Source organism: Phocoena phocoena, chromosome 20 (assembly GCF_963924675.1).
Source record: "Phocoena phocoena chromosome 20, mPhoPho1.1, whole genome shotgun sequence".
NCBI classification, from domain to species: Eukaryota; Metazoa; Chordata; class Mammalia; order Artiodactyla; family Phocoenidae; genus Phocoena; species Phocoena phocoena.
This window is the reverse complement of record NC_089238.1, coordinates 17,386,004-17,528,169: the sequence shown is the minus strand read 5'-3', so window position 1 is coordinate 17,528,169 and position 142,166 is coordinate 17,386,004. Positions and strand designations below refer to the sequence as shown.

Genomic DNA, 142,166 nt, shown 5'->3' with positions numbered 1-142,166 from the left:
TTCCAAACATCACCTTCATTCCTTCTTGTTGATTTTGAGAAATGGGTCACCACTCATTGGGGCTCATCTGAATGGACATTTAGATGAAATCTCTCTTTCTCTGCTATTGTAAACATTATGTAATATACTTCCTTGTATTTTTGCATGCATGTATGATGATCTTCTTAGAATAAATGACTGAATTGGAATGGCCATGTCAAAGGGTACACCACACACTTCTCGGGTTTTTACTGCAAGTTGCCAAGTGGCCTTCCAGAAAGGTTTTACCAAACTACTTTCCCACTGACCATATGTGAAGTGCCAATTTCCTTACCTTCTCGCTAACATCATTTATTAACATTCTTTTTGGTGATTTATAATCAAAGACAAAATTTGCTATCTTATTGATTTAATTGCATTTGTTTGATGATAATAAGGTAATTTATTTTTCAAGTCTCAGTCCATTAGTGTTTTTTGTGAAATGCTTGTCCATGTCCCTTGCCCTTTTTTATATTGTGGTGTTCATCTTTTGATTATTGATTTTTTAAAATTTAATTTAATTTATTTTTTATACAGCAGGTTCTTTATTAGTTATCTATTTTATACATATTAGTGTATATATGTCCATCCCAATCTCCTAATTCATCCCACCACCACCACCCTGCCTCCCCGCTCTCCCCCTTGGTGTCCATACATTAGTTCTCTACATCTGTGTCTCTGTTTCTGCCTTGCAAACCAGCTCATCTGTACCATTTTTCTAGATTCCACATATACGCGTTAATATACGATATTTGTTTTTTTCTTTCTGACTTACTTCACTCTGAATGACATTCACTCGGTCTGTCCATGTCTCTACAAATGACCCAATTTCGTTCCTTTTTATGGCTGAGTAATATTCCTGTATATTGATTATTGATTTTTAAGAGTTACTTGTATGATAAGGAAATTTATTATATGTTCCAAATATTTCTCCAGTTTCTCATTTGTTACTAATTTTATTTATGGTGTATTTTTATATCCAAAAGTTTCAAGTATTTACGTGCTCAACTCTATGAATTGTTTTCTTTGTCTTTTTTGATTTGGAAGTCAATTTTATGTAAACTCCGTGTGGCAGGTTTCTATCCTGTAAGGGAGCAACTTGCTAACCTCTGTGATAGCCTTGGGGCAGGGCTTGAGTGCTAATCAGGGAAATTTTTCTTACTGTCCTGTGTACTTGGGGAGCCTTAACTCCTGCTGGCCTTTGGCTCCTCTCTGGCCATGATAACCGTTGGTATCTGCCTAGAACACAGGCAGAGGGAGGGGTGCCTGTCTCTTTATACAATGGCTGCTTCCACTCCCAACACCCCAGCAAAAATGCTGGTCTGACCATAGAACACTGGTCAAAATTAGGAAATCAACATTGACACAATACATACTATTACCAAATCTATAGGCTCAATCAGATTTTCCCTAGTTATCCCACTAATGTCCTTTTGCTGGTCCAGAACCCAATGCAGCATCCTGTGTTGCCTTTGGTTGTCGTGTCTCCTGAGTCTCCTCCAACCTGGGACAATTTCTCGGCTTTTCTTTGTCTTCCACGACCTTGACATTTTTGAAGAGTACTGGTCAGTTGTTTCATAGAAAGTCCTTCAATTTGTATCTGAAATTCTCTCATGATTGGATTGAGGTTATTTATGCATTTTCACAGGAATGCCTTTCTCAGTGCCTCATAACAGGGGTTCATGAGGTCAATGTGTCTTAGTCCTGCTGATGTTAACTTTGATTACTTGGTGGTAATCTTCCAGGTTTCTGGTAGTATCTTCCAGGTTTATGGAAGTTATTTTTCCCATTGTAATTAGTAAGTATCTTGTGAGAAGATACTTTGAGAATATACAGATATTTTGTTTCTCATTATACTTTCACCCATTGGTTTTAACATTAATTGATGATTCGTGCCTGCAACAATTATACTGCTGTGCTTATCTAATGGTGACTTGCTGTTTCAGCCATTCTTTCTACATTTATTAATTGGGCTTTGTGGTAAGGAAGAGCTGTTTCTTTTCTGCCATTTATTTGTTTAATTATTTATATCAGTATAAAGTAATAGATATTTATTTTATTCTGTGAATTATAATCTATTATTATTATTTATTTTGTTAACCAAATTGTACCAGATTTGGTCATTGGGAACTTCTTCAAATTAACACATATATTCTTTTGATATACTCCTACCATTTTTTTTTTTTTTTTTTTTTAGCATTTCTTTACTTCCTGGAACCGCAAGGTATGCCAGATTCTTCTTGTCTTTTCCCTGCCCAACTCTGGAATCAACCACTTCTCCAATGAGCCCTAGTTCTTCTCATTAAAGAAAGATATTTAGAAACCATGATTTGGTCTCTAGGTAGGATCATTGCTACTGGGGTGTCATTGCTTTTAGAGAACAAAATCTAGAGAACACATAGAGAGAACATACATATCCTCACACACACACACCTACACACACATCTGTATTTATTTATATATCTATCAATCTATGAATATACTGCAAATCATGAATTCATTCTGATAGCCTCTGATTCCAACACCACAGGGTTCATTCTAGTCTTGCTCTTTTTTTATTTGTAACTCCTTTCTCCAAAGTGAGAAACCTGTTCTCATTGTCCAAATGTATTAACTTAATCGATCAGTCCTAACATATACATAAAATAGTTTCGGAATTGCTAACCAACACCCCTTTCAAAAACTTAGTAACTAGTGCATAGCATCAGTGTACAGTTCTTTTTGTATTTTGCCTATCCAATCAAAGTACTGTGTTCTGAAGCTACTCAGGTTAGGTCCTTTCTTTCTTTCTTTTTTAATATTAATTTATTTATTTGGCTGCGCCGGTCTTTGTTGCCGCACACGGGATCTTCGTTGCCGCGTGTGGGATCTTTAGTTGCGGCATGTGGGGTCTTAGTTGAAGTATGCACATGGGATCTAGTTCCCTGACCAGGGATCAAACCCGGGCCCCCTGCATTGGGAGCATGGAGTCTTAACCACTGGACAACCAAGGAAGTCCCTTCGCCACAGTGTGGTTGTGTTGTTCATTTGTAGTACAGTTAGGTTATTGGTTACTGTTTGTACAACATTTCATTTTGGGTTCCTCCCACATCCTGGTTAGTGTTAACTATTTGTTTCTGGGGTTTGTGAAACCTCACCACAGTTCTCAGAGTCAGAGATATACAAAAAGGTATATTCACAGAGGTATCACTCGCTCCCTCATCCCTCCTACCCGCTTCCTACTCTCCCATTCTTTCTATCTCAGTCCCATCCACCCCTCATAGGTAACCAATATCATTCGTTTCTGATTTATTTGTCCAGTGTTTCCTTTGTGTGACTGATCCCCTGCCAGTCTTGATGGTAAATGGACAAGAGCAGCGGCCAAAGCCTTAAAAGGTCATGGAAATGAAGGTGAAGGTTACCCCAACAGGTAAGTTTCTTAGACTAGGAGACGTGCTGGCCAAGGCTGAGGGGACTCTAGAAGGGGGACTGATAAATTTGATACAATATCAAATAAAGTCCCTACTTTATTTGTATTTCCTTAGTTTTTACCCAATGTCCTTTTTCTGTTCTAGGATCCCACCCAGGATACCACATTACATTTGGTTGTCACGTCCCCTTAGGATTCTCCAGACTTCCTCTGACTTTGTTTTCGATGACCTTGACAGTTTTGAGGTGTGCTGGTCAGATAATACTTTGTAGAATGCCCTTCTATTGGAATTTGTGTGGTGTTTTTCTCATAGTTAGACTACCGTGAGTTCTTGGGAGGTCAAGTGCCATTTTCATCTCATTATAGCAACATGGCTTACATCTAATTGATGGTGACCTTGCTCACCTGGCTGAGGTAGTGTTTGTCAGGTTTCTCCACTATAAAGTTTCTCTTTATTTTTCCCTTTCATGCTCTGCTCTTCAGAAGGAAGTCACTGTGTGCAGACCATACATAAGGAGTGAAGAATTATTCTCCCCCATCTGAGGGTAGAGCATCTACATAAATTATTTGGAATTCTTCTGCATGGGAGACTCATCTCTTCTCCAACATTTATTTATTTACCTCAACATGGACTCTTGGGTATTTCTTTTATACTCTGGGTTATAATTCAATACTACATTAGTTGTTTTCCACTCAAATTGGTATTAGGACTCTCTGGGCATTAGGGGCTCTTCCATTTGCTTCCTGTTCCCCTTTGACACACTATTTTGGACTGAATGTTTGTGTCTTACCCTTCTCCTGCCACATTCATATGTTGACCCCCTAATCCCAAATATATTGGTATTTAGAGATGGGCATTTGGGCAGTAATTAGGGTTAGATGAGCTCATGAGGACCCTCTTATAATGGGATTAGTGCCTTTATAAGAAGAGACACTGGAAAGCATGTCTCTCTCTCTCCCAGCACCCACACAAAGATCACGTGAGCACACAGTGAGATGGTGGCCGCCTACATACCAAGAGAAGCAGCCTTGAAATAAAATCTACCTTGTTGGCACTTTGATCTTGGACTTGCCAGCCTCCAGAACCGTGAGAAGGAAATCTCTGTTGTTTAAGCCACCCAGTCTATGATGCTTTGTTATGGCAGCCTGAGCTAAGACACATACCCTCATTGTCTTACTTTTTGAGTGTTCGTTACTTGCTGGCATTGCAAGATGCTCCAGGTTCATCTTGTGTATTTCCTGCGTCAATCCTAGAATCAGTCATTTCTCCAAGAAGCCCGGTTGCTATTACTGGAGAATGTTATTAGAAACCTAGAACAGAGTCCTAGGTAGCAAATTCTTTTTGGATAGACAGATTATTTTGTACCTGCTATGTGCCAGGCACTATGTTAACTTCTTTTCATGTCAGTTTACTTGATCCTCATAACAATTCTGAGGAATTTACTGTTAACCCTCTCTACAGATGGGGAACAGAGGTTTAGCTAGGTAAATGCTAGCCAGCATCACCTTGTTCTGTCTCCAAAACCCATCACACCACTATGATGGAGACTGGTATCACATACGTCACAAATAGACACACCAAAAAACCCTCTGTTTATCTTCAGTTTTGTGCTTCATAGGCACTGCAATAACTTGCATTACAATCAATATGTAACAGGTAATCATTGCTTATTCAGTGGGGTGACGATATAAGAATAAGACCCTCCTAGGCCCACAACATGTTACGGATTACCTCTCCTGATATGTACAGATGTCACGCCACTCTTATGAGCACAGATGCATGCAGCTCTCCTCATGTGTGCAGACAGTCTGTACCTAGCTTCATGTGCTCACAAGGTACACATCACAGTACACACTGATCCTTGTGTGTACAAGTGACATGTCTTAACTCACAAAATAATGAAATCCGACACGTGGAAAAGTGCTTTATAATGGACATTCACCCTATTTGCCACCCGTTCAAGTTTAAACTATGTCAGATTTTTCTCTTTCACACATAGGACCTGCTTATGAAATTTGGGGATGTCCTAAGACAACTGTTTAGCATCTTAGCTGTTATGATTCTAAATAGTGCTTCCAAAGGTAAAATTGGAGGTTTAAATTTCGCCCTCAAGGATGGAGAATCACGATACAGGAAAGGACAGATCAGACAACCAGAGCGATTAAGGCTCTGTCAGAGCGACCACGGTGTGAGCTGGTGTTTGAAGTGGATATTGATGGATTCGTCTGCTCAGCACTCCCTTTTCCTCTGGAAAGTGCCTCTGCCACCCCATCCACAGCTGCCATGTTAGTACATCGTGACCTGGTCCTGGCCATTTGATCATTCCAGGGAAGAGCACTTGATCCAGCTGCACCAACCCCAGAGTCCTTGCCTAGGACTTTTGTAACAGGAACTTAAAAGGTGAGTGGGCCTTTCTTTAGTGACCAAAGCTGTGAACACTGAGGTTGTTAGTGGCCGTGTGAAGAAAGAATAATGCCCTAAAATCTTTGACCAAATCCTTCTTTATGCTAAGCCTACTCGGGGATGGTTTTCAGTTACTTCCTATCAAAACAGCCCTAACCAATGCAGAATGATGGCCAATCACTGTCCTGTTATTGCTAATATACCAGAAAACATATCTACTGAGACTCAAACCTGTGACAGACATTATCTCAATTCTCAAAATGCTATATAGCTATAGTCCAGATCTGTCAAAGGTGGTAAATTTGGTATATTAATTTTTCAGAAATTTTCCAAATACACATTTATGATAATTAAGTATTATCCTAAGTACTTAAGACACATTTAAGATAAATACTTAAGTATGCATAGTAAATGTCTATTGATCTGGCTTTCAAACAGTAAGAGATTTCAAATTACTAAACTTTTTCTCCACTCTGCGGAAAGAAGTGAAATGATAAGATGTGGTAACTAAGGGAATTATTCTAAAAACGCCTTTTGAGATACCCTAATGAGTCAACATCCCCTTCAATATTGTGAATATTTCAGTGCCTGAATCATCAAAGCAATATTAAGCACAGCACGACTTTGAAGTGTATTTTAGTCTATTACAATTCTATGGATATAATCTGTTTATAATTCATGTATGAGCATCATGGTAATAACAGCTAATACTTTTGAGCTCCTACCATGTATCAGTAGGGCAGTGTTCTAGAGCCCCTTTATCAACTCCTTAATCCTCACAACAATTCTATTGGATAGACACTGTTCTCCCCATTTGCAGAAGACAGAGAGGTTAAGTAATTTGCCTGAGGTCACACACCAGTAAGAGGTGAAGCTGTGAACAGAACAGCCTGACACTAGAGTCCATATCTGTTAGGTAACTAAGTAGTTAACTGTAGTAGCTCTCGGGTAACTAGCCTATTCAATTAGCAGGAGATCCTACTTCTCAAGTCCTTTGGAGGGGATTTTAATGTACTACTTCTTTACAAATTCTTTGGATTTGCAGACTACGTATCAGGTATCAGTGAGGCAGAGATCCAGGCAGGAAATTTTTCTTTGATTATAGTGACTTGCGTCCCTGTGACTTGCAAGACACAACATGGTGGATCTCCTCAAACTAGAGACAGCTCCACCAGGCTCTCTTCATTTCCTTATGGTGAGAGCAAGTCTTTCAGAGGATTCCCATCTCTCTTAGGGTAAGAATCAGAACCCTTCTCAGGCCACAAGTCCCTGTCCATCTCATCAGTCTCCTCCAGGGCACTGTGCTTCAGCCAAAGAAAGGTGTTTCTCCCATCTCAAGACCTTTAGATAAGACAGTCCCTCTAACTTGAAGGCACATCCACTTCATCTGCGCCACCTAGGCAACTCCTGCTCATCTTACAGTGTTTCCATAACCCACAGACCAGGTTTGATTCCCTTCTTATAATCTCTCGCAGCATCTTGGACTTCCTTCTTGTAATAGCTGTGAAAATGGTAATTAGAAAATTGTGCGGTTACTGAATGTCTGTCTCCCTGCCTCTAAGTGTAAGCTCCATGTGGACAGGAACTGCTTGTCTTGTTTGTTGCTGATTCCCCACAGCTTAGCACATAGTTGGCACCAAATAAATATTTGTAAACTGAGAAGACAGAATTATCAGCTACCAGCTGAAGAGGAAATAAATACTCTAGTCTCCTTGCCATTGACTAATCCGCTGAGTGTGGAAGAAGGCCTGCCCAGACAGACACAGAGAACGCTGGAGCTGCTTGGCAGAGTGGTTAGCAAACCAGGGGATAAAGGAACATCTCTATATGGTTGTTGTTTTTTTTCTATACAATTTTTAAAGTGATTAGGACATGGTGAGGGTAAAATTATAATTTTGTGAGCAACAAAATCGAATCTAGTTTTAATAGTGCTAAAATCTTGATCAAAGAAATTTCAACTCAGAACACTAAGGGCCAAAGTGAAAGAAACGTACTGGTTTTGATGATATTGTGTCATTCTACCAAGTCTGCTTCTGTGGTATTCAGTGTTCACGTTTAGTTGCAGCCCTCTTAATTTTTATATCTTTGTTTTTTTCGCAAATGTTTTATCACCTCTTTACTGATTCCTCGAAACCGTCTTATGCGGAGAGGTGGTGCCATGGCCTGGGTGATGAAGAAACCTTTCCTCTTTCAAAGACTCCAGTTTTTAGACGATAAGAATTGCTAAAAAGGAAGCAATCAAACCTGTCTGCCTCCACCCAGCGCGCTGCTTCCCAGTTGTAATACGCTTTCAGATCCTCCTGTGAATCGTCTTAGATAAATAAGGCTGGTTTGCCATCCATTTTTTTTGAGTTCACGTCTCTCAATCTGTTCAGCTGGAGGACAGCACAAGGGAATTGATCGTGTAAATTCATTTCTCCGTAACCACAGTCTGCACCAGTGACATCAACACTAATCCTACGTTGGGAAAATTTTGCACCTTTCGTCTTTCAACAAGTTTGCAGCTGCCTTCAAGAGCAGTGAGGTCCAGGACTTCTCTCCAGGCTCCCTCCGAGGGGCGCGGGCCGTCGGCAGTGAAGCGATCGTCGGGCGCCCTGCGTCCCGGGAGGCGAGTCTGGTGGGCCGTTCCGGGAAAATGTCCCCGGCAGCGACTCTGAGGCGGGGTTCCCCGAGGACTTGGTGAAACCAAAACAGAAATCGATGGTTCAAAACATCACCTCAGCAAATTGTGTTTTCCAAAGACAGGTGTTGCCTTCATGAGGCTACGGTTCTCCAATGCCTCCAACTTTCACAGAACCTTTCCCGCAGCGGGTCGCCTACCGCTGGGGTGCCGCCCCGCGCTATAGGCCGGGGAACCCCAGTCCGTCGCTCCCGCCTCGCCCGCCCCACCGCGCAGTGGACTACGCCTCCGCCACGTGCCCGCCTCCCGCGGCCAGGCCGCCTGCGATTGGCTGGCGGCGCTGTCCGTCGCGGAGGGAGGGCGCGTCCCCCGCAAGCCGGCGCTCCCATTGGTTATGGCGGCGGCGGTCGCGGCCGGGCGCGCGGCCGCGGCGAGGAGGGGAACCCGGTGGCGCTGGCGGCGGCTGCGGAACGGGCGGAGGCTGCCGGTTTCGTAACCGTCGCTCTGACTCGCGGGCCGCGAGGCCTGGGTCGGGCCGCGCCGTGCGGGGCCGCTGGGAGTGGAGGCCTCTTGGGGGCGGGCGGGCTGGAGGCGCAGGTAAGGAGGCTGCAGGCGGGCTGAGGGAGGAGGAGGAGGCCGCGGCGCCGCCGGCCGCTCGCGTGGGCGCGGCCCCGGCCCGAGGAGACCCGGCCCGGCCCTGGGCGGCCGGTTTGCCGGGAAGGCCCCGCGCGGCCCGCGGCGCGGGCGGCGGCCCCGCGCGGCGTGTGATGCAACCTGCCGGCAACACCCGGCGGGGCCGCTGATCTCATCCTTGGCCCCGGCCCAGCGCCGCGGCGCCACCCGCAGACCCCCGCGCTCCCCCAGCGCCCCTGCTGCCTGCCCGGGACGGGATGCGAGCCGGGCTGTGCCCCCTCCAGAACCCGGCCCTCTGTTTGTGCAACGTGCAGTGTGACCAGCCAGGCTCGTATTGGCCTCTGGGGCTAAAGGGTGTTCCCAGAATAGCAGAAGGTGGACGGTATCTTTAGTGCCACCTGGGATATTTCCTGCGCCTGCAAAACTGCTCGGTGTCGGGTAATCGAGAATCGTTTTTAGAAGTTGGTCGAGTAGTCAGGGAAGGCGGTAGAATTTTAACTGTGTGACTTTACACAGATAATGTTGTGCTTCCTTACGGAGCTGTACTTTGAAAATCCTTCAGGTGACTGTTGGACACAGGTTGGATGAACGTGCAGCAACCACGAGTTGACTAGAACAGAGAAGGGCAAAAAAAGAAGTGCTTTGTTAGCCTGCTTGGAGGGAACACAGTAAGGAAAATTGCCAGCAGAGGTGTCTAGATGGAGAGGATGGAAATGCATGTTTGAGGGGAAGGAGGGTCTGTTCTTCCAAGTAAGCTCGTGTGTTTTTATTCTTCAGAAGGTTTACTTGCTGGGTTTTCCTCTGGTCTGAAGTTTGTGCTGTCATCTGGCGTCTTAAAATGTGTCCGTTTCAGAATGGTTTTAACCTTGGTGGGTTACACAAAAATTGGTAGTTCTCTCTCCCAGTGTACACTCACTCAGTTGAATTCTTATTGGAAGAGATTGTCCTTTAATTCATATAGGATGTGGGACGCTCAAAGAAACTTTTGAAATAAAATAGTATGAAGGTTTGCTTTACTAAGAAATACTGCCTGTAAAAGCCCTTGACAGTTAAAAGTTAAAATCTGGTCAGCTGTTACTACTTGAGTAGTATTTGGGATAAGCTATTAAAGCTGAAGCACTGTTTAGGAAAAACTTAGTGTAAACAAGGCTAAATAATTACAGGATGCTAGTGAGCTGAAGAATTTTTCAGTTCGAGTCCTGCTTCTGGTGGGCACACTTGGCGGATTCAGTCATTTTAATACCTCCCTGAAAAACATAGGTGGAAGCAAAACTTAATATTTTTTCCCCCAGAATATCCTCTAAATTCTCAGGGTCACATCATGACTGTCAGTAAGGTTGTCTGATCTTGGACAGGTGGTTTCATCCCTTGGGATTTAAACAACACCTGGTGAGTCCTAGGTAAAGATAAATAGGGCCTCATGGGGCTGAGTTTGGTCTTATGGCCTAAGATTGCCTCACGTGATCACAGAAATGGTAAACGCAGGTAGCCACAATTCCAGGTTTATTGTGTATTCTTAGGAGGGGGTGCTTCCATGGGCTCTTATACTGGTAGGTACATTGGTCTCCTGCCTTTTTGGCTTTCCAGACCTATCAGTTAAAAAAGAAAAAAGAAGAAAAGAAAAAAGAATTGAGCATGACTCCTTAATAGATGTATATTTATAAACAATGTGTGTGTATTAGTTTGTGTGTGTTGTTAATGGCACTAAAAGTAGAGTAAAAAGATGACATTAAAAAAAGACAAAAGAGCATACATTTCTTTCTCATACTCCAGTGGACCACTTATGTACTCCCTGAAGGGATGTACCCTCCTTCATGGACCCCTGCTTTGGGCCATGAAACCAGCAGTGGCAAATAAATAAGAAATCCTGCTCATTTGGGTGTTTGTTAACTTTGCTTACCTTCACTTCACTTGTAGTACAGAGTTGTCAGACCCTGGCAACATGTCTAAGAACTTGAGGTTATGGGAAGTATAACTGGGCAAAGTGGAAAATAAAGGTTGTCTACTGATATGAAGCAAAGACCAGACAAGAATGCTGTTCACTGTATAGGCTGGGGGCTAGAAGTAGCAAATGTTTTAATTTTCCTGTATACCATTAAGAAAGACTAGGAACTTTAGGTGGTGAGACCATAATATCTTAGTAACAGTCTTGATTTAATTATGGTTGTTATAAGAGATTTTAATGCTAGAGAATCTCATTTTTATGTAAGACATTTGTAAAAATAAGTGTTTTGTCTTAGGCTTTTGAGGCTGTATTCAACAAATATTTCTTGAGCACCACCGCTAGATGCTGGGCATATGGTGATAAAGACAGAGTTCTGTCTCTAGTTTAGTCTACAGGGAGGCACACTATCGAGCTGGCATTGACCAAGAAACTGGGGGAACAGATTGGACAGAAGCACAAAGAAAAGATAACGTGCAGACAGAGGAGGCTGTGCCCCTGAGAGATGATGTCAGCCTGACGTAATTCTGTGGCATTGGGATGGAGACGGATAGTAGAGGTGAGGTGTTTTGGGGGGGGTGGGGGTGGGTAGAATTGTCAGATACCAGTGATTTGAACAGATTTGGAATAAGGGACAAACATCTGAATATTTTGGAGTGTAGACCTTCGTTGAGGAAATTGGAGTTAAAAATTTATTTGGGGGGGCAGGGGAGGAATATCTGGTTGTACACCTGTGAAGAAAATGACAAGAGGGTTAGGAAAATCCTTGAGAGGTTTATTTTCCCAAGTGAAACTTGAGAAAATTTTGATTTTGTTTTACTCATTTTAACGTTTTGAGTTGTCACTGTGTCATTGATTTGAATGGACATTACTTGAATTAAGGAATTTGAATTTTAAAAATGTTACCCACTCAGTCCACCTTTCTTAAGGTCCATGGTTGATGTGTAGCAGTGGCTGTCAAACTTCAGTGTCATCAGAATCACTTGGAGGTCCTGTTAAAACAAGATCGCCCAGCCCTATTCCTAGAGCTCCTGATTGCTAGGTCTGGGGCAGCCCGAGAATTTGCATTTCTAACAAGGTGATGCTGCTGCTGCTGCTGCTGCTGCTGCTGCTGCTGCTGCTGCTGCTGCTGCTGCTGCTGCTGCTGCTGCTGCTGCTGCTGCCGCCGGTTCAGGGACCACACTTTGAGAACCACTGCTTTTCAGTTTTTCTCCTGCTTCTTGCTTGAATGATTCACAGCAAGGAAACAGGGTGCCACCCTGCTTCCTGTAGACTGAACTTTGGAATAGTATTTGTCCACATAGGAGCCAGACTTTCATTTAGGGTTGAATATCCAGGTTTGAAATAAACTTATTTTCTTTCTGTGCATTGTAGGTGCTCATTAAATGTTAGTGGAAGAAACAAAAGCACAGATAACTGTGTAAACTAAACTATGTAACTTACAGAGGCAGCTGTTTTGCTCAGTGTAAAAAACAAAATTGATAATATGTTTGGCGTTAAGTCTTAGACCACTTAGCTCTGACCCCCTTTCCTTAGTGGATAGCTCTTCACTTTAAGAGCTACTTTATTGGCTTGTCTTCGGTTGGAGAACTTAAAAAAACAAAAGACAATTGGAGTTCTTTTTATTATCTCCAAGTTTCCTTTTCTTACATTTTTACCAGTTTGATGATTACTCTTTGTTTTACAAGCCGAAGGACTCATTTTCAAAACCTTGCCTACTGTGTTCAGCCTACTACCTTGCCTCAGACTGAGGTAAAAGAGCCCTTCCCTGTTCCGGTATCTTGTTTTTTTTCTTTTTATTTGCGGTACGCGGGCCTCACTGCTGTGGCCTCTCCCGTTGCGGAGCACAGGCTCCGGACGCGCAGGCGCAGCGGCCATGGCTCACGGGCCCAGCCGCTCCGCGGCATGTGGGATCCTCCCGGACCGGGGCACGAACCCGCGTCCCCTGCATCGGCAGGCGGACTCTCAACCACTGCGCCACCAGGGAAGCCCTCCGGTATCTTTGAGAACAAAAATGAGCATGAACATCACTAAATTTGGAGGCTATAATAAGAGTTTTTGGTGACTGAAGTTCGTGGTATATTGTCAAAGTCAGAAGGCATTTTACGTCCCTCATTTGCAGATGGGGAGATCGAGGCTCACAGACGGAAGGGGTATGTCCAGAGTGAAACAGGGCAAGTCAGAGCCAAGACAAGAGCTGACTTGGTTCCTGGTTTGTACTTCTTTGGATCATTGTTATCTCTGAGTTTATTAGAGAGTAGCTTTAAAGACTAAAAACCTAATTGACATATAAAACATAAAAAAGAAGGTAAATAAGATGAACATAATCATGATTGTTGAGACATTCCCAGGAGACGTGTGAAACAAGTTCATAAAAATTGAGTAAACGCTTTTCACTTCATACCAAATAGATAAGCAAGGGTATAGATGACCTTTAACACTGTAAGTGGTAAGTGTAGCTCAAATTATACTGAACTGCCACTTTTTAACTGGAAGAAAAAATAGGCAAGATGATAAATTATCAAGGGAAATGTGAACTATCCATTACTGAAGAGAGACTTGGAGTAGATATCCATCATGGTTTTGGAAGGAAGCTTTTGGTGTTTCCTTAGCACTGAAGTGAGAACAGATGACCGGCTAGCTCAGGGCTGCCTGTGTGGCTTGAAAAAACAATGGAAAGTAATGATATATGGCCTTTTTAAAAGCAAAGATTTTTAAAAAGCAGACCAGTAAATGGTGTTTATACAGAAATGCCTGGCTAAAGGTTTGGGTGAAGCTACTGGTGTTTACTAACTGAGCTTTTCTTAAGAACTGTAAGGTGTGCTCATTTGAGGCAGTTCATAATTCTGGCTGCAGGTTTTTTTCCACTGATGCAGTTTTAGCAGTTTTTTTGTGAAAAAGAGAACGGGATAGTTTTATGGTTCCTAACACTGCTTTCTCAGTTTCCAAGAGTGCTGTGACTTCTTGGTGGGCACGCTTCACTCAGCTTAGTCAGTTTGCCTTGAAGCGGCCTCAGGATGATAGGATAGGTCTGCTTTTGACACATCTTGAGGCAGTTGTAGTGAACTGGTTGAATTCATAGTAATCCAGATATGACTAGTTCTGAAACTGTGACTTCATTTCTACGGGCAGCACTGCCGCAGTATTTCAGAATTGGCGTTTCCTCTGTGCTCCTTGAGCAGTGTCAAGTGGGTGCAGGCGCTGCGGCTGCTCTGGCTCTTGGTCCAGCCTGAGTCCCAGTGCTTGCACCTCCTTGGATGCGTCATCAGGGCTTTTGTTTCTTTCCTTGTGGTTTTAGGCTGACTGTGTTTAGATGTGTTTGCTAATTATGTTGAGAATTAAAAAACACTGTGAGAAGCATGATGGGATGGGGAAGCAAATTGGGTATCTCAGAGCTCCTAAATCTGTGATCCAAGAAACTAACTTTAAAAAATCTCTGTAAACTACTCTCATTTGAAGTCATTGAAAAAAATAAAAACAAGCAAAAAACACCTTTTCAAAATATCCTGTAAAGATTCTTACGCTCCGGGAGAGAAGTCAAGTCCTTGAATTCAGTCTCTGCATATTAGAGTGAGGACCATGCAGAGGTCGTAGTGCAGTGCTTGCTGATGAGCACTGGAGACTGGGCTGGGCGCTCTGCTCCAGCCTTCTATTTTGACTTGAGCCAACAGTTGAAACTTTTCCCCTCTTTTTTTGCAGGTGTCTCTCCTATCATAATTGAACTCATTGTGTTTAAACCAAACATAGCACATTTCTCTCTTGCAGATTGCCAAGTGCTATTGGTTCATATGTGCTACCTAATTAGTGGTATTCTTTTGTTTTTCCTCCCATTTTTGATAACAAGCACAGATGGGCAGTACCCTCAGGGGTTCAGGTGGGTTGAATTTGGCCGTATGGTGCGTCTATATTAACTTACCTCTCTAAATTACATGACTTAGACTTCTGAAACATTGGAGCAGTTGGCAGTTGTCATAGACTTTTCTCAGCATGATCAATTAATATTGGCCTGCTAGTAGGTACATGCAAGTTTAATCTTATTTGATCTTGTCATTTCAAATAGTTTAATGCAGTTTATTTTTTAACTAGGTACATGTGAAGATTTCTTGGCAGATCAAACCATTGATCACCTTGTCTTCATTTCTACTTGTTCTGTGTTGACAAGGGAGCGTGCCCAAATGAGCAAGGTATCACAGCAGAACACTACCCCGGGCGTGAATGGAATAAGTGTCATCCATACTCAGGCTCATGCCAGCGGCTTACAGCAGGTTCCTCAGCTGGTGCCCGCCGGCCCTGGGGGCGGAGGCAAAGCTGTGCCTCCAAGCAAGCAGAGCAAAAAGAGTTTGCCCATGGATCGCAACAGTGACGAGTATCGTCAGCGCAGAGAGAGGAACAACATGGCGGTGAAAAAGAGCCGGTTGAAAAGCAAGCAGAAAGCGCAGGATACGCTGCAGAGGGTGAATCAGCTCAAGGAAGAGAACGAACGGTTGGAAGCAAAAATTAAATTGCTGACTAAGGAATTAAGTGTCCTGAAAGATTTATTTCTTGAGCACGCACACAACCTCGCAGATAACGTGCAACCCGGTAGCACTGAAAATACGACAGACTCTGATAATGCAGGACAGTAGACCTCACCCCTTTCAAACGTCACAGCTTGTGGCTTGAACGTTAAAGGTGTGACTACCTACACTACTTGTATCAGCGGCTGAATCTCCATTATTCAAAGATCCATTGAAGGTTGTTTGCTAGAATCAGCACTGAAGAGTTGATTAGCTAAAAATGTTAGCCATATAATTTGAATATCTGGTTTAAAATGATAAGGATTTTTGTGGGGATAAAAAACAGTTTTAAAGGTATATGGTAAAAAAAAAAAAAAATGCCCTGGAGCTTGATGTTCTTAATAAATCCTGACTTCCCAAGAAATGTTTCTTTTCTAGGTTGACAAAAGGAATGGGGAACTGGCAAGTCATGCAGAAGGGTCTTGGTTTTCATAGATACGGTTAATTGGATGAAAGAAAGTTGAATGCCATCTCTCTTTATCTATGTGTGACTTTTTTCTAAATTATGTATTAAAAATGCTTAGAGCTATAGAAACCAATCACTTTATAATTTAGAGTGATTTTATGTATAGCCTGAACCTTGATTTAGCATAATTAGTACCGTTCCCCCCCCCCCTCCCCCGGCAAGTACAAGGCAAGTACAAGTTTTTGAATAGTGATGTCAGGTTAAGTAAAGAAACTCCATTGCATTTTAAAGGCAGTATGCAGCCAACTGGCTTAAAAATATAAATAGCATTTAGGAAGCAAATAGTTTTTTAAAAGTAAAAGCAAAGCATTTGGGATACCTTTGGGTTATTGCATTGGCATTATTTTGTTAAAATTAAAAAAACAACTCAGTGGTTTAGAGAAACTTATGTACCAAAATTTTAGTTTCTGCAGTTGCTAGTAAAGTAAGCATTTTTTTTTTTAACATAGCATTTGGACAGCCAAGTTAGTAAACAAAACGTCTTAACAGTTTATGGCCACACAAGTTACTGATTAGGATTTTGAATATTAATTTTAGCAGGTAGTTTCTCCGGTGTTCAAATACACTGCAGTGGGGCTGTGGTTTTTAAAAGCAAAAATTTCTTGTGAACGATCACTTGGTATTTGATCTTAAACAACTGATTATTAGAAAAAGACATCATCAACTCCATGCCATTTCCCAAAAGAATAGTCTAAGAAAACTTGAAAGTGTAAGGTTTAACCTTTAATTTATTTCACTTAAACACATCGTTTTATATTGTTTTTGCGACATTTTCTAGTTAGTGGGCTGTTCTTCCAGACTTTTGTACCACTTTTTATTCATTTGTATGCATTTATGTCCCATAAATTATTTTAGCAAGAAAATACTGATAAAACTCAGGATATTGACATTTTTGTTAAGACTAAAAAGTGGCAGTCACTGAAGATGGAAATCTCTAGGGTCTGGCTTATATAAGTGTTGGTAGTTTTGATTGTCCTCGTTGACTTTTTTTTTAAAGAACAATTCTAGCTCAAATTTGTGTTTTTCTCTTTTTTTGGTTTTTGCTTTTGGGTGACCTAGGCTGGTGACGAGAGACTGAGTCACATCAGATTAAAAAGTTACCAGGTATCTTATTTGAACATGGTCATTTTGGGCCACATTGTTGTTTCATAGTAGGACCTGGGACAGTGTAACCAGGATGTAACTCAAGTTGCACCCTTGGGTTGGTGGGAGAGTGCTGTCTGTGCCCTTCTGGGCGGAAGAAGACATCACAGTGCCCTGCAACTCAGCAAAGCCATTATTAAAGGCCAAGAGTCCCTTCTGCATGTGACAAGAGCCCTGTATTGTTCCATGAGAGTGACTGTCCCAGGATGGTTAACTCCCTGTAGATCCAGGAGACAGGATAGGGCTTCCTATTAGGGTCCAACATTGGTTTACTGTGGTTGGAGTATGGATCTACTTGTAGGTTGATAGATGTTTGAAACAGCTAACTAGGAGATACCCACAGAATCCTACTGAATCTTTAATAGCACCTCATTGGAGATGCAGTTAGGTCACTTGAATCTTTAAGCACCTATAAGAGGTGCTACAGACATTTTTAATCTCTTATTTACTAAACAATATCTTTAGTCCCCATGGACAATGGTTGTCCCCATGGAATTTATTGTTACCAATTATATGAATTGACTTAACTATCTTGGAAAAGAAGCTTTAGGGAAATCATCAGGTATGTACTCAATTACTTCAAATAAGAAAATAAGATTGTACCTTTTGGAAAAATTCAAGCTTTCCTTTTACCTATGCAAATCAAAACTAGCACCAGCAGTCATGCATAGAACAGAAATGTTAACCGTTGTCTTGACTATCTCACTGAAGTGTTTGGGAATGAAAGTTTTTAGTTTGATAGATTTAACAGTATAAAATGGAGGGAAACCAAGTATGGGGAATGGGTAAGTTTGGGAATTGTATATGACTTCTGTAACTTTTGTCCTGTAGGTTACGTATGAACCATTAGGATATGAGCTGCCTTTGCCGGCAGGTCTAGTGATTTAGGAATTAGGCTTTAGTATAAATTTCTAGCTGCATGCGAGTCTTCCGGGATGGGTGTTTTCTGACAGGTCCTGGCTGCAGGTGGTGCGATCCAACAGTTCTTCCTGCTGTCTGGCCCCTTTTAGTTACTGGGATGTGAGCTCAGTTACTTTGGACATTCTTACCAAGAAGTAGTAAGATTTTAATAAAGTATGACCAGATTTTTGCAATTCAGGTCACGAGTGTGAAATTCTCAAATTTATATAAGTAGAAGTATGTACAATTTAATGTTTGGTGTTACAACAAAGGAAATCGTAGCAGCTTTTGATGTTTCTTAATCCCCCGTAGAGGGCTTGAAGCTTTGTACCTGAACAACCCAGTTAAAACACTCAAGAGTGGTTTTGATGCCTTAGAAATAGGAAAAAAATTTTTGTTTGACAAAAGCTAGGAAGGAGGAAAGTCCGTCCTATAGCTGTTAGATCTGCCTCTCAGGAAGAAGTACCTAACTTGTTCTTTTTGTTCCTGGCTTTCCTCAGTTTGTGAGATTACTCTATTTTTTTAAATATAATTTTATTTCTTTCAGTGAATTTGAAATAAAAATAACTTTGGAATAATGACTGTATTGCATTGTGGGTTTCTTTATGTTAGATACCAAGAATGTAGTGCACATGTTGACCAGCTCTGAGGAGCAGGCAGATGCCCTGCTGCCTTTCTGTTCCCAGCCCAGGGCGTGGGGGCAGGCAGAGGCACTCTTGTCCCCAGTCTAGACTTCCCTTAATGATAGGAACCTCGTTTGCTCTGAATTTAGAGTGCCTTTCAGTAATATTCTCTGTCCCCTAGTCTAGTGTATACCAGAATAGAGGAAGCAATAACTTGCATCCTGCTTAGACAGCTGACGTCTCCGAGTGTGGTCTCCACCTACAGAGTGGTAGGAAATAAGTTCTGAGGCTTTGAGGTTGACGGAATGTCAAAGTAAAGCCTTTCCCCTAACGGTACAGTTTATAGTATGTGCGTCGTCTTGGTTTACACAATGCCATAGGGTGTCTGTCGAAATGAATTCATACCTAAGAGTCCGAGAAGCTGATTTGAGTGTTTCAAGGGAAAGTGCCATAGATACTTGTCTTCTGTGATCCTTCAGTGACTTTCATGTCTTGGGAAATAGATTTCTACTTATTGCATCTTGGTGGAAATTGTAGGACAGTAATTATTTCTGTGGGTAACACGTCCCATTTCATTTTTATGCATTAGTTGTAATTTAGAATCCAGGGAACTTTATATTGACGTGATTGTGAGGGTGCTGGCTCTTTTTCCGTAAAAGCACTTTAGGCCTACTGCTCTTTGACTGCCTGTGAGTATCTGAAGAGTTCATATGCGTTTTACACGTACTCAAAGGAGAGCAGCAACCCTGAATATCCTTTGACTGCAACATCCCACTCCTCCCAGAGCTGTAGACCTGAAGGTTGTGCAGGGGTGTCCAGAGAACCGGGCGCGAGGCTGTCACCCATCACACTTTCCTGTAGCGCAGTTTCCCGAGTCTTGTTTCCTCTGAAGCAGCTGTTGGAGCCAGGTGCCTTTGTACATCACCACCTTTCAGTTCTGCCTCCTAAATGAATCCTGTGACATTTGCTTCACCTCCCCTTCCCCACCTTCTGCAGAGCCATCACCCTCTTTTGCCTGGCTTCTGTCTTCCTGGACCGTTTCCAGAACCTTCATGGTTCTCCGGTGCACTCCGGGTGAGACCCAGTCTCCGTGGGATGTGGCTCTGCTCTGGCTGCCTTCATTCCCCTCCACCCTCCTGCATCACTTTGCTTTGGCTGCAGGGCTTTTCTCAGCACTTTCTAGCCCAGGGCCGGCTGCCTTAGGACAGCTCCTTACGTCTGGAATGCTTTATCTCCTCTTGCTTTTTCACTTCCCTCCCTTCCCATCAGCCCCCCTGGCTTTCTAGATAAGGTCAATCCTGTTACTTTCCTTCCTGGCACGTTCTAATGTTTGAGATGATCTATTTGTGCATGTTTAAGGGGAAGCCTCTCTCAGGAGACTGGGCTCTGAGAGCAGGGGTCATGTCTTTATGCCACATTGGTACATAGCAGATGCTCATTTCTTGAATGAATACCTAGATCTTTCCTGGTTTTGGAAAAGCTTTTGGCACTGTATGGCTTTCTGGAAGGGTCTCTAATATATTTCTGAAGCTGTACAAATTTCTGCAGAAGTTGGAGACTTAGGAATTGGACCATTCTCTAGAACATGGGGCAGAGTAGGTGGCTACTGCGGTTCCCCGAGACCTGTACCTGCAAAGAATACCTTTGACTCGCCGACCTGGGCCCAAGCAGCCAGTTCTGTCCCCAGTGTCCTTCTTGGACGAACAGCATTTAGTTCCTGAGATTTCTCCTTGTTCTTTCCTGTCGACATGATAATCAGAGCAAACATTTATGTGAAATGGGCGGTCTTGGTATAAAACGTCTAAAGGGGAGGAAGGAGAAAGATGTGTGTGTTTTTTAGTTAACACAGCTAAACTGTCTACTTAGAGTTCCAACCTAACTTTATAACTTTAACTGGTTTTATCCTGGGGGTGGGGGAACCTGAAACCCTGCGCACTAGAGCATGGCTCGCAGATACAGCTGGGGGAGAGAAGGATTTGGCAGACTCAAACTCCTGACCCTCAGGCGATCATTACTCAAACTGCTTAATACCACAGATAACTTAGGGAATATATCTGCGCACCAGAAGGAAACCTTAAAAGATGGTTTGTAAATCTAAGAGGCAAGAAAAAGATAAATGGTGATTTGAAACTAATGCTTCTTTAATGTGGCCACATCACAAGCACTTTTGTGTTACTGCCATAGGGAGAAATCAATTTACTCAACTCTTCAGTGACTTGAGCGGTCTCTGGCTTGGGCTACAGAGTTTCCCCACCCTATTAAGGTTTCATCTCTGACGTCCGTCCTTCTCACCTGCCCTTCACCTTGGCTCGGATGAGAGAACCCTAGAATGGTGTGCAGAATTCTCGAAGCCTGCTGCAGGGGTGGGGGCGGTTCTGTGGGACCGTGGGAGAGGTGGGCAGGCAGAGGAAGGCCAGGTGTTCTGCCACTGGCAGGAACTGGGCCCAGGTGGCCGTGGATGGCTCCACAGCCTCAGAGTGGAGTTCGGCCAGTGGGTTTCCACTTAGGGGAGACAAATGGACTTGGCAGATGTGGAAGGAACCAGAAAGCTCACCTTTGCCGTGGTGCTGCCTTAGGCGGCAGTGTCTCTCAAACATGTGCTGGCTTTGCTAGCCTGTCCCGCATGAGAAGGAAATCACAGACAAGGAATCTGCGAATCTCATGTTGTCGATAACTGTACCTTGAGGGCTGCGTAATTCTGCCCCCCTTCGGAAATCCAGCTTTGAGGCAGTAACCGTACCAAAAAGGCTTCCTACTCTACAGCCCTCTTCACGTGGGCAGAGGCCCAGCCCCACCTATGCCCAGACTCCCGGGTCTCTGCAGGGCCAGTTTCCAGGTCTAACCCTGCAGTGCTCACCTGAAAAGGGACAGATAGAGAGGGAGCCGGGCACAAAGGTCCATTATAGGAACCTTTTATTGCAAATTCCATTCTGTGTACTGATTTTGAGAGAAAACACGAGAAAGGCATCTTTCCTGAGCAGCATACAAATGACGGCAAGATACACATTTAGTTGCTAGTGAAGAACAGGATTATTCAAAGTAACGGGATAATTGAAAACTAGCATTTTAAAAGCCGCTGTAGTTCAAGCAAAGTAAGAACAGATTAAGGGTGTGATCCCACAGAAGGTTAATAAAAAAGTTTCTCCCTGGGAAACAGCATATTTGGTGTGATCAAACGCCGGACGCCGCATGTGATTTCTGAGCCCCGCTGGGGGCCAACCGCCAGGCCGCCGTCCATGAGGTGAGCTTGCCCGTGGCTCTACTTTGGGCCAGAGAAGGGAGCAAAGGCCTTGTCACGGCCTGCCATGCATTCTTCAACCTCTTCCACTGTGCGGGGCACACAGGTCAGCAGCTCCATGCCACTGTCCGTCACCACGACGTCCTCCTCGATCCGGACCTGGTCAGAACGACAGACGCTCGTTATTTCTGAGCTGGCCTCACACGCTAATTTTGAGGGTTGGGCCCGACGGCTCCAGGCTGACCGCCGCCGAGTGGGAAGAGCCCTTTCTGAGGAGTGGTCAGTACTGCCGGGGGCGGGGGTCTGTGGGCAGCTGCTGGGAAGAAGGCGCCTCCCACAGGGGCCTGCTCCTGCCACCTGCCCACCCTGGCCTTGCCCCTTGCCCGGTGGCTGGGAGCCCCTGGAGTGGGCAGGGGTTTTGTAGGAATCTGAGTTGCTTGTGTTGAGGGCTGAGGCTCCTGTTAGGTGACAGACCATGAGAAAGGACAAGCCAGGTCCCTCTCCAGTGAGGAAGTCAAGACTGTGCCTCCTGTCCTGGAGGACAAAGAGGTGACACGCAGCAAGGAGCAAGGGAGCAAGGACGCGGGGCCCACCAGCACTCACCCCGCCAAAACCACGGAAGCGTCGCAGGACCTCGCGGTTAAAGAAGCAGGCGCGGGCCGGGTCAGCCAGGGCCTCGTCCAGGAGGTGGTCAATGAAGTAGATGCCGGGCTCCACAGTGAGCACCATGCCCGGCTCCAGGTGCCGAGCGGTGCGCAGGTGCCGCAGGCCGGGCTCGTCTATCCGGTCCACGCCCTGGGGGAGAGGACAGTGAGGGGGATGCAGGAGGGCGCAGCCCCAGCCCAGGGCCACCGCATCGGTGGGAGGAAGATGGAAACAGGTGAGCGCGCGGGGCACCTGCCCTGCCCGTGCAGGCGTCCACACGTGGGGCCCGGCTCGGGCCCCATGGGTCCCCCTGGAGCTGCAGGAGGCTCTGTGACCATGGGGGTCTCCAGCCCAGACTCAGCCTTGCTGTGTTGTCCACGGCACTCCAGATAAAACCCTCCGCTCTCTGCACGCTCCCCTAGATTCCTCACATCCCTGCCCCTGTTTCTCCTCAGAACCGTGCCCTGTGGACACCCGTGTGCACACACCCAGGTCACGCTGCCCCTGCTGGCCCATGGGGCTGGCTGGGGGTCCGGCTGCCTCAACCAGGCCCTCTCCCCACTAGAGGAACAGTAGAAGCCGAACTTGTGCAGCTTTTAAGAAGGCCTGCGGGGCCTCCCAGGCTGCGCGCTTTCTTCCAGGCAGCTCAGGTGGAAATCAGCCCCAGAAGTGCTGGACCTGGGTCCCCCCACAAGCCAAGTCCTAGGTTTTCCACGTGGCCTTCCAGGAGGAGGGACAGGTGCTGTCGGCAGGACGGGCCGTCAGTACGAGCTCTGGCTCGTGTGTGCACAAACACGCTGACCCCGTGTGCGTGGCCTGGGGGTGTGGGCCCCAAGGAGCGCACGTGGGCGGCTCCACACCATGCCCGTGTGCTGGGCCCCACTGACCCATGGGGACCGGCTCTCAGCCCTGCAGGGGCACCCCCCCCCCCCCCCCCCCCCCCCGCCAACACTCACATGGGCGTGGCCAACGGGGCCATGAGGGCAGGTGGTACCTAGGACACTTGCAGAAATTTCCCTGCCTTCCCCAGGTCCCAGAGGCACCCATCCATCCCTCGGCCAAGGCCTGTGAGTGAGTGGGGCGGCAAGCAAGCTTTCTGGTCGGGCTCTGCGCTTGCCCTGCCGCACTCGCAGCTCTCCCCTGGAAGCCCAGCTGCTGGAGATGGAGCTGTCATTTCTGACTGTTTGGGGGCCAAGAACATCAGACTTCAATTAGTGGTTCATGTAAGGTAACCAGAAACGGGCTGGCTCAGCCTCCATCCACGGCTGGGCACAGCAGGGAAGGCTGTGAGCGTGATTCCATGAGGGCGGGGACAGCGGGGCGTGTAGAAACTGGTACGCGCAGCCGCCCTGACCTGGTGTGAGTCAGGCTGGGGCGGAGGTGATGAGGGGACACTGAGGCCCTGTGACCCCTGATGGGTCATGCTCTGGGCCCAGAAGCCTGTCTGGTGTGGTACCTGACCCCAAAACGCTACTAGGTACCTAGAGGAGCTAGGCAGGAAGGCAGGGGACATAGAAGGGCAGAGTCTGGGATGACTGTCCCTGTGCTCAGGTGGGAGGTGCTGGTGGGGCGGGGCGGGGCCCTGTCTCCTGCCATCTGAAGCCCCGTGCCTGCCCCTGGGCAGCCCCTCCTGTCCCTTCCCTTCATGCTGCCCCCCAGGTGCCGTCACCTTCTCTCTACTACAAGGTTGTCAAAGCCAGGGAGGGGCCTGGCGGAGGCAGAGACTGACAAAGTCCCCCTGACCTCCTTTGGTCACCGTGGGCTCCCTGCTGCCCCAGAGCTGTGTACCGAGGGTGGAGGGTCTGCTCCAACTTGTACAGACAGCCTTCCCTCCGGAAGATTTCAGGACCACGACTCAGACGGGGTGAGGGGAGCATGGAAGGGATCCCCTGGAGCATAGGAGAATGTGCGTGCCCCGGCCCACTGACCGTGACCCCCCACCCCCCTTCAGAGCGCTAGCTCTCGGGAGTCTGCCCTATGGGGTCCACCAGGAACGGCCAGATCAGGGCTGGGAGAAGGATGGAGGCCGAGCTGAGTGGGGAGAAGACCCCTAAAAGGGAAGCAGCTGAGCGCCCAGCCCCTCGGGCCCGGGGACTTCAGCCTTGCTGAGGCTCAGGGGCCCCTGCCCATGCTGGGTCCACGCTGGCTTCTGCCTGGGCTCAGGGCTCAACGGGGCCTCAACTTTACTGGGCTCCTGGCAGAAGAGACCCAGATGTGTCTATAGGCCTGAAATAAAACAAATGACTTTTATAGGAAAAGCCATATTTTTTCCACAATGTTTATCTGTCAGAAGAATAGACTCTGAGCACAAAGGACTGCTTACTGGAAAAGATGAAAACAGTTTGCTGCCAATTTTCTCTGGTGGAAAAAAAGTGCTTTGGAGACTAATGAATAACGAACTTCAGTTAACAATGTCTGGAAGGCCCAGCTCTTGGCTCCCTACGCACAATGTGATGGATAGAAATTAGGAAATTAAAACCGATTTTGTTTCTCCAAATTTAACTGTTTACACTTGAGGAAAAAAATAATTGAATAATAATGCTTCTCTTGAGCAATTCCGCGCCCCCCCCCAACCCCCAAATATCGTTCTTAGAGCTTTCAAAATACCCTGCAGCTAAGAGGCCAAGCCCAGTCTTGGCTAACTGGCTGGTGGGCCCCAGGGCGTGCACCGATTGCATAACCCGCCCCCTGCACTGCAGGCACCAGGCCAGACGGCAGGGCCGGGCTCACCCACACCCACTGGCCAGGGAGGCTGCAGCCACCTGCCCCGCAAGGCTGCGGCAGGGCCTCCCAAAGCCACAAGCACCGTCTGGGTGGTCCTTTCAAGGGTCGGTCAGTGGGAGGGGGAGGGGAAAGCCTGGCCTGGAGACGCCCACACAAGCCTTCCTCCCCTGCCAAGGGGGCGTCCTAGAGACCAGGAGGCCAGCAGAGCATGCTGGCCCAGGGGCCTGGGGGGCAGAGGTTGCACCAAGGAGGAAGCAGGAGTAGGACCTGTGAGGGGCGCTGGGCTCAGCTAGTCCCAGGAGGGACCAGGGCCAGCCACCAGCTGGTGGAGCCTCATCACCCCGTCTGAATGAAGCCAGAGGCATGAGGACATGACGGGTGCAGCGCCAGCCCCATCACTAAGACCCAGCTTTGCGGCTCCTGCTGCCCTGTGGGGACCCCGTGCACTGCACACTGACACTCTACCACCTTTCAGGACAGGCGCTGCCCCCGGTGCACAGCCCGGGGCTCCGTACAGAGCACGCCCATCCCACACCAGGTCCTGTGGAGGCAGCCACGGTGGGGAGGCGTTGGGCACGGAGGGCATCAGGGCAGCGACCTGGGCCAGGACCAACCAATGGGTGAAGCGGGAGGAGGGGCAGCAGGCCTCGCCGGGACCCCATTCCTCCTCACCCCCGCCGTCTCCCAGAGCCCCAGCCCAGCCCAGGGAGGGCCAAGCCCAGCTACGGCTCACAGGCAGGCCACTCGGGCTGATGCGCCCACACTGACCTCGGGGTAGCCTCCCACGTCATGCACATCGATGCCCATGAAGTGGCCGAGCCCGTGAGGCATGAACACAGCTCCCAGGTGGGCCTGGACCATGGCGTCCACGCTGCCGGTCAGGATGCCGATGCGGGTCAGCTCCTCCAGATGGATGCGGTCGGCCAGGCGGTGCATGTCGGGCCACCAGACGCCTGTGGCTCAGAAGGAGGTTGCAATGAGCCGCGGAGTCTGGCAGCCTGGCCAGGGCTTCCCCGGGCAAGGTTTCGGGGGACACACGATGCCCTCGCACTGGCTGAGGCCGTGAGGGCCTGAGGTGAGGGGCAAGAGTGACGTGTCCCGGGCAGCCCTTCATGCAGGGCTTTCCCAGCACAGCTCTGGACTTGAGACCCTTCCTTTCTCTCCACTGTGCCCTCAGGGGCAGGCTCCTGTCACCCATGGTCACCACAGGGGCCCAGCCCATGTCGTGTCTGCTCCTGGGGCCAGGGGAGCCCAGTAAGGTCCTTGGCGTCAGGAGGAGAAAAGCGTTATGTCCCCAACAGCGGACGTGGGGTGGCCTCGGTGAGCCCCAGACTGAGGCTCAGGTCCAAACGTTGCCTCAGCACCTCAGGCCGGGGGTGGGGGGCATCCCTGCACACCCCCGCATGGGGCTGAATCATCCCTGGAGCCTCTGTGGGGAGCAAAGATTTCTGGGGTGAAAGTGCAGCTGGCACTACCTCATGGGCACACTGGCAGGGGTCTGTGGCCCTGTCTGCTACAAGCGCTAGGTGACCACCTCCGTGGCAGCCCGGATGTCCAAGCCCCAGGCTGCTAATCAAACTCATCTTTGCCCCATCCTTCTGGGGCAAAGGTCACCATGCAGAGTATCCCCAGTAACCAACTTTCGAGGAGGGCAGGCTGTGCAGAGCTCAGGGGCTCAGCCCTGCCTGGCGCCCAGGGAGGCCCTTAGGGGCTGGAGCCTAGGGCCCTCGGGGAGCCGCCTCAAAGAGCCTCGGCCGTCACTGGGGCACGGCCGCCTTGGCCGCTGGGCTCCACGGAGTCCCCACCTTCAGCCTCACTCGAGGGCGCTGGGTGCTCAGCCCCAGCACCAGACAAGGCCTTAGGCTGGCAACCCCCCCGCCCCGTCCTACGAGGGTGGAGTTGGGGGCAGGCCCTGTGTTGGCTGAGGCTAGCAGCCCCAGGACGCTCAGGGCCAGGCGGACAGGGTGGGACCGGCACCCAGAGAGGCTGGCCAGTGCCGGTCCCTGCGGCCCCCTCCATGTGGGGAGTAACCCTGGCTCCCGAGGGGCCTCCCAGCCATGCCCTGACGATCACGGGAGCACTGGGACCCCACACCCTGAGAGGCCTTGTTGGACCCTGCGCTGGTGAGGGTTAGGCCACCAGGGTCTGAACCTCTGGCTGGCAGAGGGCAGACGATGGGCCCAAGGGGTAAAAGGAGGTGAGAGCCCACCCTGGGACACATACCCTCCCCTCTCAGATGCTCTTGCTGGGCACCAGTCCCCCATGTGGGGGCCCCTTTCCTGCCAGAGACAGTGGGCCCACGGCTGGGGTCTTGGGCTGGCTGGAGGCCCAGGGCTGATCCAACATCCCGGATCCCCAGGCTCCAGGCTCTGAGCAGGTAGTGCTGCCGCCTGGCCAGTTCACAGGAGAGTGGCCAGCCCCCGGCCCAAGCTGCAGGGAGGCCAAGGGTGGAGGATGCCCAGTCTTGTCCCGAGGCTCAGCCTCCTTGGAATCCAGCTCCTGAGTCCGGCCCCGTTCCACCTGCCTGGGGCCCGCCACATGGGGGTGGCATCCTGGGGTCTGGAGTCTGGCTATAACCACGTCAGCGTGGGGGGCCAGGTCTGCACCCCTGAGGGTGGAGCCGGCACGGGGGGCTTTTCTCTGATGGTTTGGCATCCTGAAATGGAGACCTGGGTAACCGGGTCCCACCTTGGCCGCTCACCTGCCGTGTGACCTGGCCAAGCCTTCACCTCCGTGAGCCTCAGACGCCTCCTTTGTCAAAAAGGGCCACAACGCTGGCCCCAGAAAGCCGGCTGTAGAGGCTCTGGCACCTACTGGGGGACCAGCTCACTAACCCCCCCAAACTGTCATTAGCCACCTGTGGCCAGCCAGACCCTGGCTTGGACACGTGACAGTTCGCTGCGTTCCTGGGGCACAAGCCAAGCCTGCCCCAGCCTCGGCCGCCGCTCTTTTCCTAAGACCGACCCACCCACCTCGACCTCCTCGGGTCAGGCCACCTGTGTTCCAGAAGCACACTGAGGTCTCTGCACGTCAGACCCTTTCCAGACCCGGCTGGCCTGTGACTCCTCATCCTCGAGGTCTCAGCGGAAACGTCAGCCCCTCCTGGGGTGACACCCTCCACCCCACCCCCGCCGTCGTTCTCTCTCTGCTGTCCCGGCTACTCCTCTCCTCTCCGTGCACCTTGTTCCTGTCCAGCAGGGGTGCTTCCTTGCTTCTAGGGTCTCTCCACCAGAAGGGTGGCCGCCTCCCCCGGGCACACCAGAGCCTGGCGGAGCGGGTGCCGGTTCAGGGCCGAGCGTGTAGCACACTCTTTTCTAAGGTCTGCTCCCGCCTGGGGCTCTGGGCCTAAAGAGCCCCCAAACAGCCCAGCGAACTCGGCTCCTGTCACTCAGCCTGGCCCCTGGGACTGAGGAAGGGCCGATGCCCCAGCCCCCAGGCAGCTCCATCTCTCTTGGGCAGGGCCTTTTCCGGTGGCCAAGAGAGAGGCCCGGGAAGCAGTCTGACTTCAAACCTGGCTAACTTCCACGGCGGGGCTGCGGTCTCGGCCCAGCCGCAGCAGAGGGTGGGAACCAGGTATAAATCAAGCTCCGTGCTGGCAGCTCGGCTCTCCTCCTGTCCTCGTGGCCCCTTGTGGGGGCCGGACGTGCAGGCCCCAGCGGTCCGCACGGCGCCTCTCGTCTTCCCTGCCTGCGTGCCCTTGGGGAAGGCCTTGCACACAGCTCTCTTGGCTGGGAGTGGGAGTTTCTGCCTGCGTGTGGTTAGGGTTGTGACAGTGATTAAACCTCCAGCAACTTGGCCCCAGCGTCTGGCCCGGATGGTGGTTACGACACCCACGGCCAGGGCAGGGGCCCCTGAAGTGTGTGGAGGTTACTGTCCTAGGGCTAGGCTGGAGGGGTGGGCACAGGCCAGAGGGCCTCCCTGCCCACCTAACGCCCCGACGCCCGGGTTCCTCAGCCTCTGCAGCCCGCAGGCACCTCTGAGCCCACACGCCGGCCAGGGGCATCGGCAGTCCCCCAAGCCTGCTCCTACTGGGGATGCCACGCTGGGGATCACACTGCAGAGACTGGGCACCATCTGCCCTGCCCACCCTCCCACCTCCAGCAAGCACCAAGTCTCGTCCCGTCTTCCCGAAACATCTCCTGAACCCGGTGCCTCTGTGGGCCCCCACCTCTCCTGGACCCCTGCCTGGTTCCTCCCCAGTCCTCGCAATGCCTCACCCCCGCTGCATCCTGCACAAGGCCGGGACACCAGGAGAGTTGGAACACGGAACAGACCATGCCAGCCCCCCCCCCCCCCGCCCCCGCTCACTGAGGACAGAGCCCCGAGCTCCTCGGCCCGGCTTCCCGCTCCAGCCTCATCCCTCACCCACTCCTGAGTACTGGTGCCCCCGTGCCTTCCACCTGCTGTTCCCTCAGCTGGGACCACCCCCCTCCAGGGTCCTCGCCTTCCCAGTCTCACTCCCATTCCTCCTATGGGTCTTTGTGTTGAGGCTTTCTCCAGGAAGCCCTCTCTGACTGCCCCTTCCCGCGCTGCCAGAGCTAAGCACACGGGCGCAGCCATGGCAGGTCGTGGCCTCTGAACCCTGAGAAGGCGGGGCCTATGCCCTGCTCCGAGGCTGGTCACCCTTTGGCCTGACGGGGAGCCCCTGCCTCCCTCGTGGCTCTCTTGCAGCCAGTGCTGTGACCTCATGGGCCCAGGATTCAGGTGTGCCCCCACGCCGCTCCTCTGTGCACTCAGACCCCAGGGTGGCAGGGCAGCATCTGGGTTTGTGCCACATCACCTGCCTTTTGGCTCAGAGGGACCAGAGTCCCAGTGCCCAGGCCCCACTGTGTAGCCAGAGCAGCCCCAAGTCACTGGCTGGTCTTCTGTGCCCACCTGGCCCCCCTCAGACCACACCTTCCCCTGCTGGGCCGGGAGCCTGCTGGGCCTGCTGCCTGGGCCGGCTCCTCGGGGCCTCGGCAGCATCCATCACAGGCTTGAGGCCTCCTGCCCAGAGCGTGACAGCCCTGGGGGCTCTAAGGCCCTGAGCCGAGCTGGGAAGGCAGCAGAGGGCCCCTTGAGCTACATCCTCACAGCCCCATCCAGACAAAGAGCTCACTTCATTTGAAGACAATGGCCCTCGGGGGATGATAGCGCGCCAGGCCCTGGGGGTGCAGGAGGGCAGGCTCAGGGCCAGGGTCCCAGGGCAGGCCCCCACGGGCTGCAGGGAACCGTCTGGCAGGCCGCACTGGCGCAGGGCTGAGGGCTTCCAGTCCACCCCACCACACAGCCCTGCCTGCTGCCAGGACCTCTGGGGACCCACTCACCCTGCAGAAGGACAGGGGCAGCACGTGCCCAGGCTGTAGGCGCCTCGATGCCGAGCTAAGCGCGGCTGCCTCACGTGGTCTCCGCGTGGTCCCTCCCCGCCCTCCCTGGCGGAGAAGCCAGGGAGGGCGGGGACTCACCCACTGCCCTTCGGCCAGCAAGGGAGCCTCTCAGGCCAGAGTGGGGACACAGGGCCCTCACCAAACACAGCCCTCCCTGTCTTGGCTTCTGCCAGAGGGCGCTCACGATCTGGACGGCGCGGTCTCCCAGCACCTCTGTCTGCCAGAGCCCTGCGCTCCGCACCATGTCTAAGGCGAGGCCTGTGGGGAGTCCTGCTGCTGCAGCCCCTGTCACCCCCAGGGAGCGAGGCAGAGCAGGCAAAGGTACCCTGACCCCGGGAGTCTGCAGAACTACCCCGCCCTGCACCTGCGGCCAGCTCAGACACTGGCTCTGGCCCCAGGCTTCCCCACAGTGCCTCCTCCCCTCATGCGGGCCGGGGCGGAGGCGGGGGTGGTCCCATCGGCAAGCTCCTGGGTGTCCGCGGAGACGGGGCTGGGGGGGGCGGACACGGAAGCCTTGGAGAGCTTCGACTGCACCCGGCCAGAAGCCGGCACGTGGCCGCCGCATCCCCTCCCGCGGGGCAGATGAGGGTGGCGTTCTCCCAGGTGTGGCAGCTGCCTGGCCTGCCCCTGCCACCTCGTGCGGCCCCCCGAGTGAGCTCAGCCCTCCTTCCCTGGCTGTCTCTGAGTGGCAGTGAGGGACGCTCCCCCTCTGACCCCAGGCCTGCTTTCCTCAGTCCCGGGGCAGTAGGCCAGGATCTGGTATGCTCCGAGCGCTGGTCCCTGCCTCTCCTCTGGGCATCTTGCTGTGACCCCGGCCGCCTTTATTTACTCTTCCCTGGAAGGCTCAGGAAGCAGTCACGCAGTCTCAGCGGGTGTTTGTCTTGGCCCAGGAGCCAAACCCACAAACCAGGGGCATTTCCGCTAGGATAGGGCACAGGGCTGACCTGGCCACGGCCTCTGAGCTGCCCGTGGGGAGGCGACCTGCCCCGACGTGAGAGCAGCTCTGTGGGCAGGACCCCCATCCCTCCCGGGCCGTACCGCATGTGGCCCCTGGGGAACTGTGTGTCACAACCCTGAAGCAGGGGTTTGGGCTGGGGGAGCTCTGCAGGGGCTCTGCTTCAACCCCGCGACAAGGGAACTTCGAAGCCCCACTGTGCACCGGGGGAGGCCTGCCTCCGTCTGCAGGGACCAGCTCAGCTGAGCCCAGCCTGGCCGGGCCTGAAGCCTTATAACTAACTGCCCCTGAAGTGACATGGCCAGGAAGCCCCACGGGACCTCGGTGCCAGGGCCACGCACCAGGCCCTTTTAGTGCAATGTGGCGCCCCGGGGACCTGCCTGTGGGCCCGGCCACCTTCTGGGCAGAGTTGGTCGGCCGACTGAGCTGGCCAGGACACCAGCTAGGGAGGCGCCACTCAGGTCCTGCCCAGGCCGCAGCAGGTTTTCCTGTGGGTGGGTGGGGTCAGCCAGGCCTTGGCCGCCACCCGTCTCAGCACAGGGACGGGGCTAAGCAGTGCTAGGGACATGAAGCCCGGAGCTCCAAGGTGAGCGAAGAGCCCCAGGGGAGACACTGTTCCTCCAAATCCCTACCTGCCCGACATCCCGCCAACCTTCCCCCACCACCACCGCCATAGGCCTTGGCCTCACGCTGCCCACCCCGTTGTCTCCAGCGTGGGGTGGGGCAGCAGCCCTCCATCCTGCCGTACCACGGCCCGGCGCCAGGCTCGGGTCCACGCAGGCCCACGCCACGCTCCCAGAGGGGCCCGCCATGGGGCGTGGGTGCACAGGGGTCACGGGGCTCACCCAGAGGAGCGTCCACCTCGGGGGCCAGGCGCCTCCACTCTCACTGGCCCAAACCTCTTGCTACATCTGGAAGGCTTATCACTTAAACGACCGATGTTCAAAGCGGAGCAGAACCGTCTATTCCTTCTCTCCCTGGGGTAAAGCGAGGGTGTCAAGGGAGGAGGAGGAGGAGATGTCCCTCACTCGGGGTGACTGTCCCACACAGGCCGGGTTTTACAGGTCACAGGTCACACATTCTGAGGTTTAAAGGTCAAAAAGTGTAAAAAGGCTCCTGGTGAACACTCTCCCTTCTCCCCACGCCCCACCCTGTCTGTCTGGTTCCCTTCCTGCACCTCTTCTGTGGATTTCCAAGCACACGTGGATCCACGTTCTCGCCGTCCTGTTTTTCACAAAAGGGGGTCCCCTGGCCACCCCCTCCTGCACTTTTGTGTCTTCATGCAACGGTTTGTCCTGGAGGTGTCCGTACTAATTCCTACCTAGAGGGAGCTGCTTTCTTTTTTTTTACTCGTGGTTTTTTTTTTTTTTTTTTTTTTTTTGCGGTACGCGGGCCTCACACTGTTGTGGCCTCTCCCGTAGCGGAGCATAGGCTCCGGACGCGCAGGCTCAGCGGCCATGGCTCACGGGCTCAGCCGCTCTGCGGCAGGTGGGATCCTCCCGGACCAGGGCACGAACCCGTGTCCCCTGAATCGGCAGGCGGACTCTCAACCACTTGTGCCACCAGGGAAGCCCGCTGCTGCTTTTTAAACACAGTTATAGCACAAGATGCTGTTTTCTTTCCCAGCCGCCAAACCAGGCAAGTCTCGTCGACACTGTCGCCCGGCAGGAGCTTAGCTTTGAGGTTTCCTTCCTTGTCTCCTTTCTGGGGCGTATGTGAGTTCCTCATCCTTGGACTCATCTGGTCACCAAGCTCTGTTCCCTCTGGACACAGGGTGCGGGCCCATCACCCCTCCAGGGCTCCCTGGCCTCTGGTGGGCCCCAGTGCTGGATGGGGGCATCCACAAAGCCCTGCTGACAATTTGCCTCCCCTGAAGGGGGCAGCTGCAGAGGACCCCTCACGATCAGCACCTGGCCCGCAATAACTGGCCACGGGGCCGCGGAGGCCAAGAACCGAGCCATCAGATTCTGGGCCCAAAAGGGGCCACACACTGGGGCCTTACAGTCTGGGGGCTCAGGATCTTTTCTTCTTTTTCTCTTTGTAAAAAAAAAAAGCTCCACGGAGGGATACAAATCCGACTGCCACAGTGCCCGATTTCCGCACGAACTCAGAGCCCAGCCCTCAAGCCCTGTCACGCCAGGTGCTCAGATGGCCCCGCAACCTCCTCTCACCATTCCCCCAATACCGGAGAGACATTCAGCTCCCGCCAACCCAGCCGCAGCCGGCAGCCGCGAACGAGGGTGCTCCACGTGCAACCAGAGGCCGGTGTCCAAGCTGCCAAGCCCTCTCTGGAACAGACTCTGCTTTGGGACAGGGCAGAGGACATGCTGACATCCCAGTGGCCAGTGTGGCAAGGAAGATGTGCAGGTGGAGGTCGGATGGGATGCGGGGTGACCTTGGGATGAGCTCCCCGATCCCCAGCTCTGTCCCTGCTTGGTGGTCAGACCCCTTTCCCAGGAAGGACGCTGGGGACCTGCCAGCATCTGGAGCCTCGCTGGCTGAGCACGAGAGGGGGCGACAGATGCAGGTCGCAGAGCGCGGGACCTGCTTCTCCGAGGTGCCCTGCCCCCTGGCCATCTGCATCCCCAAGCCAGGTGGTCCTCCCTGCAGGCCCTGCCCCTGCCCTCACCTGGCTTCATGGCGCTCATGACAGCCCGGCAGCTCCGCAGCACCGCCTCATAGATGGCCTTCTGGTCCAGGGTGAACTTGCCGTTGGCGGGAAAGGAGCACGTGATGTCCGAAGCGAAGCAGTAATACTCACCGCCCATGTCGAAAACGCTGCAGGAGGAGTGGGGCATGAGGCCAGGGGGACACTCAGGGGCACCCGTCCCCTCCAACCACGCTCCCCTCCCGCCCGGCGCCCAAGGCCGCTGAGCCTGAGCCTTCTTGCAAGGTGGCCGGTGCAGGCAGCAGCTTGGGGCCCTCCGACCCTGCTGTCTCCTCATGGTACACGAGCGGCCAAGGAACCACGGGGCGTCCCAGGAGACCTCCAACTCCAGAGCAGGAAGGCTGGGGGCACTGGGGCTGCCCACACACCTCCCCTCACAGCCTCTGCTGGCCAGGCCTCTGGATGCCCCGCTGTGGGGAGGGGGAGGGGCGGAGATGTCCCCAGGCCCCCGCCTGCCACCTGGCCTCCACAAGGGCATTCTGACAGACCCTCCCAGGGCCACCCGGCACCCAGCATGGGGCACAGCTGCAGGCCACGAGGCAATGCTCGTGGGAGCTGGACGGGTCCTTGGGACAGGTGCACCCGCCTGACAGAAGACGTGGGCTGAGCCGCAGTGCCTGCTTCTTGCAGGCCCCAGTGTCCTAGTGAAAACCCAGCCGACAGCTCTGCTCCAGCTCTGGGGTCCCCTTGGCCAGAGAAGCGTGGCCCTCTCCCCACTGGGGTGGGACAGTGTGCTCTCCCAGGGCCCGGCTGGCCAAGTCCCCGACTCGGGGGCCATGTGGCCCCCAGCATCTCCAGGTGACAGAGTGGAGACCAGGAGGCACAGAAGGTGGGAGTAGAGAGGGGGAGGAAAGAAGAAGCCGGAGCTGGGAGCACGAGCCAGCAGAGGCAGGACGGTGCTGGGACAGGCAGGCAGGCTGCTGAGTCAGGAGGACGGGCCAGCTGAGCCTGCCCTCTGGACACCCCGTGACAGGGCCCCGGGGCAGCAGGGCTGGGAGGGAGAGGAGGGAGCCTCGCTCCCACACCCTTGCGGCCTGACCACGCGCTCACACCCTTTACTGGTCAAGGACGGGTGAGAATCCTGCCCTACGCATCCTCCACGGTGAGATAAGACAAAATAAGTGAGGCGCTGCTGGGTCCAAGCCTGGCTCCCACTGGGTCACCCACGCTGAGGGGAGTGGGGTGCCCAGACTGAGCGGCCTCCACATCCTGTCCCACCCCAGCAGGCTGCTCGACTGCAGGCACAGAGCAGGGACCCACCAGCCCCCTGACCCCAACACGGGGTCAGGGCCAAGTCAGGATGCTGACAGTGACAGAACCGACAGAGGGACATCAGTCCAGTCTCAGGCCTGGACCCCTGCGGTGTCTTCAGGACCAGGTGGGGTAGAAGCGGTGAGGTCTGTCCTCTCTGTGCCTGGCTCTGCCCCTTGGGGGGCAGTCTGCAGCCGCACAAATCCTGGCAAGTCTGAGCCCGGGGTGGGGGGTGGGGGGCAGAGCCACGCCTTCCGTGACAAGGGCTTCTCACCCAAACCCAAATTCTAATGGTAAACACGATGGCTCAACCAACATTCCAGAAGCTGCCTGTGTGCCTGTCTCTGGGGACCCCTACCCCCAGCAACTGGCCCTACAAGTGGAGCAAGGAGTTGGGCCACGCGGCCTGACAGCAGCACCGGGGACACCACAAGAAACAGACTTCTAAAGGAAAAACACGAATGCTCGGGATCCGCAGACGCCCTGCTGGAATCCAAAGTCCCCAGTCGGGCACTTTTTAATCTCCTGTCTTTTTCTGATTGCAAAACACCATAAACAGTGTCAATAGTGCAAAAAGCATCAGATAACAACTCAGGTGATTCTCAGAGGGCGGGGGAAGAGCCCCACTGGCATGGCAGGGGAGACTTCGCGTTGGGTCAAAGTCACAGACGCTGGGGGACCCTGCCTGGGGCAGGCCAACGGAAGGGGGACTTGGGCCTCACTTGAGGGGACCCGCCCAGGCCCGGTGTGGGAACCGAGGACCAAATGTCGAGAAGCCCTGAGCAGACATGCCCAGGCATCTGCTCTCCAGGATGCTCCAGATGCACCAGGGTGTTAGGGCTGACGGCTGTCTGCAGCCTTACTCCTGCCCGGGGCACATCCCCGCTCCCCTCCCGCCCCCTTCCCAGCTGGCCAGGAGGGTGGGGCGTATCTTAGCCCTAAACTGCAGGGAAACTGAGGCTCTGAACACTGGTCCAGCAAAGTCCCAAGTCGATGGTTAGCAGTTCAGAGCCCAGGGATGGGCTCTCCTGTCCTGGCTCTGGCCCTCAGCCTTCAGGGCCTCAGCTTCCCCACTTTTAAAACGCGGACGCCACCACTGCTGCATGTTCACGTCCGCCAGGGCCAGCACGCAGACAGGCCTGGGGAGTGGAACCGCATGGGGCCACGGCCTAGCTTCACCCGGGGAGCAGAGCATTCTCACTTGGGCTCCTCAGATGCAACAAAGGAAAATCGTCTGTGGTTTGTTGACTCAGAAGGCCCAGGAACGGCCTGAGCAGACAGGACAGAGCCAGGGGCGTGGGGACATGGATTTCTGGGGGCCACCACATCAGAGGGCAACCTGTAGCAGCGCCCCCGGCAGAAATTTCTATCGGACTGTGCAGATCTCAAACAAAAACAGAAATTAAACTATTTAAAAAGCCAGGAAGCCCACAGGAGCAGGCCAAACACTGGAGTCACCCAGAGCAGTGAAAACAGGACTCTTCCCCAGGACAGACGAGACTCCTGACCAAGTTCTCAGAAACAAAAATGTGGGAAGGTGGGTGCCTGGAGTTCCTCAGCCAGTCTGGCTTTATTGTTCAGGTTCTAGAAAACTTCAGCTGTCTTTTTTGTTTTAAAATCATCCGCTTTCTGGAGAAGGAAGTGTACACCCAGCTGGCCAGCTCCATCCTGCCCAGCGACGCTCAGGCATGGGGCTGACGTCTATTTTTGTGCTCTCAGTTCCCTATCTTTTTTCGCCTTTTTTTTTTTTTTTTTTTTAAATCCCCCTCAGAGTTCCTACATGTATAAGTTATTCAGATTTTAAGCCATTCTGGAATCCAGGGATGAAAGCCATCGCCTTTTATAAATCATCTCCTCTGTGTCCACTCCATCCGTCCTCTGAATGCACGCTGATGATGGAGAATTCGCTCATACTTTGGCTCAACCGAGAACGCCGGATCTGTCCTCCCCGGCTGCCTGGGGACACCCACCGGGGACCTTACCATCTCTGGCCGAGTGAACGCGTGTGATAATCTAAGCCATCTGGGGAGATATTACACATCTCCGAGCAATATGCTGGCGTCTCAATCCTCACATGTGTTCATCTGGTTCTATTTCTGGCTCAGACGAGAGGTTCTGTCTTCCGCTGGCTCCTCCTGGGCAGCTTCAGGCCCGGGCTACCTGCCACCATTGGCCCACCCAGGCCCTCCTCAGTCCCCCTGGCTCCACCGCAGGCAGAAGGCCTACGAGACGGTTCGGCCAGTGATGTGAGGCCTGGGGAGGGTTTGGGGGAAATGCTGCAGTGTTTATACGAGGGCCGCTGTGTACACAGGCTGCAGCTTCACTTTAAGCTCCAGGGCCGTCGCCTCGCTCTCAGCTACCTCCCACCCCCGATAAGGCACTGCGCATACATGCGTGTGTGTATGCACTAACTCAATGACCTATCCGTCACAGTCACAGCATTCCAGACCCCAACTTGCAACTGCCTCAGTCTGCGTTCCAGACCAGGCTGGGGGATTTCTGAGCTGCGGGAAACTCCTGCTTCCCTCCAGACCTCAGCATGAGACAGAGAGGGAGGCGTACTGGTCACTTTCCCGTTCATGTGCCGCAGGCCAGACAAGACCCAAGGGCCACCCACTGGCTCCCAGCCAGACCTCTGGTGCAATGCCGAGCCCCAGGTGTGGCCCGCGGGGCAAAGGCCACCACTCGGAGCCCTGGAGGCTCCCTCCGTACCACAGGCTGACTCACCAAGCTGCTCTCTCCCCAGAGAGACTGCCTTCTGGGCATCCCTGTTCCCCAACCCAGTCACGGGACAGCTGTTCCTGTGGGGCCCAGGCAGACAGGGAAGTCACCGAGGCAACCAGCTCCAGGACCCCCAGAGCCAGCAATCCCCAGCACACACGGTGACAAAAGCAGGCACGTGCTGTGGGCCTCCTGTGTCCGGATGGAACTGTTGTTACCTTTCTACAGATGACATGGGGAGAAGCAGAGCACCAGTGAGGGCTGCGTCCCCAGGAAGGACATTACTCGGTACCGGTCTGACCTATTTCTGGGACACAGCGGGCGCCCACCCGGGGCTGGCTGCTGCCACAGCACAGCGGGGCGAGGGCTGGGCGTCAGGGCAGTGGCCTCCGCGGGGGAGGCAGTGAGTCGGTGTCACGCGCACAGCACATGCTTCGTTCCACTTTTTGGTAAGTAGTGTCCCATGGTATCTGCGAGCACCCGGGCTGTCTGGACTGGTGCTTTCACACTGTGAGTCGTGACATCAACTGTGTGGGATACAGGGAAGGAGCATAAACAGACAACACAGAACGGACAGAAACCCCGTGGTGAGGGTGCCTGGTCACCATCTAGGCATGTCTGTCCCCCTGGTCCTGGGTTATAACGTAAAGGCTGCTTCAACCTGGACGGCAGGTTGAAGGCCACGGCCACTGGTCTGGACAGATGGCTGACCAGGGCCTGTGCCCTCCTGAGAGTGTTCTCTTGCCCCCAGGACTGGGGCATGTCCTTAAGACCATCCAATCCTCAGGAGGGGGCTGCCTGGTGACAGCTGCGCTGTCCTCTGAGGAGACAGCCAGGCGGGTGCGGGCGGGGTGGGGGTGCGTCTGGGCTGGACCTGGCATCAGGAAGCTGGGCCTAGAGGTGACATTCATTCCCTAAAGCTGACCGAGGCCTCAGGCACCTCAGGCACCAGGACAACGGGGGCTTGGGGACACCTCAATGTGGCCTCTCTGCCAGCTGGGGAGGAGCCCTAGGCATGACTCGCCCCTCCGTGGGCAGCAGCACACAGATGCCGGAAAGACATCAGACCAAGTGGCCCCCAGGAGTGGGCAGGATCGTCCCATCCCTGCCTGAGATGCCAAGGGGGCTGCCGGGACCCTGGGTGAGCAGCGGGCACCCCGCAGCCCGCAGGGGTCGGGGTGGGATGTCGATGACGGAGACACAGGCTGTCGTCCTGGGCACCATGTGACGGAGGGGGTGAGTCGGGGCCACGCTTCCCAAGCAGTTTAAACTAACATCTAGTCCACACCAAACCTGTGGGACGAACAGGGAACTAACTCAAGAGAAGGGCAGGGAGAACCCAGCCGGTAGTGGTGCCAGTGGCAGGAGGAGGGTGGCCAGGAGGGGAGAGAGCTGCCCCAGCCGCGCCCCATCGTGGGCCTGGCTCCTCCTCTGTGGCAGGAAAGGACGGGGCAGCCCGGGCAGCCCTGCAGACAGTGTCTGACACCACCTCAACTCGGGGAGCAGCGGCACACACCACCCTCAGGCCAGCGACACTTCGGGTGTCTTCCGGGGCCTCCCTGGGAGGAAATGAGTAGCCCTTATTTCTCTGGGCTTCGGTCCAGGAGTGCTGTGTCAGCCCTCCGCCAGTCAGCAGGGCAAAGCCGGGGCTTCAGGCTGACCATCATCGGGGCAAGGAGACAGAAGGGTCCCTCGTCCCACTACAGGGAAGGAGAGGAAATGACACAGGCTGGCTGCTGAGGGATGCGCTGGGACAGGCGTCTGTCTCCCCCACTAACCGAGCTGGCCGCCCCCCTCCCACGCCCCAGGACACAGAGACCACAGCCAGCAGAGATGAGCCCGGCAAGCACGTCCTGAGGCAACGCTGCCCTCTTCTGGCCAGTGCTGGGAGGTCCGGCTCGCCACCCACCAGCCACCTGCTGTCTGCCGCTGGACAACCCAGGCCGGGGCATCCTTCGACTGGGGCAGCTAGAAGGTTCTGATAGGGGCCACAGGGCACGCTACCCCAGGGACCACTCCTCCGCCACCTGATCAGATGGTGGGAGAGGGAGGAGGTGGCAGGTGAGAAGCGGTGTCCCAGCTGTTTTCCAAATCAGACCCCACTGGACGCAGACCCTGGACCCTCCCTACCTCTGCCCCCTGGGGTATGCCTGCTGGGCCCAGAGGAGGTGGGGAGTCTAGTGCAAGAGTGCATCCAACTCTGGGTGCACTACTTCCCTGGGGACTTAAACGTGGACAGTGGCGCTCCCTGGTGGCCCACGGGCAGGGCACCAGCCCTTGGCGCTTCTACCCACCTTTGGAGACTCTGGTTTCCAAAGCCCAGGCTGGTTCTGGGAGGAGAGGGCAGTGCGTGAGGACTCAGAGGACCGCCACCCTTGTGCGCACAGGGTCAGGACTGATTTGGTGGTGAGGGGTTCTCCTGGGGCCCCCACCCAGGAAGGGCCTTCGATGACGTTCGACACCGTCCCGTGTGAGCTCGGCAAGAGCATTAATTAGAAGCGCGCGGCACTCTCGTTACCCTGTTTTAGAAGGTCTGCTTGCTTTTGCCTTAAAATGAAAACAGCAGCTAACGGCTTCTCTAGGACAGCAACTTGGTGAAAGGGCTCATGGTGAACCCCGAGGGCCACAGCAGGAAAGGGCTCTCAGAGGCAACAGCAAAGCCCCGAGAGGCCCCACAAGAGGCCTTGTGCCTCTGAACCAGCCAAGAGGGGAGGAACGTGGGGACCTGAGGCCACGTCAAAGTCCAGTTCCCCACGCCGGGATCCATGCAGAGCAAGCGGGCCAGCATCCAGCCGAGGTAAATGGCGGGGGCTGGCGTGGTGCGAGGAGTGGTCCCCCAAGTCCTCTTCTCAGCTCTCGGGTGACGCGTCTGATGTGGAGTAAGAACCAGCGCGTCTAACTTATGGGGCCCCGATTTCCCGGCCCAGCTCCCGGGAGGCGCCTGGTTTCAGAAGGACAGAGGAGTAGACGGTGGCCCTGGCCGGCTACATGCTCCACCTGGCATGCGCCTCGAGGACAGTTTGGGGGCTGAAAACACAGAGCAGGCAACCACGTGACCAGAGAGCTGTCTGAATACACTGGGCCTGGCACACGCTCTGCTGATGGCTCTCGCCTCCAGTCTCCGTCCTGGAACCAGCTGCTGGAAGGCGGGCCTCAGGGGCACACGTGCGCTGCTGGCTCTGGGGATGTCACCGTGTTGCAGCTCTCTCCTGCCAGGAGCCACCTGTGCCGGGCTCCACACTCAACGTTTTGCCCTCACTATCCCAGTCCTCAGAGCTGGGTGCTGTCTCTCCCCTAACGATGGATGGAGAAACTGAGGCTCAGAGGGGTGGCCATTCAGCTAGGGAGGGGGAGGGCAGGGACTTGAACTGGGGACCTTCTGTGTTCATCATCACACGTCTGGGACCAGAGGGAGAGGGATGGGAAGGGCTGGCTGCCCCCTCGGCATCTACTCCTCACTTTCTCCAGCAGAGTCTGACTGTCCTGGACCAGCTCCGGCCCCCACACAGCCCCACTCCTAAATGTTAAACTATCTCTGGGGCATTTTCACCCGACATCAAGGAACTGAGACCCAGAGCGTACCACCCGATGGGCACCTGGAAAACAGTCATGGCTCTGGGCGACGCTCAGCTTCAGGAAAAATTCTGCACCATGCTTATATTTTGGTTTTGTACCTTATGATGAAGTGCTGTGAATTTTATGTTGGGATAACAGAGTGCTCTATTATTTACCAAACACAGTAGGCGCTTGGCAGATCAATTTCAATAAAACAATGGATTATAAATGCCGCCAGCAACCTGGCAGTAGCAGTAATCAACAAAACATGTTGTTCTAAATGCTGCATAAAAAATTGACTATAATAAACTCATAATTATTCTACTGGCTACATTTCAGAGTTAGCACTAGAAAAATAAAATCACCAGCTTGGGCTTGGCATTAACATCCTTGGGATTCCCTGGATCACTCCTGTCTCTAAAGCTGCAACCAAGAGACACAGGAGCCACACACTGCCCAGGAGGGTCGAGGCCACAGCGTCTGGACGTGTGGAGGAGGCCTGCTGCATGGCACCCCTGGTCAGCCGGGCCCCACCGTGCCAAGGGCCCCCGGAGCCAGCCTCTCACGGCGGGAGGACTGTCATAGGACACATAAAGAGAAGAGAGGAGAAGCAGTCCTTTCCTCTGGGCCGTGCCAAACTCACCGAGAAGAAAGACTCAGAGCCACGTGGCCCTGCTGCAGAACTCTCCGACAGGGACAGCTGGGGCCTGCTGGTATGGCTCAGGTCTGCCTCTGCCTGGGGACTGGGTTTCCACATCCTGGCCCAGCCAGAAGGAGCCGCAGAGTCAAAAGCATTAGGAAAGGTTCTAGGAAGCGTGAGTCCCTGAAGACACCAGGCGATCTTCCTCTCGGGCCACCAAAGGGAAGGACCCCCCGCCCCCCGCCACTTTCCTTAGTCTCCAGCTGGGTCAAGCCGGAGGCAGCCGACCCCATCCCCAAATCCTCTGGCTCTGCACCTGGACGCTCCTGTGTCTCAGTGACCTTGCCTACATGTTGCGGGGGCGGGGGGAGTGAGGGGAGGGGGAGACACCCACTTCATGGGATCAAGGTGAGCAAATCTACATAAAGAGCTGTCCCTGGCACCAGGCACAGGGGAGAACCCTGTCAAAGTTGCTGCACGCCCTTGGCCCCTATGCCAGGAAGGGCATTAGACACTCTGGGGGTGGGGGTGGGGGTTGCAGTGAGCGGCAGTGGTCTCTGTGTCCACATTGGGTGTCCCCCTCTGCGTGCTCCCGTCCCTGTCCTGCTGACCCAGGCCCCTGAGAGAGCGTGTGTCCACCCAGCACTTGTGGTCCCAACGTGTCCCTGTTGCTGCCCAGTGCAGTGCCAAGTGCTGTGTGCTATCTCCACGTGCCAAGTGCTGTGTGCTATCTCCACCGACAGCAAGTAAACTGAGGCTCAGAGTGGGAATTAAGAGGCTTTGTTTCCTCCCAGAAGGCTGAGCTGGGCTCCTGCCAACAGGGGCCAGGGCCAGAACATCCATCCAGCTCCTGACACTGGGTGAGTGGACACCGCAGCCAGTGGGTGCCTGGTGCACCCTGCAGCAGGGGCACCCTGAACTTGGGCGGGTTTCTGAAAACACTGGGCAGTGACAGCTCAGAAGCAGGCATCCCTTGGCTCACATCCCCCGGTGGCTGTGGGCCAGGGAACCCCGTGTGCGGCCTTCCCCACTCCCTGCGTGAGGCTGGTTCCTGGCCAGTGTTGCAGGCAGGACCGGAATGCCAGCTCGGGGATGGAGCCTAGCAGGGCACATGTACGACCCGAGAGGGGGCACGGCACTGGCGGGAAGCAGTGCAATGGAGCCTGGCTCAGGTGCCTCAGCAACAGGAGGGAAAGGCACCAAAGGACCAGGTGCGACAGTGCGCACCCCTCCTGCCCTCATCTGCGGGTCGGTGACCACAGCAAGATGTCTGCAGGCCAAGACAGGTGGTCCCGTGGGGCTGGTGGCCTCTGGACGGCTCTCGGGAGCCCTTGGCAGCCTGGACTGGCTCTGCCCGACATCTGGGTGGTGGAGAGAACAGGCGGGCAGTGAGAGTGCCCGTGAGCGGAGGACAGGGCCGGTCCAGGTCACTGAGGCGCCCACAGGCCCCTGCCAAGGCCAGAGCGCCTACCCAAGAGAGGGGCGCGTACGCCCAGCATGAGCCCTACACACTGGGGTCTGGGAGCAGGGTCTGCGACTCCGCCTGCTGGGCACAGTCCATCGGAGGGCTGGAGGCTGTGGGTCCTGCCCACGTCTACTTAGTCACGGCTCCGTGGGGAGCAGGGAGCACATCACACTATGCTCAGCAAAGCCCTGCCAACAGCCTTGAGGGCCAAGCACCACCTCTGACCTCCGCTCGTGCCAAGGAGTCTTGAGGCAGGAGCCGGCAGGTTCAGAGGGCGGGGGACTCCCTAGGGGTCCTCTCCGCTCCGAACTGAGATGCCCACCCTCCCAGCACCAAGCCAGAGAAGTGAGCGTGGTGGGCGCTGGGAGACGGCACAGGCCCTCCTCTGAGGTGGTACCTCACCCGCACAACACGGGGCCCCCGCTCCCCTCTCTCGGGGCCTCCTCGGGCCTGGAGAGGAGGCCACGTGTAGGCCAAAGCCTTGGCAGAGAAGTCTGGACCCAGAGCAACGGGGGGACCTCACCGTGGTCAGCATTGTCAGGGTGGGACCAAGAGGCCGTGGTCAGCCACCTCTGGGGTTGAGGCCCACCGCAGCCGCGCCGTTCACACGCAGAACCAGGGCAGCTTGCGGGCTGGCGTCACTCACCACATGTCTCCGTCCTGGATGGTCTTGTCGTTGGGGGCCCCGGCGTGTCCGTAGTGCAGCACGGCCGAGTTCTCACCACTGCAGAGTACCAGGGGGAGGTCAACAGCCCATCCTCATCCAGCAGGCCCCGGGCGCTAGCACCCCAACTCCCTGCCCCAAGGGCAGTACTGTCCACCTTGCAGCAGGGGCCCAGGGCCGCTGGACCAGGTCCACAACCTGAGGTGGGGGTGAGGGGCAAGGTGGCCCTGGCCTATTGCAGTCACACAGCTCTTGGCCAACCTCTGGGCTCACGGCAGTGGCACTGGCAGCGCTCCCTTGGCTGAGGCTGTTCGGGTAGGTGGCCTTGGCGCTGGGGATTGGGCCTGATGTGGGAGCGAGGGCCTGCGGGCCCAGGTAAGGGACTCCAAAGAAGCCCTTATTTCCTGGTGACTAGCGGAGAGGGGAGGCCCAGTGGGAAGGGCCGGGCTGTGTCAGGGGGCCGCCGTGGAGGTCTGCCAGGCCAGGGCCACAGACGGTGAGCCAGTGGCACCTCGCCCCTCTGCCTGAGAACACTTCCCTAATGAGCGATGCCTTTAAGAAAAAAAAAAACTTTTAAGTCTGTCGAAAGGGAAAAAAAACCCCACTGGGTGTAATATTTATGGTCCTGTTTGGGAGTCTTAGGAATCATAAAAGTAGAAATAATGATTTTTCTCTCTCTCCGCCAGAGAAGAACATTTCCAAGGACTGAGATTTTCACATGTATTATTCATGTGCTGAGGATGTGCAGAGCAGCAGAGCTGCCGGCTCCATCCTGGCTGGACAGGGGCCAGACCCTCTGACCCAAGGGGAGAGCACAAGACTAGATGGGGTGAGCCTGGGGGACGAGGGGGCCGCCCACACCCAGGACGTGCCCCTCAAAGCCACACAGCAGTGCAAGCTCACGGCCGTGAGCTGCCCCTATACTCGTGGTCATTTCTACCCTGTGCCTCCAAAGCACACCCGGCCAAGTGCGGGTGACACACAGGATGTACACAGAGCCCCCGCCCCCAGCCACAACGTGCCACACACAAACACGCCTACCGTGACACCCTGCACGACAGAGCCCCAGACCCACCCACGGCTGTGCTGTTCCCCACACGGCCACACACACGCAAAACCACAGCCTCCGGCACTGATCCAGCTCCTTCTGCACCGCCGGCACACAGAAGCTGCCATAGCCTGAGGTCACGGTCCGGTCCCCCACGCTGGGAGCGTGCCTGTGTGGAGGGGGCGAGGAAGGCCAGCCCCACGAGAAGCAGCCAGCTGGAGACGGGAAGGGAGGGCACGGCAGCGGGCAGGCCGGCTCCCCTCCTCACCTGGCATTGCCCAGGACGGGCAGAAGCAACCTCTGCTCCCAGAGCCTTAGGAGGGGAGAGCGACTTCTAAGGCTTAGGTGGGCACTGCCTCGGGCATAGGAACAACAGGTGCGTTTAAGCTGGGAGGACGGTGGGGTCCCCTCGCCTTCCCTAACCTCCTCCCGTGATCATTCCCACGCGGCCCAGGAGGCGCGCTTACCTGCCACAGATGCAGGTGTAGGAGCTGTGGCGCATGCCGCCCCGGGAGAAGCAGTAGTGCTCGAAGAGGCTGCGGGGGAAGGAAGACATGTCAGAGTAGAGTCACCGGAGCATGCACGCCCCCCGACCCCGTGCAAATCTTCAGCCCAGGCCCTGCTCAGCTGAGCCTGCAGGAAGGCCTGAACTCCCCAGCGTGGATCTGTGGCTGGTAGCCTGTAGTCCACAGGCCACTGAAGCACAGAGATCAGCGTGGAGGGGGGACAAGGCTGGAAGGGCTCGCCACTTCCAGTGCCACGGCGCTGCCCAGCCTTTCAGGCCCATCAGGAAGACAGCCCTGGTCCTGCAGGGAGATGGGCTAGGGCAGGGGCCACCTGCCTCTGCAGGGCGGGAGGGGGCGTCTCCCTGTGACTCCCCTTCTCCAGTGGCCACATCCTCCCACACGAGGAGGGGCTGGATGCACAGCCAGGGAGGGACGAGAGCTCTCCCAGCCCCAGTGCTGGACTCACCCAGGCCCTGAGCCTGGGCCCAGGGAGGGGCGCAGGGAAAGGAGAGCAGGAGCCACTGGGCTCTGGCCTAGAGGACAGGGTTGAGGGGCAGGTCCGTGTGCAGGTAGAGAAAGGCAGGGTCTGGGGGCAGGCCCCGCTTTTCCCTACTTGTGCCAAGTAACAAACCGGCTGGCCCCCTGGACGAGCTCCCACCTGGAGCAGGGGAGGCCAGGAGAAGGTCTAGAGGGAAAGGCGAGACCTCAGACCAGGTCGCCGGTAGCCCACCCTTAGGCTGAGCCCAGACAGAGACAGAGCCAGGGGAGGCCTCCAGGAGCTCAGAGGTCAGCAGAGCCTGGCAAGCCCCGGGGTGTGACAGAGGTCAGAGGATGAGCCACTGCCACATCAACACCATACGAGCAGTGCTGACCCTCGGGAGACCACACTGCCAACAGCTCTGGAGATGCCAGGACCCTGCTCCTCCCCCCACCATACACTGCAGGACCTGGGGGATGGGAGGTCATCTGGGCGTGGGACTCGGCGCTCCAAGGCCCCGGCCTCTGCAGAACCCAGCCGGGGAGGGGGGCAACGGTGGGGGCCTGCCCTCACCCCCTCCCTGAGGCCTGGGCAAGAGCTCGGGCCCAGCCTTCCGGATGGCCTTGGTTGAGAAGCAGGTCCAGGTGGACCCCACCCTACCCACTGACCGCCAGGGCAGGGATGGCCGACCACAGGGCTGTGCTCAGAACAGCAAGGCTGCCCGTGGGCACACGAAGTGGCGATCCTGCCCTGCGTGTTCTAGGCCTGTTTTAGAGCACGTCTGTGCGGAGGAGTCTAACCTTCCAGGCGCTATAAACACAAATTATGCATAATTGTTATGGTTCGGTATTAAGGAGTTCTCATGCACAAACAGTTCTGCTATCTTCAATCAGCTTTCAGACTTGCTTTACGAATCCCACAGAGTAACTGGGTATCTGCAAGTGAAATATTTCCTCCTCACAAAGGATTTCAGGAACCGCCCAGGGAGGTGAGGAAAGCCACGTACGGCATCAGCTGCCCCCGTATTCGTGGCGGGAGCGCTCAGGCGGCTGCCCCCAACTTCAGCCTCAGTCTCTCCGAGGCCACAGGACGGCCAGGCCAAGTCAGGGCCCTGAGGCGGCTCCACACCGCCCACCCAGACAATGGGGCCTCAGACACTGGGACTCCACACAGCAGCCCACGGTGAGTGGGGGATGCCGACGGGCCACGGAGCCACAGGGCTCCCTGAGCCTTGGGGGGACGATGCCCTGCCCAGACAGAAGCAGGGCTCTGGGGGGAGCTGCCACTCTCCAGGTGACGGGGACAGCAGGGGACAGGCAGAGGGGCGGTGAATGAACAAATCAGAAGGTTCAGCCTGGGGAAACGGGGTGGCATCGGTTCCCCCACCTGCAGCCAGTCTCAGAAGCAGGTGTTTCCCTAACCCGTAACCTACGCAGTAGAAACAGCCTTCATCGCATGCCTTGGCTTCTAAGGAAAAAGCCTTTGGAAGGCATGACTCACAGAAGCACCAGACTAAGGAACGGCCTACCCAGTTTTCACCTGCAAACTGCAGCGCGGATTACCAGTCAGCCACATGAAGCCACACCCCCAAGGAAGAGCTGGAAAGAGGAGGGGAAACGCCACACGCTGGAAAGTCACTCTCCCTGAAAAGGGTTTAAGTCCTTCAAGCTGGACTTCAGCATCTGATTTTGTTTCAAAGGAACCTGTCTGACGTGATACAAGAACAAACTGATGCTCTCGTGGCATAACACGTGGACTCGACGGGCTGCGTTTTTTGCTCACACACCTCAAGGGCCCCTCTCCCTGGGACCTCAGCCTTGGGCCGTGGACACGTAAAGGCGCCCAAGTTCTGGGGCAAGTGTAGTGGCCCAGGACCCTGGGTCTGACATATTTCTGATTCTCAAGGCATGGGGAGTTAAGGATGCTCCAAACTGGGGCCACAGGCTCGACGTGAGGCTCCCGCACAGCCCGGTCAGAGCTCGGCAAGAACAGGCCTGGAGGACAGACCGCAGCAGCAGAGGTGCCCCATTCCCACTGGATGGCTCACAGACCAGGCAGCAACGGGAGGACACTTCATAAAGACCCACTAGACCTTTACGGAGAATACGGCAAACTGTGAACCAGGTGAGGGTCCAGCTGACGCATAGCCTGAGGGGCTGACTACTGATGACACACGTCTATGGCCGAATTTGGCTGCGAGCTACCCATCAGCCCCTTGGGAGCCACAATGAGATGAAGGTAGAGAATGCAGCTAAAAGCCTTCCCACCCCCAACACTCAGAGGTGCTGATTAAAAGTCATAAGCAGAGCCACACCCGCAGGACAAAAGCAAAGTGTGGCCAGAAGAGACGACGAAGCTGCTGGTCTTGCTAACCTGGAGGCCTTGGCATTCGCTGCCGTGTGGGGACGGTGAGAAGGCCCCGGAAAAACCAGAGGTAGGGGGCCAGAACTGAGAGCCCTCCCCAACATAAAGCTGGGGGCTGGGCAGGGATGCACACAGCCTTGGAGAAAATTCACCAGCACCGCAGGAGGCAACCAGGAAGCTTCCCGGGCTCCGGGAAAAAAATGATGAACGTTCCCTCAGAATTCGCAGCATAGGTCTGTCCTCCACGGGGTTCAGGTTCAAGTGTGAACGACCTGTATGGTTTGGAAACGCCGAAGCCAGGAAACTAACAAAAAACTTGCTCCCTGACTGGTGATACCTGGAGCCAAACTGAGCGGTCACACTCTCCACCCAGGCAGGAGAGCCGCGATCTGCCACAGTCCCTGCATGTGCACACACACGTACGGACACACGTGCAGGTACATATACACATATATATACACACCCCACACACACTGAAGATGAACTCGCAGTGTGAGAATAGTCCACAAGCGCTGTCAGACACAGCAAGCAGCAGGCCAGACCCTCCCAGGACTTCTGATAGAAGAACCATCCGATCGACACTATAAACACATATTAGATAATTAAGACCTAAAAGTACAGTATGAAAACACAGCAGGCAGATTTTACAGTCACGACAGAACTGCTAGAAATGACTGGTCTATCCATAAGAGGGCAGCAGTCAGAAGGACAGGCAGCAGTGCCCGCAGCCCCCGAGACCAGCCCCGCCTGCCCTTTCAGACAGTCGGACTCTCACGTGCAGTGCGAGGGTCAGGTGGGCCTAACCACCCCAGCTTCTTCCTGGTCACCTGGACGGAGCGTGGGTGGGGGGCACTCCGACCAGGCACATGGCCCACAGCCTCCCCAGGCAGCAGGAGGGGCTTCCTGACGAGCAGAGGGAAGGGCAGGGTCTGCCCAAAGCCCTGCTACCCGCCTTGCGGTGGTCCCTGAAGCTCCCCGGCATGGCCATCCCCCTAACACTCTTGCCTATAAATTTTTCCCAAGCAAGACACTGGTAGAAAATGCTTTGTATCCAGGCATAAATGAGAACCTTTAAGTAACCTGGGAGAGTCTGTGCTGTGAATAACGACGTCGATGGGGTTCCTGTAGCGACAGTGTGGCAGGCCCATCCGTCGGTGCCTGGAGAGGGGTTAACAGGGCAGGGACAGCAGATTCCAAGGCCCAGATCTCCAGGGACAGTACCGCTGGGACTCCCCAGGTGCCCGCAAATCCAGCCCATGGAGCCTTCCTGGCCGCATGGCTTAGCTTCTGCCCTCTGAGGTGTATCATCTGATGAGGAGATAGCCACAGCCCTGCACAAAATGCAGCAGCTGCCCAAGATTGCGGCAGAAGGGCTGCCCCAGGCAGCAAGGGTCGCCCAACTCTCAGGGTGAGCATGAGTGCCAGCAGACGGGGCCAGACAGGGAGGTCAGGGGCTGTGGGTGGCATGAGGCACCTCAGGCCCTCCCAGGTTGGGCCTCGAGGCACGTCCGGTTCCCAGGAGGCCGAGCCAGGAACAGGAGCGTGCAAGAGAAGATGGGCATGGTGGTGGAGGCCACCTGGGTGAGCAGAGGGTCTAGGAGGGCAGGCGGTTAGGACACAGGGTTACGAAGGCGGGCAGGGCCAGAGCGTGAGGGCCTTCTTGCAGGAGGGAGGTACCGGGACTCGGTGGTAGACCGGGGGGGCTGCCCTGTCCCCCTCCTTCCCCAGGCCCCCTGGTGAAGAAAGACGCAGAGCACTCCAGGGAGCCACCACGGAGAGGCTCCGAGCATGTTTTAAAAGAGCAAGTAGCATTCACACGGAATGACATCAAGAAGGGACGGATTTAAAGCCTTGGATAAACCCAGAAATGCATTATTAACAAAACCGGTGCTCAGAGAACAGCTTCGTGGCCCAGCCTGCACCGATGCAGCGCCACCAGGGACAAAGGACCACCTGCAACCCTGGCCGGATGGGGCCTGCTGCCGCCTTCTCTCCCAGGACCTCCCACAGGCCTGGCCAGCGAGAAAGACCCAACAGCTACCTGCAGCGTTTGGCGTTTAGGACCATCCTTCAGGGGAGGAGAGGGTTTCCTACTTTACTGATGAGGAAACTGCAGGTCAGTGTGGTGACGTGCTGTGGTCAGGAAAGCCCTCAAAAGAGTCCCTTTGAGCCTGGGGTCCACGCAGGGTTTCTGACCCCGATGCCTCTAAACCTCGCGTCTGTCAGCGGTGGGGGCACTTGGCGGGGCAAGGCTCTCTGTTCCCCAAACACCAGTGGTGGATGATGCTGTGCTATGCCTTCCAGGGCCCTGGACTCTAGTCTGTGCATGGGGCCCAGACTGAGCGGGAACGGGTCTGCCAGGACAAATGGCCCACCGATCCCAGGGACGGTGCACCAGGCCAGCCTGTGGAAAGCAGGAGCTGGTGCTCCAGGAGGGGCCGCTGGGGTGCAGAGATCCTGGAAGGGGAAAGCTCGCCTGCCAGAGGCAAGGGCAACGTAAAGACGGCGGTGGTCAGGGCATGAGGAGAGGCAGTGCCAGGGAGAAGCCACTCTCTCTCTCCGCGAGGGCGGCCTTATCAAGGTATGAGATAATTAGCATTTTAATTGGATACTTGGGAATTCTGAATTGCCTATCTTGTATGAGGCATAACTGAGGACATAACATGACATTCAATTAACAAATATTCCCCTTTATTCTTGACGTGCTCGATTAGGTGGAGTTCCTGAGTTCCTCGGTATCAATTCTGGGATAAAGCACTACATCCTTTCAGCTGGCAAAGCCCTGGCCGCATCAGACTGCTAATGAACTTCAGCCGTGTGTGTGTGTGTGTGTGTGTGTGTGTGTGCGTGTGTGTGTGTGTGTGTATGGAAGAGATTTTAGAAATTTTCTACACAGAGGAAAAAAAATTAAAACCATCCATAATCTTATCTCCTAGAAACAATCTCTACCAAATATTTTGTTGAACGTCCTTCCAGACAATATTTTTAGTGCATAAACACAGATTTTTAAAATAATAATTAACTAAACTTTTAAAAAGTCACCTCTTGACTGAAGTCTGACATACATACAGAAAAGGACCAGAATCCTAAGGGCTCGGCACAATGGCCTGTCACAAAGTGAGCATCTCTGTGCCCAGAGGCCCCTCCCTGTCAGTCTTCCTGCCCACGGGGAGCCTGACTTCCAAGACCACAGGTTAGATTTGCCTGTTTTTGAACTTGATGTAAATGGAATAAAAAACCAAGACCTCTTTGAGTCTGGCTTCTCCCACTGCTCCACATCACGCTGGTGAGCCACCCCCCACGGTGGGTCACTGTCATTTGTTCCTTCTCAGCGCTGGCAGTGTTCCGCCGGGTGAGTGTGTCCCAGTCTTCTGGTGGTGAGCGTGCCTGCTGTTTCCGGATTGTAGCTATCATGAATAGTGCTGCCGAGGACCTTGTGCAGTCTTCAAGGGCATGTGCACACACGTCCCCCACCGAGCACGTAGCCGGGAGTGGAAATGCTATGTGTCGCTGGATTCTGCGTAGGTTCAGCTTTAGCAGATAAAGCCAATCTTTCCAGGTAACTGGATCTATGTATTCACTGGCCTCTTCCACTTCATACCTGTGCGTGGGGCCCAATTGAGCTGAAGAGGTTCTGCAAGGACCAATGGCCCCACCCAGCCTGGGATGAGGGCCGGAACGTGCCAGGGAAGCTTCCTTCTAAAGCAAGAACGTTGTTCCCTGTCAACAGATACGTGTTTCCACCATGCCCAGAATCTGACACTTCTCCCCACTGCCTGCTCCTGGTGCAGGCCACCATCTTCTCTTAAAGATGGTGACAGTGGGGCTTCCCTGGTGGTGCAGTGGTTGAGAGTCCGCCTGCCGATGCAGGGGACACGGGTTCGTGCCCCGGTCTGGGAAGATCCCACATGCCGCAGAGCGGCTGGGCCCATGAGCCATGGCCGTTGAGCCTGCGCGTCCGGAGCCTGTGCTCCGCAACGGGAGAGGCCACAACAGTGAGAGGCCTGCGTATCGCAAAAAAAAAAAAAAAAAAAAAAAAAAGATGGTGACGGTGCCTGGTCGACGGTGACCGTGGTGGAGCTGGCTCCCCTGCTTCAGTCCTCATCTCCCTACAGAGTGTGCTCCTTTAAAAATGTACGTAGGCCCCCAGGACTCCTGTTCAAACCCTGCCTTCCCATGAGCAGACTGCCTCCCTCTTGTTCCCCCATCTTCTCTCACTTCCCAATCTGCCTCCTTGCTACTCATGGGACCACCAGCCACGCTCCCACCTCAGGGCCACCAGATGAGCCCTGTTCTCTCTGCCTGGAACGTCTGTCCCACAGGTCCACAGCTTGCTCTCTCTCCTTCGGGCTTCTCCTTCATGTTTCCTACTCGAGGACACCTGTCCTGAGCCCCCTGGGTAAAGAATACTCCTTCACCAATATACGACCTATTATCCATCCCCCCATCCATCCATCCATCCATCCTTCCATCCATCCATCCATCCTTCCTTCCATCCCCCCATCCATCCATCCATCCTCTCTCACTTCCCATTAGGCTGGGTTTTGTCTATTCTGTTCACCGCAGAATCCCCAGGGCCTGGAATAGTGCCTGGCACACAGGAAGTTTTCAGTACATCTGTGAAGTGACGGAATAAGTAAATGGTTGCATGAGCAGGACCACAGCCTATAATTTACCTAACCGATTTCACACTGTTAGATATCTAGGTTGCTTCCACCTCCGTGTTACGATGGACACCCGTGGCCATATGCCTTTTCACTATCTTCGGGCTAGATTCCTAGAAGGAGAATTCCTGAGCAGCTGCAGTTTTGAGCCTCAGGGCGTGTTCTGCCAAAAGGACCCCAGAAAGCTCATGAGGATTTTCAGGGTCCTGAGACGCGTACCATGGGGCCTGTTTGCCACTGGACTGTGAATCTGGTAGGCAAAACAAAAAGGATTTCGTTGTCTCATTAACTGGCAAGTTTGGACATGTTTCTTCCTTTCTGAATGGCCTGCTTCTATTTTAGAAAACTGAATGTTCATCTTTTCCTCACTGATCTTTAAGGGATTTATCTATGAAAGATACTAGCTAATGGTTTTGACCGTCACCTACGTGGCAAGCGGCCGGCCTGTTCTGACCCTCTCCAGCTCCTTCTTTGTCCGGAAAAAGAACGGGGTGCCTGGGTCAGGAGCTGCAGACACAGGCAGAGCATTACTGGTGCCCAGGATGGTGACGACACACAGGAGGATGAAACCTGGATCCCACAGCACATGGCTCAAGTGGGAAATTCTAGATCTGTAGATCCAGACCTCTTTGGGGCTGGCACTCTCCAGCAAGTGAGAGGCCCCAGCTTTGGAAGGCCCTGGAAGAACCATGTAAACACAGGGACAATTTGCCAACTGTTCTCTGCCTTCCTCAGAGACCGACAGCTGCTCTCATCTGACCCCATCTAACTAGTTCCTGCCGATGTCAACAAGAACACCTTTCTCGGCCCCAAACCCAAACTCCCCCTTTAAAAATGCACCAGGTCGCCCTAGGCATCAGCCAGGGAGGACCAAACTGCAGGACCAGGAAGGGGTGGAGGGAGATAATCCTGGTTCACCACGATCTAGAGCCTACTTTCCCTCCAAGGGATGCCAGCACCCCCTCCTCCCTTCCCCGGGAAGGTGCAGGGCAGGGAAGCCCATACACAGGGAGTCTTCTTGGGGAGTGGAGGGAAGGGATTTTCTTTGAGCTAGTGTTTCCCAAAGCATGACATGGGTCGATGAGATGACATTATGGGACGGGGTACACTGATAAACGTGTGTGATGCATTAGGTATTTATTTTAAAGTCACCCTCCTACAAATTATACTGGGTTTCACTCGTGACAGGAACACAAAGCTTTCTTTTAAAATATATCTCAAGAAAAAAGTAAAGAAACTATTAAGCAAATAATACAAGGATTTGGCAGAAGTTCTCTGAAGAAAAGCCTGTTTTCAGTTCTGGGTGAGAGGACAGTCCAGAAGCTCCCCGTGCCCAGACGTCCCCCAAACCTGCCGGTCTTTGGAAAACAGCTGGTGTGAGGACTCCAAGAGAACCTAGGCTCTTTCCAGTGCCCCCACCTGCTCCTGTCCCCAGCTCAGCAGCCTTGGACACCAGGCTAGTGTGGGCCCCGGGGACAAAGGACAAATGGGCCCTCTGTCCTTAGCACCGGGGATGCCGAGGGGTCTCAGGGAACAAAGCCACCCCCAGCAAACCTAGCTGCCGAGGGCCTCGGACAAGCAGATGCCAAGCTCTTAACCACGATGCTCTGTTCCCCTACCAAGTGCAGGCGAGTGAGAGCTTCCCTTTAGCCCAGAATCCTGGCTGGAGTCTCGCTTGGCAATGTTTCTACCTTCCTTTATTTAATAGCTCCTCATAAGGCCGGGGCACTGACAGAGCCTGGTCAGGGCAATGACCGTCTGTCTGGGGCTCTGGGATCTCGGGACCACTGAGTACAGCACCGCGGGTGCCTGGCAGCTGCCCTACTCCACCCTGGGGTATCCTTGGGGGTACCACCTGCTACAACATTCCCTACTCCATGAGTTCCCCTCCCATCCCCAGTGGAAGAAACAAAACCTGGAATCTTCCACCTAACAGGTGCTTCCTAAATGCTAATCCTGCAGGAGACAAGGGCCCCGGATTCCACCCAGTGCAGGCAGGACAGGATGACTAACCCTTATTCCTGAATTTCTCTGGGCTTTCCTTTCCGAATCCCTCTAGGGTGTTGTGTTTTGTTTCTACAGAGCCCAGTGCTACTTTATTTCCAAACATCGAATTCCTTTCTCAGCCTTATAATCTTAAAATATTTCACAAAAGTGTCATATCAGATAGAACTTTCTTTGGAAAGCACCATTTTATATCACTGCCTTTCTAACGTGGCAGTCCCAAGCACTGGTTCCCTCTCCCCAGGCCGGCTCCGGCTCTGGGCAGTCCCCCGTGGCCCTCATCTTCCAAGGGGCTGAGCCGCAGCTGGGCCCCGGCTTACTCTGGTTCCTCTTCTGGTCTCGTGTCCACATCCTCCCTCCCAGCTGCCCTCGGCTCAAGGCTCTGAGGGGAGAGGAGAAGCAGGGGGGGCCCAAGCCAGGCCCACCTGCACACAAACCCCTCTAGGTGTGTTAATTAAGCACAGGGCACCGAAGACAGGGAACCGCTCATCCGGGCAGTAAGTGTACAGCAGCAGGCCGGGGTCACCCCGAGGCTGGAGGGACCCAGGGAGCTGCGTCCCTGCAGCCCAGGATTGCAGGCCACCTGCAGGAAGCGAGAACCATGGGTGCTTCACCAGGCAACCGCTACCCCGGGTTCCTGCGACATGATGTCTCTTCTTTGAGAAGGCTCTCCCAAGGCCCCAGGAGCCACAAAGCCCAGGTCGAAGTCAAAACAGCGGTGGATGGAGGCCCAGACACTGTCCGACAAGGCCTGGGGACCCTTGGTGGAAACGGCCCTTCCCACCCTGCGCGTGGCTGTGCTTTTTGGCAGCATATCGGCTGTTTGGTGTGAGCTGCCGAAGACCCCTCTTCTAATGAGCTTTCCCATCCTCACTCACGACTCCAAACGTTATTTTAGTCACAGTCGGCTGAAGAAACAACAGAGGACTCCACTTATCACTTTGAAAGTCGTCATCCACTAAAGACGATAAATGGGGGTTGCACTCATGCTGCCCCTGGAGAAAGATCAGCCCTGAAAAGAGGAGGTGCTGCCGGTGCGGACACTCTGCAAGCACGGAGCGGGGGCGTAGAGGGAGGCTTGGCCTGGCCAGTGGCGTCTCCAGCACGGCGGGGGCCGCGTCGGTGCTCCCGCGGGAACTTAGCAGTGGGGCCTCAGCCGAGGTTCAGCGCGGCGAGGACACGGTCGGAGAATGATGCCACCTTCCATCGCCACAGCGCTCCCCACTGCCCCCAAGCTGCTGCAGGATGTCCACTCTGGGTCCAAGGGGACGGGAGAGGTGATTTAAGAATTCACTCCCATGCTCTGAACCTTTCTCCAACAGACACCCCAGAGTTGCAGGGCAGGCTCCTAAAAGTACGCCTCTAACCCCCATGAATTAAATATTTTGGTAACTTAAACCTACTTATCAACATCTAATTAATAAGGTCTAAGTCCTCTGATGACAGGGTGATTAAATTGTTTTTGAAATAATCCATTTTTAATTAAAATGCTACCCTCTTTTGGTTTCTGGATAGATTCAAAAGAAAGCCTTAACAGATGTCTTGTTTTAAAATGCACATTATATAAAGCCAATAATTAGAAGAATTCATGCTTTTAATTATATTTTAATAATTCTTTGCCTGTTGATGCGAAGTTAAACCATCTTTCTTCATGGTACTAACGCTGCTAACCAAAGCCAGCAGACAAGTGGCAGGAATTCTTCTGGGTGTGAAATCCCATTTCAGGGAGCAAAGGTACTTGCAGGAACTCCTCGTCCTCGTCCTGGCAGATGGCAATCTAATTACAGCGAACTGCCTGGTCCGGAAGTGCTCGCCCGGCTCCCGGCCTGTGACAGCTACACTCCAAGGCGGACACACCAGTTACGTGATGAGGGCCTGGGTTTCCCCTTCTGCTGTGTAGCCATCAGGCGAAAAGTCCCTTGACTTCTCCACTCCCCTCCCTGCACACCCTGCAAAGCATCTCACCAGTGACCTGCAGGAACAACCGAATCACCTGCCAAAATTCAGAAAGCTACAAAACACAGTGAGGACTTAGAGGATGAGGAAGAGGGGGCCACCCCGAGAGGTGTGCTTTCCCACCTGCCACGCTGACCACTGCAGGGGGCACGGCACCCTCATACTAGTCAGTGTGCCCTGAGCTCTCCCTCCCAGGCTCCACCTCCAGCACCACCCACTGCCAGCACCCTGTCAGGTCCCCTCTCCCCAGGACCACTGCGGTCCCTCCTCATGGCTCCCGCCAGGCCACCTGGCTACCCTGCTAGCCTTACGCAGGTCCCCTTAGGGCCCACTCGGTAGCCTCCCCCTCCTCTCCCCATCGAAAGTTCTTCACAGGTGAGGCCCCTTCCTCCCCACTTCCTCCCCACCCTCTCTCTCTCTCTCTCTCTCTCTCACACACACACACACACACACACACACACACACACACACAGCCTTACGCCCTGCCTGTCTAGGCGGAGCCCCAGGTGGAGACCTGGCCGTGTGCTCACCACTCCACTTCCTCCTTCTGGGCACATTTTTCAGGCTCCCTGCAGTTAGGCTGGGACCAGGGACTGGCTCTCGCCAATGGGAGTACAAGGGGAAGGGACGTGTGCTGCTTCTCAGCAAGACTTTTAAGTGGGTGTATGTTCTCTGTGCTTTCTCTCTCCCCTCTCAAAGGGGGCAGCATTGGGCAATGAAGCAGCCCCTCCCCGTGTTTGGAGGAGAGACACGGGGCCACTCAGACTGTAACATGAGCCAGAAATAAGCCGTCCCTGGGCTGAGCCACTGAGATCTGGGGTTTTGTTGTTACGGCGGCAAAGGCGATCCTATGCTGACTAACACACACAGGAGATTAGAATACGGTAAAGGTGAAATTATCAGTCAGTGGGGTAAAGACATTATTCCAAAGACAGGGGATCGACCACTCATTTCAAGAGGGCAAAAGTCCTTGCTCGCTTACCACTTTAAATGCACTTTAGATGAAGAGTTAACAGCTTAAAAATGAAATCACATGGATACGTGGATATGCTATACTATACATACCAGCATCAAAATATTTTGTAACCGTACAGAAGATATTTTTTAAAAGAAAATCATAAAAGTAGAAGAAAACATACGCAAATAATTGAATTGTATTGAGGTGCTAGAAACGGTCTATGTAACTATGCAAAAGGCATAAACTATAGAAGAAAGGCTCAATTTGACTATTATATTTTACAATTCCTGTATATCAAATTGGGAAAAATATTTTGACCAACAGAACTGTAACATGAAGAGCCCTATTATAAAGTGTTCTTGTAGATCAGTAAGTCAGCCTACACATGTCAAGAGCAAATTGTGCCAAGGACAGACAAGCCACGAAGGCAAATGCCCAGGAAACACCTGTAAGAGAAGTTTAACCTCGCCAGTAGACAAAGAAGTACAAACAAAGGTGGGATATTACTTTTCCCTTACCAGACTGGTAAAGATGATTAATAATAAAAATCGTACTAATTAACTTTACTGTTTGAGTGGGCCCACAGGCACTATGGATGTATATGTGTGTGTGTGTGTGTGTGTGTGTGTGTGTGTTTGTGTGTTTGTCCGGCTCAGTAGCTGAGAACTCGGTTTCTGGAGAGAGGCCACCTGGCTCCTCTAAGACCCATCTGTACACCATGGGATCTTGGGCAGTCCCTTAAAGCCTTCCTGGCTCTGTGTGCTATAAAGCAAAGATGCCATCCCCACCTCACGAGATTAAATGAGAAAATCCGCAGGAAGCCCGTAGTATGTGCTCACCAGACATTGACACTGACACCATGCAAGCTGTGTGGGAGAACAACTTTTAGAAGGCAGTTAGGCTTTGTGTATCAAAATCCCCCCCAGAAATTCCATTAGCAGGAATCTACCCCAAGGAGATTATCAGTTAAACACCCAAGAGGTGGATAGATAAGGCTGATCAGCACATTGCTGTTCACGCTGTAAAGTCAGAAACCACCCGGCCGCCCCGGCAGAGGGCTCGACAAGTGGATTATGGTGCAGCCCCGCAGCCCCGCAGGTGCAGCGGGTCCTGGTTCACTGACGGAAGAGATTTCCACTTCACAGAGGAGGAGGGACAACTCCGCCTAGCGTGATCCCAGCAGACCCGAGTCTGTCTGTCTGTGCCCCCAGAGAGATCCAGAACGCGACTGCTAAAGCAACAAGGATTAGTGAACCTCTGCATCACAGAATATTTTTCATATCTTGTCTATAATGCTCTGTGCTGATTGAACTTCCTGCTGGCTCACATAAATATCTTTTTATCCGAGAAAGCTGTTTTCATTTTGAAAATACTTTTTGGAAGAAATGAAAGCTACTTGTTAAAGACCAGCTCCCCTGTAGCCAGCCTTGCCCCATTGGCTCCACCAGGCCTCTTTCCCACGTGGACAGAACCCACACGGCCACGATCCGGGACAATGCTGCGATGCTGCCACGAGGGGTCGCTAGTGCACACCGCCCACCACCCACACTGAGAACCTCGAGAAGTCTTCAGCCTGGCTTGAGGGATCACAGTTCAGAAACAAATGCTGTAGTAAGGCCCTCTGGTATGGAGTGTGAAGAGTCCAAGCCACAAGAATGTCTGCTCAGCCCCGCTTCAAAAGCCCACTTATCTGTCTTCTCTGGAATGGGATTCTGTCTGCGAGAGGAGGCATCCCTCCTGCAGCCTAAGTTGGGGACGTCAGAGACTGGCTGGAAAACAGCCTCACCTGCTTCCTCTGGCTGCCCACACCATACACACTGCCCTCCGTGGACCACCACCCCGCCCCCACCTCGGGAAACTCACAGGGCTTGGCCTCCCGCTGAGTGGAGGGAGCCAGAGACAGGCTGGGGCCGTACATGCAGCTCTGAAGGGCCAAATTAAGAAGCGAATTTGCCCCTGGTCCTGCTACTGGGAAGCCCCAGCTCTCCATCTCCCCTGGGAGCAGGAGGACGCTTCTCTGCCCAGGGCACTGAGCTGCTCGGTGGAAGCGAGCCTGCTACTATAAAGAGATTCAGCATGCACAGGGAAAACCTCACCCAGGACACGAGACAGCATGACATTCGCCAGATGCCCCTGGAAGGAGCACGCAGATTCAGTAAACAGCTCAGATATGGATGGATTTACATTCACAGCTTCTAAATCCCCAGTGCAGTGCACTGCTGCACGGCAAAGGGGGGAAGTTGGGGCTCCCTGCACGTGTAACCTGGAGACAGTGGCCCTGATGTTGCCTGAATCAAACGCACACACGTCTCCCGGGAGCCTCTGGTCCCCCTCTGCTGTACCGGCCTGCAGCTATGGCTGGGAACATGGCATCAGACCCTCCCGCCCACCTGCCCCCCGCAGCAGGGTGTTCTGGAGGAAGATACTTCCTACCCGCATCCTCCCCCACCCCAGTTCTGGGACAAATGGTGGTCCCCGGGGCCCCAGGAGCTACACGACACTTGTATGCAGCTCCCAACCAATTCCACCCCATGGGAATCAGGCTCTCTCTCCTGGCCTTCCTTGCCTCAGGCACAGGACAAGGGTCATGAGGCCACAAAGTACCAGCTTCCTCAGAAACTCTGACAACCAGGGAAGGGATTTCTTTATGAAATTTTTGTGGTCTGGTCGCTAGTTCCTGCCTCTTCCAGCATGAGCAGGTGTTTTACCCTTAAATACAGAGCCGAGCGCTCCCCTCCCTGCTGGGCATTCCCACCCCGCACACACACAGGGCACAGAGAGACCCTTCAGACGGTCTTAGAATAATGATGCCCACTTGGTACCTCCAGGGGACTTAACTAATTTATAAGGCAATTTTAATAATAACTATATATTAATTTTACATTCCCTTTTTACCTATTTCAGTGACTATGAACTGTTAGGAATTAGGTAATATATCACAACAGGCTTCTGGGGACTTTTTATTAACTAATGCCCCATATCTTAAAACCTTCCTGTCAAATGAGAAACATTAAAAAATGCTGTCCCTTTTATAATTGCTTCGAATAGACTCAATATTCAGGTCCTGGCCTTACCAGACAGCCCGGGTGGTACTTCCCCAAATTACACTTAACTTTTCATTTTCTTTCTGTCACTGGCCAATGGACTAATTCTGAAAACACACAAACGGTCATCTTACCGTGTCAGCCTGTAGCTCCTGAGATGCCTATAAATTTGGAAGGTACAAGGCCCACACAGTACAGAGACATGCGGCAGCCTTTCTGCCCAGACTGTCACTGCAACAGCGCTGCTTCTGTAGAGTTGTTTGTTTTGTTTTGGGGTTTGGGGGGTAAACCTATTTATTGAAATATAACATACATAAAGTAAAACGCACACATCGTAGGTGTCCAGATTGATGAGATTTCACAAATGTACCCTTTAGATCAAGACGCAGAACATTTCTAGTCCCCTGGCAGGTGCCACCGCTGCCCCTTCTCTCTGCCCTCATCTGCTCCTCCATCACCAGAGTTCTGCGTGTTGGGGAACTTCATGGAATGGAACAATTCTCCTTTCTCTCAACACTGACCCCACGGGAGCCGCCTGACCTTGGCCTCGTGTGCAGAGACCTGTGGTTCTCACTGCTCAACGGTACCCATCACGTGAACACACCGTAGTCCACCTCCACGGGCGGGCTTTGGGTCCCCGCGGCTTTAGAGAGCCCCCAGCCCGCATACACAGTGTTCTCACGTGTGGCTCTTGGCGTGTCTGCTGTATGCCAAGTGGAACTGTTGGTCGCCAGATACGGGATGCTCAGCTTTGGTGGACGCTGCCAGTCGTCCTCCAGTGTCTCTGGTTTTCATGTTTGTTACTTTTTCCCTGGCGGAGAAGAAACTTTCAAGCCCATCGCTTTATGACCTAGAGGCTTGAACCCGAGAGTGAGGCCTCAGAGTGCCTCGCCAGACCTGGGTCCTGCCTCTCTCGGTCATCTCGGGCAAAGCCGGCAGAAACTGCCTTCTCCTAAAGCCAGACCTACCCCGTGGGATGACGGCACATCTAGCCTTCCCCCCCAGCCCCAAAGGTGGGGTCACATGCTCCTGAGAAATGGAGCTGCAGATGGACTCTGACGAGTAGAGACCTCTGCAGAAATGGAAACGTGATCGGGGATGAGGCAGAGGGAGTGAAAAACACAAACCCTTTCAAGTAGGGGAGAAAGGTACCAGCTGGGGGCATCCAGAAGTGGCTGGGAAAGGTCATGCCCTTTCGTTTTTGTTTTTGTTTTTTTTGGCGGTACGCGGGCCTCTCACTGTTGTGGCCTCTCCCGTTGCGGAGCACAGGCTCCGGACACGCAGGCTCAGCGGCCATGGCTCACGGGTCCAGCCGCTCCGCGGCATGTGGGAGCTTCCCAGACCGGGGCACGAACCCGCGTCCCCTGCATCGGCAGGCGAACTCTCAACCACTGCGCCACCAGGGAAGCCCGGTCATGCCCTCTGAGTGGCCGCTCGGCCTCAGGAACGGGGTCGGGAAGCAGCAGGAGGAAGCTCAGCAAGTGGCCTGCGAGGTCCAGCCCTTGCTGCTTTGAGTGCAGACTGAGACAGGGCAGGCAGGGGCCGTGCAGACACCGGACAGGCAAACATTTGAGGATAACCGGAGAGAGGAAGCAGAGAGAGACATCAACTTCCCCAGGGAAGATGCCCCAGGGTGCAGGCCCACTGCAGCATGAGGGACAGGGACTATCAGAACACAGGCCAGAACTGATGATGAGGGACGAGGAGGGACAGAGGAGGTGGCAGACAGCCCCCAGCACTGGGGGCGGCCAAGTGCGGGCAGTTGAGGTGACAGCTTCATATCCACCCTGCACTTCCAGGGAGAGGAGAGAAAAAGCCCAGCCTCCCAGGGCTGCTGGAGAGCCACCAAGCTGGGGGTCCTTTGTTTTCATTTCCAAATTCAAAGGCCCTGGGCTGGCGTCAGCCAGCATCTGATCCCGACTCAAAGCCACAGCGGATCCCTGGTGAGCCCGACACAGAGTCTCAGCTGTGCCAGCCTCGGGGAGCTTGGAAAATTAAGGCCCCAGAAGCCAGTTTTAGAAGTTTATGAATAATAAATGCAATTAATGTGATAGAAAACAGAATCTGGAAGCCGACGGGAGCCCTCGGGATGCGTGACTCAGCAAGTGGCCTCCCTGGTCACTTCCGGCTGCCCAGCCCCTCAGAATGGACAGGTGGTCAGGAGGTGGGGGGTGCGAGGCCCCTCCCTCACCTGGCCACAGCCCAGAACAATGAACAATTGGGGCCTGGGTCTGGCTGGGAGACAAAGGCCCCCAGAACCCTCCCCCTGGTTCAGCCCCAGGCCGGGTCCGCCCTGGTGCTGGGGTCCTGGCCCCAGAGCGTGCCTCTCTGGCCTTGACCACACTTTTGACTAGATGTTGTCACGTAAGTGCTGATCCTATGACCCTCCGCTCTCACTCACATCAGCATCCTGGGGGTCCGAATCGCCAAGGGCCGCAGGCCGAGGGCTGCCTCGGGCCCCTCACACCACATTCCCACGGGTCCCCTGCCTGGTCTTGTGCTAGTCCAAGGCCCGTCTGCAGGCCGGTGTGCCCCCCCCCCCCGAGCTCTCAGCAGGTCCTCTGCCTTCCCAGTGCCTGGCACTGAATATCCCTCAACGAACGTCACTGGAAGGTAGGGCAGGTGTGGAGGAAGAAAGAGGCTGGCCTCCAGGAAGCAGTGAGGAGGAAGAAAGGTGGGCTCCAGTCGGGGGAGGCGAGGAAAACCTGAAGTCAAACTGGCCCAGAGCACCCCCCTCAACTTCTCGGCTCCCAGCTTGGTTTCAGGGTTGCTTCTGGAGAGAGGAGCGGGAGAGGGGAGGAGGGAAGGGGCGGGAGGGCCCAGATGGGCAGCCTTCCCAGTGGGCCCCCAGAGCCCCACCTGGAGGCCAGAGTGAGCCTTCTCCAGCATCTCCCGCTGGCGAGGACAGGCTGCTCCTGCCTGACCAAGACCAGCGCAATCCAGAGCTCCAGTGCCCCCCAGGCTGAGGAGGCACCTGCCCCTGGCATGGGCCATGAGACTAGTGCCCACCAGGGAGGCCTCGGGGGCTGCCCCAGATGAGGTCACCAGAGAGACTCTGTCCACTAGCCCGGTAGGGACTCGGGGGCCCATCGGTGAAGATGGGTGAGGAATTGCCAGGAAGCTTCTTTCACTTACTATAAATTGCACCTTTATGGGAAAATCAATGATATTGCCTCCTCGATCTTCCACACTTGTTGCTGGTCTAAAGTAATTACTCCACAGGGTGACAGGCCAAAACCGGTGATTCCCGAGAGCCCGCCTGCCTCACGCCTGCATCCCAGGAGGGCCCGGGATGGGAAGCTGCCGGGAGAGATTCATCACACCCAGCTCCCCAGCTTGTCCATCAGGCCCCTGGGCAATACCATTCGCACACCTACTATGTGCCAGCCGTGACATACTGTGACCATAACAGGATGAGTGAGGCAGACCCAGGCCCTCGTCCACGGAGAGACAGACATTACCTGATTAAATGTGACAGTGGGAAGTTGGACAAAGCAGAAGCCATGTGAGGGAGAGCACAGCCAAAGTGACGGGACTCACAGGAAGACTTCCTGGAGGAGGGGGTCTGCAGCAGAGGGCAGAGCAAGTGGGAAATTCAGAGGCGGAGAGAAGCAGGGCATGCGAGAGGAGCAGCAACAAGGCCCGAGGAAGCAGCCAGAGCTCCGGGGTCTCTGACCCTCAGAACGCCTGTGTCGCCCGTTCCTGGCACTCTGAACGTTAACTTCTTGAAACAGTCTACTTTTTCCTCTTTCAAGGTTCTTTTAAATGATAGCTTGTTTAACTACCAACATCAATTGGCCAGCCATTCCATGAACAAATGGTTCTCTGCTTATCTCTGCGTTCAATCACTTTTATTTGTCCCCAAGTATTCGGCAGGAACCGGTTACATCAATAAAGAAACGTCAATTTTTAACTGCCACATGAGATGCAAAAGCTTCAGATGGATTTTCCATCAGCAAACAGGGTGCCTGGAGGACTATTATTAACAGCCATTAGAGACACACAGGCAGGCCCGGGAGACAGGGCTCTAGATTTAGACGGGATTAAGGAGATGCTGTAGACGCCGGACCTCTCGGCATCATAAATAATGCTGAAATTTTAGACCGTGGTTGAACTCTCCGTTGTCACAATCGTTTAGGCCACGGTGTGTCTGATGTTGTATAGCAAAATGACAAACATCTTTCTCAGCTGCTAAGTGCACAGAGCCACAGGAATAAATCCAACCAAATTGCCCAGTACAGGTAAGGAGACATGACATGACGGGGGCGGGGGCGGGGGGGGGGGGGCGGTTGGTATCAGAAGCAACTCAGACAGTGATTTCCAGAGGTGTGTGGGCCGTGTGGAGAGGGGCCTGTTTTCTAGCTGACTCTCACCACTTCCTGTCGTGTCACCTCACTGTTGGAAGAGGTGGGGTTCCCAACCCTCAATAACATGTGGGGTCTGATTCCCAGCTCTCCCCAACAACCACCACGTCGCAGCAGAGCCAATGACGGGCAGAAAAAAAATAACGCAGGAAGGATGATGGAGTGAAGCGTCTAACTGTGAAATATAAGGAGAGAAGTGCATTAAAGCCATGGGTGATCCTCCTGGACAGCTGGAAATCGCCCTCCACGTCCCACTGGCTGGCCCACTGCCCAAAGGCAAGCCCCCAAGGATGTCACCAACCAGCAAGACTTTCTGCAACGTCCAGAAACCGGGGAGGGTGCTCAGAGGGCAGCCTCTGGGCTTCTGGCTGGGTACAGGGTGAACAGACTCATCTACCCCTGGGCCTGGAAAATAACTGTCCCAGGGGCAGGGACGCCACATCTCAACACCCATGCCATGCCCGTTCTGCAGGAGAAATGATGCCCATCTTATGATCCTGCCCCAGCTTGGAGCCCCAACCAACACGCTGGGCCGCTCCCTCTCTTGGGCCAGACCCGCCTGATTTTGTGGTTGCTGGAAAATGAAGACTGCAGGGCATCGAGAGAAGAGGCAGGTCAAAGGGTTCCACTGGCCCTTTAGCCCTATTCCTTGCAAAACCAAGACCCTTGCTGGAGCCTGTGACACCCCCAGCCTTGCCAGATGGCGAGCTCTTCCACTGTCCAGCCGGCCAGGCCAAACCAGAGTGGCCCCTGGGTGATGGAGGTGGGTACGGCAGGGTCCTGCTCGCATCAATAGCCGGTCCTGGCGGGGCAGCTGTCCTGAAGGAAAACATTCTTCCTGCACTGGTTGCTCTCCCCGGAGCAGAACTGTGGAGCCAAACCAATGACGTGTCTGGGACTGAGGTGTGCTTCTATAAGAACACAGGAAACAAGGAGAATGCTCTCTAACAAAGAGGGACCTGTGCTCCAGGACAGCCCAGTGACACACGTCTCCTCCCTGGCAGTGCACAAGTGGCTGCTCTCGGAGGGGACCTGAAGTGGAGGTTTGAGGGGCTGCTCTATGCTCCAGACAAGTCATGGCCTGGGTAGGGAAAATCGTGACCTGGCCAGGGCTCTCATAACCTGCCATGTCTCACAGGCACCCACAGGCCCCAGAGGGTACGGGCAGCGCCTAGGTCCTACACCTCATGGCCCCGCCTCCCCTCGGCTGGGCACCTAAGACAAGGGACCCCAGCTGTTGGTGGCCATGACTTTTTTTTTTTTTTTTTAAACAGCCTTTGCAAATGCTAGAAGCTACTGCTTATCTTTTGTTTTGGTTTGGTTTTTTATTATTATTATTTATGTATTTTTGGCTGCCTTGGGTCTTTGTTGCTGTGCGTGGGCTTTCTCTTAGTTGTGGCGAGCAGGGGCTACTCTTTGTTGTGGTGCGTGGGCTTCTCATAGCAGTGGCTTCTCTTACTGTGGAGCACGGGCTCTAGGCGCATGGGTTTCAGTAGTTGTGGCGCGCGGGCTCAGTGGTTGTGTCTCGCGGGCTCTAGAGTGCAGGCTCAGTAGTTGTGGTGCATGGGCTTAGTTGCTCCGTGGCATGTGGGATCTTCCCGGACCAGGGATCGAACCCGTGTCCCCTGCATTGGCAGGCGGATTCTTAACCACTGCCCCACCACAGGGAAGTCCTGGCCATGACTTCTGCCAGGACTGGGGAGCACCACTAGACCCTCCAAATCCTCTCCTGGAGGGGCCAAACCTTAGACAAAGGCGGGTCGGCACAAAAGCTTTCTCCCCTGTGCACAGGGGCAGTGGGGAGGGGGACCGGGCACAGGGCAGGCTGGCATGCCCGTCGAGCCTCCCCAAGAAGCAGGGTCTCTCAAGGTGACCCGGCAGGGCCCCTGGGGCCCAGGCAGTTGGCTTTAGTTCCCTGGGGGCTCACCAAAAAGAAGATTCCCAAGTGAGCGGGCTTGGCCAAGAGATGACCACTACAGCTGGCTCGTCAGGGGTCTGTGGGTCACGCAGCCCAGCAGCATCCTCGTGAAGGGCGGCTGGCGCCCCCACCTGTCAGCATCCGTGACTAAATCAGACCACAGCCTCTCAGGTGCTGCCACCCTCAGGCCTTGATTAATGCCTTTCATACATCCCTCGGAGCAAACGCCAAACCTTACAAGAAGACGGTTCCAAGAAATGTTCTGAAGGATCGTATGCTGGCTTTTCCTCAAGCACAGCAATGGTTCACCCATAAAAATTCTACACGACGTCCAGTGGGACCTGTCACAAGAGGGGTGACCCTGGCTGGAGATGAACCTTTCCCCTCTGCTGCCTCAATCTCCCCAGGCACAGGTGGTCCGGACTCTTCTAGCCAGTCTCCCCCCGACCCCAATCATTTAATAGCAAGTCCATCCTTCCAGGTACTCACGTCGAAAACCCTGCAGTCACCCTTGATCTGACAACAAATCCTGCTGGCTCTACGTTCCAAGTCAGACAGGACCAGATTCCACGATAACCTCTGAGCCTTCGGGTTCACCTGGTCCAGCATAAAATACACCCAGAACCTGTCTGCTTCTCCCCTCGAACGTTCTGACCCCAGACTGGGGCCCTGTCACCTCTCACCACTGCAGGGGCCTCCCTGTGGGGACTGCTGCCGCCGCCCTCGCCCCACTGCTGTCTGCTTAGCACAGCCGCCAAAGGCTCCTCTCCATTACCAGACAGTCCCTCCGCTGCCCGACCTGTCGCCCCTCGGGCCTCGCCCCCCGGCCCTCTCGTCTCTGCCCCTCGGGCCTCTGCACTGCTCCTCTCCTCTGCCACCCCTGGGCTCGGCCCCCAGCCCCCCTGGGTCGTACCCAACCTCTCTGCGAGGCTGCGATGCCACCCAACTCACAACCGCAGATCACTCCTAGGACTCCCTCTATCACTTTTCACGGTTTTCCATTTTCTGTAGTATTTGTCACCATCGAATATTCTGTACATTTTACTTATTTATTTTGTTTCTCTTCCCTCTAGAGCTTCGCAGATAGGTTTCCCTCTGTTCTGTCTCTCTGCTCCTAGAACACTGCTTGGCACCTGTAGTTCCCCCAATAAATGTCTGTAATCCAACCAACTGGCACAGGCAAGCTGGGAATGAGCCAGTACTTGCCGGCCGGCGGGCAGGACGGGCCCAGGGGTGGCCTGTTGGCCAAGGACAGGCGGTGTGTGGGGGGCATCTGTCAGCCGGCTCGGCCAAGACCAGCGGGAGGGTCCAGAGGGCTTCCGCTGCCCCCCCACCCCCGACCGGCGAGCCCTCTGAATGGTCAAATCAGAATGCTCTGCGATGGAAAACGCTAAACGTAGTTCTGAGCCAGTTTTCACCGCACGGACTATATCTGGAAATGACTTTGGAAAATCCTGGTCTTGAAGGGACAGTGAAGCTGCTTTCTGTAGGTTCCGCCAAGCCCAGCGAGGTCAGCTCTGGCTGTCCCAGGCCTGCGGAGGTGACCTGGACAGCCTGCCGTATGAACACCCTCCTGGCGAGGCCGGCCTTTGTCTGGCCTCGAGACCACCTGTGAACCACTGCGCCTCATTGCGACACCAACACGCCTCTTATCTGCCAGCGCAGGGGCGCAGACCCAATTCCTCGATAAGCCCTGGGCTGTCAGGTTCGCCAGGGCCAGCGACCACATCCACAGGAAGCGAGGCTGCCGGGAAGAGGGCACGGCTGTGGGTGGGGTGGGGTGGGGTGGGGCGGGGGTGGGACGTGATCCTGCTCTGACATGCAGGACTTTGGCCCCAGCTGGCCTGGAGACTCCCTGGCCCCTGAATCCTCCAAGGGTTGAGTGAGGAGCCTGCGGAGTCCTCCTCTTCCTCAGGAACATTTACTGAGCACCTGCTACGTACCAGGCCGCCATAGGCCCTGAGGCAGGGCCTGTTCTCTCTGCCCTGTCTGCAGTCCAGAACCGTCCATCCCTGCTGGTGACCTCTGCCTGCTGGTGACCTCTGCCCCCTCCCGCATGTCTACCCTGCTCCGTGGTCTCTGAAGGGCCACAGAGAATGTTTCTAGAGGCTGGAGCAACCTCTGAAGGCCACACCCTAGCCTCTAGACAATGGCCCCTGGGCTTCCTGGTTGAGACTGACCTTGACCCAGGATGTGGGGTGGGGGGAGGGGGGTTTGAACGCCCTGCCGTTTCTTAGGCACTTCAGGACGCCATTTCTTCCACTTTAGGAGGCAGAACCCCTTCCTTCCTGGTTGCCCAGACTCCCCCCCACCCCGATTCCGTCATCATAATTCATAAAGTGATAGGTCTTTATCATTTTAAATTTGCAGAGGTAATTTAAAAAATCAGAGCTCCCATAAAAGACACCTGGGCCTTTCTGGCACCCTGCACTGTACGATGATCGCTGCCAGGATGAAAGAAGCAGGCCCCCATCCATTGGGCAGAGGTCGCCATGGCCGAACGGCGAAGGTCAAACACTCAATGGATTGGCCTCTTGTCAACGCTATGGCCTTGGACAAGTTACTCAGCCTCTTTGTTCCTCACTTTCCTTGCCTATAAAAGAGTCAATCGTGCCTAAGTGCAGAAGGTTGCTGTGAGGGTGAAATGCATCGTACCCTTACTTGACGGCAGAAGGGGGAAAAGCCCAGGCCTCTGGAAACGCCTGAGGGGCTGCCGCCTGGCCAATGCCCAGGGCCTCCCTCTCCCAGAACTAGCTCCAGGGTAAAGGGCCTCCTTCACTGCTGGATCCCCAGGGCTCAGAACAGTGTCTGGCCCATAGTTTGTGCTTAATAAATGCTTGCACAACAAAAGAATGGGCTGAAAGAGGAACGAACAGCGGAGGGAACTCGCCCCGGCCTCAGGGGTTTTGTGTCTTACAGCTGGACCAAGAACCTCTGATCCCCAAAGCCCCTTTGCCCCTCCCTGAGAACCACCACCTTCCTGTCCGCACAGGTCACTGACAGATCATTTCGAAGACCCCAGACCCACTGCCCCAGTTCCTCCTCACTCCTCCAACCTATGGCTCTGTGCCTCTAGAGATCTGTCTGGCCCACCCCACCTCCTGCCCGTGGTCTAAAAGGACCTGCAAGGGCCTGTGTGCTTTCAGGCAGGCAGAGTGAGGGGGCGTGCTTAATGGGTGTGCACACCCCTCCACACAAACACAGCACACACGAATACATTACACACAACACACACACACACACACACACACACACACACACACACACACACACACACACACACCCCACACACACACTTAAGGCAGGGACATGAAATACAGCCAGGCCCTGAATGAAAGTGCAGAGCCAGGTCCCTAGGGAGCTCTCTCCCATCCAAACGCATGGATGTCATAAAAGCACAGCCCTGAGGCAGAGCCTCTGTTTCAGGCCGGAACTACAGTGGCTGGGAGGTAGGAGGCGAGAGAAAAAGAAGCAAGCAGTCTGGAAGCACGGCACCCGGAGCTGCCTGGACCAGACTTGCCTGTAAGCGGACAGGCGAGGGGCGTCGGGGAAGCATGACTCGGCCTGCACTGCCTGGCTCGGCACCACGAGGCCGCAAGTCTGAAGCCTGGGACTCCCACCATTCCTTCTCTTCCCTCACCCCCACGTGCCATCCCTCAGCAAGCCCTCAGCTCCAGCTGCAGCCTCAAACATCCTCCAACCCATCCTTTCCTCTCACGGCCCTGCCACCTCCTCACTGCCCGCCTGTGGCCGCCTCTGTCCACTTGTCACCTAAAGCCACAGCCTCAGCAGGTTAAGTCACGCCAGTCACAGACATCTCCGAGGGGCACCTCACTGAGACCTGGCCTGCCACCCGCTCCTCTCTTACCCACCGGGCCCTGGTCCCTGTGCCCCTTGCCAGGTGGGTCAGTGCCGGGCTGGCTCCTCAGCCCCTCTCGGCCTCAGTGCGAGGGTCACGCTGGGCCGTCACTCCCTGTTCTTTCCTGGACTCCAACTTATCACCACATGTATTGATAACTCTCCTGCTTGTCTATCTTCCCCTCTGGAATGTCAGCGGTGAACCCCCATGGGCTGAGTTGTGTGCCCCCCAAATTCCTATGTTGAAGCCCTAACCCCAGTGCCTTAGAATGTGACGGTATGGAGACAGGGCCTTTAAAGGGGTGATTAAATTAAACTGAAGCCATTATGGGCACCTTCATCCAATCTGACTGACATCCTTATAGGAGGAGGAGATTAGGACACAGACACACCAGGAATGTGCACCCACCGAGGAAAGACCATGTGAGGATACAGCGAGAGGGTGGCCATCTGCAAGCCAAGGAGAGAGGCCTCAGGAGAAACCAAACCTGCCCCCACCTTGATTTTGGTCTCTTCCAGCTTCAACACTGTAAGACTATAAACTTCTATCGCTGAAGCCCCCAGTCTGTGATATTTTGTTATGGCAGCCCTAGCAAACTAATACAGACACCTTCAGGCCAGAAGGATGAGAGGTCTCCAGACGCTCTCAGGGAGGCTGTGATCACAAACCACCACAGCCTGAATCGCCCATGACCTAAAAGCTGAACCAGAGTCCCACCAGGGTCAAAGCCAAGACCTCAGAGGCCAGAGAGAGGACATGAGGAGCCACTCCCCCAGGCCAGCTCCAGCCATAGCTTTGTTGCCTGCCACGAGGGGCCTGTGTCTTCATGGCCGAAGAGAGATGCAGAGCCCCACGTCCAGCCCGCCCCTGGCTGAAGTTCTGGCGCCCACCCCCACTCCCACCCCAAGGAAGGGCAGCCAGTCTGAACCATCCAGGCCGCAGCCTCTCGGAGATTAATCTCTTTCCTCTTCAAAGCATTATAGATTGATTGCCGAGTCTTGCCGTAAATCAAAAGAAAGTCACTACTCATTACCTACTTAGAATTCTCTGAGTTCTTCCTGGGAAGCCATTTCTCAGCTGTTTGATCTCTGAGCCACCAGCACCGTCTGCAAGCACGCCACCCATCACGGCAGCCACCAGGCACTTTTTTCTTCCAGGCTCCTTTCTCAGCACCTAGACGAATTTTTACCTTTCTCCAGTTTCAAGAAGAGCTGCCAAGATAAATGATTCAAAGACTCCAGCTCATGCCGAAAATATATGGACTGCGTAGAGCCTATTCTGAGTAACCCCACGTTGGGGAGAAAGGCACCGACCACACTCATTGGACGGGCTGTGCTGGCAGCTGGACCCCAGACTCACCTGCACGCTCCTTCCTGTGCCTTTTCACCTGCGGGACAGTGACTTGTCCGCTGCAGCCAGCACCAAGCTGCCCATGCCTCAGTCAAGCCCTTCCTACCCCTCAGCAGAATGTCACCTAGGGCCCCAGGGACACACGCCAACTGGCTGTGGCTAGTGGGACCAACACGGTACCCCATTTGCAAACGAGGTGCCCCAGGAGGACCCTCTTTCCCCAGTTCTGCAGCTGGTACCTCTCTCCCAAGGAATCCCTACCCCACAAAAGGGCTACTCACCACCCAAGGGGGCAGGGCCCAGCCAATGCCAGCCTCCCCAACCCAGGGTGCCCATCTCCAGAGCCACCAGCCCAGTTCCAGGTCGAGCAGTCAAACCCCACTTCTCTTGCTGGGATGAGCAGCAAGATAAAGTGAAACAGCAAAAACAGGGGCTTCCCTGGTGGTCCAGTAGTAAAGAATCCACCTTCCAATGCAGGGGACACGGGTTCGATCCCTAGTCGGGGAACTAAGATCCCACATGCTGCAGGGCAACTAAGCCCACACGCCACAACTACGGAGCCCACATGCACGCACCACAACTAGAGAGAAGCCCACGGGCCACAATGAAAATCCCGTGTGTTGCAACTAAGACCTGACGCAGCCAAAAATTTGAAAAATAAATAAATGTTAAAAAAAAAACAACCCAAAACACAGCAAAAACAAGCCCAGCCAGGCCCTGACCCTAACAGCCACCAGGCATCTACTGTGCGGGGGGCTAGACGGGCATAGCTCTCCACCAACAAGCCCCAGTCACCCCAGGCTGGAGGGATGGCTATAGAGCATCTGGCCCTCGCCAGGACACCCAGGAGAGCCGCCGGGCAGGCCACAGTGCCACTCCTCAAGGTCAGGATATGAGAACAGCCCCACCTCAGGCCCAGACACAGAAGGTAAGGGACCGCACTCACAAGCGAGGGGACCCAAAGTGCTGTCACAAGTGGAGGCCACCCGGCTGGCGGGGGTGTGGCACGTTCACGGAGGATGGCCCCGGGGGAAGGCACAGTTGCATGATGCTGGAGCAGAAGGGGATAAGGAGACGTGGCTGCCACAGAACTGGGTTTTCTAACGGAACGGTGGAATTAACATGAACGCAGCCGGCTGGGTCTGTGAGCAGCGGTAACCACACCAGGTTCCCGCAGGTGCTGGCCGGGAGATGCCAGCCTTTGTGGCCAGGGCTGCACCCATGGGCAGGGGCGGTCGTCTTATTCTGCTCAGAGAAGAACGGAACAGGAAGGGACTTGGGTCATGGCAGTACTGGGGCCTGAAGGAACCCAGGACACTCCACAGTGACGACATGCTAGCCCAGACCCCTGGCCCGAGGCCTGTCACCAACACCGGACACGGCCCCCAGTCAGGCAGAAGCGGCCTGGTTCCTGGACATCCTTGTCTCTTCTGAGCCTCAAGCACAGTGTGTGGAGAGTCCCGGGTCCACGGGAGCTGCAGGAGCCCATCTCCTGACCGTCCACCTGACCCTGCACCCTTCCTCACCCTGTTCTGGGGCCGCTGTGGGAGGAGGAGGCCGCAGCCAGGACCGTGGCAGCCCCTTTGACAACCGTAGAAGCTCAAAGGCCCACACGGCCCACCCTCCACGCCAGAGTCCCAGTGCAGGGCACAGAGGCCGGCCTGGCCTGGGGGGGGGGCTCGTGTGGGACACAACTGTGGCTTCAGAGCAGCCCCTGTTGTTGAAACCTCTAAGTGGGAAACCCTCTCTGTGGTTCCACCATCAATAACCTCCGGGTTTTAAAAGCATACGTGCCTGCTAGCAGATACGGGAATGGGCTTTCAGAGTTCCTGGACTAAACCCTTCGTGACATCTACAGAATTCAGAGCTAGGAGGGAAAAACTCCCAGCCCAGAATAATTGCTCCCACAGGGAGCATCTTTCTGCACCAGAATGTAATAGGTCTGGATGAGAATTTTCTAAAAACCAGCAGCAAACCTTGCAGCAAAATCACAACTGTCTACTTGTTCTGGGGCCAAACCGAAATAACAGCTCCTACAGGATAATTCCTCACCAGACGCTCCCGAGGCCCAGAGCAGTGCTTTCTGACCATCGGACCCAGACAGGGCAGACTGCCCACCGAGATGGGCCCCTGGCCCACACACCACATCCTCACCCGATCCTATCTGCCATGGGGCTCCTCCTGTACGGAAAAGCAGAAAAGCCACTCCAGGGTCGGGGTGAGGGCCAGTACCAGCTCAGAGGCCTAGGGGCACCTGGCAGGTAACCTGTAAAGGAGTGAAGCTGACCAGAGATTGACACACAAAATATGAGAAAGAGTCCTTTTATTTTCCCCACAGCACTCCCATGTTTCTTGAAATACGTGACCCTTTTGACTAGTTTTCCTCTTTCCTTCTTTTGATAGAGACGCTGGTATGAGAAATCTTTCTCAACTACGAAAGAACCAATGTCATGAGAGCCATGAGAAAAGGTGGTGGAAAGGGTCCGCCTCAGTCCTGGGGGAGGCATCAGGGAGGGGTGGGGCCTGCAGCATGTGCCCCGAAGGCTACTCGGCTGCTGCTCTATGGGAGTTTCAGCCCAAGGATACTATCAATTTCAGTATCTAGAGAAACCCAGAGAAGTCTCCTGATTTTTAACTGTTGACTTAGAACAACCCAAAACAAGCCAAAAATTTCCACTGTGTGGGTCAAACTAACACTGCTTACGCCCTGGGTCTAGCCCAAAGGCTACCCACCAGTTTACAACCTCTGGACTTTGTCTTGCTAGAAAATTCCTCCTGGGGAGTAAGAAGTAGGGACACCAGAGATTCCACTCCCCGCAAGACCCTAACCTGACAGAGGCTTCTGGAAAGCCACAGGCTCTGCAGCCCATTCTCACCAGGGGTCCCGGGGGAAGGCAGGCCAGCTAATGGGGTATGGCCAAAGCCAGCTCCAGCAGCAGCCAGTGAGCCAGTGCAGGGGAGATGTCTCCCACTGCCAGAGAGCGAGGCCTGCTGCACCCCCGGTGTGGCTCACGCCCTCCTCCTTTTGAGCTCCTCTGGGTGGCTCAACTTGACAGTGAATCCACAGGCAACCCAAACCTTCCTCTCCTTTTCTTCTGGGCCTGAGCCAGTTCAGCGGCACCCTGCATCTCGGGGTCAATCAGACAGCTCTCGTTCAATGTGCAGAAGGAGCCAGAGCACGTCTCCCTTCGGGAAACCGGAGGCAACTTAGAGTCTCTGGCCCACGTTTTTATGGGCTCCACAGGGTCAGCACATCTGAAGGGCAAGAGCCAGCAGTCATGGATGGAGAAGGGGCCACGATGGAAGGGGCTCTCTAAGACCACAGACGCGGTGGCCAAGTTGTAAATGAGCGCAATAAGGGAGGAGCAGAGCTTCTGGAAGGGGGTCACAGGAAGTGAATGAGAAGACAAGCTTGCGAACTTTCCACCGACGCAGAAGTGGGGATTATGAGAGAAAAGAGGAGAGCCCCGAGGCAGGGACAACCCCAGGCCTGTCTACATAGCTGCTGGCACCCAATGGGTCACCATGTTCGCTCCTGTAACCAAGAAGGAAGTCACAGAGAGACCAGGCAGTGAAATCTGTCCAGGGTGACGTGATATATAATTACAGGTCTCAGAAAACACGACCCAAGGGGATAAATGCCTGTCCCTGGGGAGTGACCAGCGGGACAAGAGACAGGAAATACAGAGTGTGTGACATTCTCACTTGAGTGTACACGCGGCCACTGCCTCTGGCCTGTCCTGGCTGGTGGCCCAGCTGCTCCTGACTCCACAGAGCTGTTGCTGGCATCACCGGAACTGTCACCTGGATCACAGTCAACAGGCTGTGTCCTCCTCCACCTCGTCCGCTCTGTGTCTCGGTGTGACTGCTTCTCTGCTCTACCTTTCACTGGCTTAGGTCAGAATACACCTGATCTGAGCCTTGCCACTTAAGTTGTGCTGCCCTCCACACCCACCCGCGCTGCCTGGCTGAAGAGCTGTCGGCTAACACGAGGCCCAACTCGTGCCACTTTTCAAGGAGCCACCTCCAGGGCCTCCCACCCAGCTGGTGAGGCTAGTGGGATCCATGACTCCCAAAGCATGGCTGAAGCACAGAACCGAGAGAGATCCTTGGGAAATACTACTGTGCTCAAGTCCTAAAAGCATCAGGCAAGAAAATTAGAAGTTCCCTACAAAAGAGAAAGAATATGATTGGCTTAAGATCTCCAGCAACAATGGAGGGAACGTTTTCATAGAACAGAGATTCAATACCCAGTAAAGCCCTCCTTCACACAGGAGTCAACACAAGGACTCTCCAATGTGCGGGGTCAAATTAAATGCTTTAGAGGAAAGGGAAAACGCAGTACAAAATAGGGGTTCACGCTGGATTCAGTAAGACAGTGACATCTAAATAACTTATTAAAATGATTAACTTCTTAACACCAACTTTCCAACGACAAAAAAAAATTTTCTTTCAAAGCCAGAACAAAAACCAGAAAGCACCAAAGGAGACTCTGGATGAAAAACCAAACATACTGGTCATCACCACAGACGCGAATGGCCCTCCTGACACTGGGAGGGGCTCAATTTGGAACAAGTAAACTGCAACCAATGAACAAAATTCAAAATAAAGGAGTAAGCAAAGATACACCAGGAAAATGCAACAAAAGTAGACATTTAATAGCAAAACCAGCATCAGTTAAAGTCAGATTCAAGATAAAAAGGATTACTTAGGTCAAAAGGGTTCTTAAAAGCTGTAAAAAGGTAAAATGTCACAATAAAGTCTTAATCATCAACCTTTATATGTCAAACAACTTGGGATGGAAATGAATAAAACAAAAGCTACTAAGAATCACAAAAAGGAATTCATCAAACCACCTCTCTTAATCTTAAATATACAAAAATAAGGAAGGAGGCAGAGGACCGGAATAAGGTAAGAAATCTGATTTCATGTACACCAAAGTACACTCTACTTTTGTTTATTAAAAAATAAACAGTTCCCAGTATTCCATAAAAGATTGACAAAGAATATGTCTAAATAGGCCACAAAGAAATATCTCAAAATTTACATAGACTATAACCTCTCACTATAAAAGTGATAAAACCAGAAACTAATAATAAAAAGTTAACAAACCACACATCTACCTAGAAATGAAAAGAAATGCTCTTAGTATGCTTCTTGGGTTAAAAAAACAAATCAATCAAAACCTCTTAGGATATGGTCAAAGCAGCATTAAAAAATATATTAGCTAAAATTCACTTATTACTGAAGAGGAAAAAATAAAAAACTAAGATTCAACTAAACAAGTTAAAAGATGGATGTTCAAAACAAGGTCAGGAAGGGGGGAGAAAGAAATCAATAATAAAACTGGGAATCCATGAGTTAGACAAGCAGAACCAATAAATACATTTAATAACTGATTTTATGAAAATACCAATAAAACTGGTATAATTCTGGCAATGCTAATCAATAGAAAAAGAACACAAATACACAATATTAGGAATGAGAAAGGAAATACAACTACAGTTATAGAGAATTTCTTAGTGGGGTGGGGAGCTGCGCTGTGTGGCTTGCAGGACCTTCGTTCCCTGACCACAGGTCAAACCTGGGCCTGGGGAAGTGAAAGCACCGAGTCCTAACCACTGGACCGCCAGGGAATTCCCTAGAGCACATATTTTTAAAAATTAAGAGAGTAAAATTGATAACTCGGTTCTAAGAAGTTTAAAATTCTTGATGAAAACAAAAATTTTCCAGGAAAAACTTGAAAAGGTATCAAAGAAATTCTCCCCAAAGTAACAGTAGGTTCTGACAGCTTCAAAAGCCTTCTTTATACCTTCAAGGAACAGACAGCCCCTATGCTTTCTAAATTGTTCCAAAAAATGGAAAAACGTGGAGAGCTTCCCAGATCATGATCTCAAAAACTCTCATCTTAAAATATGACTAAGAAGTTAAAAAAAAAAAAAGTCTACCTCAATCCCCTATTTTGAACCTATATACAATGCCAGTAAAATAACATCAAAACAATCATTACGTCCTATACACTAATGATGAAAAATCTGAAAGAGAAATTAAGGAAACACTCCCGTTCACCACTGCAACAAAAAGAATAAAATACCTAGGAATAAACCTACCTAAGGAGACAAAACACCTGTATGCAGAAATCTATAAGACACTGATGAAACAAATTAAAGATGATACAAACAGATGGAGAGATATACCATGTTCTTGGGTTGGAGGAATCAACATTGTGAAAATGACTATACTACCCAAAGCAATCTACAGATTCAATGCAATCCCTATCAAACTACCAATGGCATTTTTCACAGAACTAGAAGAAAAAATTTCACAACTTGTATGGAAACACAAAAGACCCCGAATAGCCAAAGCAATCTTGAGAATGAAAAACGGAGCTGGAGGGCTTCCCTGGTGGCTCAGTGGTTGAGAGTCCGCCTGCCAATGCAAGGGACATGGGTTCGTGCCCCGGTCTGGGAGGATCCCACAAGCAGCGGAGCGGCTGGGCCCGTGAGCCGTGGCCACTGAGCCTGCACGTTTGGAGCCTGTGCTCCGCAGCAGGAGAGGCCACGACAGTGAGAGGCCCGTGTACCACACAAAAAGAAAAAAAACCGGAGCTGGAGGAATCAGGCTCCTGGACTTCAGACTATACTACAAAGCTACAGTAATCAAGACAGTATGGTACTGGCACAAAAACAGAAATATAGATCAATGGTACAGGATAGAAAGCCCAAAGATAAACCCATGCACATATGGTCACCTTATTTTTGATAAAGGAGGCAAGAATATACAATGGAGAAAAGACAGCGTCTTCAATAAGTGATGCTGGGAAAACTGGACAGCTACATGTAAAAGAATGAAATTAGAACACTTCCTAACACCATACACAAAAATAAACTCAAATTGGATTAAAGACTTAAATGTAAGGCCAGACACTATAAAACCCTTAGAGGAAAACATAGGCAGAACACCCTATGACATAAATCACAGCAAGATCCTTTTTGACCCACTTCCTAGAAAAATGGAAATAAAACCAAAAATAAACAAATGGGACCTAATGAAACTTAAAAGCTTTTGCACAGCAAAGGAAACCATAAACAAGACGAAAAGACAAGCTTCAGAATGGGAGAAAATATTTGCAAGTGAAGCAACTGACAAAGAATTAATCTCCAAAATTTACAAGCAGCTCATGCAGCTCAATATCAAAAAAACAAACAACCCAATCCAAAACCAGGCAGAAGACCTAAATAGACATTTCTCCAAAGAAGATATACAGATTGCCAACACACACATGAAAGGATGCTCAACATCACTAATCATTATAGAGAAATGCAAATCAAAACTACAATGAGGTATCACCTCACACCAGTCAGAATGGCCATCATCAAAAAATCTACAAACAATAAATGCTGGAGAGAGTGTAGAGAAAAGGGAACCCTCTTGCACTGTTGGTGGGAATGTAAATTGATACAGCCACTATAGAGAACAGTATGGAGGTTTCTTAAAAGACTAAAGATAGAACTACCATGTGATCCAGCAATCCCACTACTGGGCATATACTCTGAGAAAACCAAAATTCAAAAAGAGTCATGTACAACAATGTTCATTGCAGCACTATCTACAATAGCCAGGACATGGAAGCACCCTAAGTGTCCATCGACAGATGAATGGATAAAGAAGATGTGGCACGTATATACAATGGAATATTACTCAGCCATAAAAAGAAATGAAATTGAGTTATTTGTAGTGAGGTGGATGGACCTAGAGACTGTCATACAGAGTGAAGTAAGTCAGAAAGAGAAAAACAAATACCGTATGCTAACACACATATATATATGGAATCTAAAAAAAAAAAAAAGTTTCTGAAGAACCTAGGGGCAGGACAGGAATAAAGACGCAGATGTAGAGAATGGACTTGAGGACACGGGGAGGGGGAAGGGTAAGCTGGGACGAAGTGAGAGAGTGGCATGGACTTATACGCACTACCAAATGTAAAATAGATAGCTAGTGGGACGCAGCCGCATAGCACAGGGAGATCAGCTCGGTGCTTTGTGACCACCTAGAGGGGTGGGATAGGGAGGGTGGGAGGGAGACGCAGGAGGGAGGGGATATGGGGATATATGTATATGTATAGCTGATTCACTTTGTTATAAAGTAGAAACTAACACACCATTGTAAAGCAAGTATACTCCAATAAAGATGTTAAATAAATAAATACATAAAACAATCATGATGATGCTTACTAATACACTGTTCTACATACTATACATATATCAATTCACCAAATCCTCCGACTATCATATGAAGTGCTATTATTATCCTTTCTTCCAGATGAGGAAACTGAGGCACAGTAAGTGGCGCAACTGGGACCCAAACCCAGGACACCAGTCTCTAGAGACCGTGCCCTAACCTCTAAAGTGGACTGCCTCCCCACTTCAATCCCGCAGCTTATTAAAGTAGTAATCCACCACAACAAAGTAGGGTGTGCCGGGGATGCCGGGCTGGCTCTGCACCAGGAAGTCTAGTCATAACATTAATCTAAGGAACACCCAGTGCCCAATCTCGGTATCTGATACCATGATCCAATAAAAGGAACGAAGGCTCCTCGGAGAAATGGCTGATTCAAGGGCTGGTGCAAGGGATATACAAGATGAGCCTGGAGCAGCCTGCAGTGCCAGAAACTAAGAAAGTGTTCAAAAAGCAAAATTATGCAGTGTGTCAGAGGGACACAGGAGCCTGTGTGAAAGAGTCCCCAGTGGCCAAGCTGGAACAATTTAAGCAACAAAATCATGTATTGATAATATTGGTGTATAACCCAAAGTATAAAATACATATCTATGAGTCCATACAGATATAAGTAAATAAACGATTGAATAAACAGGAGACAAATCTTCCGTAGAGAAGAATTACAAATAGTATATGTAGATAATTCCCCGCTCAAGGAGATAGAGTATAACTCCCCACTCCTTAAGTGTGGGCTGTGTATTCTGCCTTCTGAAAAATACAGTATGGAAAGGGGGAAAACAAGTACGTTTACAGTGGAGAAACTTGACAAATACCAGCTCAGTTAGGTGATCAAGGTCAACATCAATGATAAGTCAGTTCACTAACCTGTACCCTTGAAACAATGAGATATCCAAGTGGCACTTTACCTCTGGGGTCCTCCTCCCAATGACACATATCTCCAATCTAACCATGACAAAAACATCAGAAAAACTAAAACCGAGGGAGGGACGGTCTACAAAATACCTGACCTGTACCCCTCAAAACTGTTAAGGTCACTGAAAACAAGGAAAGTCAGAGAACTGGCCACAGCCCAGGGCAGCCGAAATGTAATGTGGGATCCTGGAACAGAAAAAGGTTATTAGGTAAAAGCTAAGGAAAGTGGAATAAAGTATGGACTTTTGATAATAACAACATATCAACACGGTTCATGGACTTCCCTGGTGGTGCAGTGGTTGGGAGTCCGCCTGCCAATGCAGGGATCATGGCTTCGATCCCTGGTCTGGGAAGATCCCACATGCCACAGAGCAACTAAGCCCATGTGCCGCAACTACTGAAGCCCGCGCACCCTAGAGCCAGCGCACCGCAACTACTAAGCCTGTGTGCTGCAACTACTGAAGCCCACACACCTAGAGCCTGTGCTCTGCAACAAGAGAAGCCACCGCAATGAGAAGCCCGCGCACCACAACGAAGAGTAGCCCCTGCTCATCGCAACTAGAGAAAGTCCGCACGCAGCAACAAAGACCCAACGCAGACACAAAAAAACAAAACAAAAACAAAAAAAACACTTCGTGAGTGGTGACCAGGTATCACAATCACATTAACAACAGGGGAAGCAGAGAACTTCTGTAATATTCCCGTAACTGTGCTGTGATCTAAACCTGTTCTAAGGGGAAGCAGAGAACTTCTGTAATATTCCCGTAACTCTTCTGTGATCTAAACCTGTTCTAAAGTCAAAAGTTTATTAATTGCCTAAAACACAGACACACAAGGCTGATAAAATTCAACATCCTTTCCTGATAAAATCTCCTAGTAAGCCAGGAAGAAGACACTTACTTCCTTAAACTTACGATAAATATTTATCGAAGATCAACAGCACCACTTTCAATGGTGAAACACTAGAGACAAATCCATGAAGATGCCTGCTGGCACCACTATTACCTAATGGGTTCTCCAGGGGCAATTCCCCCGGCATCTGAAAAGAAAAGGTCTATTTCTGTTGGCTTTGCCCCCCAAAAGCTCTAATTAGGGCTGCATCAACCAGGGTGCACATTTGCAGGAAGTCCTTCCCTCTGGTTCTTTGCCCAGCTTTCTGGCTGGATATCACGCTAGTTTATGTCCTAAATGTGCCCAGTTCTCGTTACTTTTTTTTTTTTCTTTTTTTTTCTGTACACGGGCCTCTCACTGTCGTGGCCTCTCCCGTCGCAGAGGACAGGCTCCGGACGCACAGGCTCAGCAGCCATGGCTCACGGGCCCAGCCGCTCCGCGGCATGCGGGATCCTCCCGGACCAGGGCACAATCCCGAGTCCCCTGCATCGGCAGGCGGACTCTCAACCACTGTGCCACCAGGGAAGCCCCTCAGTTACTTTTTAAGCAAAATGAGCTATCCGGGCTTTAAGCCACAGATCCCCACGACCCCTAAGACCCAGCTACATTCCCAGACACCGGGCTCTGCAGAACCTCTTGGTTCTCCTCTCTGATGTCAGCCCTGCAGACAGAGCAGGCTGGGTGGGCACATAGGACCTGCCCTGCCTGGTATCGGGGGGCCCAGGATGAGGTAAAGCCTGCTCAAAACCCCAGGAATTCTCCACCCAAGACGGCCCTGACTCTTCTGTCAGAAAGGGCTCAGCTCAAATACACCGAGGTGCGGCGGGGTGCAGGACTCATGGGCTGCCTTCCTGAGGGGTGCACCAAACAGATGGGGGTTTCCTGACTCTTTCGTGGTGGGCCGTGTGTGGCTCATCTGAGGAAGTGCTGGCAGGAAAGCCGCACCAGCCGCGCAAGGCGAGGCAAAGAGCCGGCTGGGCCACACCCAGACCTGGGGGTCTCAGCAGGCCAGGCCGCAGCCTAATCCCTCAAAGTGGCCGGCGAGAGTGAGTGACATGTCTGCTGTGGAGGGTGCGGGGCACTCACTGCCCAGACAGTGACCAGGACCACGGAGGAGGGCCCATCACAGCTGTCCTTACCCAGGGGCTCTGGTCTCAGTGGTTGCCTGGACCCAGACCTGCCGCAAAGGCCCCAGGCAAAATCTAGCACCTTCCTGAGGTAGATAACTGAGGGCAGTCTCCCTGAGGCCCAAGCTCGCCTAGGTTGAGACCAGATTACGTTGGACTACTCCAGGGAACATCTCCAGGACCTCCAGGAAAGCGGGAAGTAATAAGGGCCTCTTGGTGCCCTGGATCCCAGCATGACCCATGGGGGTGCTAAGAGATACACAGGGCCGTGTCTGACCACCACACCTAGCAGGCCAGGCAGAGAGAGACCCAGAGTGAGAGGAGGGCCACGCAGGCCCAGGCGTCTAAGAGACGGCCCCGCAGGGGTTACAGTGTACCAGGAGGGATGGGCAGAGAAAGAAGAGGATGCTAACCTGAGAGCAGGAGATGCAGCTCCTGCAGATCTGACAGAGAAGCTGGTCCAGACGAGAAGCGGGTGGGGTGGCAGTGCAAAGGGTGAGGGGTGGGCTCAGGGGTAGCTGTGCTGCGGAGGCCTGGGCGGGAGAGACAGAAAAGGTCGGACACACCGCCTACGCTCGCTGCAGACACAATCACCACGGCTTAGTAGGGGTGCAGGGTTTCCTGTAAACTCTCCCACCTTCCAATTACCCTCACTACAGTTAAATCTTCTAATCCTCAGGAAAAACAAAAAAACAGGCTTTTTTAACAAGAACACAGCAAGGATGTTTGCAGCCTGCTCCCTGGGTGGATAATCTGAAAAATCAACCACCGATCAAGCCACTGATCCAGCACCACGTGGCTTGGATGGAATCTGTGTGTGAGTGTGTGGTATGTGCATGTGATGTGGGACATGTGTGTGTGTGGTATGTGGTGGGAGTGTGTGTGTGTGTGTGGTTTGGAGTGTATGTGTGTGGTGTGTGTGTGTGTGGTGTGTGGTATGAGTGGTGGGGAGTGTTTGTGTTTGTGTGTTTGTTTTGGGGAATGTGTGTGTGTGTGTGTGGTATGTGGTGGGAGTGTGTGTGTGTGTGGTTTGGAGTGTATGTGTGTGGTGTGTGTGTGTGTGGTGTGTGGTATGAGTGGTGGGGAGTGTTTGTGTGTTTTGGGGAATGTGTGTGTGTGTGTGAGTGTGTGGTATGGGTGGTGGGGAGTGTGTGTGTGTGGTATGAGTGGTGGGGTGTGTGTGTGTGTGTGTGTGTGTGTGTGTGTGTGTGTGTGGTATGTGGTGTGAGTAGTGGGGGCTTGTCTGTAGGGGGGAGACCCCCACCCTGCAGCCCTGGGGAGAAGACCCTCAGGCCTGGTCCTGTCTCCCCGCCCCCAATCCGGGCCCAGTGGCCACACTGAACACACGGATTCCTGACTCGCTCCTTCCGGCCAAAGGGGAGAAAAAAGCAAGGCGACTCTGAGCACGGAGTAGCCCAGCCATGCAGTTCAGCATTAACAAATGACTGAAAGGAGTGAGAGAGTGGCATGGACATACATACACTACCAAATGTAAAATCCAGAGCTAGTGGGAAGCAGCCGCATAGCACAGGGAGATCAGCTCGGTGCTCTGTGACCACCTGGAGGGGTGGGATAGGGAGGGTAGGAGGGAGGGAGACGCAAGAGGGAAGAGATATGGGAACATATGTATATGTATAACTGATTCACTTTGTTATAAAGCAGAAACTAACACACCATGTAAAGCAATTATACTCCAATAAAGATGTTAAAAAAAAAATAACAAAGAAAACAGGTGACTCTTATTGTGGGCTGATGCCTGTGATGGAGCACAGGGAAACCCAGGCCTTGACAGGGGTCTCCAGATGTGGTCCGGTTGTCTGCCAAGAAGGACGCCAGCCGGGGGAGGAGGACAACGCCGTGTTGTCCCCTAGTATACCTCAGAGACCTCTCTGCCTGTTAAATGACTCCCACACTCCCCACGGGAGCTGCCGGGAAAGGGCCCGAAATGCCCCGTTCACAGCTTGGAGAGAAAGAGAGCGTCATTTCAGTTAAGGTCCCAGACCGTCAAAAACATCAAGTTATTAATCTCCTTGTGGCAAATGTGAACTGGGACCTGCTTACACAGCCAATTGAGCATGCTCTAAATTAGTGTTTGCCGGTAATTGATTCAGCTGCCAGCCCCATGCCAGCCGGCTGTAAGCCGGTGACGCCACTAACATTAAGTAACATGAGGAGGTAAAATGCACCGCCTGGTTGGGCCTGCAGTCAGATGCCATTAGCACCCGATTTACCCAAACATTAACGTCTTATTGGTTTAACACAATTTACCACACCTCAATTGCAGAAACTGATTTTCATTTTCCCTGGAACCCTGCTCACAGGCACAGCACAGAGGAGGAGTCTTAATAAATACCACCAGCTGGCTTCCTTGTTTCTAACATGCCTTCCAGATTTTATGACAAACCTTTGATGATAAAACAAAAAGATGAGGCTTAGAACTGGGTCTCCTGGCCAGCGGCCCTTGTCTGAGTCTGAGCGCCGTTGTGCCGGTGGTATGCCCGCCTCCCAGAAAATCAGCCCCAATCTCCCCCCCCACCCCCACCCCCAGGAGTCCCTGCCCTTCCTGCCCTGTGTCCCTCCGTGGGGCTGGAGCTGGCCATGCTCTCAGCAGAACGTCCGGAAGGTTCTAGGGATGCTCTTCTAAGCCAGGGGTCGGTGGCCTGCCCGGGAGTCGCTGCCCTGGACCTTCCTGGGCATCGGTCCAGCCTGTGTTAAGGAGGCCACACCTCCTGGGGAGCCCCCACCTGCTTTAGACATGATCTCATACTCCTACTTGGTTAAGAGAAGAATGCTGACGTTCACAGCGGGAGAGAAGACAGGAAAAAGTAGCTCAGGACATTTTCTTCTCTCTCCTGCCCATCCATCTAACCCGCCCACACGTATTTCCTGATACCAACTGTGGGGCAGACACTGCAGATTAACGAGATGGGGCCTCCGAGAGAAAGTTCCCAGGCTCCAAGGACACAGGACACAAAACAGCATCCTAGGCTACCTGGGCAGTGACATGCCTGCGGGGACAGAGAAAGTGACGTCGGCCCCCTCACCACTACAGACGCCCCCGGGCTCAGGCTGGCACTGGCAGTGGGTGGTGCCCTCCTCAAATCTGGCCAGGGACACCTCAATGTCCCGGGAGGACCATCTTCCCACTGTCTCCAGGGGGTGACACCATCTGCCTCCCAGGGTCACCCCTCCTACCTGCCCTTTGGGAACAGACTCTGTCTCTTGTCCTCATCATCTCTGCTTCAGCTTTTAAAACCCCTCCCCACACTCCACCCCGGGAACCCCCCTGCTCTCAGGTCTCAGGGACCCAGAGATCAGATGGCCCCCCTGCCGGGCTGAGGGTGCGAGGGTAGCCACTGCTTCCCGCCTGTACCCCCTACGGCCAGCCGCAGGGTGGGCATGACGCATAGTAGGTGCACCACAGGGCACACACCTGGCACGTTGAGCTGGATTAATGCCACTCAGCACCCTCAGGGCGGCTGCTTCTGGCCCAGAGCCTCGGGATCATTTCTCCGAGGGCCGCCCCTGGTCCACAGAGGAGGCGGCAGTGGGGCCAACCCGGGACGCAGGGTGGAGCGGAAGGCTGAGCCATTTGCAGACAAAGGTAAGATCTCCCCGGAGCTCAGCTCAACAAGAGGGTCTCCTCCAAACAACAGCCAACCGCAACGTGTAGACCCCGAATCCCAACTCATACAAACCAGTTCTAAGAAGATAGTTTCAGACAACATAAACTAGACATTTATAACATTAAGGATTCCTGTTAACTTACTTAGATGTGATAAGGACACAGCGGTTACATGAAAAGGAAAACCCTACCGTCATCCACTGAGACACCCACTGACGTATTTACAGGTAAAATGACACAATGTCTGGGGTTTGGTTTTAAATACTCCAGGAAAACAAAACGAAACAGAAAACCCTGATGGGGACTTCGACGTTCATTATACTCTTTGACGTGCGGGTGGGGGGTATTTGAAATTCGTCATTAAAAGAAAAAAAAAGACCTCTGTTACCTTGGGTTGGGAAGTAGGGAGCTGGGGGAGGTATGCTGAGTGACCAGCCCCTGGCCCAGAACTCACACCCAGGTTCCTCTGGCTCTGGGACACGGAGGACGGCTCAGGCCCCTGCCAGGAGCCACCCACCCAGGTTGATCTGGCTCTGGGACACGGAGGACGGCTCAGGCCCCTGCCAGGAGCCACCTTCGGAGCTGGACTCCCCGCAGTTTCGGGCACAATGCAGCAGTCAGCGTGGCTCCACACTGGAGCAAGCGAGTCCCGCTCCAATTTCTCGGTCGTTTTATTTGAAGCACCAGCTGTCGGTCACTATGGGCCAATTCAGCTGGGAACAGGTTTCTGGGCCAGTGCCAATCTGAGGGACCCACTGCCCAGCCCACCTCCCTGGCAGCCCCACAGAACTCCTCCTGTCCCAGGTTGGGGGTGGGGGCAAGGACCCGGGAATCCCAGAGCACGGAGGCAAGAGCTAGAGGGCTCTGCCCCTTCCCCCGTCCTCCTTGAGCTGAGCTGGGTCCTTGATGACTCATTTGTTCCATGCCCCCTCCTGGGAAGGCACAGCAGCGGGGCCTCTGAGGCCACGTTAACCTCTTACCTCCCAGGGTAAGGGGAAAGAAATAGAGAGGCTCCCTGGTTCAGGGCTCCTTTAAGGGTTATTAGACTTCGAGAAAAGCCGCCTACCCCCAAGCCACGTGACGGTGATTGTAAATGCCCGAGGTGCCCGCTGCCGACTCTGTCTGTACCTCGCCCTCACTCTGCACTGCTAAGGTGTGGAGGCAGAGCGGGCCCTGAGGGTACCTGGGGCAGACATGGGCCCTGCAAGGTGGGGAAGGGGCAGCGGCACCAAGCTCTGACAAGGCCAGGCAGGAAAGGGCAGCCCAGGGTGGAGGGTACAAGGTAAAACGCTTTTTCGTACTCACAACACTTCTGATAGCAAATATGTAGGTTTTCCACACTAAGCAATTGTCCACTTCTCTGTGGACACCTTCTGACACTAACTAACTGCCACAGTCAGTGCGGACCCCACAGGCTAAGTGCTCAGTCCCACGAAACTGCCCCCTCTTCAGGCACCAACCACAAGCCCAGGCCTCCTTTACCTCTGACCCATCGGCCTTAAATCAGGGGTTCCCACAAAACCTAGCCTTGGGTTTCATAATTCGCTAGAACGGCTCGCAGAACTCAGGAGAGTGCTTTACTTACTGATATCACTTTATTAGGAAGAATACAACTCAGGAAGAGCCAAATGGAAGAGAGGCAGAGGGCAAGGTGTGGGGGAGGGGCGTGGAGCTGCCAAACCCTCTCCAGGGATGCCAGCCTCCCAGCACCTCCACGTGTTCACCAACCTAAGCGCTTTCCAAACCCTTCGGTTTAGGGCTTATGCAAGTGCCATTACCTCCTTAGATACAGGATTGATTAAATCACTGGTCAGAACTCAATCTCCATCTCTAGTCCCTCTCTTCTCCCAGGAGGTCGGGGCCTCCGAGAGGCCCTCATTAGCATAAACTCAAGTGCGGTGGAAAGGGGCTTATTATAAAGAACAACAGATGCTCCTCTCTATCGGGGAATTTCAAAGGTTTTACAAGCTCCGTGCCAGGAACTGGGGGCAGAGACCAAATACGCAGTTCCTATTATGTCACAGGGGGAGAACCGGCAGCTTCGGTGTCTTCTCCCCACAGGGGCTCCCACGCGGTGCAGTCACTGGTGACAGTCGGGAATGGGGGCTTCCTGCCCTGGGAGGTGGCCGGGAGGGGAGCCACTGGGGCAGTTTGGGTCTGACCCCAGGGCTTCTTCACGCTGTGGGCAACAGCACGCTAACTGACCCCTGGGTCCTGGAGCGGGGCTGAAGAGCTGGCCAGGCCACACCCAGCACAGCAGGGCAGCCGTGGGAAGGCCCCGGGTGGCAACAGGCTCCCTGCAGCCTAACTGGAGCTGCAGGATGATGGAGCTCTCCGGAATGCTTTATGAGCCACTTAACCAACCCGCAACCCGGTCGTCCGAGCACAGCAGACATAACGGCAGTGTTTACACATAAAAATGGCAAAGCTGTTTTACCAGCGGCTTTCAGAGTCTCAATAGCAGCTATTTGGTAGCTTCCTGCAAATTGCAGCAACAAAGTCCACGCGTGGAATGATGGGGCACTAAACCACCCTGAAAAGTAATCAAAGACCATTACCGTCCAGCACTCTGCCAAGAGCCAGGGAGGTGGCCACAGTCGGAAGAAAAATCCTCTTTGCCCACGACGCCGAAGCCCTACTCCTAATCCCCGCTCAACCTGTGTGCCAGGCTGCCGCGTCTCATCTGTTACTTGCTCGGCGAACGTAAATTACTGTTTTTTTACATTTTAATCTTTACCCAGAGAAACACAACAGCTTACCTTTCCATCTCATATTCTTTCATTCCCACTTTTACAGCCTTCATTACCTGGAGGACGGATATTAAGCAAAGACATTTGTATTAAGGAGATAAGTAACACCACCTTATAAATAATGTATAGCATCTTTTCAAAAGAATCTCTTCTTTAAGAAAAAAAAAAGAATGATACGTGCACACAGTGGTGCAGAACTGTGACAAATCAGAACTTTTTTAAAGCTCCAAAGTCATATAGTTTATTTAAACCGCTCCGGAGCACTTCCGTTCAGAAGTCGATAAACACCTTGGGAGGCAAGTGAAGATTTAGCCAAGATGTGTTTGGTGAATACTTAATGCTCGGAAGCCTATGACAACTATCCTAAGAGGTTTCCTTCCTTATAAAACACAGAGAAAAGGAACTCGGAGAAGAGACTGTGCTGCCCCCAATGACCCCCATCTGTCTCCTGACACAACACTGCGATGTCAGTAAGCAGGTACTGGGCTATCCCAGTGGCCTGGACCCATTTCAAAAAATAAACTTCCTTATTTGCTTCTGCTCCTCAGGTAAAGTGGGAAGGTTTGGGAAAGAACCAAGTGAGGGTGTTTTCAAAAACTGGGTGATAGTAATAAACGTGCTTGAATCTTGGTTAAGGACCACAGATTCTTTCAAAGGAACTGGGACTGCCAGAATGCGAGGAGGGAAAGCTCTACTGTCCCGGAAGTCGGGACTTCTTGCTGGGAAGTTCCCTGAGGGTGGGTACCTTACGGTGAGGACAGGCCCTCCCTGCCCTGTCCCCACTGGGGAACAGTAAACAGCCAGCACTGTATCTCGGGTCTGCAGTGACACTTCCTGCCTGCTGGGGACCAGCGCCCCCCCAAGACCGTCCACCTGGACACCGCCGTCTTGCCCCACACAGAGCAATGCTGCTTCCCCAGCCCACCCAGAACGGCAGGTCCAGTGAGCCAGCGCCCAGCTTACCTCCTGGTGGGCCTCGCTGGAAATTTTATTGGTGTAGCGCAAAACCTCCAGCTCCATGTCTGTCTTGAAGACCCGGCTGCAGAAAGGAGAAAAACGAAGCAGCAAGTCAGCGACTTCCAGCAGGAGCTGGCAGACCCTTCCAGGGAAACCTCCACACCCTGCACAGCCTGAAGGAGCCCAGGGCTGCAGATGGGCCACCTGGGCATAGGATGGGGGCAGGATGGGCCACCAAGCCCCGGGAGTGATGAGCTACACTAAGCACGGCCCATCCCAACCCAACGCCAGCCTCAGGAGTGCAGGCTGTTTCCAGTTACAAGATCGGGAAGGCGCTGTGGGTGGCAGAAACCCAGATTCTGTAGCCGGACACACGGTGCTTCACTGAGACTCAGTTTCCTCATCCATTAAATGGGGATACAATCTACATGGCAAGGCTGTTGGACCTCAATCTTAAGTGTGCTGACTCCCAGGCCTCTGCCCAGATGGCTGAAGAGTTCTCCATTTCCCCCCACCACACCCACCTGTCCAGGCAGCCTTGGAAAACCATGTGACTCAGGCCCCCTGCGTGAGATAGGGTCAAGCTGGGAATGGGGACGGGGCGGTGCAACCAACAGACCCTGCCATCCTTTCAAGGCTCAGCTGTACCTCCTGCCAGCTGGACTCCAGGGGCGTACTGGGGTCCTCACAATAAGCTCATGTTAATTTGCCCAAAATTGGTCAGGTTTCTGGTCCTTGCAATCAATCTCAACCCCAAGTAAGCCTCCCGTAGAGAAGCTAAATAAATATTCTTTTTCTACTTCTACCCATTTCAAATAAGCACCTCCAGCTCACGGCATTTAAGTGGCAGTGGGCCCAGTCCTTAAGCGCATGGAATCCTCAGCGCATCCCTCATGGCCGACTGCTCCCTTTATGAAGGTGACCTGCCTTCACCAAAGCCCCCTCAAGACCGGCAAAGCGGAGTGTCATGATGGCAGATTAGCGCCTGCCCCTCCGTCCACAGCACACCCCTCGTCCAGCCACTGTCCACCTCTGAGGCCTGACGGTCCTGAGCCAGCCTCAGCCGAGGCGTCTGAGGATGGCAGGGAAGGCGCTCCCACCTGCACCATAGGCAGCTACCGACCTGTGCTGTCTCCACGATGCCCACGTAGGACAGCCAGCCATTCGTCGCTGGGAGGGGAGGAAGGCATCGTACAGCACAGGGACACCTTCCAGGGGATGTAGGAAAGACAAACCCCCAATCCACTGAGCCTTTCTCCAGATGAACATGCCTTCTTTTTTCTGGGGCAGACCCTGAAGCCTAAGTTTGCTCTTTACCATCATAAAGGTGCTCTGGCTCCACCTCGGGGCGCTGGGAGCAGTCCTACCCGCGGGAACAGAAAGCTGGTTCCCGCGCCCTGGAGGGTGTGGTCCAAATCCACTCACAGATAACCTAGCGGCCCCTGATGCTTCCTTCCTGCCCTGCTCGGCACCAGCCCGAGGATCTGTGAGCTGGGAGCGGGTCTCTCTATTCTCCGACGCAGTGACGGTGACGACCAGAGTGACAACACAGGTGGGAACCAGGCCCAGGCTACAACCGCCTCTGACCCCCTGCCTCTCTCTTCAGCCTAGAGCCCTGCTCCAGCCCTCTAGCCACCACTCCAGCCAACACTTTAGACCCCCTAGGACTTGTGCCCTTCGATCCACACAGGCTCGGCCGAACGCCCGCAAGGGATGAACCGAAGCCCAGGCCTGTGTGTGCAGGACACGAGGGCTGAGGGGGAAAGCACTCAGCTGGGCGGACGGCACAGCAAGCTGCCACCTGCCTCCACACACCTCAGCTCTGCCGGGAGTCACAGGGGGAGCATGCAGGCTCCTCTCAACTTCCTCCACCTCGGGGCCCTCCCAGGGCTCCTTGTCACGTGAACGAAGTCATCCCCTACTTCCTGGAGAACACAGAAGGCAGCAGGTGGGCGTACTCTCACCTCTTCTCCAAACTCCCAAGCCTTCCCCACCCCCATCCTCCCCTCTCTCCCCGCCTACAAGGGAAGGGGTGCCCTCTTGTCAGTGAGGCTCAGCCCCCCAACACACACACATGGGCTCAGATCCCAGCCCCCAGGCGCCTCTGTGCACCTACCGCTCTTACTGGAAGCTCCATGACCACTCACCTCCCCATCCAGCCAAGCTTTCCCCCCACCACCCAGCCACGCTTCCAGAAAGGACACCCTGACAGTCCTTGCCTCCGGAGAGGAGGGAGAGCAGCTTTTACAAACCTCCTCCCCATCTTCTCACTAACCCTCTCCCCTCCCCTCTTCTCCCTTCAGCCCCTGCCACTCTGCCAGCACTGCCTCACCAACAACCCCCAGGGTGCCAAACCCAGAGGCATTCCGTGACCTCCCGCGACGCCTGCCTCTGCTGGCACGTGCTTGGCTGCTTCCCTCCTCCAGCTCTGACGGGCCCTCCCCTCCCTGCCCCCCAGCCTTGCCGCTGCACCTGCCCCCCAAAGCCCCAGCTCCGGCACAGGCCTCTCAGCTGCGTCCCACCTGCAGGACCCCCCCAGGCACCTCCAGCTCATCAGGACAGAGACTCCCACCCTTCTGCAGGCTCCCATCTCCAGCCACACCTCCCCACCTCCCACTGCTTAATGCAGACACCTGGGCACCTCCCTCTCACCCGTCCATCACTCCCACATCCAACCGACGACCAAGGGCGGCAATTCCACCTCCGCAACCTCTCACGCCTCCCCTTTCTCTCTCCGTCCAGACCCCACTCTCTCCAGCCCTCTCCTGGCTCTTCTGGCCTCCAGCCCTGTCTGCTCCCCAACCACAGCTGGGGATCTTCGGGCAATGCAAATCAGACCAGGCTTTCCCTGGCTTCAAATCTTTAGTAGCCTCTAGATGTCGTCCAGATGAAGTTAAAACTCTATCCAGCGACCAGGAGGCTCTCTAGGCCACACCCTGCCTGTCTCCACCACGTACCCCCTCACCCCCGACAGAGACGCCTCTGCCTGGAACCGGCTCCTGCACATTCACCCTCTAGCCCCTTGCTCAGAAAGCGGGGAGGGGCTCCCTCCAGCCCCCTACCAGGCTAAATCCCTCCCTCTATTCCCTGGGCAGTCTATGTGAATCCTCAGTAAGCTATCACGCTTGTAATTTCCTTTTCATTTAAGTCTCCCCCTAAAAGCCCACAGCCCTGGGGGGCAGCATCCCAGGGCTAGAACAGTGCCTGGCCCAGAGCAGACACACCGTAACTACGGGTTAGGAACAGTGCCTGGGCATTGCAGCAAAGCTGGAAAACACCTTACTTCCAACCAGGAGACAGAATGGTTCATCTCGAAAAGAAAAGGAGGCCTCCTCCACCCGCCCTCCCTGGGCTGTTCACCAGGTCATCGTGGGATGTCGCACAGCCTGGCAGGCCCCGGTCAGGACAGGGCGTGGGGAACAGCCTCCCCAGGCCTCAGCAGTCCAAACTCCCACCACCACTGCCTCACCCCCAGCCACAAAGGCAGGAAGAGGCAGCCCCAGCCTCAGAAGCCCACTCCACAGGCTCTCCACTCGCCTCCTCCCTGCCCCATAGGCACCCTCAGTCTTGAAAAGAGCCGGGAAAAAGACTCCATCAGCCCAAGGAGAGAGGATTCTCGGAGCCCAGACCATGCTCCCTGCCTATCAGAGATGATAAAGCATGTTGAGCCACCGAGGCCCAGAGTCCTGCTTTCTTTCCGAATTTCACTTTGGGGAAGATGACAAACTAGGCCTCTAGCTGGTTGCCTCAGGACTTATTTTTTTTAGTCATGTTAAAAAAAAAAAGAAAAAAATCAAACTGAACCAGGGCAAAGGCAGTTCTCCAGTGAAGCTGGCCTGGCTGAGCACTGGCCTGGCCCAGTTGAATCCAAGCCTTAAGGGCCCTGAAAGTAAAGGCTGCTGTGTGCCGGCTCACCCAACCGTCCACAGGGCACTCTGGGGCTGAAGTCTCGCCCCGGTGCCAGGCGTTCCCGCCTGGCCCCGTTATCTCCACAACACAAGCACCAGAAACTGTTTTTAAGATCACGGCACAAAACAGTAAGACTTTCCGGCATTCTGCACAGTTTCTCCTCATCTGCAGGAAGAATTCACCGCCCTGAATCTGAGGAGGCTATTTCCTTTACTCCCCAGCACAAAAAGGCAAGGTAGGGGGATTCTGCTGCGGTGCAGCCTCTGTAGGCCCAGTCGCCTTGGAGTGAGGGATTCTGAGCGTCACACTCAGCCCCCGCCTTGTCCAGCCCAAGGACATGTGGGGTGGTGGTTAGAAATATCATCTGCAAGGCCTCTATCCCCAGGGGAGGATGAAGGTCACCTCCTCCAGGAAGCATGAGAGGACCAAGGCTCAGGACAGGACAGCACTGATGCCACTGAAGACACCTGCGCAGGATTCCCCAGGTGGTGCAGTGGTTAAGAAGCCACCTGTCCACGCAGGGGACACGGGTTTGAGCCCTCGTCTGGGAAGCAGCTAAGCCCACGAGCCACAACTACTGGGCCCACGTGCCACAATGACTGAAGCCTGCCCGCCTAGAGCCCATGCTCTGCAACAAGAGAAGCAACCACAACGAGAAGCCCCTGCACCGCAACGAAGAGTAGCCTCTGCTCGCCACAACTAGAGAAAGCCCGTGCGCAGCAACAAAGACCCAAAACAGCCAAAACTAAAAATTAATTAAAAAAAAAAAAGACATCTGGGCAGAAGGCAACTCAGGCTCTTCCGGCAGCAAGAGGAGGTGCCCGACGTGTGCAGGAGATGAAGGCACTGAGGCAGGGTCCCCAGCTCATGGCCAGGCCTGTGAGCATCACCACATCAAGGGGGCTGCTCAGGGAGAAAGGCAGCACCACGGGCAGGGGGGCGGGGCTGAAGGCACAGAGTCCCCTGCTACTGGCCTGAAATGACAAAGACTGGACCAAGCTGAGATTCATGTGTGCAATCTTTTTCTTCCTTAAAGAGTCACAGGTCACAAAACTGCCTCTGGGCATTAAATGAAGGATTAAGGCATCAATTAAGTGAGGTCTGAATGCTCCACTGATTAAAGTAAGTAGCAAGACAGGATGAAGTATTTCCAGAATCCGTCTCTAAGCATCAAAGTGCCACAGTGTTGCACAAAACCCATCTGAAGGGACAGGAATTCCATCTCTCCCGGAGATGAATGTGCAGGGACTTCTGCGGGAGAGGAGTGCGGGAATCCATACCGCATGACCCCCATGGCCATTCCTTCCCTACCCTGCGAGCCAGGGATTCAAAGGGTAAAATCCCAGCACAACAGGAGGGACAGAAAGGAAAGAGCTGGCTGGAATTACATATCCTCAGGAAGCTCAATCCATAAGTCCTCTCAGAGAAACCAGGGCCAGGAAGAAAACGGTGGTTCAGCCCGTGGTAAGCTGAGTGTGCCTGAGACCTGACCGGGGCCAGGCAGTCGTGAGCCACGTGCAGGGAGAGCTGGGACCAGGGCCTGACTGTTCCCACATCCTGGGTCCAGCCTCCCGGTGCACAGTAAGCCAGGTTCTCCCCACTACTCTCAGGTCCCCACTTTCCACTTGGCCTTCTCGTTGACTTAGGGTTAAATGCCTATTCACCGGGAGACAAAGACAGCAAGCCTACTGGAATACTTTTCATATACACACCAAGCATCAGTCATCATCTAGGTACCTTTTCTAATTTGGGACACATTACCCAGGATGCAGGATCCTGGTGCGTGTCTGCCCCAGATCATCCACCCCTCACCGTCTCCCGTGCACAGAAAGGCAGGGGAACAGAAATAGACAGCTTACCTCGCTGCCTGAGGAATACACGCAGGCCACCTCCGCTCCGTGTAATTAACAGCTCTAACACTGGCATGACACCGACTCAAGTTAACACGGCCTCACTTAAAACCCGAGAAGGCGCGTGGCAACGGCTGACATGCTTGCTTTTCTGTGATGCTTCCAGAGGTGCTTAACTGAAATCCACAGTGCCAAGCTATTAGACAGCACAGAAGTATCTCCTTTTATTTCCTACCCCACCTTCAGATCAATTTAATCATCTGCTGAACAGGAATGCAGAACCACAGACTAAATTATGGAAGTGAGAGACGCCTGCTCTTATTAAGTTTCAACTTTTGACCTCCACGTTCAAACGGCAAGACCTAGCACAAGCAAAGCAATGATCAGCCATGATCTCATGTTTGTGGGGAAGGAGAGTACGATTATAGAGGAATTTACAGAAAATCAAAAAGGTACCGCTTGAGAGAACGGAAAACAATAAAGCCGTCACCGAAAGGAAATGAATGACACCCAAACACAAATGAGAAGTGAAGCTCCCCCTGTGCTGGGAGAGGCTGCCTGTTGCCTCCTAATCAGACAGGCTCTGGGAAGGATCCCAAATCCCCAGCTCAGCCGCTACCTGGGAGCTGGGGTACACGTGGGTGGCAGGGCGCCGCGCTGGGGGAGGCTTGGCGGCACGTCCCCAGGCCCTCCACCCCACCACACCCTGGCCTCCACAAGATCTTTTCTGTGGGTTCTGAGCAGGTCGGATGGCCAAGAATGAGCCGAGAGAGAGGCTGACACGCAGGCAGCACCCCCCACTCCTCAGGGTACTCCTCAGAGCCACATGGGGCAGCGTCAGAGCCTGGAACCATCGGCCTGGGCTCAGCTCCTGGCTTTTTCTTGGTCAAATCACGTTCCTGTGCCTCCGTGTGCTCACCTGTAGCATGGGGATAGTCAGAGTCCTACCTTATAACATAAATACCTCTTTTTTTTTTTTTTTTTTTTTTTTTTTTTTTTTTTTTTTTGCGGTACGCGGGCCTCTCACTGCTGCGGCCCCTCCCGTCGCGGAGCACAGGCTCCGGACGCGCAGGCTCAGCGGCCATGGCTCACGGGTGCAGCCGCTCCGCGGCATGTGGGATCTTCCCGGAGCGGGACATGAACCTGTGTCCCCTGCATCGGCCGGCGGACTCTCAACCACTGCGCCACCAGGGAAGCCCCTAAATACCTCTTTAAATAAGGTGACGGGTGCCAAGTGCGTAGCATACCTTGCATAAAGGAAGTCCCAAAAGGTGACGGCGTGATTACTGGGATGTGCTGCCACTTGGCTTTTGCTCTCACCCAATCCTTGAGCCATCCACCAAGGGAGACCACGTCCACTCTGCAGGTGTGGAAACTGAGGCTTGGTGTTATACACTGAACACTGTGTTGCCCCCAAATTCACAGGCTGACACCTATCCCCAGCGTGATAGTATTTGGAGGCAGGATCTTTGCGGGGTGCTTAGGTCATGAGGGTGGAACCCTCACGAATGGGATTGGTACCCTTATAAAAGAGACCCTGGAGAATTCCCTCGCCCTTTCCGCCATCTGAGGACACAGAAAGAAGACGGCCGTCTATGAACCAGAAAGTGGGTCCTCACCTTGGCCTTGGACCTCCCAGCCTCCAGAACTGTGAGAAATGAATTTCTGCTGCTCATAAGCCACCCGCTCTATGGTAATCATTAGGCAGCTGAATCTTCACGTCCGTGCTGTGAGTTAGGCATTACTACGTCCCCATTTTATAGATGAAGAAGCTGAGGCTCAGAGGAGTTAAGTGACTTCCTGAGGTGGGTGGGCTGGGGTGAGAGTTTGGATATGCCCAACTGGATAGTTTTTCCATTACCCCAGGTAACTTCTCTCCACGGGCCGAGAGGGGGGCGTTGGAAAAAGCATCCAGGACAGGGGCCCAAAGATACATCAATGAGCCATAATTTAATACCATGGAAACCCAGTCTCTCCTGTAAATGAGGGGCCTGCCCGCCATTCCACCCAGAATCCTTCCTTCAGTTACCAGAGGAGGGTGATGACGGTGACTCACATGGCTCCCACCGAGAATGACTGCAGTCACTACAGAGGCCAGAACACACGCTGCTAAAACATACCCCTGAGGCAGTAAGGACAATGTGACATTTCTAAAATAGTTCCACTGCCATCAAATGCCAAAGAAGTCCTTTCTGCTGCTGGCTTTAATAAAACTGGGAAGTATCTTATTAACGCAGCATCTACCTCAGAGCCTTGGAAATGTCACCAGAATTAACGCATGCTTGTCCCAAAGTGACGAACTAACGACTCGTCCCTCAGGAGATGCTGGGGTGCACAACCCAGCCCTGGTCTCCAAAGCACTCAGAATGTAAGCGGCCACAAGGGATGCCACATCTGGGACATAGGTGGACGCGGTCCCTGAGTATCCAGGGTTTATTCTTCTGCCAACTGGGGGCTACGGAAGGGCCAGGCATTCGTTACTTCATCAAAACAAGAAGAGGTGGCTGTGAACTGGAAGGACACAAGCCCCCATGCTCACAGTGTGCGGCCAGGATGGGCACCGGGCCAGGGCTGCCGACAGAGCTGCTGGCCCGCCCACCCTCCAGCTCTCGCAAGGGTCAGTATCGATGCCTGTCGACAGCCCTCAGATCTTCGCCTCTGGCCCAGCCTCTCTCCCGCCGGCACCTGCCTCAAATTCAACACACCACGGCAGTCCCTCACCTGCCAAAGCACCTGCCCCATCTTGGTGACATACCACCCAGCTGTTCAGGACAAAACCCCAGAGTCACATTCAACTCCACCCCACTCAGATGTCAAGGCCGGTTCCTCCCAGGAGCGTTCCCCTTGACTGCCCCTTACTCTCAACTCCGTCACCTACCTCTCCACGGCCACCTGGACCCTGCAGCAGCCTCGTAACTGGCAGCCTGCTCCCACTCCTGCCCCGCAGCTTTAAAAAACGCTAACCTGGGCTTCCCTGGTGGCTCAGTGGTTAAGAATCTGCCTGCCAATACAGGCGACATGGGTTCAAGCCCTGGCCCTGGAAGATCCCACATGCCGCGGAGCAACTAAGCCCACGCGCCACAACTACTGAACCCACATGCCACAACTAGTGAAGCCCATGCGCCTAGAGCCCACGCTCCACAAGAGAAGCCACAACAATGAGAAGCCCGCGCACCACAACGAAGAGTAGCCCCTGCTTTCCACAACTAGAGAAAGCCCGCGCGCAGCAACGAAGACCCAACAAAGCCAAACATTTTTAAAAAACAACAACAAAAAAGCAAACCTGATCCTACCATTCTCCTGCCTAAATCCTTGAAGGTTTCCCCTGGTTCCCATTTCTCTCAAGACAAAGTCCAGGCAGACCCACGGCCCACCCGGCCCCTGCCCGTCTCTCTAACCAACCTCAGGGGCCACTTCCGCAGTGTGTGGCTCTAGTCTGGCCACACAAAGCCGCCAACGTTTCTTGTCTCCAGCCTTTGAACAAGTGGCCCCTTGGCCTGGATCGCACTCTCCTTCTCCCCACTCTGCGCTTCCCCCAAACTCAACGGCTGACTCATCCTCGTCCTCAGGCCACAGTGTTCCCAAGTGCTTCAAGACAGGTGAGCAAGGTCTCCCAACTAGACAGGGAACCTGACGCATGGCCTTAGGATCAGATGTGAGGAGTCCACACGCCTCCCAGTCAGGGGATGACACAACCAAAGCCCTGCCTCTCCTCTCTCCTACATTCAGAATAAGTGCAGCCATACAACAAATAAAACACATTTTAGTGCTATAAAAGAGCAACTCGAGGACTTCCCTGGTGGTGCAGTGGTTAAGAATACGCCTGCCAATGCAGGGAACACGGGTTCGAGCCCTGGTCCGGGAAGATCCCACATGCTGCAGAGCAACTAAGCCCGTGCACCACAACTACTGAGCCTGCACTCTAGAGCCCGCGAGCCACAACTACTGAGCCCACGTGCCACAACTACTGAAGCCCGCGCACCTAGAGCCTGTGCTCTGCAATAAGAGAAGCCGCCACAACGAGGAGCCCGCACACCGCAACGAAGAGTAGCCCCCACTCGCCACAACTAGACAAGCCCGTGCGCAGCAACGAAGACCCAACGCAGACAAAAATAAATCAATAAAATAAATAAATTTTATAAATAAACAAGTTTAAAAAACCCAAACAACTCGATGGCTTAGGAAGAAAACTGGCAGCACATCGGTGGAGGGTCTCTTCAAGGGCCCACAGAGGCAATGCCCAACTGGAGGCACCTCGCCCTGCTGTGAACCAGCAGAAAACACACTGCAGGTAGGGCTATCAGTACCAGCAGAAGAAGAGAGCAGGCAACATAAGACATGTAAAAAGGATGCCAACTAGTCAAGACGTATGCATGACATGAGGAAAACATGTTTACCTTTCTGGTAATAGGATCACGTATGATGTTTATTTTTATTCTCTTTCACTACCTACTTTAACTGAGCTATATACGTTTGGCTCATTTATGGTAAGATTTCTTTTAAAAACTCCTAAAGAAAAAGAGAAATTTAATTGACATTCGAGTGACGTGTGCCCTTTTGGAAAAACAGACCAACTGACGAACAAAAAAGTACAAAACAGAAGAGGCTGAGAGAAGAGTTCTAGGGACCAGCTTGTCTGAGGGGCTCTTTGAGATGGAGTGGGCGGGAACAGCAGGGTCTCTCACCTTCCTGGGCTGAGCTCAACAAACAGCCACAAGCCATACTCACCATTCCACAATCTCCGGATGAAGAATGGTGTTGCTGACATTGAACCTACAGAAAGAAAACAAGTCAAGTCCATTAGTTCAACGGTCTATCATCTCCCAGCAAGAAATACTTCATTCAAGACACACCAAGAGAAAGCCTGACCAAGAGAACTTTAACTTCATGACTCCCTGGTCAACAGAAGGCCTGCTGCTGCTCGTGTCCTGCAGCAGACTTGGCGGTCCAGGCCATGTCCTCCAAGTGTAGTCAGTTGGAGAACAAGCTGCTTGGCTGCAAAATGTCATCCTCCACCCTCGCTGGGCAGACAGCATAGCCTCTTCCATCAAGTGTACCAACACATACATAATAGGAGTCCCAGAAGAAAAGGAGAGAGCTAATGGGGCAGAAGAATATTTGAAAATATAATGGCCAGAGACTTTGCCGATTTAATGAAAAACATCAGTGTAAACATCCATAAAGCTCAATGAACTCCAAGTGGGATAAACTCAAAAGAGATCCACACCCAGACACATAATCAAACTGTCAAAAGGAAATCTTAAAAGCAGTAAGAGAAAATCAATTCATCACATGCAAAGGATCTTCAGTAAGATTAATGGCTGATTTCTCCTCAGAAACTACAGAGGCCAGAAGGCAGAATACGGGATGACATATTCCAATTGCTAAAAGAAAAACATCTGTCAACGAAGATTCCATATCCAGCAAAGCTATGCTTCATAAATGAAAGAGAAATTAAAACAGTACCAGATAAACAAAAACTGAGAGAAGTCATCACTAGAAGACCTAGCTTATAAGAAATACTAAAAGGAATCTTTCAGACTATAGTGAAAGGAGTTTCTAGAGAGTAACTAGGATCCATATAAGGAGAAAAAGGGCACTGGTAAAGGTAATTACATAGGCAAGTACGGAAACAGTGTAAATGTATTCTTTGTTTGTAAGTCCTATCTGATTTAAAAGATAACTGCATAAAGCATAATTATAATTATAAACCTGTGTAGGTCACTGCAAAATGTATAAAGACGCAATCTGTATGCAATAACAGCACAAAGGAAGGGAGCATAATTTTTGTGTACTATTGAAATCAACTGATATTAATGCGAACTAGATTATTACAAGTTTAAGAAGTCATTTGTAATTCTCTGGGTAACCACTAAGAAAACTAAAATATACAGAAAATGAAATAAAAGAGGAATCAAAACTGTATACTGCAAAAAAGTCAATTAAACACAAAAGAAGGGAGTAATGGAGAAACTGAGGAACAAAAACAATATATGACACAGAAACTAATAACAAAATGGCAGAAAAAAGGTCTTTCTTATCAGTAATTACATTAGATGTAAATGGATTAAATTTTCCAATTAAAAGATAAGGATTGGGCTTCCCTGGTGGCGCAGTGGTTGAGAGTCCGCCTGCCTATGCAGGGGACATGGGTTCATGCCCCGGTCCGGGAAGATCCCACGTGCCACGGAGCAGCTGGGCCCATGAGCCATGGTCGCTGAGCCTTCGCGTCCGGAGCCTGTGTTCCGCAACGGGAGAGACCACAACAGTGAAAGGCCCGCGTACCGCCAAAAAAAAAAAAAAAAGACAAGGATTGGCAGAATAGATGGGTAAAAAAAGATTCAACCATATGCTCTAAAGAGACACTTTAGGGCTTCCCTGGTGGGACAGTGGTTGAGAGTCTGCCTGCCAACGCAGGGGACACGGGTTCGTGCCCCGGTCCGGGAAGATCCCACGTGCCGCGGAGTGGCTGGGCCTGTGAGCCATGGCCACTGGGCCTGCACATCCGGAGCCTGTGCTCCGCAACGGGAGAGGCCACAGTGGTGAGAGGCCTGCGTACCGCAAAAAAAAAAGAGAGACACTTTAGACTCAAAGACACAAGATGAAAGTGAAAGGATGGGAAAAGATATATTATGCAAACAGAAACCAATATATCCATAGACTGGAATATTTCTCAGCCATAAAAATGACCAAAGTATTGATTCATGCTACAACATGGATGAATTTTGAAAACACAGTTAGTGAATGAAGCCACATATAAAAGGCCACATACTGCATGACTCCATTTATATCAAATGCTAAAGTAGGCAAGTCCATAGACAGAAAATAGATTAGTGGTGGCCAAGGGAATGACTGCTAATGGGTACAGGGTTTCTTCTTGGGTGATGAAAATATTCTAAAATTGATTGTGATGATGACTGCACAAACCTATAGACATACAAAAAGGCATTTTAGTTGTACAGTTTAAGTGGGTCAGTTGTATAAGGTATGTGAATTATATTCTGACAAAGCTGTTTTTAAAAACTTACTGAATTATACACATAATGAATTTTATTGTATATAAATTTTATTCTAATAAAATTGATTTATAAAAATTGACAGAAATGAGAAACAGATAAATCGACAAGCATAGCTTCAGATTTTCACATACCTCTTCTGATGACAGAACAAGCAAACAGAGAAATCAGTAAAGTTGCAGAAGATACAAACAATACAATTAACCGACCTAATTTCATTGACATATACAGAACACTACAGCCAACAACTGCAGACTACGTGCTCTCTAAGTATACATGAAACACTTATCATGAAACAATATCATATGTTGGAAGTTTCAACAAATTTCAAAGGGTTGAAATACAGAGAATATTCATTGATTCCAGTAGAATTAAACTAGAAATCAGTAACAGAAAAATATAAAATCCAAAATTGTTTGGGAATTAAGCAATAAACTTCTAAATACCTACAGTTCAAAGAAGAGAAAATAATAAAATCAGAAAATAAAACATGAAATACCGTAACTGGTGAAATGCCGCTAAAGCAGTGCTTAGAGGAAAATTTATAGCTCTAAATGTAAGCAGTAGAAAAGAACATTGAAAATCAATGATCTAAACTTCCATCCCGGGACTTCCCTGGTGGCGCAGTGGTTAAGAATCTGCCTGCCAATGCAGGGAACACAGGTTCGACCCCTGGTCCAGGAAGCGCCCACATGCCACAGAGCTACTGGGCCCACGTGCCGCAACTACCGAAGCCTGCATGACGCAACTACTGAGCCTGCATGCTGCAACTACTGAAGCCCACGCACCTAGAGCCCGTGTTCCGCAACAAGAGAAGTCACTGCAATGAGAAGCCCAGGCACCACAAGGAAGAGCGGGCCCCCGCTTGGCGCAAGTAGAGAAAGCCCATGTGCAGCAACGAAGACCCAACGCAGCCAAATAAATAAATAAATAAAAATAAACTTCCACCCCAGAAATATCTTTCTTCTTTCTCAATGAACTAGAGAAAGAACAAATAAAACCTAAAGAGATTAGAAAATTTTTAAAGCAAAAGATCAATGAAATAAAAAGCAAACATACAATAGAGACAAATCTACAAAGCCAAAAGTTCTTTGATAAGATGAACATAACTGAAAAGGGAACCCAGGAGACAAAAGGATCAGGTTGGGGCACATCCCTGACACTTCTGTCATGCGTGACTCAGAGCTCAAGCTATCGGTGAGACAGCTAGGTAAGCGCAATGTGGCCCAGCACAATGTATGGGCCTCAGCAGAGAAGCCTTGGGAAGCCTTCAATCCTCAGGATTCTGAGCCCTGCTCTATCTCAAGCCAGGATATCACACAGGGCATACAGGATTGTGACCCACCAGGAATCCACCGTGGCCTCACTGATGGGTGTTTGAAAACACCTATCTAATGCTGTCGTTGTGCAGCTGGTACCCCCACTTCTGGCTGAAGGAGGGACAAGGACGAGGAGAGGGAAGGAGGTATTAGCAGGCTGAAAGGATTCCAGATCTTCAAAGCTTTCGGGATCCCTAACTATAAAAATAAGACTACTAAATTCAAAGTGTTGTAGAATCAAGCCCTACTTGTGAAATATCAAAGAGATCACAGAGAGCCAACCTGGCTCAGGGTGAAGAACAGAGCAGGAGATGACATAAATAAAGACGGCAATATAGACCGTCTCCCATTCTGCCAAATATCACTTTGACGCTAGGAAAAGCGATGGCCTATCTCCTCAAAAGCCAAACACGCCAGTAGAATCTCACGTTACAAAACATACGTACATATACACACATGCACACACACACACACAAACAGCAAGGTGACCAGGCACAAAGACAAAGATGCAAACACACAGACACACACAGAGACAGGCATACGCTTAGAAAAGAGGCGCAGGCAGACACACACAGGTGTATATTCATGGACACAGGCAAATACATGCACACACACACACAAAGGCATAAACATGGACTAACACCCAAATATACACACAAACAGAAACACACAGACTCACACAAATGCACACTCAGACACAAAAACATTCAGACAGAGAAACACCCTCAGACACACACATAAGAGTCCAAAAGACATTCACGGCAATGTCAGTGGTTTAACTCAGGTAATGAAATTTGAACATTCCTTGCTTTCGCCTCTGTGCTAGTCAGAGCTTTCTATACCGAGCATGTAATAATTGTGTAAAAACAACAATGAAGCCCACCAGAGCCCATGAAGGTGGGGAATGCCCTGGAAGCTGAGGGTGCCTCCCTGGTGGGTTCTAGCTGTGGGCTGGGTGACAGACAGTGAGTCGTGTGAGCCCAGCCAGCCCTGCTCCAGCCCCCGGGCTCCTCCCTGCAGTTTCTAACTGGAAGATGGAGAACAGGTCCCAGAAGGCCCCCACTCCACCCACACTGGGGGCTGAGGCAGGTGCTCGTCTCTTCAGGAGACTCGGAGATTCCATGAGCCATAATCAGAACCTCAATCCAAACTGTTAACTTGATACATAAGTTAACAGTAACCAGAAAGCCACTGGTTCCCACACCACACACTGGCATTTTATTGTAACTGTCGAGTTTTAATAATGTCCCTCTACTTCTTGGGTTTGAAAATTCACATCCCTGAACATTAATATTCCTGCATTAATAACCCCCAAATTCAGCAATTTCATACTTAACTGCTTATTTAAATGGAATTAATTTGTAACCAATCATCGTCAAATATGCAAGGCAATTTAAGTGAATGCCACAAGATAAGAAATGTGCTTATCCTGAATAACCAGCTAATGTAAAACAGCGACCATATTTCTCCGTCAGACAACGGCGTGAAACAGAGTGCTCTCTACTCGCTGCCCCCACTCAGGGCTCCTGGGCAGTCTGCCTGCCTTGGACGGAACTGTCTCAGGCCAAGAAGGCGGCCCATAGGCCACCTGGCCCCCCACAGATAATCTCTTTCCCTTCATAGCCAGGGTCTGTCCGTCTGTCTGTCTGAGGAAAACCTGCTCTCAAGTCTACGTCTCCTCTGATGCTAACGAAGACGAATCATGTCTGCCTCTGCTCCCAGGCTGCAGGACCCAGCTGCTCCAGGCAGCTGTGGTATGTGCCGCCCCCAGGAAGAAGGTGTCTTTCCTGTGGAGCTACCCTCTCCACAGACCAGCCCCGGCCCCGCCCTCACCAGCACCTGGCGACGAGCACCCGACCCTGTCCTCTGGCCGGAGCCCACTACAGGGCCTGCTCCTTCCACCCCTTCCCTGGGAGCTGTCCGGGCGCCAATCCCGCCGTACAGGGAGCTGTGGCCGGGGCTGGAGTCAAACTCAGCACGAGGCCTACAGACTGTCCCCACCTGCTCCCTTCACCCCAGCATAATCACACCCTGGCTCCCCAGGGAGGACGAGGCCACACCCCTTGGTGAGCCCAGGGGCCCCTGGCCATGGGGAGATCCCAGTGCATGTCTACCGCCCCACCCCGCCTCTGCCTCCCTGCTCCCAGTCCCCTGCGACCCCACCACTGGGACACCTGGCACACCCCCTGCCGTGGGCAGTAGGCGGCCTGGCCCTGATCTGGGAAGGCCAAGGGAGGTCTGAGGGCTCCCAGGACCAAACCCACAGTCCCACCGAGGTGACAGGCCCAAGGCAGCCGACCCTGAGGAGCCACGTCTGGAGAGGTCGCAGCTGGGTGGACAGGTGAGGCCACTGTTCCATCACAAGCTCCCTCCTGCCCCCAGGCCAAGGGATAAAGGTGGCCTGGGGTGGCCCATCAGGACAAACCGAGAGGCCAAATCCTGAACTTCTGCCAGACCAGGTCAGTGAAGGATCCAAGATGGGAGGTGTTGCAGAGAAGTTCAAAAGGGTCAAAAACAAAAATTCCAGGAATAAGGCACTTCATTAGGGCAGTGAGAAGTGACCGAGGACAGAAGCAGTTGCGTGAGTATTAGAAAGTAGGACGACAGCAAGATTCATCTTGCATAGGAAACAGGCTATTATTATCCCTGCAAACAGCTGGAGGTGCTCACGGCTGGCAGGTGAATGCGGTCACTGAGCCGCAGCGGTTCTGGAGGACAAGGCCCTCTCCAGCCTGGCGCAGGGTCCGAAAGGTGGCAGAGCTGGGGTGGCTGGGAGACAGGGGGCTGAGCTGTACCCAGACCCCAGGAATACAGACACGACTTTCTGCAGGGAAGGCGCTGGCAGGGGGCCCGAGGTCAGGGGCCACAGTGCGCCGCAGGGTGGTGATGGGGGGGCGGTACCCAAATGGAGCAACCCCTAAGGGCAGAGCTACACAAAGGGTGCCACAGTGGGACGTAAGGCCCAGAGCAAGGTGTGAGGCGACAGGAGGGGAGGCCGTACCACAGGGCGGCCGGGGGACCCCAAGGCAGGGAGGGCTCTCACCTGCGATACTTCAGCCGAGTCAGAAAGCCCAGCCTGCCACACGGGTGTGGAAACGAATCCCCCCAGCATGGGGGCAGGCGCTCAGCCCAGCAGTGAGGGGCCTGGGGAGCAGCTCACAGCCAGCCCCCATCTGGACTGGACCATGGGTTGGAGAGGGCCAGCCTGGGAGAGTGCGCAAAGTTAAGGCTCTCCAAAAACACTCCCAAGGTGGGGTGGGGTGTTGGCCAAGCACAGGCTCCTCTGGGTTCTTGGCAGGGGCCACGGGGACTCAGGGAGCAGCGGGGCACAGAGGCTGGGGTCTGCTCAGTGGAGGGAGAGGTCAGTTCACAGTGACACTCCTCCCGGGGGAGTGGGGACAAGGCCTCCACTTCCACTGCTCACAGAGAGTGATGATGCCCCTGGAGTCCCCCACCGCTCCCCCAGAAAACCTGGGCCCCGGGTGCTTGAGAAGGCGCTTTCTGCAGCAGAGGCCTCGGCTGGGAGGTGGGGCAAGAAGGACCCCACAGCTCACTGACATCCGGAATCTTGTCATCGGACATCCTGAAGTCTGCTGGCCCACTACACAGCTGGGGAAACTGACGCTCAGAGGGGCGCTGGGGCGTGATGGGGGCTTGCTCGTGGGCAACTGTTTATTAAGCACCAGCTCCACGCCAGGTTCCGGACAAGCGGGATCTCATTTCACCCCACAGCAAGCCCGAGCACCATGCTTCCCGTGGGAGAGCTGAGGCTCAGAGGCAAGTTCTGCTAAGGTCACAGAACCGGTCGGTGTGGCAGCCACCAGGGCTCCCCCCTTCTAGCTCAGGGCTTCCCCACAAGGCAGTGAGACCCAAGTCGAGACTGAACAGGCCAGCCCACGGGACCAGAGCGTAGGCAGGTGAGCAGGGCACAGGAGCCGCCCCGCGCCGGGCAGTGCTGGGGGACGAGGGGAGGCTCGGATCAGGACAGGCAGCTGGAAGCTGTGCCCTGTACCACTCCCCTCAAGGGCCTGGAGAGAGACAGCGGCTCCACGGCCAGCACCTCAACAAGCTGGGCTAATCACTGCTGGTGTGGGAGGCGAGGCCGCTCTGGCGAGCTCCCAAGAGGATGCAGAGATGCGTGCGACGAAAAGAAGCAAACCTGATGCCCCACCACTCTTATCACTGGGGGAAGTGACACGTATTTATGAGCTCATAATCTCTCCTAATCACATCACACATCACACGTACGCACAAATTCCCGTGGCTCAGGCTCATACATAATTACAAGGCACTTCCTCGGTCCACCAAAGGACAGAGGATGCCGTGACGCAGAGTACAGGCTGGCGGGGGGTGGGGGGGGGCTGGGGCCGGAGAAACAGGAGACCAGGCGAGCTGTCCACACTCAGCAGCCCCAAGGAGCAGGTGCCTCCCCTCAAGGGCTCATCTGCTGCAGCCTCGGGTCCTACAGACCGCTCCCCGCAGGGCCAGGCAGCAGCCAGCCCGGGGACACAGGCATGGCTGGCAGGCGGCACTCTCCAGGGGCCAGGGCATGAGGGTGGCAAGGCGGGAGAGGTGCTGGCTCCCTGTGCCCAACACCTGCCCTCCTGCCTGGGGAGGCCTAGAAGGGGGAACAGAGCTGGGGGGCTCGGCCTGGGGCTACGCTGGGGAGCGAGGGCAAGTAAGGGGGCAGCCATCTGGGACTGGGGCAGCAGGGGACAAGGGGAAGCTATGAGCCAGGCTGGGGGAGGTCAGGGGCTAGGAGTGAGGGGAGGGGGCTGATAAAAACGAAGACCACGGAGCTCAGAGCAGGTCCCTGGAAGGAAAACGGCCACCCATGTGTGTGCACTGTTGCCAAGGCTTCCCTAAGCACGTGGCGGGCCTGTGCTTTCACAGTAGAGCTTGACAGGGAAGTGGCATCGATCCTTAAAGTCAACGTTGGAGTGAATTTAGGCAAAGTATTTTTCTAAGCATGTCCTCGAATCACCCAATCTAACCCCTTTTTTTTTTTTTTTTTTTTTTTTTTTTTTTTATGCGTTACGCGGGCCTCTCACCGTTGTGGCCTCTCCCATTGCGGAGGACAGGCTCCGGACGCGCAGGCTCAGCGGCCATGGCTCACGGGCCCAGCCGCTCCGCGGCATGTGGGATCTTCCCAGACCGGGGCACGAACCCGTGTCCCCTGCATCGGCAGGCGGACTCTCAACCACTGCGCCACCAGGGAAGCCCTCTAACCCCTTTTTAGCATCCTTCTGTTTGTGTGTTTTGTGTCTAGTCTGTAGACTGGGCCAGCCTGCTGGTGAAGATGTGAGCTGATGGAGGATGAAAGGAGACGGTTCCCAGGGCCCCAGGACTCACTTGCTGATGCCCTCGAAGGAGGCCTCCCTGCAGATGCTGCCGCTGTCAGTGTTGACGCCGCGCTGGAGAGAGAGAGAGGGAACGTGAGGGCGCAGACCCGCCACACGGGGCGACGACGGGGAGCACCCACCTCAGCCCAGCCAACCCATCCCTTCCCGCCTTTCAGGTAACTCCAGGCCGGGCCCCAGCACAAGGGCAGCCCTCTTTTCTCTGCTGCAGCTTGAAAAGGAGAGAAAGCAAGGCCTCCTCCGTCCAAGCACCTTGCTGACCCCAGCTCAGGCTGCCTGGGCACAGGTGGAGGCTGGGAGAGAAGACCTCAGACCGGGACCACCTCCAACCACAAATCCCCCCACTGCCCCAAGGCTGGCTGGTCTCCCTGTGCACGTGTGTGCACACACGCTCCCCAGAGACAGTGTCCTGAAAAGCACTGTCAAATCCGGCCCTTCCAGAGACGCAGGTGTGACCCGACTCAGGCAGGAGGGGCCTTTCTCCGTGACACCGAGACTCTGTGTTACATTCCTCTCCTTTCCCTAATTGTAAGGAGACTCCAACTGGAACTTAGACAGGAGCGGAGACAAAACAAAAGATTCAGAGGAAAACGTGCCATCACCAGAGAGGCCAGGCCTTTTAAATCGCCTTTTAATTCTTCCTCAAGACCTACAGGTCGATGTCTAATTGTATCCCCCCCAAATAAAACACACTGAACCCTCCGTGACCACAATCGTAACGTTTCTTCTCAGCCATCAAAACAGCAGGGTGGAAAAAAGAGATCACAGGTAGTGCTAACAAAAATAACTGAGAAAAACTATTTCGGTAAAAATCAATTAACAAAGGAGAGAAGGGTCACTTTGGGAGGGTAGAAGGGCTGCATACTCTTCATATGTGAAGCTCCCCAAGGTTGAAGTATAAGAAAGCAGACTTCTTCTCGGAGCCATTTCACAGCCTCAGCACCCCCTCCCCGCCCTGCAAGGTTGCACCGTGCACCCCTGCCTGCCCCAGGCTGCAGCAGGCCCTCCGTCATTTAGTGCCCCGAGTCCAAAATCTGATGCCACACAGCCCAGCAGCCTCGTGGGCAGATGCAAAGGGTGTGTTCACCGACACACTCTACACTGCACGTTATTTGACGTGCACGTTTTGATACGTTCTCTATCCACAACGGAGGAGAGACAGTGTGGAAGCAAATTGATATTCTACGTCCACAAACCCCAAGAGCTCAACCTGACACAAATACATCCTCTAGTCAGGTTTTAACCCTCGGAGTATGCGTGGCGTCTTGTCCACAGTGGCCTCGGGACAGGACACAGCCCAGGTCGACTGGAGAATGGAGGACATGGTCCTGGACACGTTTAGCAATTCAGACTGAGCTGTCACTCTTTATCAGCAACGACCCTTGTTTTCAATCCTCCCCGCGGCCCTGACCTCTGCAGGGGCAAGCAGCTCCCTAAAGCCCCTCCCCGTACTCAAACGCTGCCTGGTCCCTGAACACCGGCCACTTACCAAAGTGAGGAGGACGGAGGGGCTCCGTGATGTCAGGATGCTGGCGATCTGAAAGGTCAGAAAGAAAAATCCACTTTAGTGCCACCACGTGAAGCCTGATGGCGAGGACGTACCAGCGTTATTAAATACTGACAGCTCATCCTTAAACAAGCAGAAGTTTACAGAGAATAAGGGATTTCTGAAAGCCACACAGCTATCAGGTAACAGAGAGGGACTCAAACCTAAACCCGGCTTCCCCACGTGCTGCCCTGGCTCCGAGCCCCACACAGATCCCAGCTCCTAAGAGCCAGACCCACTCGCCCTCCAAGGCTAGCACCTCTGTCCATCTGCCTGGTCCCTCATGAAAGACCCACGGAGGCAATCTCTTCGGCACTGGTGCCCAGGGGAGACACCCTCCTCCCTGCCCCCTTCATCCCCCTGACCGCATGGACTTGCCACCCCCAACCCCACATCCTCGCTTTCCACCCCTCCACGACCCACTCAGGGCCCTGCACGCTGGCTGCTTCCCACCCGACCCCCTGAACGAGCTTGCCACCCAAGCTCACCTCCCCATGCCTCTGCCTGGGACGCCTTCTCCCCATCGTAGCCGCTTCCTCAATTTGAGCTCAGGACTGAGGTCTCTGGTCCCCCGGCGGGTTGGTCCACTCCCTCCTCTACTGCCCCCCGGCCGGTCACACTGCCTCAGCCATGACATCCTCACCCCAAGGGGACGGGCCACCCCGGTGGGACCGCCTTCTTCCTCTCCTGGCCCTACCCCTCAGTCTGCTCTGCATCTTGGCCACTGCAGCTCCTACTGTACTGAGCCCCCTCCCCACGCTCCCACCCTGAACTCTCACACCCTGACACAGGGCGAGAGTGAGGATTTGTTGTTTGTTGTTTCAACAGCTTTACTGAGCCATCACCGACATACTCTACACTGCACGTTGTTTGAAGTGCACGTTTTGATAAGTTCTGACATATATATATATATGCTTTTTAATACTGAGAGGCTCCCAGAGAAAACCTGGAAGATACCGAAAACTATAAAAAGATAAAATACACCTACAAAACCATCCCCTGAGACTTTTTATCTCTGCACATAAAAACAGAGATCTGTAAAGACGTTTGGATCATATGAAGTTACGTGCTTCGCTTATTTCCTGTCATTAAATAGTCTTCAAACACGCCATGGTTACCAGTCACTACCGCGGGGGATGGTAAACGTCCAGGGAACACCTGATTACACAGCCTGTGCCACTCGCTGCAGACTCATGTCATGTAAACCACCCAGGAAGCTGGTGCTGCAAATGTCCAGATTTCACCAGTGAAAAGGCTTATGGGTTAATCTGCCCATAGTTAAAAGAGAGCACAGTGGTGGCTGTGCCATGTTCTCTTAACAGATCTGGCATAGTTAGTTTATTCATTTCTCTACTGGGCACTTACATTATTTCTAATGATTAACTTTACAAAGTATGCCCTGATGGGCATCCTGATATAAAGTCTTTACTTCCTTTAAAAAAAAAAAAAAAACTGACCCAGTGAAACTGCTGGGTGACAAGCCCCATATTTTGTCAAGGTTGTGAGGCTCACGGCCAGATGACTCACCCTCCCACCCGCAAGCCCAACGCTCCATCTCCCTGGACCCTCCTCGTTTGCTCAGTAACTGCTCTGAGAATGACTGAAGCCCAGCCTCTGAGCTGTACGCACGAGGGCGTGGTGAGTCGCTAGCACGCCCTGGGCCCTCTGCGAGGGGGAGCGGGCGGCTCATTAGAAGGAACCAGAGCCGCACTTGGCCCTGGGTGTGTTGTTACGGGGACTGAAGGGTCTATGCTCACCAGCACAGGGCGGTCTGTCAACTGCGGCAGCACGGCCAGAGCACGCGTAGGCACTCGGGGACTGTGTGTGCTATTGTCCTTGGGAGAGGGGAGCAGGATAACACACGTGTGGGCTGCTGGTTTTTCTCTCGGCTGTGACTCAGGACGTGCTGCTTGGGGATAACGGAGGAGAAAGCAGCCCTCTCAATGCCACCCGATGTGCACACGGATGGAGGAGGCCTGACGCAGCAGGCTGGGCGTCTGCTGGCCCTGGCAGGGCAGCATCTTTTAATGATCGTGAACACTTGAGTGGGCCGTGGTTACCTCTGCGGCTGCAAAACCTCCCCCAGCCAGGCCGCTGCACCCGCCCTTCCCCGTGGAGACCAGTCAGTGCTACCCTCTCGTCAGCACACCCTGATTCCCTGCCTCCGAAATTAAGGCAACGGACGTGATGCGTCACAGGTGGGAACTACAGCTCCGCACACAGGACGACATGGCTCTGTCCACACAGGGCCTCATTTCCGTGGACCAGTGGTCACTGGGGACCCACCAGCTCTCATGAACCAGCGCTGTTAAACGCCTTGCCCTGCTTCAAGCCGCAGCACCAGTTTCCCAGGTAGCCTGGCCTCTCCGGCAGGTCACAGTGGACGGCACACGCAGAACTCTCCAGAGCCCTATGGACCAGGATCCTCCCCTGGGGACAGTCAGAGGCTTCCCATGGAGGTCTCACGCACCCTCGTGCCCAAAGCTCCCACCAGGCCTGCTGGCCACTCTTCAAGGGTGACGATCCAGAAAAAGGGGCTGGACAATCTTTGACCAGTGCTGTCAAGAAAGGCTGCACTGCTCCGGGAGCGGGGCTTCACTGTGCAAAAAGCAAAGCTTTTAAAACTGAACCTTTTTCACGGCAGTCTGAAACAGGGCTGAACGCCAGTGGCCGGCAATGCATTTAAAATGTTCAATTTGGGGGTAATTCCTTGGCAGTCCAGGGGTTGGGACTCCACACTCTCACTGCCAAGGGTCCGGGTTCGATCCCTAGTCGGGGAACTAGGATCCCACAAGCCACGTGGTGCGGCCAAAATAAATAGCTAAATAAAAATTTAAAAATTCAATTCGTTTCTCAAATTTAAATGTTGGGAAAGACCACGAACAACATGGATTTGCAGCTACTCATGAATAACTGGTACATCTAGTAACCTGGGGCGAGCAGTCCCACACAGCATTCAGAGGGCCCGCCACAGACCCCACCACTCCCTGACGCCTCTACCCACCGAGGCAGAGAGGCAGGCAGCATCCATCACTGTGCTGCCACCAAGGTCTCTTACATGCGAGCCAGTGACCCTGGCAACATCTGCCTGGTGCCATAAAGGAGAGCGCAAAAACGTGCCCTCCACCTGGCCAACTCCCGTCCCCATGAATACCAGCCACTGCACTGCACCTTGATGGCAATGCCTAGTAGCCCCTCTCAAGGTTCTCCTGAGCTCCCCCCTCTCAGGGGAGCCACCATTCACTCTACCTTCTCAATACACTCAGGATCACCTACAGGAGGAGGGAAACTAGATAGCCAGGTTTGCTACATCAGACACCTGTACTGTACATGTGGTATCGAGTGACGGGCCGCGGCCTGGGGTGGGGGCTTCTTGCCCTCTTTCACAGGAGACAAGTGTCAGCTGCTTCTCGTCTGTGATTTGTAGCCAAGGCTGCCCAAGGTTGTTAGATCAAGCTGAGCACCACAGAACTGGTCCAGGGAACCCTTCCCCAACATAAAGGGCTTCCTGTCACTTTCCATGATGGAGTAGCCCCAGGCACCCTCGAGTGCCTCCCAGCCCAGGTGTCTGTACTTGAGTCGGGCTCCATTTCAAGCCACAGAAAATCAAAGGCACTTGGGGGCCTTGTCACCTCTGGAGGCGTGTCCTGCAGCATCCGCTCACTTCTGACAGGGCAAAGGCGGAGGCGGAGGGCGAGCCCCCGGGGTCCAAAGTTGGTGGGGTCAAATCCCAACCCTGGTACTCCATGGCCATGCGGCCGTGCATGAGGCCCTTCACTGCTTGGAGCCTTGGATTCCTCTTAATGGGGTGAGACCGTGGCCCACCACAAGACAGGGCAGAGGGAGGAGGGGATCTGTGTGAGCTGCCGAGGTTGCTGGAACCCGCAGGTGCCATCCTGGAGTGAAGCACCTGTCCCACGGTCCACAGGAGCCCTCGTTTCCGATAAGATCCATAGCAGTAATCGTCACAACAAGGCCGATTAACGATGACAGTGATAACGGCGTGGCCCTGCAGAAAGCACCGTGCTCTCACCTCCACTGAAGCCTTCACTTAAGATTCTGCTTCATAAATACAGACTCAGATGAGCTGGTCTGTGGGGCTGTAATTCTACACTATCATGACAGGCTTTCCTGGCCTGACACTCAAGACCTCCTCTGTTTTACCTCATTTGGAGGCAGGCTCTCCTTACACAGAAATCACTGTGTAAATGGAGCTGAGTTCACGGCCACCGCCCCCCTCCCCGCCCACCCCGGTCATAAAAGCAAAAACACCAGACTGTGGCTGGGAGGCTGCGGCAGAGAGACGCTCTGACTCGACGCGCTGGGCCTCAGGGCCCATCCCAGGCTGCCCCCTCCAGGTTTCACACCGAGGAGACCCAGAAGGCCAAGGTCCCAAAGAGCAATAATGTTAAGATGCAGTTCACAAAGGTAGGAGGGATACACCCACCAAAGGAGAGGGTCAGAACAAAATCACAACTAAGGATGGGCATCCCTCTCTCTCTAGCACTTCAAAAATACAAGGTACAGTAAGTCCCCTACATATGAACCTTCAAGTTGCAAACTTTCAAAGATGCGTAAGTACATTCCATCAACATCAGGCGTGAGTGAAACTGCAGCTTGCCCTGCATCTCCTATTGCTGATCTTTCAGCTCTACCAATTCCCACCTCCTCTCCCTCCTCCAGTCAGTAACTCCTCCTGCCTTTTCACTCAATGCCAGCCCAGCTCTTAGTGTATGACGACCTCTGTCTGGGGAAATGTGGCACGGAGGGGCTCCGTGCAGCCGATCCTGCCAGGCCAGCGCTGCCTCGGGCAGCGGGCACTCACCTCGGGGTGTTGCTGTTCTACCCAGCACCGATCTGCACAGAGCATGGGGGTTGTGACAGCACCCAGGGACAAGCAGAGGCCTCCTGTGCGCCTGGCAGTGGTGCAGTATCGGGGGGACTTGGTCCCCCAAGGAGACGAGGGGGGCACATGGCTGTGCTCTCACCTTTGCCACGGCCTGGCCCTAACAGCAGTGGAAGTCAGGGGCAGCCCCTTTTTTTTTTTTTTTTGCGGTATGCGGGCCTCTCACTGTTGTGGCCTCTCCCGTTGCGGAGCACAGGCTCGGGAAGCGCAGGCTCAGCGGCCATGGCTCACAGGCCCAGCCGCTCCACGGCATGTGGGATCTTCCCAGACCGGGGCACGAACCCGTGTCCCCTGCATCGGCAGGCGGACCCTCAACCACTGCGCCCCCAGGGAAGCCCAGGGGCAGCCCCTTTGGACTGCCTGGACTGGGGGACAGATTCATAGCCCCAGGAGGACAGTCACATAGCCACCCAGGCCACATGCCACTGGGCAACCATGCTGGGAAGAGGATTAAAGCCAGGGGTCCTCCAAGCCCACCCCATCCCACAGGCCTCTCGCTGTCTGGGGCTCTTCTGACAGCGGCACCTACAGCTGGTGAGGGCCTGTGGGAAGGGCCTCCCAACACGCGAAGGCCCAGCCAAGCCTGATCAGACCTTCACAGGGACATCCTTCCTCCGAGCAGCTCAGCGGCCACATCCAAGGTACAAGACACTAGCGACCAAGTCGGGCACTGCCCCAGCAAAGCAGGGGCCTCCCAGGGAGGTCTGAGATGCATGTTTCTTGCCTGCTCTCTCCAAACAAGGGCACTGCTGAGGGGGCTGGTGGCTGGACCATGCTGTCCCGCGATGTCCAGCCAGGCTGTTGCAGTGGGAGGAGTCGGCCACTACTGACCTCATCTGTGTACTGGACGTCGTCCACGGCGTACTTCTCCTTGAAGTGCTCCTTGGAGTGGATCCTCAAAAAGAAGCACAGGAAACACCAGGGTCAGGGTTTGGCCGCAGCTGGGTCCAGGCTGCCTTCTGAGCTCAGGCCAAGAAGCCCCGGGCCCATCCCTGCCCCAGCCGGCACCTGGCACCGAGCCGGTCTGCCCAACACAGGCTCGGAGGGCAAAGGACACTGGGCCACAGAGTGCTGAACCCCACCTGCATCCCTCCACCTCCCCCAGCCAACCTCTGCTCCTCCTTCGAGCTCGTGACCCTGGCCGCCTGGGGCAAGCAGCTGAGGACCAATCTCCCACTACTACCAATGAGAGCCCACCCACACCGGGCAGCCAGCCAGCCCACCCATGCTTTGGGACATGAAATTAGCTGCCTCCCAGGCCCCCACAGAGCCTCTTTAAAGAAAAGTTTAAAAGTTAACATTTTAAAGAAGCCAGTAACAGTATTACTCACTGTGATGAGAAACATTCAAGCTTACTCATCGTCCCTGAAAAATCAGCCAGTGAGAAGACAAAGACGCAGGGTGGAGGAGGCTGGGTAGCCCTTGCCCGCCTCACAAAGGGCTCCTGGTCACAGCTGTGCTGAGCAGGGCTGGTGGGTCCAGCAAGCACCATCCCCACCCCCCAGCCTCTTGGTAGGCAGATGAGTCAATGTCACTGCTGGTGACAGAGCTCACATCAGGAGCTCTAGCCGCCTGGGGGAAGGATGTCCAAGATGCACGCGCGCGCGCGCGCACACACACACACACACACACACCCCGTCCCACGCCTGGGCACCGCATCAGCATGGGGGATTCACTCCCATCCTGCCTGTGATTGCATGATATTCTAGTCACCAAGTGTCAGATCTGAAAGAAGCCTCAGAGGAAGTAGCAGATGGTTTTCAGATTGTGCTTCCTGGGCTCTCACGGGTGAGCAGACGACAGGCAGGTGGAGGTGCCAAGGACGGTGTACCTGGGGAGGCCCGTACGGGACAGGGAGGGAGAGCACTTTGGGACTCGGAAATGACCACCTCGAAAAGCAAGCTCCACGTGCCTCTGAAACACCACTGATCAACCAGCATCGCTACCCAGGAAACAGATTCCCACTCCTTCTCTAAGCCCTGCACCGTTTTCCTCTCCACCCCAACAAGCATCCCAGACCGGACTGTGGCCAGGAAACACAGAGCACAATGAAGGGACACATGGGTGGCCTTGGGGGTCAGCAGCAGGAAGCTCACAGCCGTAGGCAGCGAGCCAGGCCGGGGGGACAGTGGTCCACTAAGATCGGCGGCCTGGTGCCCCAGAACCCTTTTTGCTTTACCGCCCTTTTGGCTTCTCTGAAGCGGGCACTGGGTATCAAGCTCCCATTGGTAATTAAATTTGCACGATCCAATTGCATTAGCTTCTGTGATTGAGACGGGACTCAAAGTTGAAGGGCCAAAGGCTGTGCCTCCATTAGCACTGCCTGTAGCAGCTACGTGGGGCAGGAACTGATGACAAGCACCTTGCCTGGATGCTGGAGGCCCCGGTTCCAGAGCTTACTGCTAAGAGCTCGCTGACCCTTTGCTACCAAGCACTGACACCCTCAGCACAGCTGACCCTGCAGCCATTCACAAAAGCACGTGCCAGAGAGGCAAGAGGCAGGGCCACCGGTGTCATCACCACATTCACGCTGATTGCCCCAGCTCCAGTCGCTGCTCAGGACAGATGCCCAGAATTCTCAGCAGGTCCCCAATTCACCCCTGGTCCCCAGTCACTTCATCCCCTCCAGCTGTGACAGGCATCAAAAGCAAACCCCCAAAACATTCAGGAAGAGCCAAGGACGTGCTTTCGAGGCCAGCCTCAATGATCCCTACAGAGGGGCGTCTCGGCCATTAGCCTGGACACTGACCTTTCACCTCACCTCCCGTCGGGGACGCTAACTCTCCCAAGCTGTCTTGCCAAAGGACACCTCAGGAAACGTGCTCCTGCCTGCCCTACCTGGGAGTCTTGGCAGTCAGCACTCAGCAGAGACCTAGGAGGCTTCAGACCTGGGAACATCTCCGTGTATTCAGCCTGAGGTCAACGTCTTGACAAGGTGGAACCAGAGGAGGTGGGAGGACGAGGGGGAAAAGGAGAGGAGAACACGAGGCAGCTGTGATCTGTGGGCGGCCCCAGGGCTGTGCGCTTGCCTGTCCACACCTCACCTACCAGCCACGAGCCGCTTCACCTGCCACGGGAGCCAAGGAGCGGCAAGGGCCAGCCAGCCCATGGGAGAGCCGGCTGAAGCCATCCCAATGTCCAGGAGCAAGTAAGCCCAGGGGCCAGCTTCACCAAACGCCCTTTGCCCACCTCGAAGCACACTGGGCCTCAAGGGCCCCAGATCGCCCAACTAGCCACAGGCCTGGTTCTCAGCAAGAATAACCATTTGACAGATACAACCCGAAAAGCTGGGAGCATCTTTTCTGGCACTTTGCGTGTCATTTTTTCTTCTAAAGGGCAGAGATAATTAAGTTTGAATAGTACTTATTTTTCCTGTTTGGGGGCCAATTATAGTAAAAATCATTTAAATGTCACCCTAAGAGGTAAGGGTGCCATGCCACCACGTCAAGCCAGCCACCAGAGGGGCAGGCAGGAGAAGGAGTGGCATGTCCCTGTGAGCCCTACAGAGCTGGCTGGAGGGGTCACTGGGCAGCTATACGCCACCTGAGTGCCGGGCTGGCAGCAGCCTCACGGAAGGCTGCATGGAGCCCTGACTGCAGTTTAGGGTCCAGCAGGGCAGCTCATGCCAGACCCCGTCGTGCGGGAGATCCAAGTAGAAGCAACTGGATGGGAGAGGATGGGTCAGTAGGGAAGCCGACCCCACCCCAGAAACTCTTGCCTTCAAAAGGAAGGGGCAGCTCTGGCAGGAGAGAGGAGGGAGGGTGCCACTCAAAAGGGTTTGTGTCTTCAAGAAGGAGCCAGTGTCTGGGAACCCGGCCCACGCAGGCCTCTTTCACAGGCAGCTGGGCCCAGCATGCGACAGGGGAGGCCTTTCCCAGAACTCAGGGTCAGGGCAGGCGCAGCGAGTGCCCACACCCCGTGCGGGCCCTCCTGTGAGAAGGAGACTTCTCAATTAATGCCCACGGTGCAGACACGGTGGAGCCCTCTAGGAACTGAAATTTCCAAGCACAGGTCTAGCTGGCAAGCTGACCGCCCGCATGGGGCTAATGAACAAGTAACAGGGCCAGATCACAGCCGTCATCATCCACCTCCAGCGGCCGGAGCCTGCCTGCAGCCACGTACAACGCAGCGGCCTCTCCTCCAGCTCACCGCCCGGCACCCCGCACTTGCCCCAGAAGGAAGTCGGCAACCATGTCAGGCCTCTATTAGCTTGTTAGAGAAAAGCAGGGCTCTCCAAAGCTATGCAGGCGCCTGAACCTGGGCGGCGAGGCAGCACTTCCCAGAGAGGCCGGTGCAGAGAGCAGAGGTGATGGAGAGGAGGCCCGTGGGCAGCAGAGCCCGGGGGGGAAGGGCCAAACGCCTCGCCAGGCCTCGGGCTGACCGGGGTCAGGCTCTCCGCAAACCGCCTGGGGTCAGAGCCAAAGGAATTCCCTTGGCCCTCCTCAGGAAGGCCTGCACCCCTCATCAGTGCCTGGAGCGCCTTCCCTAAAGACGGGGGAGCCGGGGCCAGGCCGTCAGGCTGGCTGAGGCAGCCTTCGTCCTGTGACCCAGCTGTGTGTATGGGGTGGGGGCAGTGACTGTGAAAAAGCACACCCCAAACACCCCACAGACACACCACCCCACAACCCTACACCACACACACACACACACACACACACACACACACACTCCCACACTCCAACCCCCCAACACCACCCAGCACACATACTACACCACACCATACCCCCCCAACAAACATACCCACACACATCACACATGCACACACACTGCAGACACATTCACACACACCACAGCACACATCAGTCCCCATCCCAGAAAGTGCAGTGCTCGGGGCCTCAGCTCTCGGGAGAGCCCCCTCCTCCCTACAAACCCCAGGCCAGCCACACTGTCTCACGTTCCAAGCCCGAGGCCTCAGCCAGGGATGGGAGCAGAAAACCGCCAAGGCTCCAAAGGTTCTAGGAGGGTCGCCCAACCTGGCCCAAAGTTGCTCACCCTCTGTCAGTGCTGAAACTGCCCAAGGAGGCAATTTCCCACCTGCTTAGAGGACCCCAGACACCCCAGCAGCCAAAACTGCCATCAGCTGAGGTCGATTCTGACGAAAATGATGGGAAACACTCTCACATCAAAAAGACACCCGGGCTTCCCTGGTGGCGCAGTGGCTGAGAGTCCGCCTGCCGATGCAGGGGACGCGAGTTCGTGCCCCGGTCTGGGGAGATCCCACATGCCGCGGAGCGGCTGGGCCCGTGAGCCATGGCCGCTGAGCCTGCGCGTCCGGAGCCTGTGCTCCGCAACGGGAGAGGCCACAACAGTGAGAGACCCGCGTACTGCAAAAAAAAAAAAAAAGACACCAAACTTTTGTAAGCAAAGACCCCAGATAAAAACAAAATAGAAGCTCCCACACTCCTGTCCCCACAAAGGCCCAGGGTGAGGAACAGGCGGAGCACCGGGCTGCCCACGAGCCCCTGGCGTCTGCAGCCCTGACAACAGGACAGGCTGTTTACACGGGAAGCGGCAGATCTACAGACGGGGGTGCTGTTTCCCTGGATGACTTTGGATTGCAGTGTCTGCCAGATGGATTTTCAAAAGCCATCAGACAGAGACTCAGAAGGAAGCTGGGGAGCTGAAGGTCAAACGTTCAGTCCGGTGGGTCTGGACTGCAAAGGCCAGGTAATCCCATCAGCCTCGCTCCCGCCCTATTGATCATGAGCGTCTGGAAACAGCTACACACATCACATCTGGCTGCTCCCCACCTCCAGCCCGACAACCAACCCCTTCCACTGCCCTGTTCCCATCATGCCTTCTCTCCCAAAGGCTTGGGACGTGGGGACTAGGGGAGGGTCACACCAGAGCGGAGGAAGGGAAAAGCCTGCCGCGGATGGGCACGGAGGGGAGCCAGGTCGGCAAGAGACAAGGGGCAAGCTATCTGCTGCAGAGCTGGAACGCCCGTTGGGAGCAGCTTGCGTGGTCTGGCCTGGCCAGCGCGCACATGGAGCCTTTCCAAGAGGGAGACCCACCCTACAAGACCCATTTGTACCCTCCAAGGTCCGTACCAGACAATCAGCTGCCCTGGCAAAGCAGGGACAGACTAAACGAGAACTTTTTAACAGTGGCTCTAAAACCCAGCCGCAGTCAAAGTGCAGAACATCATTCCTGTATTATTGGACATTATGTTCTAGAACAGCCAACCGATAACAGCTGCTCCCTGACCAATCAGGTCCTGGGTTTTAGACCCTCAAGTCGGGACCTCCCTGGTGGTCCAGCGGTTAAGACTCTGCACTTCCACTGCAGGGGGCACGGGTTCGATCCCTGGTCAGGGAACTAAGATCCCACATGCCGTGCGGCTTGGCCAAAACAAAAACCCTCAAGTCAAGTGCTGTTTGGCTCCCCAGATGATGGCTGTGGGGAGGCAGGGTGAGATTTGCTCAGCTTCTCCCAATGGAGTGTGCAGTCCCCGAGGCAGGGGCCACGCCCTGGAGGATGTCCACCCTGCCCCAAGGACAGGCACTCCCTGACTTAAGAGTTAGCTCTGCGTAAGCAGCGGCAGCAGCAGTCAGAAGAGGGGACGCACTCAGAGCCCCTCCACACCTCCTGACAGAAACTCACCACCGTCCACGCCCACGTCTCCCGGTGCTGCATCCCTGACTGCAGCACTGCTGAGCAGTGGGCATCTCAGCACGCCCTGAGCCAAGAGGCAGGGCCACAGGGAGGCTGAGAGGGCGGGCAGGCCAAAGCCATGGGTGCCGCCCAGGCACAGGGGCCACTGGCAGGACGGGCTGAGGCTATAGCTCTGTGATCACTTCAAGGTGCGGGGAGGGCTCCGGGACCATCTCCTCACGGAGACCAGATCTAAACTCTCACCAGGAAACTCCTCCAGTTACCAGGGCTTTGTGACAAATCACCCTGACACGCAGGGGAGTAAAAAAGCATGTATCACGTCCACGGACTCTAAAGGTCAGGGCTCAGAACAAAGCCCTGAGAGGACTGGGGCTTGGAGTCATCCACTCTAGCGGGTGGTGCTGGCTGTCAGCGGGGCCTCTGGTCCCTCCACGTGGGTGAGTTTGGGTTCCTCACTGAGTGGCAGCGGGGCTTGAGGAGCGAGAACCAGGTGGAAACCGTAGCACACTTAACAGTCTAGCCTCAGAAGTCACACGGTGACACGGCCACGTTCACGCATCGAGGCAGTCACCCAGGTCCTGACTGAGCGAGGGAGGAGGGAAAAGATTCCAACTCTCCATAGGGAGTGGCCACAAATATTGTGGACATTACTAGCTGCCTGTCCCCAGCACCCTCGCTGCCTCATTTCAGTGTCACAAATGTAACCACTCCACAGTGACCATCACTGTGACTACAGCCCTGGCGATGCCTCACGAGGGGCATCACCGCTGTTCCACAGATAAGGCATCGGAGGCCCGACAGTGGCCAGACCCGCTCCCCGGAGAAGCCCGCTGAGGTGTGGGAGCCCTTCCCTGGCCCTCTGCACAGAGCAATGTCCCTGCAGCAGCCGGATGCCTTATCATTCAAACCAGGTGCAGACCCACCAGGCTACCTGGTACTGAGTATTTGGGGCCCACGAGGCAGCAAAGGCCGCAATGTATACATTAGCCCAGAATAAGCACTCTCCCGGCAGAAATGACACGCGGAAGGCGGCGAGCATTTGGCAGGATCCTCTGATCACCTCAAGCATCCCCAGTTAAGCACAGCTTCTGCCTCGGCGCCTCTGAGCAGGCAGGAACGGCTCCCGGGAGGGGTGCACAGGGCCAAGGGCCCTCAAGCTGGCAGGCACCACAGATGATGAGGGAGGCAGCCTCTCAGGCTCACCCAGGCCTCTGGCCTCACACTTCTCCCACAGCACGACCCTAGAGCACGACCCTGTCTCCCAGGTGAGCCAGCTGAGGCAGGGCCTACATCCTGGGAGCCGCAGAGCCTAGCCCAGAGGCCGGCAGGCGGGAGGCACACAGTAACGCCCTGCACTGCACGTCAGTGACGGGCTTCAGAGAAGGGCCCCAGGCTGCCCTCCCCACCACACCCAGGGAGGGGCTGCCTCCCAGTGACCCAGGCCAAAGACTCAGGCATCTTAACAAAGCTGGGAATCCGGAATTTCAAGATTAATAATTAATAGTACCTCCGAACAAACGTGACCGTGGTCTGTGGCTCCAGCTCTGACACTCCTTCCCAGCAAAGGGTAACAGGCTCTGGCCCAGAGTAGGCTGTTAACGGGCCTGCTCACTAACCCTCCCCCTTGCTAATTCTGCCTCCCGCCCCCTGCCGCTTGACACCCACAGCCCAGGCCCTGCACCCACCCCCACCGCAGCCAGCCAGCGGTCAGCAGGCACGGTCACACGCCCCGGGGTGCTCCGTACTTTCCCATCCAGGTGGCATGGCTGGGAGGAAACCTGGGCACGAAGAGCGTCGACATCCCAGTGTCCACGTCCATCGTGCCGTAGCAGCCTGGCTCGGTGACACCGAAGGCCCAGTGAAAGAAGGACTCCTGTGGTGGGAACAAGGACCCAGGTCACTCCGTCAGCAGGACAGCAACGTGAGGTGCAAGGAGAGAGGTGGGGTATCTGACCGAGCGCTTTCCTCCCCGCACCCTGGAGGGTCAGCTCGGGCTCCCTGGCTCTGGGGGGCCTGACCTCCAGCCTCACACCACCCACCTCCTCAGCACTCTGCCCCCTACACCAGCTGCAGGCTGCCGTCCCCTCCTTCCTCCTGGCTGGCTGCTCAGACCCTGCTTCAGGCCCGTGCCCCAGCCCCACCTGCACCCCACCTCACCGGCCACCCGCCTCAGGTCCCAGACAGGGCAGGTTAAGACACAGGTGCCCAGGAGCACCACGGATTCGTCTCCGCCTCTCCCGCACTCCCCTCCCTCCCCCCACCTCTCTGCTACCCCCACTGCCTGCAGGCAGGCAAGATGCCACCTTGACTTAGACGCCCAGGCCAGGCATCTGCTCAGAAATGGACTCCTCCATTTAGGACTTCTTCCTTCCTTCTCCCACCCCCGGGGCAGCTGACGACTTCAGTGTTTAGCATTAAACATGGAGCTAAAATAGCATTATAAAGGTATGAAGTGGAGGAGGCGCTCTTCTAAAATTAATCTTGCATAACACCAGTAAGAGAGCCAACAGCTGAATTTAGGAGATCGGTTTTTAAGCCACAGACTATGGAAACCTCAAGAAGCATCAAGACTAGTCAGAGAAAACTTATTTAGACCTGCACATCTCCAGCAACAGGGACAGCAGGCTTGCAGCTGCAAGAACGACGCGGCAGAGGGAAGCCCTGCAGGAGGAGGTGCTTTCCACAGAAAACATTGGGCCGTGGCTCCCGGCAGTGGATCTCGGCCTGTGCCCTGCGGGGTGGACGCTGTCCAGCTGCAGAGGCCACGCCTTACCACCCGCTCTCCACACTTAGCTCCCCTCTGGTTCCCCCGCCTCCTCCCTGACCCGGATGCTGGACGCCCATGTCCTCTCGGCTCTGCCTGCTCCCGGGGAGTTCGCGTCAGACCTCCACTCAGGGCAGCGCAGGGAGGAGAGGAGAGCGCTAGACTTGGGGTCGGGAGATGGGTTCTAAATAATCCCAGCTCCACCTCTAGCAAGTCATTTCCCTCTGAGCCTGTTTCTTTATCTGTAAAGTGGGGCCAGCTCAGGGCCCTCCTGGCTTTCTGGGTGAGCTCCTCTGTCCAGTGTCCTTGTTCTCGTTCCTGGGAACCGAGTGATGCCAATGATTCTCAGCCGAGGCCACCACATCCAAGCTGGCTTCCTGCAGCTGGGCCACCCGCTGCCCCACAGGGTTCCAGAACCTCGAGGAGCCCCTGGACCACTTCCCAGAGGAGGAAACCAAACCCCAGTGAGGGTCACAGGGTCGGCACCGGCCAAGCCGGGACCAATGCCCGGGCCGTCGACTCCTGCTCAGACCCTGCTCACATGCCTCCTCCCAGGACCTCTGCAGCCCCCGTCCTCCTTGCTGTGGCAGAATCTGGCCCCAGGAACTCAGCCCGCCCCATCTGCACCTCTCCCGGACCAGGGAAGGCTGCCCAGCCCGCCCTCTGAGGTCCAATCCTGTGGATACTACCCTCGAGCCCGGAACACCCATCCCCAGCTCCACCAGTCAGAATTCATGCCGGCCTTCAGGGCTCACACCAAATACTGCCTCCTCCACGAAGCCTTGCCTGCTTGCTCTCCCAGGAGCATCGTCTCTCCAGACTCTGACCTGAGAGAGCTGAAGCTGGCTGGCGACAGCCCTGCCCCCCTACAGAGGGGGCTCCCTGGGGACCCAAGCCTCGGCCTGCTTTCAGAGAGCCTCTTCAGGGTCCCCCAGGTGGCAGAGCTGCCCAGGCCCACCAGGCCTGATGCTGGAGGAGGGCAGACAGCCCACAGTGGGCCTAGTGCACACTCAGAGATGTGGGAGGCTGCCGGCTGGGCTCACCTGGCGGAAGAGGACCCCGGTGTCTGTGCAGTAGCGCTGAGTCTCCTCCCCACCCTGCAGCACCACGACAGAGCCGGCCTGCACCGCCGGGTTCTTTCGCAGACGCTCACACAGGCGCCGCCTGTTCAGGGCAAAGAGTGCCAGCGGCACCTTCAGGGTTTCGTTCCCCAGCCAAAATGAGGGTCTGCAAAGACACAAGCACACACCGCCACGCAGGCTTCTGTTAGTACCACCAGGCGCGTCCCCCGCCCAGAGGCAGGGCCCCCATTAGCACGTGGCAAGCCGGTCCAAGCTCAGCCTGCCCGTGACCCAGAAACAGCCCCTCACTGGGCCGCTGGAGGACCACAGGGGCTTGCCAACCACACCCTCCCCTCCTGTCCCTGGGCACTGGACCACAAGTGGGGAGGAGAGGCAGCTGGCCTGTTTGACCGGTAGACGGGTGCAGCTCGTGGAAGGAAAGTCTGCAGTGATGTGGAGTCACACCCCCAACCCCCAATTCCAGCCCTCAAGGAGCTGCCCATCCGTGTGAGATCTGGCCCAGACGACACTGGATCCCTGCCCATGTGTCTGCAGGCCGCCATCCTCTCTGCAAGTCACAGACCCAGCAGCCTGGCCTGTTCCTCACCTGAGCCGGGACACCCACCTGTCCCCAACACATACACACGAACACACACACACGCCCAGGGCACGCAGCACCAGGCCCTAAGCCGAGCCAGGCTCGTAGGTGCCAAATGAGCAAGGAGGAAACACAAGAAGATGCACCTGGAGCGGCAACCCTTGAGGTGCTGGCCCTGAGGACGGCAGCCAGCAAGCACTGAAGGCCAGGCGGAGCCAGTGGCACAGCAGGTGGGTGTCCCTCCTCACGCCCACACTGGCTTCCCTTTTCACTGAGAAAACACCCCCTATCCTCCTAGCACCCACTCTCCAGACCCCTCCTGCCTTGGGCCCCTCTAGACAGCTGCTCCCACCCGAGGCTCCCCCTCCACCTGGGAATGGCCTGCCCCACCGCTCGCCTTTCTCCCCACCCCTGCCCCCCAAGTTGCTCCAGCATCAATCTTCCCCTCTCAGAATCATTCTCAGCATCCAGACATACAGGACCCTCACCCGGCTTGAAAACAAATAAATAAAAGCACGCCTCTTGACCCCTGTGCTCGCCAGCCGACTGTTTCTCTCTCCCTTTGCAATAAATATCCTCTGAAGAGTCACCCAGCCCATCCCCGTGTCCTGGCCGCCCGTGCTCTCCTCAATCCACGCCAGCAGACCCTGGCCCACCCCCTCCTGCACTACAGCCCCTGCCAGGCCACAATGGCCCCGTGCTCCTGAATCTGCAGGTGGCTTCCCAGTCCTCAGGGGGCCTCGGTGCCCAGGACACCGGAGGCCACGCTCTCTGCTGAAACCCGGCCCCGCACCGGCCCCTCCGGGACCCCCTCCGTCCTCAGCTCACCTCCAAGCTGGAGCCCAGACCATGTGGCTCACCCCCATCTCCCACCCGGACAACTGCAGGAACTCTTAGCTGCTCCCAGCCCCAGCCTCTGCCACAGCCTGGTCTGCACCCACCCAGAGGGATCCTTGAAAAGTGGAAATCCCAGCAGGCATCACCCTGCTCAAACCCTCCCCGCCTTCTACTGCCCTTACAACACGGTGCAGACTTACTCCCAGCCACAGGCGCTGAGGGGAGCCGCACAGGCATCCCACCCTTCCCTGACCTCCGAGAACGCTCCCACTGGGGGCCTCCACTGCTGCTGTTCCCTGTGAGGAATGCTCTCTCCCAGTGCCTACCAGGCTCACATTCTTGCTTTATCCAGGCCTCTGGAGAAATGCTCCCCCTTCCCGGGAGCTTTTCCGATAACCCCATCCAAACCTATCCGCTACTCTCTTCCCGCCTCTCTAGAACCACGCATCGCTGTCGAACAGTATATATTCACTTGCTTGTTGTCTCCCCATGTAAAATGTAAGCTCTGTGAGGGCAGGGACCTTGCCTCCTTCCCGGCACCTAAAATAGTGCCACGTGAATGACTAAACAAAGGAAGGAAGTGCAGTCGTAGTGAGCGGGCCAGGGTCCAGCAAGGCCAGAGCCAGGGTGCAGGAGTCAGGCAGTGGGTGTGATGTGTGTTCGAGGGAGGCCCTGCAGGCTCTCTGGCCAGCAGGCAGCAGGCATGGAGATCCAACAGGGGAGGGACAGCCCAGAGCTGGTGCAAGGGAGGGGGCTCTGCCTGGGGCTGCAGTGAGAGTTGGGCAGGTGGCACCTGCCCTCACGGCCCCAGGGCACCTTCCACACTCACCTGGCTGTGGGACCGTCAGAGGAAGGTGACACCTCCTGCACATCTTGGCTCCAATGGCACTTTCTCAGGATGGCTTTCCCTGGATTCCCTCTCTAACCTTGCATCTCTCTCCCCGGCCTGTCCCCCCATTTAGCCCTGGGCCAGGCTTCCCCGACTCGTGTCTCCAAATCCACTCTCCCACCCTGTCCAGGCCTGGTCCACGAGGACCTCGTTAGCTCCAGGAGGATTTGGTGACTGGGAGGCAGAGCAAGAGGCTGGAGAGTGGGAAGAGATGGCGGAGGACAGAGAATCCATTCCCGGCTCCCTCCCTGGGGAAACCTGGAGCTACAAAGGCCGCTCATTCTCCCACCGCCCAGCCTGCCCACGGCTGTGTAAGCCCACCCTGCATTACACTCTCTTTAGTCACCCCTCGCATCGAGGCTCGTCCAAGTTCCTGCTGAAAGGACGCGTTCACTCTCCAACATAAATGTGTACTGGTGCTCGCTGGTGAGGTCCGCCTCTGTCCACTAGAATGGAAACCCCGTGGACAGAGATGTGGGTCTGCTCTGGCCCCGCCGCCCCGTGCAACCACTATGCTCAGCACACAGCAAGTACTCAATAAATATCTGCCGAGCGGACAACTGTCACGGGGTGGGGCCACCCACACAGCTGTGCGAAGCTGCCGCTTCAGCCCCAGAGGGGCAGGAGGCAGCACCCTCGGGCCAGCCCACCCCGCACATGCTGACAGGACCATAGCCTCCCTGCTGTCCCCCTTCCCGGGCGCAGGCCCCACTCACCCTCCTGGGCGGGTGGACACAAGAAGCCAGGGCTTCCTCTAAGCCGTGCCACTTGCCTGCCACGCTCAGCCACGAGGATGAAAGGACAGAGGTGACAGCTCACAAACATGCCAGCGCCCCAGCTGGCCATGCTATCAGGAACTGAAACTGCAGCCACCAGCACCCGTGCGCAGAGTCCCCCAAGCTCCCTCCCATTCTTTCCCCTCACTCAGCAAAGCCCATGGAGGGGCTGGCCTCAGGGAAGAGCCTCGTCTCCACAGACTCCCAGCGGCCCAGAGTGAACAGCACCAAGGCACTGTTGCAGATGGCCTCGGCCAAAGGTGCCTAGACCCGTGCAGGCTCAACAGCACAACTGCCTGAAAATGCCCAGCTCCCCCCCACCTCATCCCCCCCGACCCCCCCACCTCATCCCCCCCGACCCCCCCACCTCATCCCCCCCGCCCTCCCCACCTCATCCCCCCCGCCCTCCCCACCTCATCCCCCCCGGCCCCCCCACCTCATCCCCCCGGCCCCCCCACCTCATCCCCCCCGCCCTCCCACCTCATCCCTCCCCGACCCCCCACCTCATCCCTCCCCGACCCCCCCATCCCCCCGACCCCCCCACCTCATCCCCCCCGACCCCCCCACCTCATCCCCCCGACCCCCCACCTCATCCCCCCGACCCCCCCTCATCCCCCCGCCCCCCAACCTCATCCCCCCCGCCCCCCCCCATGCCTCACGCCCCACACACCTTCTTCCTTAAACACACCAGCTACCGGGTCCACCTGGACTGCCACCACGTCCCCACCTGGAAGGCTCTCAGAAGGGCTGGGCTTTATCTTATCCAGAACCTTCTGAAAGACCTAAATTCCTCAGGGCACCCAGACAGGACCTTTGTGGCCTAAGGGCCAAGCAGCCCAGGTCAAGACAGGCAAGTCAATAGCTCCCCCCTTCTGTGAGCATCAGCTTCTCCTGCAAAATCTACAACACTATCTAGTCGTCCATGGGCTCAGCCGGAACACAGAAAGGCAGCCTGGCCAGAGCCCCCAGGCATGCCGATGGCTGCAGTCATTCATTACGGCAGGGCAGCCCAGAATCAAGGTTTATAGAGATGTACCCTTTGATTTCTCATGACATAAACCAACCCCTCAGAGAGAATGTTGGGCCCAGAGCCATCGCAGGTGGCTTCTCCCTGCAAGTTCAGCAAAAGCAGCACCCATAAAACATCCCCAACTGGTTTCTGCTGGAGCTTTTGCTAACTGGCACCCAGAATCTAAAAGGCAAAAGCCAGGTCGTCCCCAAGTCCAAGTATAAATAAGGCACACTTTATTGCATGCAGCCAAGGGCACAGGCAACGCCCGGGGAAGACCGCAGGGGATGGCAGACAAAGGCTCCAGGGTATCAAAGAGACACACAGAACAAGCTCCAGCCCCCATGGGCCAGCCCACCCCCTGCCAACAGCCAGAGCCCAGGAAACGGCCAGTGACCAGCCCCCGCGGGAGGTGTGATACCACTGCTCCGAAACTCTCTCCTGTCCCTCAAATCAGTACTGAGTCAGCCCCTCCTTTGACCTCAATGGCCACCTGCAGGGTTCTCACCCAAGGGATTCACGCACAGTGTTCAGGGAGTCCACCTACTTGGATGGGAAAAAAAATTATATCTTTAGTTTTTCTAACCTCACCTTTAACATTTTCTTCAATTATTAATGTAAGCAACAAACCACACCAGTATCGGCAGTGTGTGAGTCTGTCACCAACAGAAATCAGAGGTATTTTCATGTCACCTTACTGATGTCACGGTACCTCAAAATACCACTTTTACTCGTCACTACTTCAACACTAAGGTGGTTCTTAGACCTGCTGCTTTTATTATTTTTATTTTTTTATTATTTAATGTATAAAGAAGCATATACTACTATACCACGAATTTATTTCCTAACATCTTTATAATTGTATTTCCATATAATTGGTTTTCCCTGTAATCCTCTGTATTTTATTTCATCACGCTGAGTCTTGTATAGGTCTCACGGATGCCCATGGGGTCCACAGCACAGACAAGGACAAGATCCCTGCACTAGGATGTGACACCACTTCTGGATGGGGCCATGCTGCTAAGCTTCCGGCAAGAGAGGCCAGTCAAGGACCACCTGCTTCCTTGGCCACAGCCTCCAGCTCAGGCCAGGCACCGAGCCCACCGAGCCCTCCGGCTGCCTGTCAGCAGGGCCAGACCACTCACCCTGGCTGGAGGGGCCTCAAGGCAGCTGGTCAGCTTCTCCCACCCTGCCTACCTTTCTCCTGAGGAGGGTCGGGGGGCTAAGCACACACAGGGACCTGTGAGGAGTCAGACCAGGCCTGGGGAAGGGCATGGGAAGGCAAAGGGGCACTCAGTGGCCAGCCTGCCTCCCACAGACCCACCCCTCCCCCCAGCCCCCAAGGTCAACCCAATGCGTCTTCTCCAAGAGCACCAGGTTCATATCAGGGTGGGGATGGGCTCTGATCCAGAACCTGGCTCCTCCAGATACTTGCCCTCCAGAAATGCTGACTCCAGCGTGAACTATGACCCCACAGGCACACACCCAGGGCAGCTCACCTGCTGCTTACCACTGGGCAAAAGCCCTCTGGGCAGCAGCTCCCTGAGAGTCACTCAGTTAAAGAATTAAAGATACTCCTTCAGAGATATGGGGATATATGTTTATGTAGAGCCGATTCACTTTGTTATACAGCAGAAACTAACACACCATTGTAAAGCAGTTATACCCCAATAAAGGTGTTTTTAAAAAAAAAAAAAGCTACTCCTTCACCCTATTCAGAGTTCTGTTCCCACTCCCACCCACAGCTCCTTTCGTCAATCACTGAGGGCTCCGTGCAAAGCAGGATGGCAAGTTGGACTAGTGTAAAGTAAATCCTCCTCTTATTCTTTAGGCACCGTGTCACCCAGCACCAATCGCTGGGCGGCCACAGGGCCCTGGAGACACAAACTGAACCGGTCCCCGGGCTCCAAGGATGCCAGGAGACATGAAGGGGAGCAACCTCTCACCCAACCGTGATGAGCAGGAGTGCAGATGTAGAAGAGCAGCCTCCTGCCAGTGGGAAAAGCCGGGATTCTCTGGAATATTGAGCAGGAAGCCTTGCCTGGAGGTCAGGAGGGAGGGGGGTCAGGAAAGGCTTCTAGGAGGAGGAACCATCTGAGCTGAGTCTGCAAGTATGTGAACAATATGTCAGAGGATGAGGACTCTCCAGGGCCAGCCGGTGAGTGGGCAAAGGGAGGTGGAGAAAGGAAAAAGCCATGTGGGGGAGCCGATGCAGCAGGTCTGGCAACAGCAGAGAAGTCTCATCTCTGTCCATGGGAAGCTCGAGGCATGACTCAAGGAGAAGGCAGGGCTCCCTCCCACCAAGTGATACTGGATTAGGGGAGGGGGCGGAGACGGCCTCACAGCAGACTCTCTGGGGGCTGTGGGACCCTCTGTCTCAAACTTGAAGTCCCTGCCCAGGCTGGCAGGACAGAGCAGGATCAGCCCTTAAACACCCCCCAGAAGAGCTTCTCAAGTTTCTAGTTGAATCTGAGATACTAGCTTAGGGCTTCCACTACTCCCCACATCACGTGGAGCACACTCCAAGCACCCGGGCCTCCCTGGGCCCAGGATCTGGAAGGACTCTACAGGCAACCAAGTGCAACTCCTGGGGAGCCTGTGGCTGTGACTTGATGGTATGGTGCCTCATTATGCCTGACACTCTGATCTGTCCTGTGTATGCAGCTGGGCACCGAGCTTTGCTGGAAACACACACGAAGCCTCTTCCACTTAAAGAGTCTGCTGGGCTCTAAGTGTCCAGCAGGGTAACCCATACCAGCCTGGGATGGCTCTTGCCAAGCAGATCCTGCCAATCTCTGGAAGCTACCTGCACCTGTCAGGTCTCCCTTCTGATTACACACCTCTCCAAGGCCTCTGTCACTCAGTGTTCCTGCTCCATGACCCAGAGAATCAGTTCTGCTATAAGGGCCCTCCTTCCAGGATTCAGCCAGCTCTAGACTCACGCCCATCCAATCACCAGCCTGGCTCCCTGTCTCTTCGGGAGAGCAGCAGACCTCAAGCCAGCATGGAGCCCTGAATCCAAATGCAGCCCCTGGAACTCCCTGTGACCACCTGGTGGCCCAGATATAGGGGTAACTGACCCACATCTGGGCACTGGCCTACACCTACTGCTCACTCTGCTCTTTAAGACAAGGTCACAGGGCTTCCCTGGTGGCACAGTAGTTGAGAGTCCGCCTGACGATGCAGGGGACACGGGTTCGTGCCCCGGTCCGGGAAGATCCCACATGCCGCGGAGCGGCTGGGCCCGTGAGCCATGGCCACTGAGCCTGCGTGTCCGGAGCCTGTGCTCCGCAACGGGAGAGGCCACAACAGTGAGAGGCCCGCGCACCGCAAAAAAAAACCAAAAAACAAGACAGGGTCACAGGCTGGGTTCAAGGATCTGGCCCTAGATTCCTTGACACCCATCTGGGACTTTGCAAGCATAGCTCTCTGCCTCAGGGGTGCTCAAGGACTAGCACAAATGTCATCCAGGGAGTGAAGCCTACCCACACTCTCCTCTGAGCTCAGAATCCATGCCCGTCAATGGCACACACCAAGACTAGAGGCATGACATCTACCTTACGTGTTCATGGGAACACGTAAGGGTAGGCCCAGTACCGTTCCTGGAATACAGAAGGTGCCTATTAAGTGTTTGACTTGCATGTCCTAAGCTCTCCCAACCTTGGAGTTCGGGGCCAGCTTGAGGGGGCCATTTTCTGTTGCCACTCTCCCTACCTTCCAAAAAGAGAGATGCATTTAGTCCACCAGTTCCCCCATTCTGATCTCATTTCCAGCCTGGCATCTGGGGCACTGCCCTCTCTCTACCACTCTCCTTCCCAGCCCCCAGCATCTCCAGGCCCAAACGCCGCCCCCATAATTGGCCCTTGCCCTGAATTCATATATAGCCCAGGGGATAGTCGTCTCAAAAGCAGATCTGAGCAGATTAAAAACCCTTGGAAGTTTCCAGTCCTTAGGACAAAGTCTGGAAAAGCCAGCTGGGACACTGCCCTCCAGCACAGGGACACGCTCCACTGTCCCCCGTCCCCAGTACACTGAACTCTCAACCTTTGTTCAGATGTTCCTTCAACAGGGACACTCCCCAACGCTTCAGCGAGCCCACCTGTCCACATTTCCTGCCACTAGGACCATTCACCATTCTTTCATTCAGCAGAATTTATGAAGCACCTACTGTGTGCAAGACATGTACTAACAAGGTCCAGGCGCAAACCAGACAAAGGCCCTGACCTCACACTTTAAATGGAGAGAAGACAAGAAACGAGTTGTCTCTTTTTTGTTGTTATGTACTATATAATTTACCAGATGGTGATAAGAGTAGGACAGGTGCTTAGGGAAGTCTTCTCTGAGGAAGTTCCATCTGACCCTGAAGGAAGAGGAGAAGTGCCCCGCTAGGGAGGGGATTCCACGCCCATCTCAAACGCTGCCTCCTCCCGAGGGCCCCCAGGTCCCCAGCGCCCTGGCAACGCAGTCTTCCCATCTGAGGGTCGTGACCGTGAATGTGCGCGTGGACCCCACCTCGGCCGCACAGTGGTGACTCCACACGCGCGGGTGGGGCCTGAACGCCACTGCGGCCCCGAGGGAAGTGGGCAGTGGCCAGGGAGCTGACTCGGACGCGCTGGACGCCCAACCCGCGCGAAGAAGCGCGCTGCCCGCGGCCACACTGCACGCCCGGCGGGGACGCGGCCCTGCAACGGGGCTCTCAGCCACTGTCCAGCCGGGAGGCCCAAGCCCCCGCTCCGCGCCGCCATGCAAGGGCCGGGGACAGCAGCAGCACTCACCCGGTGGCCGCCGCCATGCTTGCCCGGCTCCAGCGTCACGTGAAGTGAGGCGTCAGCTGAGCCCCACCAGGTCCCACTTCGCGGGGCGGGACTTGGGCGGGGCCTGGAGCCATTGCCCCTCCTCCTCTAGTGAAAAGGCTCCGCAGGACCCAGAGGGGCGGAGCCCTGAAGGAGGAGAAGATTCTATCTACTCGCCGGCCCCCGGCTGCAGGCTAGGGGCGGGGCTCGGGTGGAGGCAGAGGCCTTTCCAGAATAGGAGGGAACTTCCCCACGCAGTGTGGATACCTTGATTCTGCCCCTGACCTGGCGTCCCAGCCTGCCCAGGGGAAGGACACCTTGGAGAGGGAGCCGCTGACCCAGTCTAGGGACGGGGCAGAGGTGACAGCTGTTGCTTAAGAAGGGAAATGGCTGGAGCAAAGGCCGGGGCAATTGGAATAAACTAAAAGTTCAGTGTCCAGGAGGGGGGTGTGGGAGTGAGAGGTGCAGCCTCAGAGGTAAGCAAGGGTTAGATCTTGCACAGCCTTGAATATGGGGCTGGGGAGTTAGGTCTGTTGGACCCTTTCCAAGCTCCCTCAACTGCAGGATGGAGAAGGACCTGGGGACAGGGAGGCCAGTGAGGAGGGCTGGGGAGAAGTGGGCACAGGGAGGGCACAGTTCAGGAGAACTGTGGGCATCCCCCTCTGCCCTGCTGGGTACTCTCGTTGGGAGCAGTGTCCTCCAGAAGTCTGGGGAGTGGGACAGGAAGGGTGGTGGTAAGTAGATGTTCCAGGGGAGCTCCCTGTGTTGCCGGTGCCTTAGAATAATAGTAATACTAACAGGTACGGGGCACTCAGTGTGCCCCAGTGCTTTACAAATGTCAGTTCACTGAATCCTCACAATAGCCCTGTGAGGTAGGCTCTGTCCTTAATGCCATTTTACAGATGAGGAAACCGAGGCCCAGAGAGGTAGGTAACTCACCTGAGTTCACACAGGGGCTGACCTCATGCAGTAGTGACTTGGTAGTGATTCACACTGGCTCAGTAAAGGAAGGGGCCCCAGGGCTGGTGGGAGAGGTTACCCCTTGCGTCCCAGCCCCCACGAGGGTTATGCAGATGTGTGTGGACAGGATGTGAGGCCCAGCACGTGCCCATGGGCTTCTTTACCCCACCCCCAGCTATGTCACAGCTGGAAGTAGCTTCTCTTTGAAGACCTTGGGTTTGGGAGTGCCTCTTGTTTCTTTGTCAGAACAAGGATGTGGGTCACCATGGCTGAGCTAGGGAGGCCCCAGGGACTCGGAGATAGAGAAGCAGCTGTTGTTTGTTCCCACAAAGCTGGGAAGAGAGCAGGCCCCTTAAATAGGGGGAGGAATCAAACCAGAGCATAAGCAGGGTGGGTGACACAGCGTGCCTGCTTCAAGTCCTAGCACCATCCCTGGTTTACTCATCTGACGGGTGGGGGCTAATGGTATCGCCTCACGGGGCTGCTGTAGGGTTTCATGAGCAGACATCCAGGCACCTTTAGCCTGTGGCACAGCTAAAACGGCCAAAGCCATGAGGAGGAAGGTGGCACCTCCAGACAGCCCTTCCCACCTCCCTGACCAAGATAAGACCAAGGAGAGTTGATGGAAGAGGGAAACTCCATCCTTCCTCCCCCTTCCCACTTCCTCCAGGCAGGACCCCAGAGATGACCTGTCCACCCTCTTGCCAGTTTCCAGGGAGGAGAGCAGAGTTATAAGCCCCACACGCCACTGCCCAGCCCATTGCCCTGAGAACTTGGACCCGCCCCCCACTTCCCATTAAGCAGTTTCCCACCTTCAGCTAAAGAGACTGGACACTTTTTAAAAATAACGAAGGGTGAGCAGAATGAGCTTCTCATGCTCTTTTTTTTTTTTTTTTTTTTTGCGAAACGCAGGCCTCTCACTGTTGTGGCCTCTCCCGTTGCGGAGCACAGGCTCCGGACGTGCAGGCTCAGCGGCCATGGCTCACGGGCCCAGCCGCTCCGGAGCATGTGGGATCTTCCCGGACCGGGGCACAAACCCATGTCCCCTGCATCGGCAGGCGGACTCTCAACCACTGCGCCACCAGGGAAGCCCCTCATGCTCTTTTGTGGAAGGAAATCCTGTCCCGGAGCTAATCACAGCCCCTCCACCATTTATTTTGATAAAAAATATGTGAAAATTAAGCCAACTGCCAGCTCTGCGTGTTTATTAATATGAAAAAGAAGTCATTATCCTAAACAGCCACAAGATAACAGGGGGAGGGCACCTACCAGCTGAGTGGAGCTCCCTTGTTCGTGGGCAGCGCTGGGGGGTGGGAGCGGCCTGCCCCTGATTCCTGCCCACCCTGGTCTGTCTGGATGGAGGGCTTGCCCTGCCAGTGAGCCTGGCACAGAGGGCTGCCCTGCTACTGCTCACGCCTCCCCATCAGAGGCTCTGGCAGGGCTGTCCCCACCCGCCCCCGCCCCTGATCAGGGCTCTGGCAGGGGCTCCAGGAGAAGCAGCCTTGGGAGTGGGTGAAGATTACTCATGCAGGGCCGACCCTGAACGCTGCAGGAAGCCAGGAGGCAATTGGGAAAAGATTGATTTTAGAGAGTTGGAGCCAGAGAGTATAAATCAGCAAGGGAGAGCTCCAGCCAGCACACTCAGGCCTCACGCAGCGTCCCCTCTGAGGTCATAGACTGTTGGTTGAAACAGTCTCCCCTCATCGTGACCTACAAGTGGCTGAGAAGCGTTTGCACTCAGCCAGCCCAGTGGCCAGGGCATGACGACTCTCAGGAAGTGCCCTGCCCCAGCCAGACACCACAGAGAAACTTGGTCCCAGGAAGGCCTCTCCTTGGAGCTCCCGTGGCTCCCTTTGTCCCTGTGACACTGCCAGGTTTCCCTGCTCTGCCCGCACCGCTCGACCCGGGCACAAAGCTCTTGCAGCTCGATGGACCCTGCTGATGGCTGGCTGCCTGGAGACGGTTGGCCCAGAGGTGGCGACCAGCCAGACTCTGACTTGGGGCCTCGCAGGGGCGTCCCTGCAAGAGCAGGACACGGGCCCCTTCCATCTTCTGCTACATCCGAGGATGCTGGTCTGCCGGAAGGCTCTGTGTGACCACACTGGATGCCAGCTCTGCCCTTACTACCAAGCTGTCTCACGTGCCAGTCTGGGAGGGGATGGGGCCCAGACCCTGCGCTGGAGGTCTGGGCCGAGGAGGAAGAGGGGCCCTCAGCATTGGCCCCAAGGAGCCCACCATCTGGGAGGGCCGAGAGCAGGGCTGTGTGACGAGTTGGGGGTTCCTGAGAGATTCTGAGCAGGAGAGCAGTGGGGTCCGAGCCCATATCTGGTGCAGGAGGTGCTGGCAAGAGGCTCTGTGCTAACTGCATGGGGGCACCAGCCTCGGTGGTGAAACCCACACAGGGCGGCATGTGGGGTTTTTGTGACTATTTGCTTCTGCTGACGAGAAGACTGGGCTCAGGAAACTAGCACCGAAGAGACTGAACAGAAGGAAGAGAAGGGTACAGGCATGTGCCGGTGGGAGAGGGGAGATGGGGGAGGCATAGTCTAACCCAAGCTCTTCCCTAGTAGGGAAGGAAGGAGCGTGATAGAAATGAAATGCCCAGGAGACCACCTCTCCATCACGGATCCGGTGGATCCCAGCCCTCAGCCTTTGTAACATCAGCAGTAGCGGCAGCCATAGCTCTCTGACTCCTGGGGCCAGCCTGGCCTGCTCCTTCCTCCAGACCATGCCACAGCCGTCACCACCATCCCTCAGCACCCCCAGAGGAGCCCCACACCACGTCACACCCCTCCTGCCCTTCCTGGCCCCGCCCAGGCTTCCTGGGTATCCATCTTCCTGCAGGAAAGAGGCAGGCAGCAGCCAGGGGTGGGGGTGGGGGGTGCCTTCCCTAGGAAGCCCCATCACTGCCTCAAATGAAGTGGTCCCTGCTGAGCACTTTGCCAAGGTCTATGAGGCAGTTCAAGATGAGAAATGGAACGGTGCCTTCGGAAAGGCAAATCATTCCAACAGCACCTTAAAAACATCGAAGGAAACAAGCTCTTTGTGTGTGTGTGTGTCTGTGTGCGTGTGTGTGTGCGTGAAAATGGGAGTATATTGTTTTTCACTGTTTGGAAGACTGTTTTCTCATCTTGAAATCACAAGCTGTTTTCTTCCAGAGAGACTTATAAATACATCCAATTATCGACGTTCAATATAGGAAATAAAGTTCTGAAATGGTTTTCTTGCGCGCACGCGGAGTGGGCTGGCCAGGTTGCACAGGTGATAATTACTTTTATTTCTTCCGAGTCGTACCGGTGCCGAGTGGCTTGTCTGTCCACCTTTTATTGCGTTCACTTTTATTGCATTTCCCATGTTGTGTGGGGCTATTCATTGGTGTAACTTTATTACCACCTTCCAAGATCTTGATAAAATGAATGAAATTCAAAAGTATGAGTGTTGGGTTCTGTGGCTTGTGTTCTGTGGCTTGTGTCCTGGAGAGAAATCTCCCCGGGGGATGGGCTCTCCCTCTGCCCCGCTCCAAGTTATTGAATGTCTCTGATGTTCCTATTGGCATTCACAACTGCCCCTCTTGTGGGTTTCCGTCAAGGGTGTCATTTTAAGGGGGATGCCTTCTGCCCTTCATGAAATCACCCACAGACTACGCCCCCAGCAGCCACCTAACCTGTCTGTGCCACCAGCAAGACTGGGGTCACCTGCGACTCCTCATTCTCCTGACCTCACATCTGTCTGCTTTTCCTCCTCAGTGCCTTGTCCCCTCCCCCAGCCATGTCCCCCACTTCTTCCTTCCTGAAGCCCCTTCCCACTTCCCCGTGTCAACGCCAAGCCTCCGGGGCTGCCTGCCTGCAGTCTCTTCCCATTTTAAGCCCTATGCTCATCCGCGTTCTTTGTAACAAAGAGCCCCTGAGTCTGGTCATCCTCAAGTAGAGGATGTGTCAGGAGGGTGTTAGGAGGCACATCTGAAGGAGAGGCAGACTCAGAAAACAGAAGGGAACCAGGCAGGCTGGTAGCTAAGTGCACAGCCAGGCCACACCACACGCTGCTACCCTTAATTGTTGCCACTACCCCTACTCTTGGACATCACCTTGGACTGACACAGCATCCAGCATCCTGGCTTCACTCCCTGCATGGCCAAAGCCCTTGGCGGGCAGTGTAGCCACTGACAGAGCCCAAGCCTCACGCGCATGGTCTGGCCATCTTGTCCCTTTGGGCTTCTGCAGAGGGGAAGGAAGGGTTGGGAGCCCGGCATCTCACTAAATCCAATTCTCCTAACAGGTGGGGGTTAAGGTGCTGGGAGATACACACAAATCCCTGTGACACACAATATTGTGGGTACCAA

The 142,166-nt window shown here is 54.3% G+C and overlaps 2 protein-coding genes across 4 annotated transcripts; one reads left to right on the top strand and one right to left on the bottom strand.

The window, feature by feature from the left end:
* The first annotated feature begins 8,963 nt into the window (after positions 1-8,963).
* On the top strand, positions 8,964-15,939 carry CEBPG (CCAAT enhancer binding protein gamma). The gene is made up of 2 exons (XM_065899335.1): positions 8,964-9,048; positions 15,113-15,939. The coding sequence occupies exon 2, from the start codon at positions 15,202-15,204 to the stop codon at positions 15,649-15,651; it is 450 nt and encodes a 149-aa protein (XP_065755407.1). The 5' UTR covers positions 8,964-9,048; positions 15,113-15,201; the 3' UTR covers positions 15,652-15,939.
* A 5,786-nt stretch (positions 15,940-21,725) lies between these two features.
* Positions 21,726-136,896, bottom strand: PEPD (peptidase D). Of its 3 annotated transcripts, XM_065898709.1 has the most exons (15): positions 136,850-136,896; positions 127,948-128,131; positions 125,886-126,013; positions 118,357-118,420; positions 112,563-112,610; positions 111,066-111,127; positions 102,107-102,151; positions 91,626-91,701; positions 90,672-90,718; positions 46,122-46,190; positions 44,589-44,666; positions 34,272-34,420; positions 26,090-26,274; positions 22,556-22,747; positions 21,726-22,111 (listed from the first exon to the last, which is right to left on the bottom strand). In XM_065898709.1, exons 1-15 carry the CDS (start codon positions 136,864-136,866, stop codon positions 21,974-21,976), a joined length of 1,482 nt encoding a protein of 493 aa, XP_065754781.1. In that variant the 5' UTR covers positions 136,867-136,896; the 3' UTR covers positions 21,726-21,973. The 3 variants fall into 3 exon arrangements, with proteins under 3 accessions (XP_065754781.1, XP_065754782.1, XP_065754783.1); XM_065898710.1 differs by lacking the exons at positions 90,672-90,718; positions 91,626-91,701 and having other exon boundaries at positions 21,974-22,111; positions 136,850-136,866; XM_065898711.1 differs by lacking the exons at positions 118,357-118,420; positions 125,886-126,013 and having other exon boundaries at positions 21,974-22,111; positions 136,850-136,866.
* Positions 136,897-142,166: the final 5,270 nt, after the last annotated feature.

What these genes read in the sequence shown, in the direction of transcription:
- CEBPG (XM_065899335.1), top strand. Translation starts at nt 15,202, where the DNA reads ATGAGCAAGGTATCACAGCAGAACACTACCCCGGGCGTGAATGGAATA.
- PEPD (XM_065898709.1), bottom strand. An exon ending in TACACCTGCATCTGTGGCAG is followed by an intron (nt 44,667 to 46,121) that starts GTAAGCGCGCCT and finishes GGTACTCTGCAG; the next exon opens with TGGTGAGAACTCGGCCGTGC. An exon ending in ATCCAGGACGGAGACATGTG is followed by an intron (nt 34,421 to 44,588) that starts GTGAGTGACGCC and finishes CTCCTCCTGCAG; the next exon opens with CGTTTTCGACATGGGCGGTG.